The following is a 144,179-nucleotide window of genomic DNA, read 5'->3' as shown; positions in this document are numbered from 1 at the left end:
CCCAAGGAGGAGCACCAAAAGGTCCCTGAAGAATTTAGAGTCCTATTATCTGGGGCTGCCAGGTCTTTATTAGCTTGTGCACATGCTGGTAGGACCTGGTGTGGCCCAAAAATGGATGCAGAAAGTAGAATGGTGTAAGCCTACGATGGTATGAGAGATGCCAGTCTTCAACACAGTCTCTCCGTGGACCAGCAAAAGCTCATAAAATAACAAGTGATATTTTAAAAGCCATCCCCAGAGTCTTCCCTGCCCACACTGATTGGTCTATTATTCAAACCTACAAACAAAAGAAATAGGAGCCTGTGGCAGAGTTTAAAGTTGGTCTGGAATCTCTGTTCCTGTGGCATTCTGGGTTCCATGCAATGATGTCACCCAACCTACTCTAACTCCCTATTTATAAATGGGTTGTCTCCTGAGATTAGTCAGTTGATTAAAAGGCAGAAAATAGGTTGGAAGACCACCCGTCTGACTGAACTCACAACTATACCTGAGCATTTTTAAAGGACCTTGGAGTAGGACCGTAAACAAAAGTTCACCACGTTATTCACCTAAGAGCTGAAACAGCTCCAAGGCCAGAAACCTAAAACTATACCTGGACCTCCTCCATTGTACCCTCCTAGCAGTTCATCATCAAAGTGCTGGCCCAGCAATCAGTGTCTTATTTGTAATCAACTGGGACACCAGAAAAAGATTGTCTTCAAAGGTTTTCTGCCAATCCCTCAACATCAACTCAAAGAGTCCCATATCTACCCCTAAAGCAGGCCCTCCATACGGTCTCCTTCCAGAGTTGATGGGATGCCAAGAGATTCTTTCATAAACTGTTACCAGTTATTCCCTTAAACAGCCAAGGATGAACTAAAATGAAAATTAATGGAAGGGCTTCCCTGGTGGCGCAGTGGTTAAGAATCTGCCTGCCAATGCAGGGCACACAGGTTCGAGGTCGGTAGGGGAAGACCACATATGCCACAGAGCAATGAAGCCCATGCCACAACTACTGATGCCCACGTGCCTACGGCCCGTGCTCCGCAACAAGAGAAGCCACTGCAATGAGAAGCCAGTGCACTGCAACGAAGAGTAGCCCCCGCTCACCGCAACTAGAGAAAGCCCATACGCAGCAACAAAGACATAACACAGCCAAAAATAAATAAAATTAAATTAAATTAAATTAACGGAAAACCCTGTTAAATTCTGGTAGATACTAGAGGTACGCTCTACTTTAAACCCCACTCACATAGGACAACAAATCCCTCAGAGTAAAAATGAAGTTTCTGTAGTGTATGTAATGAAATTCAGAGTTTCTACTTCACCCAGTACAAATGACTCTGGGACCTAAACTGAAAAACATTCCTTTTGGTCTTGTGATACCACTGCAATCCATCTATTAGGGAGCGAGCTTCTTTCTAAATTAAAAGAGCTAATACATTTTTGCCTTCAATAGAGATTTTACCTTAGAATTTTCTAATCAACCCGCACCTGATCTTCTATGTTTCTAACAATCTGTCCTTGATATAAAAGAGGAAGAATGCCATCAAAAGATTTCTAATTTAATTGAGGTGCTCAAACATCTGTGGGCTACTTCTAATACTGACACTGGAAGAATAAAGCATGCAGAACCGATCAATATAAAAAGTCCAATAGGCAGAACTAAACCTCTTCCCAAGTTTCCTCAATATCCATTAAAGCCTGAGGCCCTGTAAGGCCTCCCACCAATATTAGAAGACCTAATTGCCCAGGGGCTAATCATTCCCTGTACCAGCCCCTGCAATACAATGATCTTGCCTGTCCAGAAACCTAAAGGGCAGGAATATGGATTTGTTCAGGACCTGAAAGCTATTAACAAGGTAGTTATTCACCATTTCCCAGTTATTCTAAACCCAACACCCCTTTGTTAAAAGTTCCATCAGACTCAAAATGGTTCACAGTTGTGGACCTTTGTTCAGTCTTCATCAACATCCCTGTAGACCCCAACAGCCAGTATCTATTTGCCTTTACTTGAAACAACCAACAATATCCCTGGACAGTCATGCCTCAAGGGTTCACCGAGGCCCCTTCTTATTTATGCCATGTTCCACCAACATGTAAGTACCCTCCAGCTCCCCAGGAAATTGACCCTTCTGCAGGAGGCAGATGACCTCTTGTGGCGCTAGGTTACCAGAGTCATCCACAAAGGATTCCGTCTATCGGATTCCATCTATTTCATCTTGCAACAGTTAGCTGGAAAAGGACATACAGTCTCTAAGGAAAAATTACAATTATTTTTAGACATTATGTAAGGCATAATCTGAATGCTGAAGGAATCTAGCTGTCTCCAAAAATAATCAAATTAATCCAAGAATTCCCTAGGCCCACAACTAAGCAACAGCTTTGTGGATTCCTAGGCCCAGCTGCTTACTGCAGAGTTTGTGTTCCTAATTTTCTCTATCAACTTCCCTACTCTATGAACTTCCTAAAATTTCAGGCCCTGAACCCTTTCCTTGGTAAGATAAACATGGGCAGGCCTTTATAAGACTAAAAGAACCACTTGTCCTACGGCTACCCAGCTATTCAAAGCCTTTCACTTCAATTTGCACACAAAAGGGAATAACCAAGCCCTGGGGATACTCACACAGGAACAGGGCAATACACACACGCCTACCGCCTATTACAGCATATAACTTGATTCAGTTGCCCTTGCCTATCCCAACTGCCTTAAGGCTATTGCTGCAGTTGCAACATTAGTAGAGGCCTCAGCAGATTTAACCCTAGGAAATGATATTTATTTATAAACTCCACATGCGTGCTGTCCAAAGTCTTCTTATTTCTGAATTGACTCAGCATTTTTCTGCAAGCAGACTAACCTCCTCTGAAATCCATCTGCGTTCACCACCTAATCTGCATCTTAAAAGTTGCAGTGTTCTTAATGCCACTACACGGCTACCCCTGCCTGACCAGGGTGAATCCCATGACTGCAAGGTAATGACATTCCAGTTTGTGACACTGCATCCTGATTTACAAGACATCCTTTTGACTATTCCAGATCTAATTTTGTTTGTTGGTGGGTCATACTGTAAAAATGAAAAAGGGAAATTCCAAGCTGGCTATGCTGTTACTACCCAGTATCAAATACTTGACAGGGGAAACCTACTACAAGCTAAATCAGCACAACGAGCACAGCTCTATGCACTTACCAGAGCAAGCCAGTTATCAGAAGGACAAATTTTTAATAATTGTACTGACAGCTGGTATGCCTTTGGGGTCATCCATGATTTGGGATTGTTATGGAAACAAAGGGTCTTCTTTTGTCCACTGGGACCCCAATCAAAAATGGACAATAAGTAAATGATCTTCCTGCTGCTATTCTCTCACCTTCTGAAACCACTGCCATCAAAACTGAGGCTCACACTTAAAAGATTAAACCTGAGTCTCAGGGAAACGCCCTGGCTTACTTTCACGCAAAGGCAGCAGCAATAGAATCTATAAAAGATGTGACATATGAGGATAAAGTCCCATCTGCGACTGCAAAGAATGACCCCCTGCTGCCAAACTTCTGCCATCCTGACGTCCTTGAGACATGGCACCATTCTGCTCCTGAATCAGAGAAATCACAATGGGCAGACAGAGGCTGTAAATTCAACGAACAGTCAGGGCTGCAGGAAACCCAAGAGGGCTGCTTGGTTCCTCACGGCTCCCTGGCAAACCCCTTCTTTAGGTTTCTGCATTCCTTTACCCACCATGGTGCAGTTCAGATAACTCAAATTATGAATAAGTATCTGTAGAGACTCCATCATAACACTGTGAAAACAGTTCACCATAATCCTGGGAAACCTATCTTTGTTTCCTGAAGCCTCAAACCTCCTTTCCCTGGACCCTCTGAGCAACTGCAACTGGACTTTATTCAACTGCCACCTTACTGGCTTATCAGTATGTTCTTGTTCTTGTATACATGTTCTACAGATGAGATGAGGCCTTCCCTAGCCACAAGACTGACGACTTCACAGTGGCGTCCCTGTTAGAAACATGTTTTCTACTTGGGGTACACCTTCCACAATCGCCAGTGACTGGGGCATCCACTTCACGAGGCAAACCATACAAGCCTTAACAAAAGCCTCACAGACTTCTTGGAATTATCACTGTCTCTGTCACCCATTAGGCAAGGCTGAAAGATCTCTAATGAGATCCTCACACCCAGGATCTCTACACTTGCTGAAAGTACGGGACTCCCTTGGCTTAAGGTTTTGCCTCTGGTCTTGCTGACTGTTCACAGTACCCACTTCAGGAAACATAAGCTCACTCCACATGAGATAGTCACTGCTAGACCAATGTCTATTAGTATACAACTTTCTGCTGATCCCTTGTTATCTCACACTAATATGACCAGCTCCCGTGAGTCTTTAATGTCTTGCTAAAGCCTATCGACAACAGGTTACAGAAGCTTTCCCAGATTCCAATTCAAAGGTTCTATTGGTCACAGTCTGGAGCCAGCTGACTGGGTACTCTGGAAACATCACAAGAGGAAGACAGCCTTTGAATCTTGTCGTAAAAGATCGTACCAAGTGCTCCTGATCCCTGACGCTGCTGCAAAGGCACTGTACCCTGGATACACATGTCACAGCTGAAGAAAGCTCCACCTGACACCAGGTTTGGCTCATATTTTGAAGATCTCCAAATTAAACTGATGAGGGGGGAAAGTAGCTGAAGAGGTAGACTGCTTCCACCCAAAGTGCCGAATCAAGACTTCATACCCTTTCTTCTTCTCTTTCTTTCCTTTACTTGGCATTGGCCTTGAAAGATAACACCATCATCCATATCTCCCACACCATTGCTAAGGTGGGTAACCTCTTAAGACTGCTGGACTTGTCATCAAGAACTCTGAACAGTCTATGGTACTAAGATCCCCTGGGACAAATTTTTCTTCTGTTCCCAATGTCACTATAAACTACAGTCGACCCCCCTTAGAAGCCACTTACAGAGTCCAACTTTTACAGCCACAACATCCAGTGCCTTGTTTCTGTCTTTGTCTGATTACAACTGTACTAGCTCAGTTATCAATACACACACATCACTATGCAAATCACAGTGCATTTGCACTCCCCCATTCTCATGACTATTTAAATCAGATCTGCCTTCAAACACAAAAAGATCTCACCAGCAGCACCCATCTTTGCAAAGGATTTAGAACAGCTTTTTATTCCAGGATAGGAGATTTACTTCCCAAACGCACTGAAAACCTAACTGACCCCTGACTTGAGCAGAAAATGCAACAATCCTTGTGAGCGAGTTCAATCACAGCGCCACTTTAGCAGGAGAGCCTTGTACCTCAACAGGATTTACCTTTGTCTGCAGTGGGTGTCATTCTCCTTGAGCCTATGAATGCCTACGTGGCTGGAGCATAACCGGGCAATGACTTCTGGGTTACCCAACTGTACCCCTAATTATCCACAATCAAACTGAGACATCTTATAGACAACTTTAACAAGAAATGTGAGTAAAACTACAGATATTTTAAATCTTATAGAGCGTACACAATTTTTAAAGCTTAGGCTCCATCTGATTTTCCTCATGCTGGTTAGTACCAGAACTCAAACTACACATGTAAGGGTTTTTCTGTTTTTTTTTCTTTTTTTTTTTTTGCATAAAACTATCATCAGAATCTCTTACTAGAAAGAGAAAACAAAGCACATGTATTCCCTTTCCTTTAATATCCTTTTAAGTACTTTCTTTCTCTTTTTTTCCTTTTTTTTGGTAAGTTAGTCGTACACTGGGATTTTGTTTCTCTTTGTTCACTAGAAAACCTTGCATTTAAATTTTTATTCCGCTACTTATTATCTATATGTCCTTGGGCAAGATAATTAACCAGAGATGAGGATAATAATATGGACATCATAGGGTTGCTGTGAGGATTAAATAAAATGATGTGTTTTAATATCTGGCACAGACACAAGTGCACTGACACGTCAATCAACCTTAGTCTTCATTTTCTCTTCTAATATTTGAGACCAGAGAAGAGCTTCCCCTTACATATTTTTCCTCAAATTAAGATACATAAAAATCATGAGGAGTTTGTGAAAAAAGACAAATTTCTGAGCAAAGTCCCATTAGGTTTTGATGCAGTACATCTAGTATGAGGCCAAAAATTTTTCATTTATGTCAACCAATTTAGGTGATTCTCATGTAGTATCATACTTTTTAAATGTTACTTTAAAATGTGATCTATAACTCAGAAAATATAATAAAAGAAGCAACAAGGGAATTAACATGATACACTAGAAAATATTTAGGACAGAAGAAGGCAATATTGGAGGAACAGAAGAATGGAAAAAACCTAAGACATACAGAAAATAGCAAAGTGGCAGGCATGAATATTATCTTATTAGTAATTACATTAAATGTAAATGAATAAAACACTCCAATCAAAAGGGATATATTGGCAGAATAATAGTTGGAGACTTAAGAATGGATTTTAAAAATGGTCTGACAACATGCTGTCTATTAGAGACACACCTTAGATTTAAAAACACAAATGGATTGAAATTAAAATATGGGAAAAGGTATATCATTTGAACAGTTACTAAAAGAGCTGCAGCAGCTATACTAATATCAGACATAATAGATTTTAAGACAACAATTATTATTAGAGACCAAAACAGGACATTTCATTATGACAAAAAGATCAATTCATCAAGAAGACATAATAATTATAAACAAACACGCATGCACCTAATAACAGAGCCTCAAAATATATGAAGCAAAAAACAACAAAATTGAAGGGAGAAATAGACCATTCAACTATAATAGCAGTTGGAAGCTTAAACCAACCCTCAGACCCCATAATCCCTTCCTCACGTAGTAAACATAATATGGCTCAAGAAACTAATTGTCTCAAGTCAGGTCTGAATCAGCTTCTTGAGCCCTTTGTGCCAAGGTTGTCCCCATGTTCAAGTCCACAGTGTACCCTTGGATATTACATGGTGGGTTGTATTACCTCACTCACATCATTACCACCTAACTTTTTAAAGGATAAATTTTGAAGACTGAAAATTTAAATGATGGGTATTTAAAATCAAGTGTTGTTTTTTTTTTAATTTAAGCAGCTTTTCACTTGCCACCCAACAGCTATTCAGTGACATCCACTGTCTCTTTGAATTTTCTATTAACATTGTTCAATCAAATCCAGGAGCAGTCCTATACTGTGGCTTTATGAAATTCAGAGAGTGATTGTGATTCACACACTGTATCTTCTCAGGCTGGACACTGTTAGCTTTCATGTGAGTTTTCCTGGTGTCTCAACCACATTTATCTTTCTATTTCTATATGAAATGCTCAGTTATAAATTTATATCTGAAAATTTATCCATCACTTTCAATTTTTTCTTTAAACTATAAAAAAAGTTTCAGGCTAATATAAATTCCTTACACGAAGGAAATCTTGAGGACAGAGTTGGTTGTATCCGTACATCCCTTCATTAACAGGTAAGCATTATGCAGCATTGTTTATAATTTACTTTATAATTTCTATTCCTTTGTCATGATTCTCTCTCACTAAATATGTTTCTTATTCTCTGAACTCAATTCCTCCATTTCTTTTGCTAGCTGTTTTCTGTTGTTTACCTCTTAAACATGAGCACTTCCCTATATTCCATCCTTGGCTCACTTTTCTCTTTATTTTACCTTTTATCACTACAAACTCTAACCCTCTCTTGCAGTATTACAGATCTATAAGTCAATGATTCCCAAATCTCTATCCTTTCCTAGAAAGTTCTTCTATGTTCCAGTCTTTATTTCCACATTCTTAGTGTGTAGTCCATTTGTCTCTCCCATAGGCATCAATTTCAAGATCTCCCTAATATACTCAAATCCAACCTCCCTGATCACTTCCCAACAAAGCTTCCTGTACTATTCATTACTTCAATTAATGCATCGCTACTTTCTCCTTGGTTGAATCATCTCTGATCTTCCCTCTTCCTATTTCCCACATCTCATTTTCCCCCAAATACCACTAACTTTGCCTCCAAAATCCCTCCAACCATTTATGATGTATTAAAAATGGACACAAATCATTTGCCACTCCTCTCATCATAACTGAATGTGGCCACGTGATTTGACTTGGCCTATGCGACATGAGTAAATGTGACACAGAGGCTTAATGAGCATTTGTACCTTCTGGCTTGTCCTCTTGGAACTCTGTCCTGAGACCAGCATGATGTTAAGAAGTCAATCTTACCTCAAGGAGGAAGACAGAAGTCACGTGGAGGACAGGAGCAATTCCTTTAGCCCAATGTCAGCAACAACAACCAGATGTATGTGTGAGTCCATCTTGAGCCATGCAGGATTTCCAGCCATAATCTGACTGCGACCACAGGAATGTGCCGCACAAGACCAGCAGTAGAAGGATCCAGCCAACTCATGTACTGATAAAAAATAATACATCATTCTTTGTTGCAACCACACAGTTTGAGGTGGCTTGTTAGGCATCGATAGTTAACAGAAACATCATCCCTTCCTCTCTGTGTTGACAGCCCAACCTGAGGCTCACTAAGTCTCTTCCGGATTTTGGAAGTAGCAAGATAACCAATCTCCCTAACTCCTATATTTGCTCTTCCAATTTATCCAAAGCCACCATCTTTATTATATTTACAAATAACCATATCTTTTTTTTATTATTTATTTTATTTTTGGCTGTGTTGAGTCTTCCTTTCTGCACACAGACTTTCTCTAGTTATGGCAAGCAGGGGCTACTCTTCGTTGAGGTGTGTGGGCTTCTCAGTGCAGTGGCTTCTCTTGTTGCCGAGCACAGGCTCTAGGCATGCGGGCTTCAATAGTTGTGGCACGTGGGCTCTAGAGAGCAGGCTGGCTCAGTAGTTGTGGCGCCTCGGCTTAGCTGCTCCACGGCATGTGGGATCTTTCCGGATCAGGGATTGAATCCGTATCCCCTCACTGGCAGGAGGATTCTTAACTACTGTGCCACCAGGGAAGCCCTCATATCATTCTTATACTATATGTAGAAACTTTCAATAAGCACATTGCTATGAATAACAGCCAAACTCTTTACTGTATCTTTAATGCCCGTTCTATCCACCTTATGCTTCCAAAGTTACTACTCACCACATCCACCTTCCTGTACTCCTGTACGATTTTGCACATATTTTTATTACAACTTTTACCATCTATTTACATGTATTTAAGCATTTGTTCCAAGATCCGTAGTAACTATAGGTGACAACAGTACCTCAAACACAGTAGACATTAAATTATTGCTATTGAATGAATACTTCACCATGATCAGAAAACTTGATTTTACTTTCTTTTATTTGAATTTCAGTTGAAAACAATGCAGCTTTATGTCCATTTTACTGATGAGGAAACAAATTCATAAAGTTAGGAGCCCTGCTCAGGTCACAGAGTACTAGAGCCTTTAATAAAAGTGTGGTTATCTGATTGCTTACAGAGTATGTTTTGCCCTAATTAACTACTCTGTGTCTTCAAAAACACTAAGTATTTGTGTATTTTGAAAAAGGAAACTTAAATACTCTACCAAAATCAGGCTATCAGTGCTTTATAATTCCATATAATATTTTTTTGATTCCTTGTTATAAATATACAGTGAATTCCTTTCCTTTGGTTGAATGTAAAGTTGTATGGTAATAAAATTTTTAATTAATGTTTTTCATTATGGTCAGCCTTTAAATAACCCAACCTCTTCTTCCAGTATCTTCAGAGAAAGCTTATCATTCCAGTAGGGTCAGCTTAGTAAAATCAACACATTTAATCTTCATGTGTAATAGTTGGCTGAAAGCCAATGGAATCAAAAGGGCAGGTGTGAGCAAGGAAGAAAACAGGCAAGTGTAGACGCGCACAAGGGTAAAACACCCCTTTAATAGATGCAGGAGAAAATGTATTCTATTCTGTAGGGGATGAACAATTCTGATGGGCTGAATTGTTCAACTGATTGCTTCTCCCACTTACCTGACTGTGACCTTGGATATTTTACTTCATTTCTCTAAGTCTTGATTAACTTGTCTAAAAAATAAAAATAATTATGCCTGACAAGTTTGTTGGGGGTTTAGCTGAAATATTATACATAGAGTATATCACACAATGTCTGGCATATAGCAAGTTAGCAATATATTCCAGTAATTATAATTGTTGTTATGTTAGATAGTTTTTTTAGGTTAAATAGAATAACTGCTCATGATCAATACTAGAGTGTTGAAATAAAACCCCCAAATCAAAGCTGTTTTGTTACCTGTGATAATATTTTATATAGAATGTTAGTGTTATCCTAAGTTATGACTAGGAGGATATTGGCCACAATGTGAAAAATACTCGTGGCTAACCCAACCACATAGCAAGGCGAATGAGATACTACGATTGATTTGGACAATGTCAGTTCACACCCTTAAGGGATTTGACCACTCAGATATCACTGAAAAAAACTGGGATTCTATTAGCATTGAGGAAATAACTGTTGGATAGTCAACCAATGGTGTCTACCACAGTTGTCTCTACATCATTTCTCTACTTCCTCATCTCTCTTTCACTCTTCAATCCACTCCCATCTGATATTTGTCCCTCTTGTTCCTGAAGTCACCTCCTGAAGTGACCATGGACTCCGTGTCCTCAAATTTAATCAATATTTTTTAGCTCTCATATTATTTGACTGCTCAGTAATACATAACACAGTCCTTCTAGAAATGCTCTTTTCTTGGTCTATGGATTTTCTTACCTAGCATCTCCCTCCCTCTCTTTAAATGACTCTTCCTCTTCCACTTGACTTGATGCGACTCAGAACTTTTCTTTTTTCTCTCTATCACCTATATGCCAATAACTTCCACACAATATCACTAGCCGGCACTTAGAGACTTATAAATTCTTACTTGACCCAGTCACTTGATTGTCTCCCTGGCATCACAAAATTAACATTCCAGACTTGAGTTTTTTATTTGCTCCCAAAACTGTTATTCCTCCAGGCTTACATGTTTTCAATAAATGATATTATCACCCCACCACCACCCAATTTGCTCAAGCCCAAAATCTGGGCACATCTTGACATATCTCTCTCTTACCTCCATATTCAATATATTACTGAGACTCACTGATTCTGCCCTCAAGATGCCCTGAATCCATTCATTACTCTCCATTTGCACTGCCAACACCCTAGTCCAAGCTATTCCAACTCTCACCTGGACTCACGCAACTGTCTCCTAAAAACGTCAACCTTCTTCCACTCTTACCCCAATTCAATCCAATGCCATGTTCATACTGCAGCCAATGGGGCCTTTTAAAGGTAAAGATGAAACGGTGTCAGTCTCCTACTTAAAATCCTTTTATGCCCCACCCGCCCTTCCCTAAAATAAGATTCAAACAACTCAGTATGACCTGCAATCATGCCAACCTCTTCGATCTCAACTCATGCCAACCTCTTCGATCTCAACTCATGCTAACTGTCCTCACTAAGTGCACTCTGGCCATCCTGGCCTTCTTTCTTGAACATCTCACACTCCCAACGACAAGGTCTTTTTCATCGCTTGTCTGCATTGCTGTCCACACACACCCTTCCTCCCACACACAAGCTCTTTGCCTACCTATTTGTCCTTCAGAAAGGCTTTTTATGATTGTCTCAACTAAGGAAAATGCCCTGTGGTCTTTCTTATAGCACCTTGTTCTTTTCCTTTATAGCAGTTATTACAATCTCTAATTTTAAAATGTATTTGAATTTTACAAATGAATTACAAATGTGTAGTTATTAAATTTGTTTCATGCTTTTGCTGTCTGGTTAAAATTAGATGTAACAGTGTGTTAATACACCTACATATATTTATTCTTTAGATGCTTGGAACCCATCTCCCTTTGTAGCTACTACAACAGGAACACACACACACACACACACGTAGAACTTTCTTTATAGCTTTGGTGGAACTCATGAAATTCTAAAATGTGTACACATAACTATGGGATCCTAATGCCATTTTAACCCAAAAGAATTTAGTCCTTGATAAAAGTTATTTTATTCTTACAAAGCATTAGATCCAAAAAAGGAAATACAAATTCATTAACATCCAGCTTCAAGTTTCACTATCAACAATAAATGAAAAATCTCTAATCCAATGAAATCTAGTTTATTTCACTAAGTATATACTAATAAAATACTTATATGTCTTTATAGACCTCTGTCTTGTTCTTGATTTTAATTTATTAGACTACATCAATTGAGCTATGTCAATTATTTTAAGGGAAGTAATACTAGTAACATTTTGTCTTTAACATCTCAAATAGGAAATCCCCATTAGTGTAATAAATAATGTATTTGGCAGGAAACTGGCAAGCTGTCTTAATCAGAAAACTTCCTGGCTGACAATCACACAAAACTGAGACCATAAAGCATATCTTAAATGTTTCAGCACTTGGATTTTCCTAAATACTTCTTTTAAGTTCCTTCTGAACAACTTGCACAAAGATCAAAACATACTAATTTCATCATTGCTGGCCAAAATCACAAAAGAAACTTATAAAAGCATATGGATACATTTACCAACTTATGAACAACAAAATGTTTCATGACTTTATTGAAGAGTCAATAAGATAAAAGATTTTCCTCATTTATAAAATGGAGAGATTGAACTAGATGAAAGCTATCTTCACGCTCTAAAAATTCTAATGTTTTTGCTCTTAGATTAAATAAATAGAACATAAAATACTCTATAGTACACATAGTACATATTTTCCTCCTCTTACAAGGGAAGGCATCTACGTTTCACCATTTCTATATTTTTACTTTATATTTATTAATGTGTACTGAGCAAGTTAATATACCTGAAGATGTGGACTCAGTCTTACTTCTCTAAGAAGTTGAAAATACAGAAGAGTAACTTCATCGCTTCTTAGCTTGAACAAACAGCTCATTTGGAGGACTTCCAGCCATCCCTCCACTCTCTCCTTTTATATCCCCCATCTCTGCTCCAACCCTCTTAAATACACACTAACACACACCCCACTGGGAGGTCCATTGTGGATATGACCATTTCTAATCTGCTGAGGGCAACAGAGAGCATCCTCAGGAACCACAGTGTAGAAACAACCCTTCCCAGAATCCATTTCAGGTGTCTCCCCGACAGCTCAGCTAGAAATGATGCACTGTGAAGGCCTTTCGTTCTGATCCTTCTTCACAGCTCTTCAAAATGCTGCTAAAAAGTAATAAAGTTGAAATAAAATAAAATAAAATCAAAAATGTCCCTGAGCAAGTAAGAAAATGAAAAACTAAGCCCTTGCGCCACAACTACTGAGCGTGAGCTCTAAAGCCCATGAACCACAATTACTGAGCCTAAGTGCTGCAACTACTGAAGCCTGCGCACCTAGAGTCCCTGCTCCACAACAAGAGAAGCCACCACAATGAGAAGCCCAGCACTGCAACGAAGAGTAGCCCCAGCTCACCGCAACTAGAGAAAGCCCTCCTGCAGCAATGAATACCCAACACAGGCAAAAAATAAATAAACAAATTTATTAAAAAAAAAAAAAGATTGGAAGATAGAGACAAAGAGGTCTGGCAGAAAGGAATATAGTGTATGGGAAATGGGAGTGGATGTAAAGTGTGAAAATCTTTGCATTAAAGGTTAAGGTCAATCCAAGAGTTCCTACCATGGAAGTGGCATTAATCAACCAAATATTGATACATAGAATGACTCAGCCAATTGATGACAGCAAGCTGTGATTGGCCAGTCCAATGCTGGGACAATGGACATATTAAAAAGTGGCGCTGGTGACAGAGACAGAGGTTAGGCATCAGCCCAGCAGCATGGGCTCCCACTTTCCATAATGAATCGAGCTACTGCTGCTTCTAAATGTCCAACCTGCCAGCAACAAAGATCAATGTAGAGCCCATATCATGGCACCATTCCTAAGGAGACTATCTGTACATTTGATAGCAATTCGTCTACACTGAGCCCCCTCTACCTTTAAAAGACCTGTGATGATTCAGATAGGAACAGACTTTTTTTGGTACGGATTGCCTTTCCTGCCCACAGAGTCTCAGCCCGTATCACGACCCAAGGGTTTGTTCTACCTGAAAAGGATGCCACACACAGCGGAACAGGCATTAGAGTAACCCCGTGACAAGAGGATACACCAGTCATTTCACTTTCATGAAAATGTGGATTTGAGCAACAACAGGTAGACTGGGACGGACATGGAGATTCACTGTCTACACACCTCAGCAAGGGAGGGGTTAGGGCCCCAGCCGCCCATGTGCTGTCCTCCCCTTCAGAAACTGACTCAGCTGCAGAGAGTCCCACTTCCTATGGTCACCCACATCCAGCAGCTGATCCAAGCATGAGTAAAATGTTTCAGCCAACTCACCTCAGTGAGCACCATTTTAGCTTCAGTGCTCAATCAAAACGGCCACGTCTGACATGACGTCTGCATCACAGTTCAACTTCTCCTGTCCAATCTTATTTCCTTGCCTTTTTTTCCCCGCATTTGTTTATCCCAAGGGCAATGACTAATAAACATCCTATTCTCTAAACTCCATCTCAGAGTCTAACAGAACCCACCTGGATACATTTTCTGAATGAATCTCAGAGCACAAAGTGAGCAGTGGGAGGCCCCAGAGCATATTAATATCTCAGGACGTTTTTATGAATCTATACAATGCACTTTCATAAGTATATATTTTTAAATTACCCCTGGGTTTATACTTGCAGCCTTATGACAATTGAAGTAACATGTAAATAAATTCTCAAATACCTTTAGCTGATATATACAGAAAATGCACATCATATCTATTTTATGGGACCTTCCTACACTGTTGGTGGGAATGTAAATTGGTATAGCCACTACGCGGAACAGTATGGAGGTTCCTCACAATACTGGGCGTATACCTGGAGAAAACCATAATTCGAAAAGATACATGCACCCCAATGTTCATTGCAGCACTATGTACAATAGCCAAGACATGGAAACAACCTAAAGGTCCATTAACAAAGGATTGGATTAAGAAGCTGTGGTATATATATACAATGGGACATTACTAAGCCGTAAAAAGGAATGAAATAGTGACGTGCAGCAACATGGATGGACCTAGAGATTGTCATACTGAGTGAACTAAGTCAGGCAAAGACAAATATCACGTGATATTGCTTATGTGTGGAATCTAAAAAAATGGTACAATGAATGTATTTACAAAACAGAAATGGAGTTACAGATATAGAAAACAAACCTACGGTTACCAAGGGGCAAGGGGGAGGGATGAATTGGGAGACTGCGATCGACATACACACTCTACAATATATAACACAGATAACTAACAAGGACCTACTATATAGCACAGGGAACTCTACTCAATACTCTGTAATGGCCTATATGGGAAAATAATCTAAAAAAGAAGGACTATATGTACATGTATAACTGATTCCCTTTGCTGTACAGCAGAAACTAACACAACATTGTACATCAACTATGCTCTAATAAAAATTAATTTTAAAAATAAAATAAAAGAATAAAATTCTAGAAGAGCGCGAGCAAGCTCTGCCCTGTCCACTCACCATCGCTGGGCCCTCCAACCCTTCCTCTGCTTCCACCTCTTCACCCTCCACCTCAGGGAAGGCCCTCTGGTTTGGGGGTGGGGTGCGGCACGGAACCGGGAGAGCATTTCTCTAACTCTCTCCACCCCTCCTCCCACCCTGCTGGAACGTGAGAAGAAGAGCCAGGCAGGCCCACAGCGTCTCGGGCCTGGCCCCGGCGCCCGCTGGGTGTGTGAGCACCGCCTCGTGCGGCCCCGCCCACGGCGAGCGGAGGGGCGGGGCCTAGTGCGGCCCCGCCTCGCACGTGAGGTCTGAGGCCCTGGTCCCCCCGCCGCTGCCGCTGCAGCTGCGGCCGCCGCGGTGGCGCAGTAGCAGGAGACCAGCTCGCGGGAGGCCCTGCTGCTCGACCTGAAATCCCTGCAGGAGGAGTCGGTGGAGGGCCTCGCATCACCCTCGTGGGTGAGTCTGACCTCTACAACTGGGAGGCTGCCCTCTTCCGACCCCTTGACGCTCTCTACCAAGGCGAAGGCGGCTACTTCGCTGCGCATATTGAATTTCCTATTGACTACCCATGTTCACCACCTACCTCCAGATTGTTGACAAAAATGTGGCACCCCAACATGTACGAGCATGGAGATGTATGCATTTCAGCTCTTCTTGCGCATGTAGACGATCCCCAGAGTGGAGAACTGCCCTCTGAAAGGCGGGATCCTACTCAAAATCTCGTTGCTTAATGAGCACAACACCTTCTCCCAGGCTTTGGTTCTGTTCAGGAAACGGAGGGACGGTAACGTAAAAGACAAAGAGCATGCGGAAATCATTAGGGTACAGGTTTCAGCCACTAAAGCGGAAGCAGAAAAGGATGGAGTGAAGGTCCCCACGACCCTGGCGGAAAACTGCATCAAAACTAAAGTGCCCGAGGATGGAAGATGCCTTAGAGGACTGGGGCAGGGAGGGTGGGGGGGAATCGAGGTGGGGGCGTCAAGGAAGGGAGGGAATATGGGGATATGTGTATAAAAACAGTTGATTGAACCTGGTGTACCCCCCAAAAAAATAAAATAAAATAATAAAAAAAAAAAAAAAAAAAAAACTAAAGTGCCTTCCGATGACAACAGCTCAGATTTACTTTATGATGACTCGTAGGACGACAACATTGATGATAAAGATGAGGAGGAAGATGCCGACTGTTCATGGTGATGATGATTCTGGGAATGAGGCGTCGTGACGTGCTCTTTCAAGCAGGTATTGCCAGACGTCTCAGGCAAAAGGGAGGGGAGCAAGTGGGGACCTAGCAGTGGCCCCTCAGCGGAAACCTATCACGCGGGTGGGGAAAACAAATACGGCTCCTGCTGACTCCGATACTGGATCTCAGTTTGCTCCCTTTTATGGACCTCTTAGTGGAGAACAAGTAGTCGTCCACAGAATGTGTGAATTCTTGCATTCTTTACCCTTACGTCATTATATTGATTGTTTTTTTCTTTACACCCAAACTCCAGTCTCACTTCATCTCTATAAAGTATTCACAACGAAACACCTTTGGTCTGTTTTTAGAGTCTTGAAAAATTAAATTGTCTTTCATCAAAAATAAATCTCTAAAAATTTCACAGGTGAAAATACTCTCAAAATGGAACATGGATCTAAATGTAAGACAAAACTATAAAAAACTTGAAGAACACACACACAAGAGAAATTTTTAGTGACTTTGGGTTTGGCAAAGATTTCTTAGATACAAAACAAATAGCATGAACAAAAAAAAATTCATAAATTGGACTTCATCAAAATTTAGAACTTTTGTTCATCAAAAGACCCTGTTAATGAAAGAAAATATTTGCAAAATATATATTCAAAAAAGACTTACACCAAGAATATATGAAGAACTCTTACAACACAATAATAGTACAATAAATAACGCAATAAATATGGGCAAAACATCTGAACAAATGCTTTACTGAAGAAGATATACAGAGGACAAATAACCTCATGAAAACATGCTCCACATCAGTAGTCACTATGGAATTTAATTAATTAAATAAAATGCATTTAGATGTAAATTATATGCGAATTAAAACTACAGGAGATATCACTAGAATTTCTAAACCTGGAAAGACTATTCATATCAAGTGTTGAGGAGCATGTAGAACAACCGGAACTCTTATATGATGTACTTTCAAATGTAATATGGTACAACCACTTTGGAACACTGGTTGGCTGTGTATTATAAATACAAATCAGCAGTTACACTCTAGATGTTTAGCCCATAGAATGGAAAATATAGATTCATAGCAGTTTTATTCATAATAGCTCTGGAAACAACCAGATGTCCCTCAACTGTTGAATAGATAAACAAATTGTGTCATAGCCTTACAATGAACTACTACTCAGCAATAAAGAGGAAGATACCTCTTCTATATGCAATATGGGTAAATCTCAAAAAACATTGAGTTCATGGTGAATGTTTCCATCAATGCTAAATTATAGAAAATGAAAGCTAATCTATAGTGACAGTAAGCAGATCAGTGGTTTTCTTGAGCTGTGGATGGGCAAGGAGAAATATTCTGGCCTGATGGAAATAATCCATATCATGAGTGTAGAGGAGGTTACACAGGTGTAGATATTTGTCAAAAACCATAGAACATTACACTTCAAATCTTTGAATTATTCCATATAAATCATACTGCAATAAAAAATTTTTAAAGAACATTCAAAGAAATTGTTGAGTATGACCAAAAGAAATGTAAGTAGGAACTTGAACAAATATTTGTATACCCATGTTCATGGCAGTTTTGCAAAACAGAAATAGGGTGGAAACAACCCATGTGTCCGTGAACAGAAGAATGTGTAAACTAAATATGGCCTATACATACAATTAAATATTCTTCAGCCTTAAAAATATGACACATGCTACAACATAGATGAACCTTGACAACATTATGGTAAGTGAAATAAGCCAGTTACAAAAGGATGAATAATGTATGATTCCACTTCTATGGAGGTTCTTAGAGCAGTTGAATTCATAGAAACAGAGAGTAGAATGGTAGGTGCAAAAGGCTGAGAGGAGAAGAGAATGGGGAATTAGTGTTCGATGGATCAGAGTTTCGGTTGGGGAAGAAGAAAACGTTCTGGAGATGAATGGTGGGGATGGTTGCACCACAACATGAAGGTACTTAATGCCATAGAACCGTAGGTTTTTGCTTCAAAAATGTAAATTTTATGTTGTGTATATATTACCACAATTTTAAAAAGGAGAGATAGTGAATATAATATGTGAGAGGAAAAAGTGGACACCCCTTTGATTATGGGTAATGCTTTGCTTCTATGGGTAGGGAAAGCTTGGAAACCAAGATGAGCTGATTTGCAAGGAATAGCAGAGCAACCCCATCATGAAAAACTGATAAGCGAAGGATCAAGGAGACTAGAAAAAAAGAATTTCAAATAGGGACCATGCTGACCAACAGGAGAGGTGAACCTAAGAATTCAGATGATTATCTTTACATTGAAATGCAAGGAAATGAACATCTTGAGTCTCTCCCAAAGGGTTATGTTTCTAACTCCCAAAAGCTTTTTATGAAAGCATGAATTTCATGGGAAATTGCTGGAGAATTGGCTAATGGAAAGATATGAGTTTGGACTGGGCCTACTGTCTCCACAACAGTTTCCCTATGAGCTAAGACAAAGGGTCATTAGATTTGGAGTCACATGCCCCAATTCACAAGAGAAATACTGGCAAGTTGCTAAGAGTCAGAGGAGATCAATAGGACAGAAGAATCAGCTAAACTTGCAGGCACGGCAGCCATGGCAACAACCTTGGCAAACCCTCCACACAGATAGCAACAAGCCACTTCAGAATCACTGGGAGCTGAGCCAAGAGAGGGAACACTGAGACAGGGACTTCGTAAATCCTAAGGATAAACTCCCTGCACATGAAAAACAAAGGACCACTTCCAAAGCATTTCCTTTGATTTCTTCTGATCTTTCTTAATTTAAGAACCCTGGCACTAAAGTCTGGAGATCAGGCCCAGTCTCTCAAAGGGAAGGACGAATTGCCCCGAAGTCCTTAACACTGGGTCCATTAAAACATTAGATCGGCCTGGAGAGGCTCTAAACCCTGTGACTTGTTTTGAACAAAGAATAATATTCAAGAATCTCAGGGACTTTTAGATATAGGATCAAAGATGAATTAATTCTGGGAAACTTGAATCTAAGGAGAGAAATTATTTTGACTATTGAAGGATACAGAGGACAGGTAGCTGAGGTTGCTGGGTTGTGATAATGTCTGCACAGAGAGGACCAAAGAAGTTTTTCTGGGGTAGTATTTCCTTTCCCTGAGTGTATAATTGCAAGGGATTTATTGCAATTCTAGGGGTGGAAAGAGCCTTCAAAAGGTTAAAGAATAGGGCCCCAACAACTGGGACTGCCTAAAGGGAACCTCTAGAAGAACACTATTGCAAAGGTGGAATAGTACCAAGGTGCAGTAGGGCTATACCAAATTACACAGCAGGAGTGTTGAAGAAACTGGGACTAACCCCATACACCACTTACCACTTGAACCCTGGTTTGACTGGTCCAAAATAGAGATGGACATTGAATCAACCTGTCAGTATTCTGTGGTCACCGATGTAGCAAGTGCATTCTTTTAGATCTCTGTTAATTTTGGTCATCAATATAGTGTGCCTTCATTTGGCCAGAATTATACCTTTATTGTCCTACTGAAGGGTAAATTCTTTAGCACTGTATTATAATCTCATAAGGTAAAATTTAAACGAGTGTCCTTGATCCAATTTAAATAGAATGTGTATTCGTTTCAGAGATGGCACATTGGTGTAGCAGTTGGAAATAATTGTATTTGAGGCTCTGCCTCCCTTTGTTAGTCTGACAACTAAAAATAATAAAACAATTTAACAGAAAAACTAAATTCAAGGACCCTTCACCAAACAACAAATTTTCTGGGAGTGCTGTTATTTGGAACAAATAAATTATGCACTGAATGCAACAAAATGTTTGTCCTTGAAACTCACATCTCTAAACAGGATGCAAAGAAAGTGTTGGATTTGGGGCTTCCTAGGTGGTGCAGTGGTTAAGAAACCACCTGCCAATGCAGGGGACACAGGTTCGAGCGCTGCTCCAGGAAGATCCCACATGCCATGGAGTAACTAAGCCCATGTGCCACAACTATTGAGCCTGTGCTCTAGAGCCCGTGAGCCACAACTATTGAGCCCATGTGCCACAACTACTGAAGCCCACGGGCATAGAGCCTAGGCTCACAACAAGAGAAGCCACCGCAATGAGAAGCCTGCACACCACAAGGAAGAGTAGCCCCTGCTCACCACAACTAGAGAAAGCCCATGTGCAGCAACGAGGACTCAGAGCAGCCAATAAGTCAATCAATCAATAAATAATAAATTTTTAAAAAAGTGTCAGGTTCGGATACTGACACAATGGGGTATTATGCTGCAGTATCATCATTAGATCACTTGGCCTCCTGAAAGGCAAGTTTATTAAAGATTACACAGGCAACTTTCTAACCTCTCAGCCCATATAACCCAGACATGACTCTCTAGTGGACTCTCCAGTGATCCCTTGATGTAGAATAATTGGCATGTCCCTAAGGAAATGACAAAATTGTCATGTCTGTCAAGTGGTGTACTCATTTTTGAGTACAAATCAGTTGCCAGTCGCTTATTGGTCCATCGTTAAAACACAGCAACCCAAAGAGAGAACATCAAGTCCTTTTGCCACCACCATGAATTTGATTACATCTGATACCCAAGAACTCTCAAGGAATGATGGGCAAATGAGATCTCCGTTGTTAAATGGAAGCAGTAGAGTAAGGATAGAGTGCTGCCCTTCAGAGAAGTGTGCTCACTGCTGGAAGCCAGCCTTTGGCAAGGGCACCCATACAGATGCCCAAGGTACACTGCTTCTTCTAAGAAACACTGCTCTTGACCTCTGCACTCTTCACTCTGATACCTCTGAGACCATTACTTTCAAATAACACAAGACGTGGTAGTCATCCAAATCTCAGTTCAGATGCAAACAGTGTGATTGGAGGTAGAGTCTCCTTCAACTAAGCAATTAATCTTCTCAATAACTTCTCCCTTCACAATAATTGCCCTTTTCACAGTCCCACCCTCCATATAACTCAAGCCCCACGGCAAAGGGTGAAGGAAGAGTCTGGCAAATATGCTCAAACTTCTGACACGCTTGGCCTTTCCATCACTATGAAGAGGTTGGAGCAATACAAGTGATAGGTCCTGAATGCTTCTTCACTAAAGCACTAGAGAGAAAATAGAAGTAGAGCTGACTTAGTTATGGAATTGGGGTAAAGAGTATATGATTTATTGGGGAAAAAACATGGGTTGGTCAAAAATATATATGTGAAGACTTTTGTCTGAAGTTATATTTTCTTATATTTTAACCATTGGGGGAGGGGAACTTGTGTAGAAATGAGGACAGATATTCATTTCTGGGTGTCAGAAATGCTAAGATAAATATTCAAACTCCCTTTGACCCAATGGGTGGCAAGACACATATGAACCACTTAGAAGCCAAATCATAAAGGAAGCTTTAGTGGCTGAGGAACCAGGGGACATTTTCCAAACGGGGCCAGGGGACATTTCATTTAAAATCCAGAAATCTTTTTCAAACTAGGAGGCCTTTGATTCATTTTTTTCTTTCCTAGTCTAGTTCTCTAATCCTTCTTTTCTGTTGATGATCATAGTATCCTATGCAAGACTAGAATACAACTTCACTGTGCCCAGCTTGTCCCAGTCAATGGCACTTTTGGGGCCTGAATGTGAGGTTGCTTAGTCTGATGAGAAGCAAAGCCATTTTCAGCGTATATGGGATGATTTAACCAACTGTCATGGACCATTTGACACATTTCAACCTCCCATGCCAGAGTGGTCTCTATAGAGAGAACAACCTTGCTCTCAAAGTATTAATCATACCCAATCATACAGGGCAATGGCTGGGGCCGGTGGAAAACACCCAACCAGGAAAGAGATGAATCTGTTCTATTTTAGGAAGTAGAAAAGCTAATTGATGCTAATGAAAGTTGATTTATATACGTTCTCTTATCATTGCAGAAACTGTAGGGAAATTTTGCAAATGATAGTTAACATTCCAAGCAAGAAAGAATGGAAAATGTAAGTTAATAAATGATTTCTAATAGAACATTTGAAATAAAGAAGAAAGAAGGTGATCAATGGGTGATATTTTCCCCAAGCATCATGAGAATAAAATTAATTATTTTCAAAATATTTATTTGATAATAAACCAAATTATTCTTATCCTTCCATGTATGAATTAATATGTTCACACACCACTTCCATTTAAGAGTATCAACTGAAATCTATTCAGATATAGACTAGATCATTTCTTCAAACAGTGTAAATTCAGTAGATACAAATTGTTTTTTCTGACATAGGAAGACATGCCAATATATATATAGCATTAGAATTCAAGATATAGTGACTTCCTAGTTTTCTGAAAGTTTGTAAAGCCATTGCTTCAATCATATTTCATATCTCAAATTTCTACAGATAGGTGTCACCATAAAAAAATCAAAATTATTTTCCTGTGATAGCTAAAAAAAAAAAGGAATTTTGACTGAATAATGATATTCATTGTAGGCTGTCTTTGACCAGTGTATTTTCTCTTTAAATTTATAAGACTTCCTCCACAGTTATAAATTTAGACATCAGCATCATTTTGCAAAAGATTTGAAATACTTGCATAATGCTTACCTTGGGACACATGCTTTAAATATAGGTGTCAAACACTGAACCAAAATTAGTTTTTCACTTTTATTGACAAATAAAAATAAATGGGAATTATTTTATTCTGAAGATTATTAAAGTATTACTGCTAAACCATTTTTTTCTATTATTTTTTACATTTATAAAACCAATAGGTTTTGAGCTAAACCATTTCTCTGCCTCTTACCCTTTATACACACAAGTACACACACCACTTCTCCAGCCACACACACACATTCCCATGTAGCTTTACTAAAGGTATATACTGAACTCCCTACCCTCACCCCACACATCACCATTAATTTATTCAAGTAATGAGAGGGTGAACTAACACAAAAAACTCCAGAGAACTATAAAGCAACAGTTAGTCTTGCATTCAAAGTGTGGCGCATGGTCTGGCCATCTAAAGCATCACCTGGGACATTGTTAGAAACACAAAATTGCAGCTCCACACCCCCAACCCAGACCTAGTTTAACACACCTGTTGTTGAACAAGATCCCCAGGTGACTTCGCATGCACATTAAAGTTTGGGAAACACTGCTCTAAACTAGTGGTTCTTAAAGTATGGTCTCCAGACCAACTGTACCAATATTACCTGGGAACATGTTAAAAATATAAATTTTCAGGCCTCATCCTAGACCCACACATCAGAAACTGTGGGGCTGGAGCCCACCAATGTCTTTTCCCAAGCCTTCCAGGTTCTAACTGATGACAGCTGCTTCCGTGATTGTAACCGCATCCCCAGTGATGACTGCCACACATGACACACTGATGACTGCTGGGTAGGAGCAAATAAAACCTCAGAAAGGTCTTTAAGAGCCTACAGGATTTGTGTCTGTGTGGCTCTGTAAACTTGTATGCGCCACTCTCCCAGTGGGTCCCTCAGCTCCAGCCACAAAGTTCTTTCTCGCCCTAGGGTCTCCAGACTCACTGTTTCCCCTTCCTTTAAGGCTCTTATTCTCCTTTTAGTGTTATCCTATAAGAAATACCAGCTCTTCAGAAAAGCCCCTGACTCACCCTATCTAGGTGTAGTCTTTTTTTCTGCGTCTAAACCTTGTGTTTCTCATAGAGCACGTCACAATTCACAATTATGGTGTTTGTCAGTTTTCCCTACTAGACATTAAGCTCTATGAAGCAGGGCCCACCTCTGTCTTGATCACCATATTTTCCTTAGTGCCTAACAGTATCATCTGCAGAGTAGGCTTAATGGTTATTTATTGGAAAAAAAAAAAAAGACAAAATAGGAGATATAACAGAAAAGGTAGCACACTCAGGTTCATGGAACCGTACTATTATTAATGGTGATACCACGAAGACTCATTCTTTCTGTGATCATAGTGGGTGAAAGAAATGGGCTTTGCCAGACTAAGTCAAGAAACTAAGTAAGCAAAAATGGCTTATAATGCCCAATAATTTTCAACATTAGAAGTTCTCTAAATACCAAGTTTTTCTCTAGGAACTTAGAATTTTGTCACTTTAAAAATATAAGATGAATGGATAAAGAAGATGTGGCATATATATAGAATGGAATATTACTCAGCCATAAAAAGGAATGAAATCAACTTACTTGTACTGAGATGGATGGACCTAGAGACTGTCATACAGAGTAAAGTAAGCCAGAAAGAGAAAAACAAATACCATATGCTAATTCATATATACGGAATCTTAAAAAATGGTACTGATGAACCCAGTGACAGGGTAAGAATAAAGATGCAGATGTAGAGAACAGACTTGAGGACACAGGGCAGGCGGGGCAGGGGTGGGGTGAATGGGAAGCTGGGAGGAAGTGAGAGCGTAGCATTGACATATATACACTACCAAATGTAAAATAGATAGCTAGTGGGAAGCTGCTGCATAACACAGGGAGATCAACTCAATGATGGGTGATGACTTAGACGGCTGGGATAGGGAGGGTGGGAGGGAGTCATGGGAGGGAGGAGATATGGGGATATATGTATAAATACAACTAGTTCACTTTGGTGTACAGCAAAAACTGGCACAACAGTGTAAAGCAATTATATTCCAATAAAGAGCTTAAAAACATGTTATATAAGTAGAATAACTCCACCTGAAAAGGAATGAAACCAAAACATAAAAATTAAAATGTTTAATTCCCTTTTTGAATGTGTGTTGAATTCAATACAAATTGATACAGCATTTTTCTAGGCCAAAGAAACCAGTGTTACATTTAGAAGGCAATTGACTGCAAAAAAATATAATCTATGCTATACTTTATTTTTAAAAAGAAATTCAAGATCTTATCCTATGCTTAATGTGTAGCAATAATGATGTCTTCTTTACAGCCCAAGACATCACAACAAAGTAATGGCACAATAAAGAAATTTTTGTTGTTTTTTTTCTCTTTGTATTATCTTCATATACCAGTAAAAAATAAACTCTTTAATAAATAAATATATATAATAAATATTTGCAAACTGAAAATGTATAAATAGGTCCATCCTTTTAAAAAAATGTTCCGTCTTGGTGTGACATGTTTCATAGTCCGTGTTTCATCCAAATTTTTTACATACAATGCCATAACCTGTGAAATCCTACAAGGTTCTCAGAATTTATGTAGCAATCATCTTGGCCAACTATGTCAATCCATCTCTTCAACATGAAGTATCTATTTTTAATGTAACTTTTAAAGTAAACATACTCCAAAGAGGCGAGGCACCAGCAGCAAACTAGGTGGGGTTCCCATTATCCACAGTTTAACAGATTTTCAGCTTCAATCTATGAGTGAGGACTGAGCCAGTGTACCCAAGGGAACTTAATCCACTTGTAAAGAGAGATCTTGATCTATTCCAAGTCAAGATATTTTTTGTTCGTTCGTTCTCAATATTCTTTCCAAATTCAGTCTCCCCGTGGAAAATAGACTGCATGACATTCTGAATGTCTTCCTGGGTTATTATTTTATGATGAGAACTGTAATAAGAAAGAATAGCTGTAGTTTGGTTCTTCAGTAAAGACACTATCACCCTTCAACTGTACATTAGTAGGTCCTTGTACAGTTCAGGAACTCTTTCTGGATCCACAGGTCTAGGCAGGAAATGTGTAAATTTCTGATGTCTTTTGGACCTGGCACCATCTCTTGGAGTTCCATCTTTGTTAAGTGCCACAAAATACCTTCGGCCAGTGTCTCCATGTTTATATATGTTGGATGAATAGGTATTATACCAGTTCTCTTCAAATTGCTCCCTAAAGATGCATTCAGAAGTCAGTTTCTCCTAGAGAGAAGAAAGAGTAGAGAGAAAATGATTACCATTGGAAAAGATGTCTTTAAGAGAATTTCCTTAGAAAAGTCTCAACTCCATATTTTTATTTCTTTGTCTGTAACTATATCTTTGTCTAAGAAGGAGAAAGGGTAAATTGTCTTTGCTTTGTTCTGTTTTAGTTCTCATGTTATCTGGAATTCTTTCTCCTGGGTGACTCCATCCAGCAGTTTAGTTCAAAGAACTTTAAGTTAAATGTCAATTCTCAATTTTATTTTCAAATACTTAATAAATATTAAAAACTTGCCCATGCTCCATTTGACCTTCCTTCCATCACCATCACCGCCAAACAGGCTTATAGTTTATCTTGTTCCATCATTAGATGCCAAAGTTCTACACAGCAAATCTCCACTATTATCTTGAAACTTATCAAGACCTTGCTAACATTCAAATTCCTAATTCAAGGTCATCACTCCAAATCATATATCTTCCCTTTATGAATTTATTGTTTGATGATATAATACCTATGATTAACTTGTATCTGGATATTACTATTAGGTAAATGTAGTAAAAGTGCAGTGATTTCTTGTCTGGACTATATATTATCCCAAGGGATAGACTACAGTTGCTTTTTTAATCCAACACATACATGAAGAAGGAAGATTATTTTTCTCTTTCAATTTTAATTCTACTCTTAGGAGATTACACAACGCATTATTTCTCTTTCTTCTGAGCCGACAGAAAGCCCCGAAAGGGCAAGCATTGTCCTTAAAAGGACAGATATTAAGTGGAGTATCATTTACTTAAATATGATAACCAATTTTCCTCAGTGTATATTGAGATTCTAACTATATATTGTGGTCTCAATTGAGATTTTAAGAAAAAATAAGGTACCAGATAGTGTCATCTGCTAAATCATAAAAGGTAAATTCTCTTCGAAAATAGCTACAGAGACTTCGACTTTAAGAAGGGATTTCGCATAAGATGATGGACAGGAGAGTGGCACACATTTACACTTTTAACAATTTTCTTACAATTATATAAGCAACTGTGAACAAATAAAAAATGATACCAGCGAAAGAGAAAGATCTACATTGTACTGCAGGCTGAGTTTTATATTATCCTGTTACTCTAATTCTTGTATTGTTGTTTCTTTGTCATGAGAAAAACAAAACAAACGAAAAACCTTACACTGATGAAGTATTACCTTGAAAAGTTTACTTTAAGTTCCATAGGTAAAAGATTTATAGTGGACCTACAAACGTGTGCACTTATCTCTAATGATGAGTTAAAAGCTGCCCAGCACAACTCTGATTAAGAAAACGGCTACTGTAATTATCAAGACTGCAGATATGGTCCAACTAGTGTGGCTGCCATTTTCTGTCATTATTTAAGGTATCTTAAGATTTCATTCGTTCATTTTCTATATTGCAAAGGTCAGCAAGTCAGTGATGTATACTTACCTACAAAGGTAGTAATAGGTAGAGAAAATTTATATTAAATGCATATAAAGATGCAAAGAATCTAACATGACAAGAAGAAAATGCTCTTATTTTTCTGTCTCTGGTCCCAGGATAATGGGCAGAAAAAATTAGTGAACTAAAAGCAATAAAGGTTTAGGGTTTAAGAAATGAAAGTAAGTTGCTATACTGATGCCCAGACGTATGGAAGATGCCTTTGAGGACTGGGGCGCGGAGGGTGGGGGGGGCTTGAGGGGGCGTCAAGGAAGGGAGGGAAGATGGGGATATGTGTATAAAAACGGATGATTGAACCTGGTGTACCCCCCCAAAAAATAAATAAATAAATAAATAAATAAACAAAAAGAGACTGAAAGTTGTTTGGAAACCAGGCCCCCGTTGCCATTGCTTAGGTGCTGCCCACAGTCACCACCCCCCAGCCACGCACCTAGTGGGCCCCCAGCAACGCCCGGGCACCCACGGATTAAGATCCCTCTCCTCACTTCCTAGCCTGCATTTAGTCACTTACATCCAAGGACAAGAGTAAGGAAACGTCAATTAAGATGCCCAACTGTTTGATTTTAACTGCCCATTCAATCTACCTGCTTCTCTTCAGAGTTTTTCTTCCCATGCAAAGATCTTCATTCTAGGACCCTGAGATAGATTTTTTATTTTTTAACCTCTGATTTGCTACTCTTACAAACTGCAGAGAGGGCTTGGGTTATAGAGTTTAAAACGTTTTTTAACCTGACTACAACCAGAATGATCAAAGGATGGTGGATAAAGTGATACTACAAAGCCCCCACAAAGGCAGGAAGGGAAAATATTAGGAAAAAAAAAAATATACAGATGAACTTATTAACAAAGCAGAAATAGACCCACAGACAGAAAACAAACTTATGGTAACCAAAGGGAAAAGGTCGTGGAGAGGGCTAAATTAGGAGTTTGGGATTAGCATATGCACACTACTATATATAAAATAGATAAACAACAAGGACCTACTGTATGGCACAGGGAACTCTACTCAATATTCCCACATAGGTGATGACCTATATGGGAAAAGAATCTGAAAAAGAGTGGATATATGTATAACTGATTCACTTTGCTATACACCTGAAACTAACACATTATAAGTCAACTATCCTGCAATTTAAATAATTAAAAAACAAAACAAAAAAATATGGACCAGAAGTAGAGACATCAGAAGGAATATAAGAACGCAAAAAAGACTGTACACCTAAAACGAACACAACATTGCAAATCAACTATACTCCAATAAAAACAAAAACATGAAACAAGAATGAGGAAAACAAAGGAGCAGGGCAGCACTGTTGGGGGAGGGGAGGATGTGAAGGTGGAGAAACTGCAGAGGAGAAGAGACGAAGCCTAAGCGGAGAGGATTCAGTTTCAGCGATGGAGGAAGGCAGCCAGGGTGGGGGGACGTTTTAGAATCTGAGAATTGAGGTGCTCACCGAGGTGCCAGAAGCAGGCTTCTTGGAGAACACAGAACCCAAAGAGGGCCAGAAAAAAAAAAAAAAAAAAAGAAATGAAAGTAAGTTGCTATACTGATGCCCAGACGTATGAAAATTTATCAGGCTATAGATTTTTAATTTCCACTTAAGTATGTTACTTATATATTTCTTCTGATATGCATAATTAGTAGCTATTTTATTTATAAAATAGATTGTCATTACTTAATGAATTACAATAATTTAAAAAATACATACAGATCCATAGAGTTCTCCTTTGTCATTCATTCCAAGGTAAAGACCACTGTCCACACCTCTAATACTGACCAGTCCCACTGCCACACTGATGAATTCCAGGATACCTGAATTTATAAACAAAATAATGATTTGCATTTATTAAAGAACATACACCTGATAAAAATCTTCCAAAGAGTAGATCAAATTGTTAAATATAATGATGTATGTGGAAGTCCTTTGTAAAATGAAAAGTGCTGTACAATTGTCATTATGATGAGCCTCCAATTTTACAGATGAAAAAAGACAAAAAGAAAAAATCATTCATCATAATATAATGTTAAGGGTGTAAAACCTTAAACCAGACTGACCTAGGTTTGAATCCAGTTCAGTAAGTTACTGACTAGTCTATGTCAGTCATTTGTCCTCTTTGAACTTCAATTTCCTCATCTGCAAAATGGATGAAATGCTTCCTTACCGGAGAGTAGAGTGGTAAGGACTAACGCATTTAGGCATCCAATAAGTGAAAGCTACCATTATCATAAATTAGTATATAACAGAGGTGTTCTTAATTCTCCTTGATTCTACTAACTACAACCACGTTCTATTAATTATTTTGCTTGTTTTTGCTTACCATGAGTCAAGTAAATTTGTTTCTAGCAGCAACCTATATTTTACATGGGTGTGTTAGTATTTTATAGTTTATAAAGAGCTTCTACTTTTATCAATACTTTCTATCTGGTCCTCAAAAATAACCTCCTAAGATAAGCATAGAAGATACTATTATCCCATTTTACATTAAAAAAAAACCCAAGCCTTGCTTAAAGACATATTTGTAATTAATAGAACAGATTAATTAATTAATTAATTTGTAACTAATAGAACTCACATCTTCTGAACCCTAATCCAATGTTTGTAGTTCGGAACAGTGCTTCTTGAGGACAAGACAGTAGTTTCAAAATTTACAGATTATATAATATGCTGTTTCCTGTCCCACCAGTCTTAAAAATAAAATTTTATGGTTCAAAGAAGTAAAAGGACTTCATAATTCATGAAACGTGACAGCCAAATACCAAGAATTTAGCATGCAAGTAGATTCTGCTTTTAATAACTTTTCGGAATTATTTTCATTTATCTATAGGTAAATTAGTACCGAAAAATCTCCACTCAATATCCTTAATACACCATAGTTAAACAAAAACAACAACAACAGAAAAACCTTAATGTTTCCCTCTGCATCATTCTTTTTCTCTGCACACACTAACCTTTGGACTAATGTCTTTGTCTTGTTCTTCTCTTTAGACTCTGCTGAAAAAGTATATAGACATACTTTCTATGCTTGGAACTGCCTTCCTCAATAGCTTTCTACCTTCACCCCTTCACCCCCTCTTAAGCTCTGCAAACAGTATAAATGTGTACCATTTAGCCTGACTCTTGCTCTTAAGTCATTTCTTGATTTATTGTACAAGTTCCTGTTTGGACACATGACGTTCTCAAGGCCAAGGGAAAGTACAAAATCTGGCTATTTGCTTATATGGAGGGCTCTATTCTGTCCAGATCCTAATCCACTCTTTGGCAGAAACCCAGATGCTTAAGCTCTAAACATAGATTCTGAAGAGCTCCAATGAGCTCTTTCAAACTATTAGGAGATCATGTAGAACACTAGAGCTAACAAGGATCTTATAGCAACACTATAGTCTGCTAAATTGCCTATATGTGGCTTGAAAGAGTCACTGTCCCTATCTGAGAGCCCAAGGCAGAGAGGAAATAAGATATAGTAGGAAGACAGACCTCACAGGATAGCCATTACAATGACTGATATAGAGGTGGGAAGTAAAGGAAAATTAAACTTACTGCCAAGCTCATTAGTGAGTGGTTGCTGTTAGAAACAAAAATATAGACCCAAAACATGATTGGTAGAAGACGATACATTAATGGAATTTCATCCAGGATATACATACAAACGTATAATTACTTGAAGTTGTAATGAATGTTACATTCAAATTGAAAAGTGTACCGTGGTTCACTTGTAACTTAATTCTCTTTAAGTACCTGATTTACATTAAGATGCTCTTGTCTTTCAAAGAACAGGAACTGATTAACTGATTAGACTATATAATAGAACTAGTTTTCAAGTACAATAAAGGTTTCATTTCCATATAAACCAATTACAAAACAGATCTTATAAAGTACCCATTTTTCTTGTGAGACTAAATCATAAACCACCTACACTTTAATTTTCATCTTAAAATAATTCTATCTTGTCAAAAAATATGTAATTGTAGAAAGACAAGAAATTACATATTTTCTTAGAATAATTATATTCAATAGCTTCAACTTCATTAAACGACATCCAAGCCTCCTATACGTATAACAAGGTTGAAATAATTTTGCAACGGCCATGGGGGCTGATGGGAAAAAGGTTATGTGTTTTTCACGTTCCCCTTAAAGATTTTAGCCACACTTTTAAATTCTGATCGTTTTTCTCCACAAGGAAATAGTATACCACACGGTAATTTGTAATCATTTGATTCTTAAATGAGATTTGACAAGTCTTTCTTATTTATAATATGAGGTGGCAACTAAGCTAATTCCTTAACAAAGACTAGACATGAAAAACTTTCCTTAACAGGTAATCACAGATTTTAGATAGATTTTCCAATGCCCAGTGTCCCATAAAAAGACTTGGAGGTACTTTGTCTTTCTGGTATCATTTTCAAAGCCAGCCTTTTTAAAAATCATAATAAACAGGTGAGTCAACCCACAATGCAACCACATCAGACAAATCTATGGAGAATAAGGGAGAATAAAGGAAAAGCCTTTAAAGGAATATGTTTGATCTCAGGCTAAACTTTTTTTTTTTTAAGTAATGATTCCATGTTTACGTATTAGGTAAAATCTTCCTACTATACTCCTGTGCAGAAAAACTCTATTATAAATACAGAGCTAACAGGAAAAAATTTTAAACCTTACTGGGACCTTTTTGTTTATATTCTATTGATGTGGTTTTGAAATATTAAAACACAGTATTCTGAATTATTTAATCATAGTCACATTAGTATAAATTATCAAAAACGTTATTTACTTTAACATCTCAAATAGCACCTCTGAAACATTTTCAAAATTTTTACTTTGATGACACAGAAATGAATTTTTAGAGAGAAAAATAATTTCATGGTTAATCATTGAAGCACTAAGTAAAGGAGGTAAATACAGAGAGAAGCATGTAATATTACACATGCTGAATATATACTTTTTTCTCACCTACACTCCCTCGTAATAAATTATGATGTTTTAGCTATCAAAGGCCACTAGGATGCACTGTATCCTAGTGGTTGTTACACCTTTAAGCTACCAGACTAATCTGGGTTATCTTTCCTTTGTATAACAGTAAATATTTTGTTCCGATAGGTACCTTGCACCAAAGAGTGACTTAAAACAGCACAAAAATCAGTCCAAGTCATACTTTTGCAATTATTAAATAAGCATACAAAATTTTAGTGAAAAGAAAAAAAATTCTATGATGATCATTCTGATATGCAACATTTATTAAGGAATGGAGTAAAATACCAGTTTAATGAATGTTATCAAATCTATAAATATTTACTAATCTCTTCCCATGGAGTCAGTCTTATAAAGAAACACAAAGTGGAAGAAGCAACTCTTGACATTGGGGAGATTACAGTTGAATCGCAAGTGTTTTAAAAGTAGAATTTCCAAGGTTACAGTATGTATCCCGGTGGGGGGTGAGGGGTAGAGTCTGAATCTTACCTAAGCTTAACTTCTACTTGCTCTACTTACAGGCATTATCACGTTTGCGTTCATTTCTAAATCTTTCTAGGAGTTGGAGGGTTTTTCTGTAGTGAGTGAAGTGCAGTAATTCTTAGAGGCAAGGGAACTGAGCCACCTGGTGTCAGCAAAGTTCTTTAGACTCAGAATCTCAGCCTCTTCAATTTAGAAACCACTTTCTGAAGGTGACCCCAAGGTTGGCCACTGGGTCATGACATTCTGGACTCATAGTCAACGGGAATTTGGAAGAGATCAGTGGAAGCTGCAAACATGTGGGTTTTAAAAAGTTAATTTTCTAAGCCTTTAAGTGCTACCAAATGACCACCACATGCTCATTTCTACATCTAAAGTTACAAATGCCCCTAAACCGAGATTTACACTTCTTCAAAGTTTTAATGAGGACTACAAGTCAAAAAAAGAAAGCCAAATAAAAACAGGGATGAGGATGAGGACAAGAGACGAGATTCTCAAAGAATTCCAGTGCTTCGGAAGCAAAAGGATAGCTGACACTATGTTAGGCCCTTTCACATTGCTGCTGACAGGTAAATGATTTCTTTAAAATGAAATATACTTATTCTTTCTAATGAAGTACCAAGTTTGATGATCAAAATCCTTCAGGAGTGCTGGCCAGTTAACTCTAATATGATGAAAACTTCCACAGTGGAGGAAGATACTGAGCTGTTAGAACAGGAGTGCATCTTAAGAGAATCACCTGATTTAACCCCATCATTGTACAGACAAAACTAAGGCTCAGACTGGTGAGGGCACGTGCTAGTCACACAGCTAGCTAGGGAGTAATTAACAGTACAGAGCTTATGGTTTCCCAATCTAGTGACTTAACAAACTGCCTTACCAATTATTCGGGTTTGGTTTTTGTTTTTGTTTTTTTCTTTCTTTTAACCCCTTCTGCTCCCAGGCACTATTGGAGGTATTCTGAAACACGTCCCTTTGTGTTCCCACCCATATCTTCTTTCGCTTCTCCACTTCCTCTTACCTACGGTCAATACCAAGATCTTTGCTTTCGGATTTCACAATTTCTAAAGAGGATCTTGGCTGAAGGACTGGGCATGCTCAGTAGCCGGATAAGCTTTTTTTTTTTTCTCCCCTCACCAAACTTAGCGCTGAGGGCTGCAGGCAGGTGAGCCCGACAGTAGCTATGGTGCCCCGGGAAAGCTAATCTCTTATCTTTTCGGGTGAACATTTACGGTTCTCTAGGCAGACACGTAAAAGCTCGCATCCTTTGCTAGAGCAACCCTTTGAGCAGTAACCATGAGAGGCTCATCAACTGCACAGCTGTAGGACAGGTTTAAAGTAGCGGAAGGCTTCCCATTACTAACTAAAAGTGAGAGGCAGTAGGAGAAAACAATAGGGATTTTAAAAACAAAAACCAAAAACTGCCTGCGAGGTAAGGAGTGCGGGAAAGATATGGCTCCGAGTCCAGGACTCGGCGTCCCAGGCAACAGGAAGGGCAGGGCAGCCAGGTGCGCGCGGAGCACCCCCCTTTCCCCTCCCGGCCTCCGCGTCCGGCGACCGCGGCGGCCAACGGGCAGGGAAAGCCCTCCGGTCCCTGCGCTGGCCGCCCTGCAGCCCCAGCCCGCACCTCGCAGCGGAAGGGTCCCGGGGGCTCCCTCGGCTCGGCGAGGAGAAGAGGCGCCAGGGGTGGAGAAGAGGAGCGGGGGATGGGGGGGGGGGGGCGGGAGCGCCGCTACGTACCGAAGAGGCTGTGATCCTGCCTGGTCCCCTGCACGCTGCCGTCGGGCAGGATCTGCAGGTGGAAGCCGGTGCGGCAGTAGAGCTGCCGGCGGCGCAGGATGCCGTGCAGGTGCGCCAGCTCCGCAGCCCCGGGCCCGCCGCGGGCGCCCCGCTCCGCCGCGCCCCGGCGCTCGCCCAGCAGAGGCGGCCGCTCTCCGGCAGGAGGCAGCAGGAAGTGCGAGCCCACCTGCTGGCCCAAGCCCTCCAGGCCGCCTAGGAAGCCCCCGACTTCGGCTAAAGGAGCCATGGAGCGGCCAGAGGGAGAGGCGGAGGATCCGGAAAACAAAAGACCCCCAATAAAAAATGTAGCAGAGATGGGGAGGTGAATGGAGAAAAATTATAGCCAAACAAGCGCAAAAAAGTTAATGCCCGGTTACTCCTGCGAGGTCGCTGGATGGACTTTGCACTGAGAGCAGGGAAGCTTTCACTGTCTTGGAGCGATCTTCTCTCCTGGGGTAGGTGGGAGCCGGCTGCTGGCTTTGCAGAAACATCTATAGCTGCCGCTGCCAATACTGCGGCTGGGCCTGGGGCTCCAACTCCGCAAACTGATCAGATCAGAGTCCTGTGTACATACACGCAGTATATATGCGGGTCCTCTTGACATATGCTAATCAAGTCCTTTCATGCGCGCTGGGGAGGTTCTGTTTGAAATCTTAAACCGGCCTCCTCTCAACACGTTTTTGCTCTTCGGAAGTGGCCAGAAGGGGCCCTTGACGGCTCTCTATCCATGCAGTCGCAAAAAATCATTCCCACACTTGGCCAAAGCTGGCCAGCAACTTCGGGGAGGCGCAGTCAAGGCCCCTCTTTGGGGTTGTCTTTGGAACAACCGTGATGCTGTTCGGCGGCGGCCGTGCGATTGCCTTTGATGTGAGCTCCTTTGCAGTGATAGATCGCTGCTAAAAGGAGCCCAGCTTGGCAGGTATATTGAAGAAAGGAAGTGGGGAAGGGAGGGAACTGGGGGGCGGGAGGGGGGTGCCGGCGGGAGGAGGGTATGGGTAGGAGGAGGAAGAGGAGAGAAGAGGAGAACTGGACTCCTTGGGAGCTGCTGGGAGCCTGCAGTGGACAGGTGCAAAGAAAAGTAAGAGAGGGAGAAGGAAAAAGGGCGTTACCTGAGGCTTAGACCTGCCCAGACACACATGAAAGGAAAATCAAAGCTTTGACAGTTTAACTCACTAATTTTAAAACACTAATAAAATGTACGAGCATTACTCTTTTCTTTTATCATTTAGATGGGGGATTTTCTTTACATAATCAGGTTAGGTTAGGAACATACATACACACACCCCTTCCCAGGTTCTCTTTAGTGTTTATCTTTACTCAGATAGCACATGATATAACCAAGATTGCCTTATATCTATACAGAAATTTAAAATTGTGTGCTAGGTTTGTGAACTTTTAATCAACTTAATATAATGATGTAATATAATTATTTACTTTTAATCTAGGGATTAAAAGTAAATCCAAGTAGGCTGAAAAGAGATGGTTTACATTCTTATATTTGCCAAGACTAGACAATGAATATCTGTAACAGTGTCATAAAGATGAGTGGGCTCTGGAGCCCTTATCCAATCTAAGAGCACTTCCCTGTTCTTAGTTGCATTTTCTTTAAGACTAGAGTTTTTGGGTTGTTCACATTTGAATTATAAAACAACTAAATGGAAAATGGTGTTGATTTTTTGATGTGTTTTTGAGACACAAAAAGTAGCTGGTAAAATGTGGGACTGCCAGTGCGTATTTGTGAAATCGAAAGTCATTGAGGTGAAGAAGCTGTATGCTGGTCCATTTAAAACTTAAAATTTTGTACCACTAGTTAAATTCAAGATCTTTAAGTTATTTTTCAGTGGCAGATGTGTTGAGAATCATTTGGTAGATTTTTATGCTTCCCCTGAGCAAAAAGTTTTAGGGAATCACTAAAGATTAGTTTTTCAGTCCTGTTTCATGGTCTGTTTAGCAAAGGCCTAAACTTTGGAGTGCAGATGGATGACACTGCTTTATTTTATTGGCTCTGAAGGGATTCTTGCTAATTAATTGGCAGGTGCTTTAAAGTAGGTAAAGTTACACCTTTTCATCACCATTGGCCCTAAATACTGACCCTTGTGCAACCAAGTTATAAATAAATCCTTAAAGCAAGTGATTTACTGTTGATAGATATAAAATAAAACAAAAACATTGGCTTAAAACAATAAACAGATGAATCACTTTAGAAATGTACACAGCTAAGTCTGTTTTAAAGGTTGTACCAGGTAAGTGTCATATTATTTCACCTTTCAAATAACAGCAATCTGTCTTGTGGTAGGACCCCCAAATCCACCATAATCAAGATTTCAAAGCACATCTGTGTAAACATTATCACATCAGTGGAAAACATCAACCAATGAGCTTTTACTTTGAACCAAATCTTCTTAATTGCAGTGTTAAATCAAAGAAAGTTAGATCAAAGTTGTGTGAATCTCATAGTGGGATAACTAAAGTAGCCAGTACATACATTGATCACTTTTAAAGAAGATACTTAAAGGTTTAAAACTAAGATCAAGCACCTTTTAATGAGGTTTGTTTCAAGGTCTAACTTCTGTACAATATACAATGCTGTTAATTATTCCACAATGGATATATAGCATCGTCACTTGCCCCTAGAGGTACGAGTTCAATCTATAAAATATTTCCCCATATGAACACTTTAAATCCTGCTGTGTGATTTATATCTCTCAGACTATTTGTCTCTTGTATTATATATATATGTATATATGTGTGTATATATATATATAAAATAATAAAATATAGAGAAATTTTACCCATAGTCACCAAAGCCCCAAAATTTTAATAATAAAACTATCTCTGTACAACTTTAGCATTTTCAAGTCCATTGCCTTATTTGATTACCACAATAATGCTATGAAATAGGCACATTCCACCTTATAAAGAAAAAAAAATGGTCCTGGATTCTAATTCAGGGTTTACTCCAGAGTCCTAAATCCCAGGGAAATGTTCTTAAACTCTCCAAATGCTTCCTCTTTGGTAAAATAAGTACAATACAGCTCCTGCCTAGTTCTCTATGCCAAGAGTTGCTATGAGACTTCAATGTAAAAATATCTAGGAAAGTGGTTTTAAAACTATAAAGATTTCTACACATACATGTAAAATGCTAGAAACCCTCAGTTGTTGGGAAAGTTTTTCCTTTGTAGTTTAGCAAGTATAATTTGTTTGAAATACAAAATAAATCTTTTTTCCTCAAACCAAACCTTTACTGTGTAAGTTTTGAATGGTGCTTAATGCCATTTTATAAAGGGCCAGAATAGAAACAAAAAGATAAGGATTTCTTTTGTTTGCATTAGTCATGTGACAGGAAAAGATAACACTAAAGGTTTTTTTGCACATGCTGTGATGATATCATGGGAAGTTAAATTTTGAAGAGTGTTTTACAAGAGTGCATTATTCAGCTTTTAAGTATACACTGCAATCTAATCAACTTTACCTATACTTCCTAGAGACCACTCTTGCCTTGCTGTTATACAAATATGCACTACAATTTCTACTTCCATAAAATGTAGTTACAGTTACCCAAGCTATATAATTCCTATATAGCCTTTCAGCAAGCATGGTGTTATGAATCTTTGTTTTTGCACATGAAAAAGGAGTTAATGCCTTTTAATACTTATACACATGTTTAAGTTGAGGAAAAGAAAAAGAGCTGATTTGTCATGACATACTTTCAATAAAATAAAAGTACACTTTCAACATTATTTATTATTTGTAATTACAAATTATTGGCAGCAACATAAATGTCCACACATGGGAAACTGAATGAATAAATTATGATACACTCATACAGTGGAGCATTATACACCTGGAAAAAAAAGAATGAGTAGAATTCTCATCAACTAACATGGAGTACTTACAGAGAATACTATTAATTGAAAAGAGCAAAGTTTTAGCATGCTTTATACATAGTGTGCTACCTTTTCTGAAAGAAAGAAAGGAGATAAGAAACTTTTATATGTACATGCTTTTTTTCCCCAAAAAATAAACATGGGATGGATGAATCAGAAAATAATAAAACTGAAACTGGTTATATTGTTATTTGTTTACCTCAGTTGGATGTGAATGGAATAGAAGAGATGGGGAATGACATGTCTTTGAGAAGTTTTTATAAAGTTTGGACTTGTAGAGAAATATTAATATTTTAGATCTTTTTAAGTCAAATAAATAAGAATGGGGGGAGAGGGGATGGAATAAAACCAGGAACAAATGAACCTAACTAAATTCAAGTGACTAACATAACCACACAGAAGGGAATAATAGTATTTTTTAAAAAAAACAAAGTAACTTTCAAATACAGCTCTTTCACTATATAATCAAGGTCTAAAGATGAAAATATACATAGATACTGAATTTAAGTTACAAAGATTGTTTTTCTCAGTGTTTGGAGTTAGACTACTGTGTTATAAGTTTGATGGAGAAGAGGCTATTTACATATCCCCTCACAAATCGTTTCTTGATCACAAAGAGAAAACAGTAACTTCATCGTGGATTAATCTAGTAAATACTATCTTAACCATGTAATAAAAATAAACAGCAATAATGGAACAAACCAACACCATGTGCTTCTTGACACCCTAAGAAGTCTACGATGTCACTTATTTGACGTCACTGTCAAAAAAGCATCCTGAAGCAAATCATGAGGAGACATCAGCTAAACCTCAGATGAGGGACAGTCTACAGAACAACCAGCCTATATCCTTCCAAAATGTCAAAATCGGAAAGACAAAGAAAGGTTGAGGAACTGTTCCAGATTAAAGGAAGCTGAAGAGACATGAAAATGAAATTCAGGCTCCCCCACATGAAGCCTGAATCAGAAAAACAAACAAACATAAGGGACTTCATTGAAACAATGGGGAAATTTTAATATGGACTATGAATTAAATAATAGTATTGTATCTATGTTAATTTTCCTAATTTTGACAATTTTACTTTGAATATATAAAGAAAAGAATTGGGAAATACAAAATAAAACTTTGTGGATAAAGAGACGATGTCTGCAAAATTATTCTCAAATGGTTCAGGAAAAATGTATATATGACTATACACAGAAAAAGAAAATAGATGATAAAGCAGGTGAGTGAAGTGTTAACAGTTGAAGAAAGTGAGAACAGGGTACGTGGAGTTCTTTGTAGTACTCTTGTAACTCTTCTGTAAGAATGAAATTATATCAAAATTAAAGTTTTTAGGTTTCGAAAGTTCACAACTTAAATATTAGAAGCACTTTAGTTATTAGGGAGAATATCTAAATTCAACAGCTATCATGTAAAGTAATTGAGAGAAATCAGAATTCCTGAATTTGAACTATCTGCATAGAAGGGCCTCAGTCTGCACAAAATCTCACACCTTGACCAGAGCAGGTTGGATATTTTCTGTGGATAGTATTTTACACAGGTGAAGAAAAGAATATTCACTGACCATGAAGTCACATGACTTGGGGGACCAAACTCAGGCAGAATGAAAATGTAACACAAACTGAACCTCTCTGTTATTGTCTCCTTAGTTCAGGCATGCCAACTACTGTCATCCAGCCCCACTTCTCACTTTACCCACAAAGAGCAGCAAGAGCGATAAACAACAACACAGTTTGATTTTTGCCTTGTATTTTTTTTCTTCCCTATCCACCTCACTAGATACAGGCAAGATATTTGCCATTCGACAGTTATGAGACCCTCAGAAAATTATATTACCTGCCTGGAGCTCAGTTTTTCCTCTACAAAATTGGGATAAAGAATGTTGTATCCAACTTGCAGAAGTTTTATAGGAATTATATGGATAAATGCGTGTGAAAATCTGTGAGTTCTACAACATCTCAGTGACTATTTGAATGGTGATAAGCAGTATCTATTTTCCCTGGGTTTGGGGCCACTTAAATTCCATGTTCTGCTCTAAGTTGCAAGAAGAGAAAGATGGCTTATGGGATTCACACATCATCAAATCTAACAGTGGTCCTTATTTGGAGCACAGAAAAATGATGCCTATGAGTCCTGCAATTAAAGTTTTAACTAGTAGTACCTTGAGATGGGTCTGAGAGAAATATGCTTCTAAAACAAGTTCTTTTGGACGTAGCCACAGCATCTGGCTGCCTATACACCATTTAATTGTCTTTTATAAGATCTTCCATCATCATTTGAATGGAGCATAAAATTATAGTGTGAAAGTACTTTATATTTTTCATCTCTTGGAAGGAATTTGCCAAATTACCTCAATTAAACATTTTTATTTTACAAATGAGGAAGGTGGCTCTCAGAGAAATGTCACTTAGTTAATGGAGAAATGATAATTTTAACTAAAATATTTCATATCTATTTCCAGTGCTATTCCCACCAAGTAATGCTGCAAATATCCAGAGAGTAATAAAAGCTGATTCTCTAGAGAAACTGAAGTATATACCTTTTTAAAAACTGTGGTTCAAATTGATGTCATTGCTCATACACAATACTTTATTTGGTTACTCCCAGAATCAGCAACTGAATAGTGGATTCAGAAAAAAAGTTATGGCTGGTATTTTTTTCATTGCTTTATTGCCTCCTTGCTATGAATATATCCACAGATGCCAATAAGCCTCATTGTTTTTCATTTCTCTATTTTCAAAGTACAGAAACAGTATTTTAAATTAAATGTGCTTCATCCTACTGAAACATAATGTGACATAAACACTAAAAGAATATTTTATAATAATAAATAAAAATTAAATCATCAATATTAAAATAAATTGTATTTATGGAGGGCATAGAATTGCCATCCGATTTTTTTTAGCAACACACTTCCAAATTAAAAAAAAATCTATTTATAAAATTTAGGGAGTCAATAGATTTAGACAATTAATGAATTTGTGCATTGTCTCTCCTTAGAATTAGTTAGAAATAAGGGCCCCTATTACAAGACTGGAGATACAAGTGCTTAATCTTTCATAATATCAGTAATATGGATGAATTAATTTTCCTTTAAAAGTCGGAAAACAAAAAAGTAATTTATTGAAATTTCTTGTCTTTTAAGCACAGTAACGTAAATAAGAGTAACCAAAGCCTTATTTACCCACTCTTCTCCCGTAATTAGAGACCTGAGATAACTAGGCCTGTTGATGCAAACCGGAGCCTAGCCCCAGGCAACACCTGCTCAGGAGGCCTTGAGCCAAGTGATGCTGAAGGGGGAGGGATGAGTCTTCATCCCTGGTGGGAGGAGCCCTGGGAGAAGTGGACCGGAGAGAAGACTGGACGGGTACTGCTTACACTTTGGCACACAATTTAGGAAGACATACCTATCTTTCCATAAGGGTCACACCTGGAATGAGAAAATTCGCACACGCGTTTGTATGCCGAGTAAGGCATTTGTATGCGGAGGTGTGACTGGGGCTAGTACCACCTACATGAGTGATGTGTTGTGGTCATGTGCAGCTTGCCCTGAAGGCAGGTTAGAGAAGCAAAGGCAAACATCAATTACATTATTGGATGTTAAAAACACAGTTGCTAATAGTACAGTTATTGACATACGTCACCTTTAGAAATGTGTTCATTAGTGCTGTGCTCATACTAGAACATGTGCTCCATGCAGGCCTGCATCTTGGTCTATTTTGTTCATGAATGTAGAACACGTGCCTGCATGTGTCTGGCAGACTCTTTATACTTGATAAATATCTGTTAGTTGATTGATAGACACTGTGAGACTTGTTCAGAAACCTAAAGTACTTGCTTTGATGATTTCAATTTATTTTCTACTTCCCCTAAGAATGGTTCTAAGTCATAGAATGTTTATTCAAATATGTAAAACTGAATTTTGACTCTCAGAAAACATATGCACACTAGGACATATATCCTTCATCTTGAAGAATAATCACCCCTGGCCACAAAAGCCATGCTCTGAGAGAAAGGGCTATTAACCACTGGGGTACAGGGGCGGTGGGTCCCTTGTGGGGTCAGCCACTAGGGGACGGTGTGGGCACATTCGCTGCCCGACCCTTGATAAGGCCAAGAGGGACCTCAATAGAGAGGATTCTGCCAAGTTTCGCTTCTTCAGCTTCTAGTCAGGCTGTTGGTAAATTCCTCATGTGAGCCTCACTTCCAGAAATGAAAACAGAAAAACAGCACCATTGTGAGGAGATCCTTGGCAAAGAAAAAAAAAATCCAGGAAAAGTTGTGAAAATGTCAGTAATCTCGATGGGGGATCAAATGCAGCTCAGCAGATACTGTGCAGCTGTCAAGACACCACGACAGTGTTGACACTGAAAATATTTGACTCAAGCTACTCCTGCGAGTGAGTTTCTAGTTGGCAATGAAATTGTGAAATGAGTTCAAGGACAAGGAGCTAAGTCAAGTGAATGAAACAGCAAGGAACTGGATTCAGAGTAGTCTGCTGCTACACAATACCAATAAGAACAGCAGTTCTCTCTCTCCCTCCTTCTCTTGCTTAAGCTGCTCGACATGCAGTATCATTTCCCTGACCAGGGATCGAACCTATACCCCCTGCAGTGGAAGCCTGCAGCCCTAACCACTAGACCACCAGGGAACTCCAAAGGGCAGTTCTTCTTTGAGAATTGTATCACCCATAAAACTGCATGTATCCCAATATACAACAAAAAGACCCAATCGCAACAGCAAATAACTTTTATGTGGACTTTCAAAAATAAGAGGTGAAAGGTTCAGATAGCAGCCTTTTAAGGTTGATGTCAATAAACTCAGACCCACTATGAGTTCCTCAAAGTTATCAATATAATAAACTGTAAGTATCTCTAATGAGCTGTTACAATTGAAATGTATTTTCCAGTGCAATCATTTTAACCTAGTACTTTGTTGACTTGGGTTTCTGAATTTTGAACAATTTAATTTGTATCTTTAGTATCCTGAAGAATTTCTATTCGTGTTAAATTTGCATGAATTCTAGGTAATTTTACAAAAACAAATGTTTGCCTTTCATTCAAAAAATACATAAGTTCTTACTATGTAACAAGTACTGTCTGTTTATTAAGTGGCAAAACACTATCTCCATCTTCCTGCCACTTACAGTCTAATTGGCTGATACAAACAAGCAGAGGAGAACATGGTAGTGGTGGTGCTATGATGGGGAAGTTCAAGGTATTTTGTTAAAAGCAGGTAGCAGGGTAGACTAAACCAGCTTTGGAACAGGAGAAGCACTTAGGAAGAAGTTGTATCTAAGCAGAGTGTTTAGGGAGGGGAAACAGACAGAATTCAGATTAGGATATTCCTCCTGGTAAATTTCCTCCTCCAAAATACAGGTCTTAGACTAGATTATCTCCGTGGCCCCATTCAACCTAACATTTCTATGATTCTCTATTCAAATTTCAAGGCAAAATTTAATTGGAAAATAGAATTCAGTAACTTTGCTTTATAGACTAATTTTCACAAACCTATTTCTTCGAATTACTTACATTCTTTGTCCCTTAAAGCTAGAGATTTAAAGAAGATAAGGGTGGTTCTAATTATGAGACAAATACTGATATTTTAGCAAAATAAATATGTAAAGATATTTTATGTACATGAGTTTCTAATTTCTGAAGTCCTCTTAAACACAGCACAATATTTCTTTAGATGTTTCTGCAAGCTCCCATTATTTTGTAAATGTTACATAATGTATAATTTTTGACTCATAATTCATTTATAATGTACATAAACTGTCTTTCAAAGTATCTTAGTTTTTACTAATATTACATTTAAAACGCAACTAAATTTCAATACAAAGCTGCATAGGTGGTGTTACCACCTTAAAGACCTCTCTCTAGTTTCACATCTCTTACCGCCTGGTGGCCTCTTCCAGTTGAATGTTACATCAGTCGTACATAATTATCAGAGAAAGATTAGCAGGAAATTTAGTTTTAATCTATAGACTGGAAATAAGAAAAGGAACATTCATACCATGTTCTGAAATTCATTTCTCATTTGTCTCCACTTCTAAGAGACTTAAAATGATGGATTCCTCTGTTAGTTCAACTTTCAGCTCTTCCTCCTTCTTCAGTGGGTTCGTTATCAGTTTGAGAAAGCACCTGGTTTGGATAATGACCTTGAGTTTCATATATGGGTTTCATCACTGCTTGGTGTTCCTCTTTATTTAAAATTCATTCTAGGGATTAACTCTTCACAGGCTCATCGGTATTTAATAAGTAAGTCAGTGTAATTATTATATTCAACCATAGCCAAGAGTTCAATGATTAATTCTGGATATCACAGAACACAGGCCTCCATTATATAGATTTTGATCAAAGCATATGCCCTGAAACATACCACACACGATAAAATTCTAATCAAACATGGTTTCCTTGTACAACACTGGAAGGATGAAGGAACAGACCTCCTTATTCCCAAATAATTTGTTCAAGGAGCCCCCTGCACCTGCATGATGACGTCAGAGTAACTCGTTCAGTGGTGTTCTACAAAGTCTTGTCATCAAGTGAAAGGTTCACTTTACTTCCCTTGATGTGGTGGTCTGAGGTTTACAGGTTCCTGAACATAAGATTTGACATAATCCTGAAAAAATGGCAATCATTTTCAAAGTACAAGAGTTTTGATATGCTTCAGTTGCCAAGAAATTTATGAACAAGCCTATTTTCAGATTTTTTGCTTTTAGATCAGTCTCTAGTGTTTGAGGCAAACTGATTTATTTTAACATAAAAAGATAATGCATAGTAACCAAAATCACTTGATTATTACTTTGGCTTAAGAGTGAATACCTTTTTGTGAACAAAACCCCTGAATTTTAAATGTAATAAATTCAAGTACTGTTTAGATATATTATTTTGCTGTTTAAAATTTGAAATAACATTTTAATCAAACTGAAAATTAATATTAGCATAAAGCAAGACCTAATTACCTGGCAATATCAAATGAAGTTGGTCCCTATTGGGTATTAGTTGTTTATGCAATGCCTTTTAACTGGGTAGCTGCAGACTCAGCTCAAGAAGTCTCTACCTGGTCCTGGGTAGTCGTACCCATCTAGACCCGAGATGATTCTTTAACTCCAAGTCTTTGGAAAAACAAATATAATTAATTGAAAAGAATAAAAATAAGGGGAGAAGGGTGGGGGGGAGGGATAGTTAGGGAGTTTGGGATCGACATGTACACACTGCTGTATTTAAAACGGATAACCAACAAGGACCTACTGGATAGCACAGGGAACTCTGCTCAATATTGTGTAACAACGTAAATGGGAAAGAATCTGAAGAAAAATAGATACATGTATATGTATAACTGAATCACTTTGCTGTATAACTGAATCACTTTGCTGTACACCTGAAACTATCACAACATTGTTAATCAACTATACTCCAGTATAAAATACAAAGTTTTTTTAAAAAGCTTAAAAATAATTCCATAGTAATATCTGTATGCAGGTTGATTGAAAATAATTACTGATCCCATGAAGAGGTGGAAGGTCGTTAACCCTCTTCTTGACTAAAGAATGGGTAAATTCATTTTACCATTTGTGGCTAAAGGCAAGTTCTGATTTTTTTGGATTTGTTTTGTGTCCTTGCTCTGTTTCCTTCTGGTGTCAAACAGTGGTCTTCGAGAGCTCCCAAACTCTAATAGATGTGTTAATCTTTAAGTAGTAGTGTGCTGCAGCCTACTTGCTCAAGCTCAATAGAGCTGATTGTTAGATTTTCAAGCATTTAATGAGCCAAGTAGTAAGAGACATTTTAAAAATTGTTATATAAATTTACAATTAGATAAATTATATTAAAATCAAAGCTAATAAGTACTAAAAACTCACCACTCCTCAGTTATTTTACTATTCCTATTTCGTCTGTGGTATGTGTATCATGCAAATTCTATATAAGGATACTGTGCTACTGTGCGTCATCTTACAACTCTGCAATCAGTAATGTCATATTGGCAGCTTGACATCAGCCATGGTGGGAGTCTTTATACCATGGAAATCCGTGAACACTACAGATTGGGACTCCCCTGTCTTCTACCCCAGAACCAGCTGTTAAACATTTACTAGCACACCACTGGTGCCTGCCCACCGAGCCTTCTAAGAGAAGCTGTTCTCTGTATTTCCCAGAAACTGCTCCTCCATGTGACTCCACCTCTTTCATCCCAGGCACAGCTAATTGGCCTTAGAGTAGAAACTAACAAAGATAGGAAACATCTGTAGGCTAGACGAAGCCAATACTTTCTCTTTAGGTTCTGAACTAAGACTCATAAGACTGATGGAATTAGCAGCCAAGTCATGTTCACAGCAGTATGTTAGGATAAATGTCCTTGAACTCTTACTACATGGGTCTCTAGGGCTAACTTGGCTACCAAACTTTCTTAGACCTCATAGTACCACTTTTCCCTGATTTGATATGGATTTTACCCATAATATATCTCTTTTATTTGAGCTAATGCAATTTCTACTCTAGTCCTCGCAAATTAATGGACTAGAATTAATCCATTTTTAAAATTAGTCCATTTTAATTGGTCCATTAGTCCAATTTTTTAATTACTAATTTAAAAAAATTAGTCCATTTAATGGAATAATGGACTAATTTTTTAATGTGTCTTAAAAAAACAGTTTTAAATTCTTAGTTTCTGATTGTAATATAGAAACTATATAGATGTAGGGCATAACATCAAAGCTCAAGTCCTGATTGTGTGATCCAGAGAAAATTCTTTAATTCTTTTCCTCAGTAGAAAAAAATTAGTGTGGACATTTTCATGGTTTTTAAGCCCTAAGATTTTACTGAGATGCTTCAGGCCTCATTGTGGGTGTTTAAAGCGAGCTTTAAGGAGACAGGATCTGGATCCCCTCCTGTTTTCAACTAGAGACACTGCTGTTCTTTACTGGGAATTCTGGACCTGGTCTGAAGATTTTGCTCGGTACAGTTCTGGGGGTGACAAATACCCATCAATTGGAGTCGGCAAGAAGTGAGGCCGGTTTGCTGTCCCGCCAAGCTTCTGCACGTATGTGCATGGACTTACCTTATGCTTGATTTCTCTAATGGTTCCCTCTTGGTGCTGAGCTTTCCATCTGTTCTGAAGGCGGCCCTTCTGTTTGGTTATCTGCCCTTAAAGCAATTTCCCATCCAACACCTGACAGTCTGGGGTTAGAGCCAGAGACAAGGGTATATACTGGTTGCGCTAGGCCTTACCACCAGGAACCTACTGGGTCTGTCCATATGGACATTTCACAGGAGAAAGTGCTACAACTCAAAGAAGATGAAACATTAGGTCGCTGCTTAAAATACCAAGTTCCTTTCGGTCTTTCCTTACTAAATAAGGAAAATAGCTAATAAGCAGCTTCTTAAGGATTTTCAGGTACTAGAACACTTTTTAAGAGGCTCCTTCATTAAATCTCTTTAGGCTATATCAAAATGATCTACCTTTTCTATCAGTTTCCAGTTCTTCAATCAGTCTTTGCTCTTAACTCTTTACAAGCTCTATTCATTCCTTTTAAGTCACATAGTTTATAACTGAGCAAGTTATAACACACTATTGTAAACAGCACATCATGTAAGAGCATTAAGAAGAAAATCTATGTTTTATTTTACATAAACTTTTAATTGAAGTATGATATACTTTAAAAGGATATACAAATTGTAAACGGATAGCTTTAAGAATTTTCAGAGTGAATACATTTGTTTAATTGACACCCACATCAAGAAACAGAACATGAATGGAACTCCAGAATCCCCCTTTCCCACTTCTAGTCACTACCCTCTACCCAAAGAAACCACTATCATGATTTCTGACACCACATATATGTGTATATATAGTGTTGTTTTTGAACATTATAGATAGAATAATACAATTCTTTTGTCTGCCTTCTTTGCTCCACATGATTGCATGTAGTTGCATTTCAGTAATTTTCACTGCTATATAGCATTCAATTGTGTGAATATCCCACAATTTTTTTATAAATTTATTTATTTATTTATTTATTTATTTATTTTATTGGCTGTGTTGGGTCTTTTTTTGCTGTGCGCAGGCTTTCTTTTTAGTTGCAGTGAGTGGGGGCTACTCTTCGTTGTGGTGCACAGGCTCCTCATTGCCGTGGCTTCTCTTGCTGCAGAGCACGGGCTCTAGGTGCGTGGGCTTCAGTAGTTGCAGCACTTGGGCTCAATAGTTGTGGCTCATGGGCTCTAAAGCGCAGGCTCAGTAGTTGTGGCACACGGGCTTAGTTGCTCCGTGGCATGTGGGATCTTCCTGGAGCAGGGATCGAACCCATGTCCCCTGCATTGGCAGGCGGATTCTCAACCACTGCGTCACCTAGGAAGCCCCTATCCCACAATTTAAAAAAATCAAAGGCACTAGTAATGAACTTATGAATACTTTCTAGTTTCTGGCCAATTACAAATATCCCTCTATATGTCCTTCGGTGCACATAAGTACTCATTTCTGTTGGATATGTCACCTAGGATTGAAACTGATGGGTCATAGGGTGTGCATATGCTAAACTCTAGTAGTGACTGCCAAGAGTTTTATAAAGATGATATTATTTGTTTTGTTACCCAAGTGCCATACTTGCATAATAGATGATCAACATATTACTTGGAGGCTATTCTTCACCAGAAGACAGCTTTCGATGGGCGTGGAAACTTTAGTCACTATCAGGCACGAAAACAGAATATGGCAATTGAGAAAGGGCTCACATGTTTCAGGCAGGTGGCTTTGCTGTTCCTTGTTTCCCAAATGCATAAGAAAAGAGGTCCTGGCCACCAAATGGAGGATAAGGCAACAGCAAGAATTGAACAGTGAGACACTGTCAGCAAAGACCCTGGAAATCATATAAATTCAGAAATTATATAAATCAGATTGGACAGATGTAATGGTCATAGTGAGATTATCACTGGTCTTGAAGTTAGGAAGTTACATGTGTACAACTGGCAGCTTGGTGGTGTCAGCAGTGAGATATGTAAGAACAAAAGGAAGGTGTCAAGGTCAAATCACTGATCTTTGTCCATGGAGCATGCTGGAATTTGTCAGAACACAAAAAGAACCAGGTGGAAGTGTAACGCTTTAAGGCTGTAAATATAGCAGAATTATGCCAAGTTATACTATGTAAGAGAATGGCTTCAAATTACAAAATCACAAAATTTGCTTCTGAATCAGCCCTTCTCCACAACTTTTCCTTGCCAATCTCTTGCTTTCTCCTTTTGCCCTTCCATTTGCATTAATTGAATTTTAGGATGTGTTGCTTACTTTATCAACTTCTTTAGCATCAGATGAGCTACTTTATTTCCTTGTCTCCTGATTTACATTCCCATCTTGGCCTCTCCCCCTCCCCCTCATGACAATAATAAATTCCCTTCTTCATTTAATAAGCATTTGTTGAAGACTTACTATGTGCCAGCTGTTGGGCGAAATAGATGATCTAGCTTCATGGAGCTTAGAAGGCTTTGCTTGACTAAGAGAAGAGGGCAGAGTACAAACCATCAGCAACTTGTCTTTGGGATTGGCAGCCAGTCAAAATAGAAGACAGATCCTCAGCGCCTTCGATAAATTGGTGTCCATGGCTCGGGATGCTAGGGAAATAAAGTTCCAGACTCCTAGCGGCTGGTACTCTGAAGACAAAAGACCAAAAAAGGCTGCAACCCCTAGAACTCATTTTCCCCACCATTTTCTCTTTTGATTTTGCCAATTGTCCCCCAAGGAAAACAGCACTGAAGATGGGGACAGCTTTCCCAAGAGAGAAGTGGCTTACTGCAGCTTTACTTTTTGTGTGGTAGCCTCTCTCTGTCAGAATTGAGTAGACCTGGGGGTGGGGGGCTCATGTGCCCTGATGTAGAGCCTCAGATATAATTGCTCCTCGTCCAACTAGTCAAGATTCTGGTACTCAGAGTGAATACAACTAGAAAAGCACGATTTTTTAATCGAAGGTTTGTTAAACAGAACATTTCTGCCTAGACGTGACACATATTACCCTTAAATTTCACATTTTCAAAATTTAAAAGTTTCATTTATTTGTGTTTTTTAAAAGTATTAAAGGGTTAAACATAATTTGGTCATGGAGTAGAATTTTATTTGCAAAGAATAAAGCAATCATAGGGCACTTATGGGTTTTGAGAAGGGAAATGACTTGAAAAATGCTATGAAGGAAGTATCTATATTTGGTTTACTAACATGCTTGGAGCATTTTGTTTAACTAGGATCATGGGTTCAGAAGGTGATCGCCTATTCAATTCCATTATTTTATAGGACACTGCGGCCTCCAAAGCATTATGGGTTATACAATTAAGACGTAGCAAAATCAGGAGTCCAGGTTTGGCTTCTACTTGATCACTCTGACAGTTAATGCTTTCCTGAAAAATTGTCTGGCTTAATTCCTGCTGTTGTAAATATTTTTAAATGCTTTAGAGCATTTCTTTTTACTTAGACCATAGTGACCATAAGTGAACTTCTTTTGAAGGTGCAGGCTCTCACTGTATAGTGGGACATTTTTTGGATATTATTAATACTCAGTAGAATTGACATAAAAGATGAAAGAAATTAGGCTAATTCTATATGGAGCTAACATTACTTGTAATTTCAAAATTTTTTCCAAATTCCTAATATCACGTTTTTTCAAAAATGATTTTTCCCTTTGAAAATTAAACTCAGAAAATGTACAGGTAATAAAGGAATCAAGTTATTTTCATATAACTATAGTTGCAGAGCATCAAATGTGAGAAGAAAACAATAACTATTCTTAAGGACATTTACCTTTTAGAAGGGAGGTACTGAGGAAAGTTATAACTTCTGCATGTAGAGAGACCTTTTATTCAGGGCTTTCTGAGTAACTTGACAAACCTAAACGTAGCACCTCTCACAGCAGAACTTGGTTTCTAGCCAAAGAAATAGCTTGCAGGAGCTATATTAAAAGTTTTTTAAACTAGAGAGAAATTATATATAGAGTTGATATCTGATATCATCTTAGATGGGGAATTTCTGTCGTTTTCCTTATCCGTAATACCTTATTGCATTACCGCCTTAATTCTTTTTACAGCTACTCGGCTTTTCATATGCAGCTAATAAAAATTCATCAGTCAGTCCAAGAATTCTGCTACTAGGTCATGTTGGAAAGTTATAAGAAAATCCGGAAACTGTATTGAGCTGAAAGTAAACAAAGCCAGAAGAACTGTGTTGTATACCCAGAGAATAAATGCTTCTGTGGGAATCTTCTAGAATTCAGAGAAGGCAGAAATTGAAGGAATCTTGGTGATAAAACAAGGAGCTACCACTGAGTCTCTCTTACGGCACTATGTGAAACCAACAGGCTGAAAATAAAAGCATACAGAGATGGCATCCTAAAACAGGCACATTTTGTTCATGTTATAGAGGCTTTCTCTGTTTATCACCATTAGTGGCTTTCAGAAAGGAAAATTCCATTAGCCTGTATTAAAACAAGGTGTAACTGAGGTGTATCTGATAGATTACTTATAGGCAAGGGGTTAGTGAGGACTGGCAATTGGAGGACCTGGGCCAGAAAATCTCATTTTGTTTGCCTCTGAAAGCCCTTAGTCTTCCTAAGAATTGCCAGGATCTAATTCCTCTGTGACTGCAGCTCAGTTGAGACTACTAAATTTAGTTGCGCACATCCCTAGACCCAGAATATTTTAAAGACTCTTGGAAACATTCCAGAATATAAAGACCAAAGCTAGGTAACTAAGTTACCAAAACTGGGTTCAGGGGTAGGAAACTGATAAGAATGTCATATTCACTTTTTCATAAAGCGTAGCAAATAAACAAGCATAGGAGTAACAAAAATTAAAAATGACACAATACACTTACCGATTATTTATTTTATATTTCTGTCAACCTCCCCCCCCGCAAAGTAAGGGTATCTTTCAAGACAGTTCTGTTTTATTGAATTAAGTCACCGCGCGTATGGTCGTGTTTTTTAAACATATTAACGGTAACTAAAAAAACAGAATTAGCCTTCCCCATCCAGAGACCAAAAGCTGTCACGTAACCAAAAAAAAAAAAAAAAAACCAAAAAAACTTGGACTTAATTTTCTATTTTTATGACTCGAGCCAAATTTTTATATCTCATTTTTCTGTACACCTGAAGACACAACTGCAAATGACGCCCGACCTTGTATCAGAAGATCGTGATCCCATTAGGGGATGTGACTTTCTCAGAGGGGCGCTACCGATGACTCGAGATCCACCCAGCACGGCAGAGGCGAAGGGCCACGTGAGCCGCGGGGCGCCCGACAGCCCCTCACGCGCGGGCTCGGCTCGGCTCAGCCCCGCCGACCTGGCCGCCGCCTGCGGGCTTGGGTTCTCGCGCAGTCAGGTGTCGCCGGGGGCGGGCACAGTTATGTGTGACCGCGGGGCTGGGCTGGGCACAAGGGGCCCAGACGCAGCCGGTCGCGCCCCCTCCTGCCCAGGCTCGCCCCAGCCGGAGACCCGGGGTCCCCCGGCTGAAGGCCGCCGGGCGGGGACCCCAGGCCGCGCCCTCGCAGGGGTCGCCCTCGCACAGCGGCGAGCCTCCGCGCACCGACTTCTCGCGAGGTTTCGGGCCCCCCTCCACCCCCTCGCCCGCCCCCTCCCAGCTCCGGTGCGGGCGGCTCCCGCTATGGCCGCGCTGCGGAGGCTCCTGTGGCCGCCGCCTCGGCTCCCGCCTCCGCCCTCGCCCTCGCCCCGCCATCCCCTCCCTGCGTCGGGGGGGCGGCCTGCGGGGGTAGCCCCGGGCCCTCCCGGCCGGCCCTTCTCCTGCCGGGAGGAGGAGGAGGGGGCTGTGGCGGAGGCGGCTTGGCGGCGGCGGCGGCGGCGGCGCTGGGGGGAGCTGAGCATCGCGGCCGCGGCCGGCGGGGGTCTGGTCGGCCTGGTGTGCTACCAGCTGTACGGGGACCCCAGGGCCGACTCCGCGCGGGCGCCGGCCCCCTGGCGCCCCTCCGAGAGCGCGGCCGCCGAGCCCGAGGACCCGCACCGCGGCCGGGGGCTGCTTCCCATCCCGGTCGCCGCTGCCAAGGAGACGGTATGTGCGTGAGCGCGCGCGCGCGGCGCCGGGCCGGCCCGCAGGGGACTCCCGGGGGTTAGGGCCGCCAGGTGTTGCACCTGAGCGCTGGGAGGGACGGTGCGACGGCCGCGCAGCGCGCGCGTGAGACCGGACGTTGGGGGCCGTCCAAGTGTGACTCTGCGACCGCGGATCGGGACGTCCTGTGAGCGAGACCGAAACCTTCTAGGCCCGGCGGCCTCGGGTCTGCTCACCCAGGTGTCGGGAAGACGTACTTGATGCATCACATGTCTTGATGCATCCCAGGAGGACCTTAAATGGTGCTGCAGCCACCACCTGTCAACCAAACCCAAACCCGCGACAGAATAAAACAGAAAACCGACCCAGAAGGAGTCAAGGGCATGACAGGCAGAAAGTGGAGGGCTGCATATGTGAGAGAAAGGATTCCCAGGCAGGGCCAGGCAACAGCAAATGATGGAGGAGGTCTGGTGCAGTAGGAGTGCACCGAAGGAGTGGTCTGAGGTCCCAGAAGCCACGACATTATTGTAGGGAAGTTTGTTAGTCCCAAGAGAGGAAATGCCGAAACTGTGTAGCCTCCTTGTCATAGGTCAGAAGGAATGAATGAAGATGTCACCAGGTTGGGAAAGAAAAAAAAATTCAAAAAGTTTATTTCGCTGCTCCCTCCACCTAAAGCCAGGTGCTCTTCAATAGAGATAATAAGTGAGAAGATGGATAGGACAGCAAAAGTAGGGAACTGAGTGAAGCTCACTCCTGCAGAGGAACTTCAGATGAAAGTGTTGAGGTATCATCATGTAGTTGAAAATATAAGGTAAAGGTGAGTGTAAGGGAAGAGTGAGTAAAGGGGCACGAAGTTTTTGTCTTATCAGTATATTTAATAGTCATGTATGATTAGGAAATCATCTAGGGAAATTTTTCTTGAAAGACAAGAGTGTGAGGGGCTTAGGTGACAATAATTTGGAAAATTTTTAACTTTAATGAAATTTATATACCGTTTATTCTTTGCCCAGATATGCGATGGTGATCTGATGGAAGTACATCAGTTCTTTTGGTGATTGTTGATGTATGTAGGGCAGGGAATCTATTTTACGGACCTTCTAGCAGCAAATCACAAATACATAGCATAAAGTATTTTTATACAATGAATACTTAACATACTAGCGAATACCCTCAACCTTCATCCCCCACCTCTCCGCACTCTCCAACACGGATGTTAAGCTTGCGTCCTGATCGACCAAGTCAGAACTTTTAATCAACCATAGTTATCTGGGAGCAGATTAGGATGATAGAGAATGTTAAAATGGTATTTTCTTCTTTTTAAAAATTAATTTTGTTTTTGAAGTTGAAAGACAGTATCATGCAGTTTTTGAAAGACCAGGGTCAGAAAGCTAGGACTCCGGCTCTACCGTAGTAAGCATTCAGTAAATTTGTTTTATTTTTATTTTATTCGTTTGTTTACTTATTTATTGTCTATTATTTATTTACACATTATTATTGCCTGGTATTTAGAAAAATACCTGTACATTGTTTCAAAAGTCAAATAATAATGAAATCATGTCTTATCCTTGCCAAGTCTCCAGTCGTACATTCTGATCATTATTCCTTTTGTATTTTACTTTTTTTCCTCCTCTTAAAACTTTTTAAATCTTTTTTTATCTCTTGTGTTTGAAAATTTCACAGTAATGAGCTTGGGTGAAATAAAATTTTTTTTCCTTTATTCTTTCAATATGCAAACTCACGTCAGAAAGTTCTCTTTTCTTGTATTATTTCTTGGACAATTTCTTCTCTGTTTTCCTTTTTTGGAATCTTTGTTAGTCTGAAGTTACACCTCCTGACAGATCCTAATCTAATTCAAATTCTAATCTTTCTTAAATTCTAACTTTTCATTTTTTTGGTTTGCTTTTATGAGAGATATCCTTGACTTTATCTTCCAACCTTCCTATTAAATGCTTTTTTTCAGCTATCCTAATTTTTTAATTCAAAGAACTGTTTTGTGTTCTCTGATGTTCATGTGTTGCAGCATTCTATTTTGTTTTATGGCTGCTAAATTTCTTTTTTTATGATAAGGATATTAATTATAGGGTTTTTAAAAATTGTCTTCTACTCTATGCATTGTTGTTTCTTCCAGGTTTGTTTGTTTGTTTGTTTTTTAATTTCTGTTTGATTTTCTAAGCTCTCACTCTATTTTGGAGGTTTTCCTCACTTACCTGTGGTTCTTGCCAATCTGTATTTGGGAGCCACTCAGAAGCTCTGTGTACATGAACATGGCTTTTCCTTTGGTGATCTGGGCTTTTCATTAGAGTGGCATCCAAATGTCAGTATTTTATGTCTTTTTCTCTGATGTCATTGCACTTCAGAGAATAAGTGAGGTGGGAGGAGCAGTAATCTTCTGGATTCAGGCACAGGTGCACGTGTGTGGAAGCATGTGTGCTGGGGGAGTGTCCAGTAATGGACTTACATATTGTTATCTAGTCCTCTCTTTTCAGCCCCACTGCTTACTTTGCCTCCATAGCAACTTGTGTTCCTGGACCTTATCCTTTCTGGGGTCTGTACTGAAAATCAGCCAACTTCCATTTGGTCTCCTCCTCCGCAGTACGCAGGTAGTGCCTCTGCTTCCCTAGGTCAATTATCACTTCTCCAGCTCTTCAGTTTTATAAAAATTTGATGAATTCTCTAGAGTGTTTTAGCCTCCTCGCCTTTTTTCCTTTTTAGTTCTCGTATGTTTACACCTTTTGAAAGATTCCTTTATTGTGATTTTAATGTGGTTAGAGGAGGAAGGGGTTGAGAGAAACTCAGGAGGTCAATCTGCCACTTGTCAGAAATATTTTAAACCTGTGTTGCCTCTTCATTTATTATGCTTATTTGATTTCCCTGAAGTGGTAGAAGTGCTTCCTTTTGATGTTCCAAACTATAGCTAAGAACCTTTGATTTATAAAGCCTCTTTTAAGCTGCATTTTATACTAAACATAAGCCTAGCATATAAACTAACCTGTACATGTTATGAGAATAATATAACTGATGGGAGTGAACAGCAGTAACCTACAGACATACAGTTCTGTTACCGTAGCCTTGAGGATTTTTGTTTTAAAGACATTGCCTCTCAACTTCCTTGAGAAGGCCTTCCCTGACTCTATAGTTTTGGTAAAATACCCCTGCTTATCCTATACTCCCAGATGATGACTTTTTGCAATTATTTGTTAATTGTCTTCTCTGCTTGTCTTGGTCTTTTAAGGAACAGCATTGTGTTGGTCTTATTCACCTTTATATCTTCATTGTCTGATACAGCGCCTAGCCCTGGTAGGCACACAATATTTCTTGAATGAATAAGCCCATGCTGAATATTTGCATGGGACATACACATTGAAAAGACACAATCACACTCTATGAGAATTAATAGTTTTCATATTTTGTTCAGCTAAAGTAGTTATTTATAGCATTAGAGTTGGGAAGACTTCAGTCAAGGTCAAAATTCCAGGCTTTGGGAAACCAAATCACGTGACATTGTATTTATTTTCATTGTGCAAGTTTGGCTTGCCAAAATTTTTCAGCAAATGTGGCCTTGAACTTTATTAATGTTATAGAGAGACAATGACAAGATTATGTTTAGAACCCTACAGTTTTAACCTTAAAGCATTATTTTTATTAGTGGAAAAATTTTTATTCTAGAATTGCCTTTCTGTTTCAGGTTTAGAATATTTAAAATCTACTAGATTGCTTAACATACTTTAATCCAGTATTTTACCTTTTATATGTAATGCATGATTTATTTTATGATTTGTTCATCTTAAGAAGCTTTAATCAGTTTAGTTTTACTTTCAAGTGGGAAAGAGGATAATACTTTTATCTCTTTTGTATATTTCTATAATAATTGCCAATAATCACTCATTTTTAAGTTTCTTTCACTGTATACCTTTTCCAACCTCTCTTTAAGGCAGCACATTTTTGAGACTTACGGTAATGCTTATTTTTTCCCAGAATATTGAAGAATTTGCCAGATGTGTAAATATAGAAGAGTCTTATGAGGGTCATCACATAGATGTGAAATGAAGACAGATTAATTCTGTGTAGAATAACGTTGTTGTATAGTAAGCTAAACTAGGTGATCCCCTCTTTTGGTTTCCTGGTAGAATCTGGTAGATCACAGGGTGGCCAGGTAAGATGCTGTTGCCTCTTAGGTGAGAATGTTAAAGGGTGTGTATGGTTCTCCATATTCTTTAATTAAAAAAATCTATGTCAAGCAGTTTTTTGTATGGTGCTTTTGTTTTTGTTTTTTCTTTTTTCTTTCCCACGCTGCACAGCTTGTGCGATTGTAGTTCCCCAACCAGGGATTGAACCCAGGCCCTTGACAGTGAGAGCTTGGAGTCCTAACCATTGGACTGCCAGGGAATTGCCATGTTATGCAGTTTTTGGGGGGTTTTGGGGGTTTTTTGTTTGTTTTTTATAAATTTATTTCTTTATTTATTTATTGGCTGCATTGGGTCTTCCTTGCTGCATGTGGGCTTTCTCTAGTTGCGCCAGCAGGGGCTGCTCTTCGTTGTAGTGCGCTGGCTTCTCATTGCAGTGCCTTCTCTTATTGCACAGCATGGGCTCTAGGCACATGGGCTTTGGTAGTTGTGGCACGTGGGCTCAATAGTTGTGGCTCACGGGCTTAGTTGCTCTGAGGCATGTGGGTTCTTCCCGGACCAGGGATCGAACCTGTGTTCCCTGTATTGGCAGGTGGATTCTTAACCACTGTGCCACCAGGGAAGTCCCAAGCAGTTTTTAATAATAATATTTCTTTAGACAAGAGATGGTTATGGCTTTACTAGGAAAATGGCAGTGAAACACTTAGAAGTTGCTGGATTGGAGAGCGATTCAGGAGGTAGGATCAACAGGTTTGGCAGTTGACTGGATTTTAAGGATGAGAGAGATGGAAGAGTCTAGGATGGTATTCAAGTTTTTGTCTTGGGCGACTTGAGTGGGTTGTGCAGCAGTTCACTGAGACGGGTCCTCGGGGAAGAACAAAACCAAGCAGGTTAGGGGTAGTGGACATGGATGATGAGTTTTTAACTTGCACAGTGGCTCAAGGTATCTTTGGACAACTGAAGGGAAGTTTCCAGCTGGATACATAGGTCGGAAGCTCAGGAGAGAAATCTGTATTATTTCTGTATTTTAATCATCAAGTGCTAAAAGTCATAAGAATGGATGATATTGTTCAGAACATGTAGAACAAGAGAAAAGCACTTAAGGAGAGAGCCCTGGTGAGCATCAGTGATTTAAAAAGCTGACAGAGAAATGGAACTCTGCAAAAAGCTGAGAAGTAAGATTCAGACAGCTTAAAGAAAGCCAGCAGAGTCATGGAAATCACCAAAAGATTGCACTTCAAATAAGAAATATTCAGAGTGAACGCTGCCAGAGGAGGTCAGGGAAGATGAGGAATGGGAAGTGTTTAATGGTCTTAGCAACAAGGAGGGCATGGGTGACCTTGGTGAGATCTTGAAGGTGAAAATCAAATTATAGTTGGCTAAATTGAGAGTAAAGGTAAAGAAAAGCTGAGGTGGACAAGATGAGGTAAGTGTTGACAACCCTTTTATGAATTTGGCCATGAAGAGAAAGAGGGCAGTAGCTCAGAGGACATAAAATTGATTTTTTTTCTTAATGAAAGACCCTTGAATGTAATTTAATGGCTGATGGAAAGAAAAGGAACACTAAACCCAAAGGAAAGAGAAGATAACTGATTTGCCAAGGATCAAGGTGGAGATGGGAGCTGAAAGTTAAAGCACAAGGGAAGAGTTTAATCTTAGATAGTAGGAGGTTTTTGGTTTTCTTAAATTTTTATTGGCGTATAGTTGCTTTACAATGTTTCTACCTACCGCACAGCAAAATGAATCAGCTATACGTGTACATATATCCGCTCTTTTTTGGGTTTCCTTCCCATTTAGGTTACCACAGAGCACTGAGTGTGGTTCCCTGTGCTATACAGTAGGTTCTCATTAGTTATCTGTTTTATACACAGTATCAATAGTGTATATATGTCAATCCCAGTCTCCCAGTTCATCCCACCCCCCACCTCCCACTTTCCCCTTTGGTATCCACACGTTTGTTATCTACTTCTGTGTCTCTGTCTTTGCTTTGTAAGTAAGATTGTCTATACCAATTTTTTCAGATTCCCCATAAATGTATTGGATAATAGGAATGATGCCATTTCCGGTGTGATAGGAGGAAGGACTGGGAGGAGACAGAACGTATCCCTGTTTAGTGGCAAGCGGTCGAAGGAGTTCATGCCTGATGGCTTTTGTTTTCTCTATGAAATGTAGAGAAGGTGATGTCATTCTCGAGGAACAAGATCATAGGAATTTGTGGAGTACTATGACAAGAGATTTGGGGGAGAGTAGAGGATTTTTTGAAATAGCTAAAACTAGAAAACCATGAAAGCTTTTAATTTGCTCGTTTAGTATTTACAAGTTTAAATGTGAGTTTTTAAATGGTAAAATGAGTTTTTAACTTACTCATGAAATGTAGTTTTTCAGTGAGTATTTTTACATGGTCACAACTTTTTCTGTTCTAATTCTTGTTTATATTATGTCTTTTTTTTGAGATGTATAAACCTTAGTAATATTTAATTAGTACTTTTTTACCCACAACTTAATATTTAACTTACATAAGAAACGCACCAAACTTATAATACACTCCAGATTTTATTCTTTTTGTTTAAACTCGATGGGCAAGTTTAAACTGGGGAATATTAATTCTCACTGATTTCCTGTAAGTATGTGCCCAGACACAGAATCTGAATAACTTTATTCTGTATGGTGTAAATGCTCCTGTGTTGGAGAAAAATGCGTTTTAAAAAACTGAACAAATTTTATTTGTGGCATTATTTAGCATTAAAAGAAAATGCCTAGTCATTTGTATACTAAGTAGGATTTTGTAGATATATTGTTTTCTTCATTATCCTCTTTAAGGAACCCTTTACTCCTTTATCCTTTGATGTATTGATAGATTATATAAACTAAGCAAAATATGGAACTTTAGTGCTTTATCATCTAATTGATTGTCATGGTGTTTGCCTATTACAGAGCTTTGGAAAAGTAGAATCATCTGGGTTTTTCTCCCATTCACTAGTTTGCCTTTTAACAATTTTAATACTCTAGAATTTAGAATACAGAAAGTATATATAAAGGAATATCAAATAATTCCATTTTTTCCTGCTTTCTAATAAGGATGATATCTATCCAGTTGACACTGTAAGTATTGGCTAGGTGAGAGATTTGGATTATCCATTTCCCTGGAAGGAATATAATGGATTATTCAAATTGCTGCAACAATTCAAAGTGAACATTTCCTGACCAGCTTCACATCAGGTCAGCAAGGCTCTCATAAATTAGGTCCAATTTAAACTAGCTCCAGGCTGTTGAAATTGGTTCTCTTCAAATAGGATCATCTAAACTTCTTCCAACCACTTTAAATTTATTCTTACTAATCTAAGATGGAATGTGGTCTGTCATTCTCCATATACATAGAAGCACATTCACCCTTGTCCCCAGGAGATTAAGGAAGGTTTTGAGACATTACTGTCATCAAGCTCAATGGTGGAATCCTAAGGATGGTAATAGCTTTTGGACTAGCGTTTGTGGTGATAGATCAATGTGACTCAAACTTTACCTTCTTTCCCCATTTGACCTTTGTTGTCATGTGGCTTCCCTCCAGACTGCTTGCTATCCAAATAAATAGGTGGCATCAGGATTCTGTATCCTCCTGGTAAAGAATACAGTCTTAGTAACCCTTTGGTCTAGTACAGTGCCCAGTAGTGCTCTCTTCTGATCTGCCAGCGCCTGTGGTTACCTGTTCACCGTAAAAGCCAGGTAGGAGTGTTGATTCAAGTCTTTTATAACACAGACTTAAAGTCAAGACATTGTATTTGGGAAGCAACGTTAAAAGTGTATGTTTCATACTTGGATCTAATAGTCTAAATTTTATTACTCAAAAGTTCAAAAGTGCTATTGTGAACTAAATATTTAATTATCAAAAATATTACACCTATATATCACCAAATAATTAAATCTAGAACTTATCCTGAATCATTATACTAGTTACTTAAAATTTTTTTGTAAAACTGTAAGGCAAGGAGGCACTTCTTAATGTTCCTGCCTTTTGCTGGCAAATTATAGGAGAATAGCACTGGTGTCTTTGGTCGTCTACCCACACACCTCATCTAACAGAATTTGGAACACGGTTAAAGCCATAGATCGGGTTGAACACTGATCTTCAGGAGAGTGGTGAAAACTGAGAGGATATGGAAAAGTAACCAGAGAGGGATTATCTGTGTCAGAGTTACAAGGGCAGAAGTTACTCAGGTTGTAGGGTGTATTGTTCGATTACAGGCTGATAGAAAAGTCTTTTCCATATTTTGGTGATATGTTTTATTCAGGGCTTTACTCAGAGTCTTTTAGAATCTACAGAGAAAGTGGCATCCTTAAATGTATGCTTATATAAATACTATATAATTCAAGTATCTACTGCTGTGCTTTCGTAATTGTAGGCGGGTACAGTGGCTCCCTGGGGAGTTTAATTCCTTTGGAAAAACAAAGTACTGAGAAACAGATGGGTCAGTTACTAACCTAGAAAAATTGGTGGAGACACTGTGGCATAACTGCCGATTCACTCACAGCACCACATCCTAGTCCGGAACAGTTTGATCTTCACATAATGTTTAGCTTCTGCCTGGGACCATACAGGGCTTCCTCCCTTGCCTTTGCTTCATGTCTTCCCTCTACAGTGATCTCTGCCCATTGCTGCTTATGATTGCCCTGTACAGCAGCTTTAACTCGGGGATTAAAGTGATTATGGAAAGAACGTAGGTTGAAATAAGTAAAAGCAGAGTGCAGTGAGGAGCAGTTGGCTTGGGGTCAGGAGAAATGATGATTTTACCTTTACTCACCTGTGCCCTGTATGACTGAGTCAGCAGCCTTTAAGTTGACTTTCCAGGAAGTCTCAAAAAACACTTTTATTTACATTTACTGGCCAAAATTTAGTCAAGCGGCCCTATCTAACTGCAACAAAGCCTGAGAAATGTGACCTTATTCTGTGTGCTATTGGGCCTTGCTAAACATCAGAGTTCTCTTTGTAAGGAAAAGCTAGAGAACGAGCAAAAGGTATATGTCAGTCTTTGTTCGCTGTGAAGTATTCAATATACTGTGTTGGGGAGAATGGCTTTTAAGTGAAATGAAAATGCTCATAAATAAATTATGGGATGCTAATTTTATAAAATAAATGGTTTAGACTTCTGGTGTTATCCATACAGCATGCTACATAATCTGACAAAGTACTTCGAAAAATTTCAAATACAAAATATTTGAAACAGCCTTTTAAATATCATGTCATACGTTTAAGAAATTAAAGGAAATTGCCAGGGGCAGAAGTAAAGAGGAAACTAGTAACTAGAACAGTCTGAGCTGTGGCTTATGGGAGGGAGCAGTGAGTCATTATTCATGGAATTCTAGGGATTTGCATTTTAATGCCTTTGGGGGGACAGGAGGCAAGACCTTGAAAAGTTAGAACTGAGACACCACCTCCCTTAAGCCAGAGCCCTCATCAACAGAAAGAACTAGAAAAACCTCATCTCCAGTCCTGCCAGAAGAAGTTGGTGACAGGGAGGCCTAAAGATGTCTGTGTAGGCTCTAAGTGGAAAAAAGGACTCTCCCAAGAATGTATAAAAATGGTCCCACACTACCTCACATGAGTTAGAGTTAGAACTTCTATTACCCATGCAGAGAAGAAGCTGTTGCAGCTGGCAGAAGCGCAAAACTTCTTTGGAGAGAAATGCCCTGAACACTGGCCACATGTAATTCCTACAGAGAAGGTCTCCAAGAGGGTAAACTCATAATCCAAAGTACAAAGTGTATTAAGTTCTATGAAAGAGAGTCAGCAAACTGAGTGGTTAGATTCCTGACAATTTAATAATAGGATAATTTGGTTGAGTCTATAAATTAAGTAAATTCAAAATGGTTAAAGACAATGAAAAATCAGTATGAAAAAAAATAGGTAGATTATAATAAAGAATCAAATAGAACTTTTAGAAATGTAAAATAGAGTCTTTGAGGTTGGATAGATTAGGTAGCATATAAAACATAATTGAAGAGGCAGTTAGTAATCTGGAGGATAATTTTGAGGAATTACATAGAATGTAACACACTTTTAAAGAAATAGAAAATACTAAGGGGTGTCTAAGAGACATGGAAAATAGACTGAAAGGGTCTAAAATTCATCAGTTAGGGGTTATAGACCAGAATAGAGAGAATGAGAGGCAGTATTCTAAGAGAGAATGCCTGAACAGTTCTCATAAAGAAACACAGATGATTGAACCTGGTGTACCCCCCCCAAAAAAAAAAAAAAAAAAAAAAGAAACAAAAACATTAATCCTAAGGTTTAGGAAGCAGAAACAATCCTGAGCGGGATAAATAAAAATAAATCTATATTTAGTCAGATTATAGTGAAACTGAAAGATAAAGGGAAATAGGGCTGGTTTCCTACAAAGGGATGGCCTGATTGAAGACTAATCTGTGACAATGGAGAGAAGCCAGAAGATAGTAGACTACATCTTCAAAGAGCTAAGAGAAAATAACTGCCAACTTAGATTTCTTTACCTAGGTAAATTATTGTTTAGGAATGAGGATAAAATAAATTCATTTTTGATAAGACTGAGAGTTTACCAGTCTGATCATCATTGAAGGAACTATTAAAGAGTGAATATCAGGAAGAAGTAAACATGAAAAAAGGGTGAAATTCAAGAAGCAATGGTGAATAAAGAAATTGGTAAAAATGGGGTAAGTCTTAAACATTGACTACGTATTATAACAATAATTATTATTATTTTGAAAGGAGTTAAACCAAGATGGATCTCAAATATTGGACAATAATGATATGCAAGACAATAGGACTTGATTAGATTGAAGTGTTCTGTATGGGAAACAAAATTAGATGCCTCTCCCATGTGATAATAATCCAGGTGGATTAGAATTCTAAATGTGATGAGTGAAACGTTAAGATATTTACAGAAATAAATATGAAAATGAAATTTTTTAAATTAATTTATTTAATTGGCTGTGTTGGGTATTTTTTGCTGTGCGCGGGCTCTCTTGAGTTGCAGTGAGTCGGGGCTACTCTTCGTTGTGGTGCGCGGGCTCCTCATTGCCGTGGTTTCTCTTGTTGCAGAGCACAGGTTCTAGGCACGTAGGCTTCAGTAGTTGCAGCACATGGGCTCAATAGTTGTGGCTCACAAGCTCTAAAGCACAGGCTCAGTAGTTGTGGCACACGGGCTTAGTTGCCCCGAGGCATGTGGGATCTTCCTGGAGCAGGGATCGAACCCATGTCCCCTGCATTGGCAGGCAGATTCTTAACCACTGCACCACCTAGGAAGCCCCGAAAATGAAATTTTGACCCTAGGAGGAGGAAGATTTTCAAAAGAAGACAAAAAGCACAATCTAGAATGGAAAACAGTGGCTCATTTCACTTCACTAAAACAAAAATATCTACTAAAATACAAATAAGTCTTGGAATGGAAGAAGGTACTTAGAATACATAGCACTTGCAAGGAGTAACTATCCAGAATATATAGTGATGATCTACAAATTAATAAGAAAAATGACAACACAATAGAAAAATGGACAAAGGGTGTGAACAGGCAATTCAAGAGAAAGATATTCAAAAAACCAATAAACACATGAAAAGATGCTCAACATCACTAACAATAGGGCAATATAACTACAGTGAAACACTTTCTTACCAATTACATTGATAAGATTAAAAATAGTGGCAATAACTGTGAGCATCGACGTGGAACAATACAAATTGTCATGCTCTGCTAGTAGGGGTACAAATCTTTGGAAAATAGATTGACGTGTGTTAAGTGTAAGATTCACATATCTGTAACTCAGAAATTCTATCTAGGTGTAAACCCTTGACAAACTGAAAGGTGCACAAGGAGACATGGTTAAGAGTCCTTTTACATGTCCCTGATGTTCCATTTCCCATCCCACAACAGCTACTTGGAAATGATGCGTCTCTCTCCACCTGCGGCACATCCCATCTTTGCCCAAGCTCACGCAAGTGACCTGCATTCTTCACACAGGAAATAATCTATCAGAAGTAAATTTGCTCAGGGGAAAAAAAAAAAAGTAAATTTGCTCAATTTATTACTTCCTCATAAATTTGCTCTCATCTCACCCGCACTTATGGTTCCATAGGAGAAAATAAATCTTGCTGTGAGATTAAAGAGTTTGGAGATCATAAATGGATATTGGCTCTGTGATTTTTTTTCTCTAGCAGTACCCAATAGCCCGGAGAGATGGGGCGTTTCTGGGTGATGATGTAGGGTGATTATAGAATTTTGTCCTTGAATTTTGAAATTGGGAAGCCAGAGAACTTTGAGCCTGAGTTATTAGATGGGCCATCTGTTTGAATGTTTAAGTTCTCTCTGACATGATTTGGGGTGATGAGGAAAACCGTGAGTTATGTTTCAAAGTCCTCTTTAATAAGTGAGTAGGAATGCCTACAGGTTGCCACTGGCATGGTGGTATGTGATATAACCAGGGCATATCTGCCTCCGTCAGTATCAGTGACTCAGAATTTATTTGCCAAATATTAGTGTTGAAGTGAAGTTGGTGGCAGAAAAGAGCAGAGAGTCTGCATCATCACCAGTGACCAAAAAAAAGTGGTTGTTAAAAGACAGGAGATCAGATTCATTCAGTTCCACAAGTGTGTTGAACTCTTGGGAGTATATTTGCCGAGACCAGCTCGGCAACTCGGGGCGAATGATGGGTGCTGCAAGCTTAAAGAAACACAGACACAGATTTAAGAGAAAGATGGGACCGGGGGACTCAAAATCTCTAGGATCAAGAGCCTCGCTGATTCATCCCATGTTGATTTTATTGAGCTCTTGGCATTCCGGAAGCAAGATAGCCTAAGGTTCTCACACTCCCAGTTTCTTCCCACAATCAAGGTTATCTTTGAAGTAAACAAGCAAAGGCCTCACATGATTGGGGGCAGTGATCTTTGTTTGCCTCCTGGGTCCCGGATTTGAGCTGGGCATGGAAAGCAAAGCAGCCCTGGTGGCAGGAGACCTCTCTCTGAAGGAGTAAGGGTCTGTGCCCCACCCCTGTTGGCCCCTCTGCGGCTGTGCCTGTCTTAGGTTGTTCCTTCCCTGAGGAATCTTATCCATCTCTGGCTAACCAACCATCCTCCGGGGCCAAACAGGGTGATGTGAGGTGTGCAAGTGAGGAAGGGGCTGCGCCCCCAGAGAGGGTCAATTTTCTGTTTCCACGGTAGCCTATGCCCCCATGGCCTCCACGCCCAGCACCCTTAGTACTTCCGCTGCTCAAGCAGGACATCCTGCATCCAGTTGCTTGGCCCACATACTTTAATTACTTTTAGTAACATTTTCAAGGTTTCAGAAAGACTTCTGAATGTTTTCCCACATATATTTAGGACCAAGTTCTATAGGTGAAGAAAAATTGTTTAAAAGGGAAACATTCTACCCTTGGCCAGGAAAAATTCTTGAATCACTTTTTTTAAAAATTAATTTATTTATTTTCTGTGTTGCTGTGCACAGGCTTTCTCTGTTGTGGTGAGCAGGGGCTACTCTTCGTTGCATTGCACTGGCTTCTTACTGTGGTGGCTTCTTTTGTTGCGGAGCACGGGCTCTTGGAGCGTGAGCTTCAGTAGTTGCAGCATGGGGCTCAGTAGTTGTGTCTCACAGGCTCTAGAGTGTACGCTCCATAGTTGTGGCATACAGGCTTCATTGCTCCACGGCATGTGGGATCTTCCTGGACCGCGGATCGAACCCGCATCTCCTGCATTGGCAGGTGGATTCTTAACCACTGCGCCACCAGGGAAGTCCCTTGGATAACTTCTTAATTTTTAGGATATATCACAGTCCTGGGGCATTATTTTTTCCCTGCAGTGTACTCTTCTCCAGAAAGAAATACCAGATGAAGTTATCTAATTATATGCTTTCATTTTCTGCTTCTTGTCAAGACCTTCATGTTGACTCCAAGACCCGCGGTCAGCCTCATATACAGGATCGTATTCACATACGCTGCTAGTAGAGTAGGCTAGTTTGCACTGACAAATAGACCTTCACATTTCAGTGGATGAGCCCGATCAGAGCTTATGTATTGCTTATGTGATAATTCTAGGTGGGTGATTCGTTGATCAGAATGCTCCTTGTGGTTCTTCCATGTAGACATTTAGGGACCCAGACAGATAGTGACCCTGCCATCTTCAACAGATGGCTTCCAGGGTTCCAAGGTGTGAACATCCCAGTGAGTCAGAAAGGGGGATAGAGATGGGTGGGACATGGCGGAACACATATGGGAAGGTTTTATGGGCCAAGCCTGGACGTGACAGATCACTTTCATTCACCTCCCATTTCCTAAGCTGAGTCACATGGCTGCGTCTAAGTGCGAGGGACACTGGGAAATGTATTCTAGTTGCGTGCTTAGGAAGATTAACTACTGCATTAATATAATTAAGATATTTCGTCACCACCAACTACTTCAAACATCATACCCTTAGCTTTTTAATTTTCATTATAAGAACTGATAATTCCCAAGTTTAAACAAAAGTTTTAATCAAAAGTATGTATATCACACATAATATTATATGCATAGATTTTATACTGTCCTTGGGTAGTCCTCAGTAATCTCAGTCTGCAAAAATAGATTTTAACTGCCTTGATGAAACCTAAAGGTGAATCTGCTTCCTACCTCAAGCCTTGCAGTTCCCTTTTGGTAGGGAGAATACACTGGCCTTAATCTCCACAGTCACCACCTCCTTGCACCTGATCTAGCGCCATTTTCCAGATGTGTACTCTGTAATCTGCTGGACATTTGTGAGCCTGCTGTGGTTCCTGCAAATAAACACTGCACGGTTCTGCATTTAGGGTCAGCAAAGAACTTACTCTATTTCCTCGGCATTAGCATTTTTCTCTTGTTTCATAGGTAACTTTATGGATGGGAATATTTCATACTTTCTCTTAGATGATGAAACTGAATCTCCAAACAGTACTTTCCAAGTATAAAACCTTTACAGTTAATTTAAAGACTGAATATTAATTTTGCCTTTAAAAGATGTTTACTTCTCAAATGAGATATGGTGTGTATAGAGGTTCAGTTTTAGGACTCTGCCACTGTGTTTCTGTAACAATCACTAAGTCATTTAACCTTGCAGGGACATCATTCTTCTATGAAATGTCATAGGTAGGGATGACTGATTTGAAACTCTAAGGTCTGTTTCAGCTATATAGTTTTTTAAATCTCAAAATCACTTTATACTTTCTAATACTTTATTGAGTTGTTATTAGTAGTTGCTTTAATTTTGTTTCCATCCCTTAATCCTCTCCAAACTTAATTTTTAAATCATTTTATAAATTAAGACATTAGTTTTATGAACTTCGTCCCAGATAATGCCTTTTTGGCTTTCATTTCTATTAAATTCAAGTGACATTTAAGTTGTTCCAGGAAATTTAATGCCAGTGTGATGGGAATAAATTGCCCAAACTAGGTAATATTCTGATTTTTAAAAGTTGTTTATCCTTTTCAATAATAATTTCTACAAGTGAAAAATTGATTCATTACTTTTTAAATTGCATTCCTTATATTAGTGTTTTTATTGTACTCTTTAAAGTTTATTTTTGGTAAAATTAAAAGACAGAGAATCATATATACTACTACTCAGAATTAATAATTGTTACCATTTGGAAATACTTGTTTCTAGTCTTTTTCAGAGATAAAAACTTACTAAGTATGCTGTCTTTTTTAATAGCAATATTGAAGAACATTGGCTTTTAATAGAGCTTCCCTTCACTTTTTCAGACTTGTTTTTATCTTAGCAATAGAAACAATGGTTAGCATACATTATGGTTAAGAGTGTGGTCTGGAGTCACAATACCAAGATTTGAATCTCAACTCTTTCACTGAAGAACCTTGCCAAAGCTAAATAATTTTACATGCTTCATTTTCCTCATTTGTAAGGTAGGGATAGTCATAGTACCTACATTATAAGGATTATTAAGAGGGCTTAAAATAGCCAGGCACATAAGAAGGTCTTGTAGGTGTTAGCTATTTTTTTTTTTTTTTTTAATTTGTGGCTAAATAGGGACTTTGTGTATGCATAGCAGCAGTTACTGTGCCACTTGTCACATATTGTCTCAGCTCCAGATCTACCTCTCCTTGCCCTTCTTGCGATGCTGCTGCTGGAAATTGCAAACACGTCTTCTTTGCCAGGAGATTGTGGTGGGGACGCTGCAGGCAGCAGAGGCTTCTCGCTCTGGCTCTGGTGTGCCTCTGTTCCACTTGTTCCTGAGGCAGCACTGGCCCGCCCAGCGACACTCATCTTCAGGCTCCCGTGTATCAGTCAGGGGCCGGTCAGAAACAGAAACAGTTCAGGTTTAACATAAAGAATTATTAACTATTTACAGGGGATTAGCTACTAAGGAGGAATCAAAATTAAAAAGAATACCCTAGGGCTGAGAGACAGTACCCTAGGAAAGAACAAAGTTGGAAGGGCAGCGGCCTCCCTAGGTTGGGATTCAGGCCTCGTTGTGTGTTCACCACTAGAGCTTTTCCAAGTTGCTGGGCCCAGGCTGGCAGATAGAGAACCACAAGCTGGGACTGGCAACCTGGTAGCCTCCTGCTGGGGTGCCATTGGGCCAGTATTGGCAGACAGGGAACCATGGACCAGAACTGGCCTGCAGGAGACCCCCCCCCCCCCCCAAGCTGGGATGCAGGCAGGCCAAGGCTAGTTGGCGGGCAGGGAATCTCAAGTTGTGACTAGCAAACAGGAACCCCCCCCCCCCCCCCCCCCGCCGACTCGGGTGAGGTAGGTCAAGGAGTCTGAGACTGATCTTATTTAATGTTTTTTTGTTTGGTTGTTTATAAATGATGCAAAAGAGAGGGGACATAGTTAAATCTCCAAATATTCAATTCTTTCAGAGAGTAAATTGCCAACTTGCTGGGAATGACCCACAAGAACATTTTTAAGGCCTATGTATGTGAGAAGAGAAAAAGGGCAGATGGGTTGCTCTGTGGTTGGTGTTTTGGAATGAATGTGTTGTGTCTCCTCAAAATTCATATGCTGAAGCCCTAACGCCCAGGTGGCTGTATTAGGAAATGGGACCTCCAAGGAAGCAATTAAGGTTAAATGAGGCCATAAGAGTGTGATCCTGATCTGATAGGATTAGTGTCCTTATAAGAAGAGACGCCAGACAGCTTGCCCTCTCTTTCTCTCTGGGCCCACATGCTGAGGAAAGGCCATTTGGGGACATAGATGGAACATGGCAACCTACAAGCCAGAAAGAGCTCGCACCACGACCGTGCCGGCACCTTGATCTTCAACATCTAGCTTCCCGAACAGTGACAGAATTTATTGCCATCCAGTCTATAATGTTTTGTTATAGCATCAGGTAAGTTCAAGGTGATTCATTTTGGGAAAAATAACTCACCAAACTATTAATGGTGAGTTGTGTTTGTTTCTTTCAGTGATTATGTAGCCAGGCCTAGAAGACAGTGGCTCAGTGCATGGCTAGAGATTTTGTCATTAAGGGTCAGCCATCACTCTCCAGAAATAAATAGAATGCCACCTACTGTATAATCTAGATGTTTGGAACTGAGCCAGAAAGATTGAGAGAAAGGTAGTAGCGTGTGAGGCAGATGGGAGCCACAGGAAATGCCAGGCAATGGGAATAGTTTTGTCACCATGGACATATTTAGAGGTACTGAACTGCCAAATTTTATGTGTGGAGTTGAGGGGCCAACGACTATTTCTGGACCCTGCTGATTAATAGGATTCTCTTCATAATCTGATTCTATTGGCCAGGGGAGAAGGAAGTGTTCTCATTTAGTTTTGTTTTGTTTTTTTTTTAATTGGAATGTAATTTCATTACACTCTTGTACCAGTTTTTGAGGTACACCAAGTTCAGTCATCTGTATTTATACTCATTTAGTTTTCATTTAATGTTTACGGTTCATGGAGTTAGTATTTATTTGTCCATTTTACAGTGAAAATGCTAAAGTTCAGAAATCTCTTTTTCCCAAGTTTACCTAGTTAGGAAGTGTTGAAGCTGGCATTTGAACATGGGCCCGAAGGATTGTAAAATCCATGCACTTTGATTTCACTGTACCAACTTGTGTAACGTTAAAGGACACTGGGTTGGGTATCCTAACACCTGAGTTCTGGTCCCAGACTCACTTGCTGTCTGCATGGCCCTGTTGAAATCCTCTCTAGAGTCTACGCTGAGCTAACTCTTTTCTAAAATTGAGCTAATGTATGTTCTGTTTGCTTTTTAAAAAATAATACACCATTGCACAGCTTTCTCTGTCTATACATATATGTGTATATGTATGTATATGTTTATGTTTCTTTGAAGAATGCACTTTTTAATGGCCACAGACTACTCTATTGATGTGCCATAATTTATCTAACCATTGTCCTACTGATGGGAATTTTGATTGTTTCAGTTTTTTTCACTGTTAGAAACAGTGCTTCAATGAATATCCAGGGTTCTTTGTAGATGCAAATGTTATATTCCTGGGTCCATAGCTATTATATTTTAATAGAAACTACCAATTTGTTCTTCAAAATGGTTACACTAAGATATAGTGTTTCTTTACCAGCAATAAGTAATGGGCTTCCAATGTTCCCTTCACATAATAGTGTCAAGTTTGAATTCCCAATTTGGGTGTGAAAAATGAGTTAGCATGATTGTTATAATTTCCATTTTTCTGATTAATAGTGAGGTAGAGAGTTTTTTGTTTGTTTGTAGTTTCCTAGGAATTGCTTATTAATATCCTTTGCCAACCTTTAGTTTTTATTGACTGAGTTCTAGGATATGTCAAAATTTTAAATGCTATTCCTAATTTATAGCTCACAAATGTTTTTCTCACCTCAGTCCTTTCTAAAATATATTTTACAGGCCTGTAAATTTAAACACACATATTATTTCCTTTTTAACACAAATGTGACTGTACTGTACATACTGTTCTTGCCTTTTAAACTGATACTATATTGAGATATCAATATATTATGGGTCTCTTATTCTGGTCTTATATTTGGACACTCTTCCAAATTATGGATATGCCATTATTTATGTTTAATGTTATTTCATTTTCAATTCTTTTTTAAAATCAGACTTGATAGAGTTTTGTTTATTTTATTTTCTTTTTCAAATGCCACTTTTTTGTGTTTACTGTTTTATTGGGGGGTTTTTATTTATTTCTGCTTTTATCTTTATTGTCTGTTCCCTTCTATTTTCATCAGATTTATCTTATCCTCTTTTTTAGCATCTTGAGTTGAATACATACTTCATTTATTTTAAATTCTTAATTGTTCTTTAGTAAATACATGTAAGTATATGAATTTTCCTGTGTCAGCAATTGACCACATTATACAAGTGGCTATTTGTAAGTTCCTAAGTGTCATTTATTTTCAAAAAGCTTGTAAGCCCAATTTTTATTTCTTTTTTAATCCAATAATTCTTTACTTAATAGCGTATCTTAAATTTTCCAAAGTGGCCTTTTTTTCTGATAGTCTTTTGCTATTAAATTTTAGTATCTTTCCATATGCTGCAGAGAATAAGCCTTGAATGAGTTTGTTTTTTAAAATGGAATTATATCCAACTTTTAAAAAGACAATAGGCAATAATACTATAATGCATAGCTATCTGTGTACTACCAGCTTAAAAAATAAACTATCAAATATATACTTTCCCCCATCATAATCCTCTCTTCCCCAGAGAGGTTACCATTGTTCCAAGTTTGGTTTTTATCATTCCCATGTAAGTTTTCATAGTTTTATTACAAATGGATGTGTCTCTGAATACTACACACTTATTTCGCAATTTTAAAAATTTTACATGAACAGTACCTATCTTTTTATAATTTGTATTTTTAAGATAATGTTTAAGAAATTTATCCATCGTGACACATATGCTTCTAGTTAATTTATTTTCACTCCTGAATAATACTCTGCTATATGACTATTTCATTAAACCCGTATAACTTTAGCATTTTAATCTTATTGATGTTTTAGTGATGACTAATAAATGGTCAATTTCTATATTCTGTGTTTATTAAAATCAAAGTTAATAAGCACCTTCTTTGTTTTGTTACTCAGATTCTTTTTCTTACCTAGTTTCTCCACTTGACCTATACATTTCTATTAGAGAACTGTTGACATCTCAGCCATGATTGTGAATTGATCAAATTGCATTCTTTTAACAGTTTTTTCATCCTGTTATTTTAAGCTGTTTTGTTCATGTGTGTAATATCTTCTTGGTGAATTTTTCTTTGTCCCATTTAATGCTTTTGGTTCTTAATTCCATGTATTTTCAAACATTCTGGGTAATGTTTGACTCTTGTAAGGAACATTTATAGCTTTTTAAAAAATACAGCATGAGTTGCTCATTTTTAATGAAGGAGTTTAACCCAACCATAAATTATTGTAATTATGGACATGTTTGCATTCATTTTTGCTGTATTATGTGAGTGTGTGTTATCTCTTTCTCTTTATCACCTAACATTAGATTGGTTCTTTTTTTCCTTATCATTTCTCTTCCTCTAGTGGTTTGAAAGTTATACATCCTGTTTCTATTCTTCAAGTGGTTACATATAACTTTAACAAAATATATATATTTCAATATATACATCTGAAACTTGAGGATATAAATCAGTATCAGAAAACTTACCATTCCAAAAAAGACACATCATTGAACATGCTTTACTCTACCGCCTTCCCCACCCACATTAGTACCAGATAATTATTGGTCAGCTGCGCTCTTAGTACAAGATAATTATTGATTTTTTAAAAAATATAATGCTTTAATTTTTAAGGGAATCATTATCTAACAATTACAGTAAGGTTTACATCCACATTCATTCATTCATTCATTCAGTAAATATTTGAGAGCTTGCTACAAGCCAGAAGCTCTTCTAGTCACTGGTGAAGCAGAAGTGTACCACTTAAACAAATATTCCTGCCTTCGTGGAATTTATATTATTGCAGAAGTCTGGAGATAGCAATTTTGGATTCGTCAGTGTATTTATAATATGTAACGTCTAGATGATATGATTAAGGGAGTAATTATAGATTCAAAAAAGAGAGGACGTACAAGGACTGGCCCTAGGGCAGTACCAACAAAAGTACCAAGAAGGAACTGCCCGGGGAATGGGAGGAAAATGAGGAATGGGTGGACTTGGACATCAAGAAAAAATATTTCAAGGGAAAAAGAGTTATCAACAGGGTCAGACTCTGTAAGATGAAAACTGAGAATTGACCTCTAGATTTAGCAACACGGAGGTCATCAATGACCTTGAGCAGTAGTGTTAGTGGAGTGGAGGAGGAGAGAACCTGCTGAAGCAGAGGAAACCAGAGACAGGAAATGCAGACAGCTCTCCAGTAGCCCTGCTGTGAAGTTGGGGAGGGAGAAATGGTGGGGAGGGGGATGGTGGCTTAGTGGAGAAGTGGAACAGGAAGCTTTCCAAGAAGAGAGAAATGTTTGTGCTCTGAAGGGAAGGACTCAGTGGAAGAGAGGGAAATAGTGAGGTAGGAAGGGCAAGGGAGGTTACTGCTGCAGCTGAGTCCTTGAATAGGCAGGAAGAGGTGAGATGTACATGTTAAAACACTGTGATTACTGCCTTCTTAGAGATACTTTCACTTACCGTCCTATCAAATAATGAGATAATATATGTGGAAGTACTTTGTAAACTTGTAAAGAATCCTGTAATGTAAGCTAACATAACAACACAAGTGGAGACTAAAATAAGTGGTCAACCAAATGTAAAACAGATAGCTAGTGGGAAGCTGCTGCATAACACAGGGAGATCAACTCAATGATGGGTGATAACTTAAGAGGGGTGGGATAGGGAAGGAGGGAGGGGATATGGGGATATATGTATAAATACTGCTGATTCACTTTGTTGTACAGCAAAAACTGGCACAACAGTGTAAAGCAATTATGTTCCAGTAAGGAGCTTAAGAATAAAATAAAACAAAATAAGTGGTCACTTTTTTTTTTTTCCAGTTTGATGGCAGCCAGGGAAATGCTTATTGACTGGTCTTCAGCTGTATATATCCACAAGGACACATTTACTAGGCATCAAAACATTTCACGTAGAGGACTTTGGGATTTTCCCACACTGAGAATTTGATGTTTAACCTTTTGACCACCCAACAAGCAAAGAGAATGTTACCTGTTTTATCTTCTTAGAAGCTTTTAAATAAGCCTGAAGCCATATGAGAAAGCCAAGTGTAATACTTCCATGAACACCTTTTTAGCTAGAATAAAAATAGATGTGAATAGCATCTCATGCACATCTCATAAGATTCTTGCCCAGAAAATATAAAGATCTAAATTCAAATGATATTTGCTTTTTAAAATATTTTATAAAAATGTTGGTACAGCTGCCAGTATCAGATAGGGCTAACTTCCTACATGAAATCAAATACATGTTTTAATCATTCTTTACTTTAAAAAAATTTGTGTTGATTTGATATAATAAAAAAAATAGGCTAAGGATGAGTAATCAAAATAATTTTGCTTAATACAAATGGTTTTTATTTTTCCTTCTTCCATTCTTTATTTTCCTGTCTCTGTTTCTCAGCTGCTGAAAGATAATGCATTGTATGGTGTTTAGATAATTGATATAATTGTTTCAAGTTACCTCTTTAGGGTATTATCAGCTTGTAGGCATCAGTTTCTCTAATTGTCAAGAAGTGAATCCTTTATCTGACATTTAATCTTGCCTCCCTGGGAAAACCAGACCTTACCACAGAGGAAATTTTTGAATTGCTGACCTGAAGTAACATGAGACCGTGCCTTGACAGTGAACCTTTGCTTTTTGTTATTCATGGGAAGGATAATGATGTGCTCTGTTGCCCAAAGGCCCTAGTTTCACTACCTTAACTAACATCTAAGTACTAGTTGCAAAGGTCTGAGTTTGGCAATTCCAGAGAAAATAATTGCATTGACATAATATTTTCTTTTTTTTGGGGGGGGGGGGTGATGAGGTAATTAAAAAATGTAACTTTTATCATTTCTACCATTTCTTAAGCCACATATCTTACTTATGTCAGCATGACTTAGAGGATCCACAAAGTTACCTGAAAATGATCATTACTTATTTTGATGACTGAATTATGAATGTTATTTTACAGATGTATTTGAAAATTTTATTTCCATGTGTATATAGATGCATATGTTCCATTTTTGTAAGTAACAAAACTGAGATTAAAGAACTAGAATGTAGAATGTTTTACAGTTTCTCAGTAAAACAAAAGATAGTGTTTTCTAGAGATAGAAAGAAGATTCCCTAAACATTTTTAGCAAACTTGAAAAGAATGTTAGGCAATTCCCATAAAATAATTTCCTAAAAAATGTAAAATGCAATTTCCTAGAAGTTGTTAAATGAAAAGTCAATTTTGAAAAAAATTTTTTATTTTTTATACAATTTTTAATGGTTAACACTCCATTTACAGTTATTGCAAAATATTGGCTCTATTCCCCATGTTGTATAATACATCCTTGTAGCCTGTCTTACACCCAATAGTTTGTACCTCCCACTCTCCCACCTCTATATTGCCCCTCCCCTCCCTCTCCCACTGGTAACCACTAGTTCTCTATATCTGTGAGTCTGCTTCTTTTTTGTTATATTCACTAGTTTGTTATATTTTGGGAATTCCACACATAAGTGATATTATACAGTGTTTGTCTTTGATTTATTTCACTTAGCATAACGCCCTCCAAGTCTATCCATGTTGCTGCAGATGGCAAAATTTCATACTTTTTAATGGTTGAGTAGTATTCCAGTGTGTGTGTGTGTGTGTGTGTGTGTGTGTGTGTGTGTGTGTGTACCACATCTTCTTTATCCATTCCTCTGCAGATAGCTACTTAGGTTGCTTCCATATCTTGGCAATTGTAAATAATGCTGCTGTGAACATTGGGGTTCATTGGGTATCCTTTTAAATTAGTATTTTTGTATTTGGGGTTATTTTTAATATATATATTTGAGAGTGGAATTGCTGGGTCATATGGTAGTTTTATTTTTTGTCTTTTAAGAAACTTTCATACTGTTTTCCACAGTGGCTGCACCAATTTATATTCCTACAGTGTACGAGGATTCCCTTTTCTCCATGTCTGTGCTAATGTTTATTATATGTTTTCTTTTTGATGATAGCCATTGTGCCAGGTGTGAGGTGATATCTCATTGTGGTTTTGATTTGCATTTCCCTGATGATTAGCAATATTGAGCATCTTTTCATGTGCCTGTTGACCGTCTGAGTTTCCTCTTTGGAAAACTGTGTATTCAATTCTTCTGTCTGTTTTTTATTTGGATTGTTTTTTTGACGTTGAGTTGTATGAGCTATTTATATGTGTTGGATATTAACCCCTTATTGGATATATCATTTGCAAATATTTTCTCCCATTCAGTAGGTGGTCTTTTCATTTTGTCCATGGTTTCCTTTGCTGTGCAAAAGCCTTTAATTAGGCCCCATTTGTTTATTTTTGCTTTTATTTCCTTTACATTAGGAGATGGACCCAAAAAAATATTGCTGCAATTTATGTCAAAGAGTGTTCTGCCTATGTTTTCCCCTAGGAGTTTTATACTATCCAGTCTTATATTTAGATCTTTAATCCATTTTGAGTTTATGTTTGTATATGGTGTTAGAGAATGTTCTAATTCCATTCTTTTATGATAGCTGTCCAGTTTCCCAGTACCACTTATTAAAGTGACTGTCTTTTATCCATTGTCTGTTCTTGCCTCCTTTGTTGTATATTAACTGACCATAAGTGTGTGGGTTTATTTCTGGGCTCTCTGTCTTGTTCCATCGATCTATGTGTCTGTTTTTGTGCCAATATCATACTGTTTTGATTACTGTAGCTTTGTAGAGTAGTCTGATGTCAGGACGCATGATTCCTCCAGCTCTGTTCTTTTTTCTCAAGATTGCTTTGGCTGTTAAGGTTCTTTTGTGTTTCCATACAAATTTTAAAATTATTCTAGTTCTGTGAAAAACACCATTGGTATTTTGATAGGGATTGCATTGAATGTGTAGATTGCCTTGGATAGTTATAGTCGTTTTAACAATATTGATTCTTCCAGTCCAAGAACATGGTATATCTTTCCATCTGTTTGTGTTATCTTCAATTTCTTTCATCACTGTCATAGTTTTTGGGGTACAGTTTATTCCTGGGTGTTTTATTCTTTTTGATGTGATGGTAAATGGGTTGTTTCCTTAATTCTCTTTTTGATATTTCATTATTAGTGTATAGAAATGCAACAGATTTCTGTATATTAATTTTGTATCCTACAACTTTTCCAAATTCATTGATGAGCTCTGGTAGTTTTCTGGTGGCGTCTTTAGGACTTCCTACGTATAGTATCATGTCATCTTCAAATAGTGATAGTTTTACTTCTTCCTTTCTAATTTGGTTTCCTTTTATTTCTTTTTCTTCTTTGATTGCTGTGGCTAGGACTTCCAAAACCATGTTGAATAAAAATGGCAACAGTGGGCATCTTTGTCTTGTTCCTGATCTTAGAGGAAATGCTTTCAGCTTTTCATAGTTGAGTATAATGTTAGCTGTGGGTTTGTCATATATGGCCTTTATTATGTTGAGGTATGTTCCCTCTATGTCCACTTTCTGGAGAGTTTTTTTCATAAATGGATGTTGAATTTTTTCAGAAGCTTTTTCTGCATCTATTGAGATGATCATATGGTTTTTATTCTTCAGTTTGTTAATGTGGTTTATCATATTGATTGGTTTGCAGATATGGAAAAATCTTGCATCCCTGGAATATATCCCACTTGATCATGGTGTATGATCCTTGTAATGTATTGTTGGATTTGGTTTGCTAGTATTTTGTTGAGGATTTTTACATCAGTGGTCATCAGTGATATTAGCCTGCCATTTTCTGTGATATCTTTGTCTGGTTTTGGTATCAGGGTGATTCTGGCCACGTAGAATGAGTTCAGAAGTGTTCCTTTGAAATTTCCTGGAAGCAGTAAAATGAAAAGGCAAATTTAAAAGTCTCTTCTACCTCTAGATTTCTGTGATTTCATTTTTCTGCTGTGTTACCTTATGCTTACAAATAAAATAATTTATGTGCCAACTCTGAGATCAATTCTGGGTGGTTGTCAGTAGCAGTTTTGCAAGATCTTTTTGATATAAAAAAATTCCATTTTCTCAACAAAATATGCCACATCTAAAAATATTGCACTGGTAACTTAAGCTTACAATGTCTGTATTTTCCCTATTCTGTGAAAAAATGGTTCCATAAAATATTTTAAACATATCTAATTAAAATATGCCCACTAGAAGCCAAGAAATCATAATTGTATTATACTTAGTAGGTAATAATTATCAAAATCACACATGCTGTAGTTTCATTATTTTGAAGTTTGATGATACTTTATTTTCAGAATGAATTGTACTTTATTAATGAAAGAAATGAAGTTGTTAGAATTTAAAATTTAAGTTTATATATATGTATATAAATTTTCAGTTAATTTTATATTTTATTTGTTTCTATTACTTAGAGTTTAGATTTGGAGATTTTAGTTACTTTAATTGGCTATTTTGAGTCATCTGTCACCAAATTTAGTTTAGGAATAACTCAGTTTTTTAATTATAGAGCAAAAATTTGAAGACCATGATCTTTTTACCTGTAGATGGTTCCATTCAGTGTTTGTAAATTAAACTATAGGACAGTAATTACTATTCAACCTCCCCTAGATAAGGTGGGTAAGTTTGTGGGGGTGGAGCGGAAAACACGTTTATTCTCGACATTCAAGATGAAGGACCAGACCCAATGTTTTCTTAATCTCATTGCAGTGTTCTGTGAAAAAGTCAGGAGTTACAGCAGCATTTTGCCAAATTTGGAAGAACAAAACTAGGGAGAGTGAAAGTGCAGACAGCATTAAATTTCAAGCCAATAGTGACTATGGCTAAGACTTTGGAAGGAGAGGTACAGTATACAGATGATAAAATGTGTGGGATTCTCAACCTAAGTGAATCACAGCAGTTTAGTATTTCCTGAAAAATTGGTGAAGGTTATTTAGAAGTGTTACCTCCCATGAGGCTTTTAATCCTACAGATGTGGTTTGTTTTGGAAGTGAATCCCTCAGAGTCTTCGTTAAACATATATATAATTCTAATGTTTTTCTCCCTTGTCCTTTATATTCCACAAGTCCTTGATGTTGTCATGCAGTCTTGTGACAGAGACTGCAAGTGTTGACTGTAGTCTCTTCTCTTCCTCCGTAATCGTTAGGATTGTGGATACCCAGTTCTTCATTTTCCATCATCTCTTGCATCTAAGAGTGGCCATGTGACTAAGTTCTCTGTAATTGAATGTGAGCAGAAGTGATTTACACCTCATCTAGTCCTAGCCACATGGACTTCTTCCCTGCCCCCCGCCTTGGTTGACAGTGGTAAGAGTCATCACCACCCTGGGTCTGAATGACTGTGTGAAGCACAGCCCCCTGACCCCACCCCGACCACAGTCCTAGCCTGTCTTCTTGGGTCTCCTATGAGAGAGAAATGAACACACTTCTTTTGTGTTTGAGCCATTACGTTTGAGAAATTTAGCTTGCTTTATCTAATAGAGTGGAGAAAGGATTCGTTGGTGAAGGCCTTAATCATTGAGAAGGGAAATGATTGTTTTTTGACGAAGATGAGTTAACTTTGTTAGCTGTGCTTGTCCTCTGTATTCTTCTGGTGTGAAAGCTCACCTAACCGCCAACCTGTAGATTCAGTATCACTGCAGACATTAAAACTTCAGGAGAATATAAAGAGCTTCAGATTACTGGCTAGTTGACCACTTTTAACACCGTTAATGTAACTGATCCCTGTGATTTAGCCCCAGTCTTATGGATTTCTGTTTTGTACCTCAGTGACATCATGCTAGTTCTCAAGGAACTAAGCTTCTTCCTGAACTCAGGCTCCTCTTGCCTTGGCCTACTCATCTCTTCTTGGAACAGTGGATTTCAGCCAGTTTGCCTGCTGCTGGAACCCCTGTGTATCACTTATATTCTTGGCTGAGGTCCCCAGTCTGGGTCTTGTAGCTGGTTCAGGATTTTGCCAGATAAACCGTATGCTCCATCTTCTATACCTTTCCTGTTCTGGCTTCTTGTCCTCTACTGCTGCCCCCTCTTGCAGTCCTCCATGTGGCAAAAAGGAAAATCTACCAAATTTGAATCCTTTCAAATTATATTCATGTTTGTTTTTTATCTCTAATGATAACCAAGGACCTTCTATGTTGTAACTCCCCATATTCATTAAAATGTGAAAAGCTATATTCTCCACTTTCTGGCCTTCCCTAATTCATATACTGATAAAATTCTCACCAGTAATACTGCCCACTTTTTTGGTTATTCCTGTAGTCAAAAGCTAGAATTTGTGAATTTTACTGTCCTTTTCAGAAAGATATCATAGAAGCAAAAATTATTCTTTATTGTAGGAGAGAATTAGTAATGTATAACTGAAAGAAGGCAATAGAAGTAATATGTACCTAGTATTAGTGTAATTACTTTAAAAATTTAAGTACGTGGAACCCTGTTTTAAAATCTAAATATGAAAAAAAGAAAAAATTGAAATATCCAGTTTTTATATGTTACAGTCACTTGGCCGGAGTGCCTGAGAATTGAGTGCTCCAAATTTCAGGACTGAAGCCACAAGTTATTAATACTTTTGCCTGAATCCGTACTTAAGAATAGATTCATTTTACTGGAATTTTTACTGTATTAAAATAATAAACAGTCAAAATGAAAAATGAATCCCATAAGCTTTCTTATTACAACAGGTAAACAATAACCAGCATTAGTTATGAAGATGATATGTTTGAACAACTTTGAAAAGATAGATACATGTAAGTTATAGTGTAGTACCTTTCTCACTAAAGCTTTAGATTCTTTTATTATGTCAATCTAGATTCCCAGCTTGGAATCAGAAGCCTCTCTTCTGGTTTTCCTTCACTGCTACCTGACCATACTCAGTATCTCTTTGGCTTTTTATTACCTAGTTGCCAATTATCTTTTCATCCATAAGCATTCATTTATTCATGCAATAAATATTTACCAAGCCTCTTAGATATGCTAGGTGCCATTTAATCCGTGGTTAAGTTCTTATAAAAGAATGAAATATTGCCCCCCTCAAGGAGTTCATGGTTAAATGGCAGAGACAGATATGTAGAGAGGTAATTGCAACACAGTGTGAATGGGGGAAAAATGCAAGAGGTAGAATTGGGAGGATATATAAAGGAAATAGCTAGGATTTATCGAGGGAACAGGGTTAGCTCTCAGGGTAGCTGTGTTGTCAAAGTGTAAGATATGTTATTGCAAGGGATATGATTAAGTAGGATTGATTTGGAGTCGCAACTGATACGGTAGAGAGGGTGTGGCAGCAGAACTTTTCTTGCAGGTTGCTTTCCTAAGAGTCTGAGTAACAGAATCACACTGACCGTTTGATATGGAGCAAAGATTCATCTCCTTGGCAGTAGCTGCAAAGGTATCAGGGCTCACCTCCAGAGAAATTGAAAAGCTAAGCAGGAAACGGAAGTTGATCTAAAATAGTCCTGGAGCTGACCATTGCTCAGAGACCAGTACAGCTGATCCCAGGCATAGAGTTTTTATCAACAGGCTATGACTAGACTTTGGTTAGGATTAGCTTAGTTGGTTTCAAGAAGTTCTAGCAGTAGACAACACTGAATTTGCTGATAACTAGTGGATGTCTGTAGCAGAGAGAGTCTAGAATGAGGCATCGGGGAGACCTGGTAAGTAACAGCTTAACACCAAGCACTGGAGTGGGAAGCTCAGCACACGCTGCAGTTCCAGGGGAGCTACTGAAGGGTCAGGAGAAGGCCTCAGGCTTAGATGGACAGGTAGGGAATCAGGTACTGAAACTGGGAAATAAAGGACAGATTCCTGAAGACAGGAATCAAATGAGGAGCTCAGTTTCTGTTTCCAGAGCAAAACAGACACCGCCACCCAAATCTCTGGCCTTAAAATCTTTGAACACTTCTAACTTGGGACAGGATTGGTTCCCAAGACTGATGTGAAGCGACCACAAATAGTGCTTAAGTATCTTCAACCTCAGATGGTTAGAGGAAGAGGAAGTCAAGGACAGTATTTCAGTGTCAGGGTTCTCACAGTAAAGACTCTGGTTCTTACAAAAACCAGGGAAAACTTGAATTCAAGGTACAAATAGTATTAATTGAATTCAATCTCTTAAGTTTTAATTAGAGGAAAATGTTTAAATTGATAATTAATAAGCTGTACTTCATGGTTTAATGTTCTACTTATTGCAAAACAGAAGTTATGTTTCAGTCTTCCTGCATTTAAGAGCTTCCTCAGTGGATCTGCTGACAACAACAAAACCCAGAAAACAAACAAAAAAATTTAAAAAAACCAACAACAAAGAAAGAAAGGCAAGAGAACATGCAGAGAAGGGATTTCAGCTTATAAAATAGGCCATTTTAAAGAGACATTTTCAGAAAAAAAATAGAACGTGGAAACTTCGTGTTGTGTTTACTGGTCTTCAGCTCCATCCATACTTCTACTGTCTTCCAGCATCTTGGAGGCGATTTCTTCTTCTAGCCATTATAAGCCTACAGGTTTTCTCTTTACTATTTCTTAACAATTTAAAGGCTGTCACTTCCTCAACTTCCCCAATATATATTTTTAAATTTGTCTGTCAACCTATAGAAGTTAAGAATTTTTCTTAAATGAACATGACTTGAATAACTCCGGTCAGTCTCTTCCCTGTGGTTCACAGTGGTCTAGTTATACTTTACCACTTTTGAATGGCTTATATTTTAGGTACATAATATTGGATTTATAATAAAGCTTTACATTTTAGCAATTAATGTTTTAACAACTTAAATGGATATAGTTCAGGTTTTTTGCTCTCTGGTTAATTTTCCTGCTTGCCTTGGGTACATTATACTTATTGATGAGTTTTAACTATATTGGCAATTTATGATGTAAAAAGTATAATTTACTGAAACAGTACATATTAATTAATGAAGGATGTTTAAGCTAATCTTAGGTTTTAGAAATTAACTTTTAAAAGATGTATTGCATTTAGATGAGCAAAAAAGGTATTAAAGTAGATTGGCCAGTGAATACAGGTGTAATTAACCTGCTCCTTGTAATATAAGAATTATACCCATGATTCAGGCCAGTGTGTTCGAGGGAAATGGTTGTATTTGTTTTTTTAAAAGGCTCAGAACATTAACATGATACAAGATCATTGTCACTGCCAAGAGGATTAGTAAACCGGTTTGAATATCATTTTCTACCTCTATTTATTGGTTCTTGTTTCTGAATGTTCATAGTAGTGATGTTAAAATAACTTCAGAAGGTTTAAATTTTTTAAACTTTGGAAAGTTCAAAAGCAAAGCTGAATCTTTTAAAAGTCTGAGTTCCTTCTGACCTTTGGTGGTCTACTGGCCTGAAGCTGTCCCTTTTCTCAGAGATTCTAGTAGGTCAGGTCAGATGTCCTCAGCTGACCTTCATGGACCACTGCTCCTTGTCAACCTCCAAAACACTGTATAGTTTAACTTGATTAGAACTGTACCACAGGAGAAGAAAAGGTATTCTTCATCTGTGCCATTAGAGCATTTGTTAAGAAAATAGTCTGTTCATAAACTGTAGAGAAAGAGGCATGTAGACTACTGAGAGGTTTGAAAGTAGTTAGACATGATTAAACCAAGCTTATTTATTTATATTTGTCCCTAAAATAGTTTTAGATAAAGTAATCTTCCAATTGACTAATTATTTTGTAATTAATTCATTTGCGTGCAGTAGCCGCACTCCAAGTGTCTGCTGAAGGAATGAATGAATTCACATGAGCTCATTAGTTGATGTTAAATATTCATCTGGGAAACCAAAAACAGTTAAAAGATAATGCAAATAATATAGAGTTTTGTCCAGTACCTTTTAAGTTTTTGTTTTGGGATTTCTGTTTATGCTTCTACTTGCCCAACGCATTTTAATTTTTGTTTGGGGGCCACATTTATGTTGTTATTCTGGTGAAAAAGTAAAAAAACAAGAGGACCAAATGATCTCTAAAGACCATTCTAACTCTAAACTCATTTATTTTCAGTGACCAGAGGAGACTAAGTAAACACCCATTCCTGATTTAAGATAGAAGATAATTATCAAGACCAATAGCAAACATTGCATTTAATGGCAGTTCGTTAAAACCATTCTTTTCAAACTGTGGAACAAGACAAGAATGCTTAATATTGCTGATATTATTCAACGTCATTTTTAGAAACTTAAACCTTTAGTAATTAAGACAATGAAGATGAGGTATAAATATTAAAAAGTAAAGATTGAAACTGTTACTATTTTGAAAGAACTTATTATCTACCTAGAAAATCCAAGAAAAGAGTTATTAAGATTAATGAAGGAATTTAGTAAGGTTAGTTGGATACAAAGCAGATATACTAGTCAGTAGCTTTCCCATTCATCAGAAATAACCAATTGAAAATGTAATAGCAATAAAAGGTTCCATTAACAATTACACAGAAACTATGCAATGTATGAGTAAATCTACCCAAAATTTTTAAAACTTATGTGAGAAAACTGTAAAACTTTACTGAAAGACATAGCTGAAGACCTGAATAAATAGACATCCATGTTCCAATTTGGGAAAAATCAGGTCATCCTAAATTACACCAAAATCCAATGTCCTCCCAAACAAAATATCAGTGGTTTTTTGGGTTTTTTGAGGTTTGTTTGTTTGGGGTTTTTTTGGCCACACTGCATGGCATGTGGGATCTTAGTTCCTTGACCAAGGGGTCAAACCCACGACCCCTGCATTGGCAGCTCGGGATGTTAACCACTGGACCACCAGGGAAGTCCTTCAGTGGGGTTTTTAAAACAGAATTTGACATATGAATTTCAAAGTTCATTTAGAAGAAAGAGTTGCCTATCAGTCAGCACAGATATTTTAAAAGATGACAGTAAGATGGAGTCTTGCTTTACCTAATGTCAAAAACATAATCAAGAGCTGTAGCAATTAAAGCAATATGGCATTTGAGTATGAAGAGGCAAATCAGTCCGTGGAAGAGAATAGAAAGGGTAAAAACCAACCCAAGTATTGATTTCCTGTTCTGCTTTCTGTCCTGTCCCATCCTCCAGCCAGGTGAGCCTAATCCTCCCGGTTGATAACTAGACTGCTCTAGGATCAGGCCGGTTTACTGTGATCTCATGAGAAAATCGTTTTTTACTTTCTACCAGTCCGTGGTTCATTTGAGCAGTGCCAATGTGTATTATTACACCATGTGATTTATTACACTAAATTCAGCAAAGGCAACAGAGGAAGCAACACAACTGCAGTGGCAGGAAGCCCATTTAAGTACCCAGGCTCTGGTTATCTCTTTTATACGTAAATCATATTCTTCCCTTTTAGGATATATATTTTTTTGTCTGGGGCACAAACCATTCCCAAACTCCTCCTCACACCTTCTTTTAAGGCGATAAATAGACATGTAGGCACCTAGTGCCATTATCAAAAATGATGGTTACTTTTACTAAGGCAACAAGAGGCAGAACTCATACATACAGTGGAGTTTTAATGAAAACCTTTAACTCAGTCAGATTTCTTCTGGTACCCTTTCTTGGGTGTTTAAAGAATACAGGTTGTTCCATAATTCTGCCTGTTTTTTCTTTCTTTCTTTCGTTCTCTCAATATAGGGTGGATTAGTGGTAAAAACCGCAGACCATTACTGTAGAATTTTAGGGGAGTAGTGAGTGCTTAAAGGTAGTAGCAGTGGGTGGATATGAGAAATTAGAGGGAGAACAACAGGCTTTGTTAATTGATTGTTAGTAGAAGTTAAGGAGAAGGAGGGCTTGTCAGCATTAGCTCATAGGTGGATCAGATTCCCAGCTGCAGTGGTCAAGCAGGTTTGGCGTGCTGGGACTGGGGTTAAGGAAGGAAAGTTTGATGAGAAAACACAGACTCCTCATGAGCAGTAATGGCACCACCAGGTAAGGGCAGAAGTCACAGATCAAGTCCGTATTAGGTCATAGGAAACAGGCAAAAATTGTGGTCCCAGATGTTAGATTGAAGCATGGCTTCAGATTGTGGTGCAGAAACAGCGCTCCCCACTGGGTGGTCCTCCAGGAAATTCAGTGGAGATGAGTCATGGTTGATTGGGGCCACCTAGGCCCAAGGAAATGGCTTAGTAAGAAGAGGGTAGGAGAGTAAACTCTGATCACAGACAAGATTGGTTTCCCTGCCCAGAGAGGAAAAAGAAACTGCTGGGATATATATGTAGAAGGAGACTTAAGATAGTAGATGGATTTCTGAGGAGTATTCAGGGAGGAGTGTTCAGGGAGGAGTGTTCAAGGAGAGTATTGCCTGTTATTGACACTGAGTGATTGAGTATCTCCTTACCCATGGTAGAGCCAAAATAACTTCCCAATACAAATGGATTACATGAGTATTGCTATTAATATACTGCTGAGCTAGCTTATCTCTAGTACCAGGTTGCTTTATCTTTCTAAAGCACCATTTTCTTTGTGTCCTTGTTCCACTTAAGAATCTCCTAAAGCCATTTGTTTTCTGTCAGGTTAAATCCCGGTGCTTTAGTCTTACATTCAGAAATTTTTATCAGTTTACCTACCCTTTTCCATGAATGCAAATCTTACTGTCTTCAACTATGCCGTGTAAACCTAGAATGCTCATATCTCTTCCTGACATTAAAATTCATATTTTCTTCTACCTGAAGCCTTCCTATTAACCTCAACCTATTGTGTTTTTCTTTAGTTTACTCTAACTTGACTTATTCTGTTCTCCGTGTTTGTACTTTTTGTCTCTCCAGCTAGTATTTTCTTCCTCCATATAGATTGTATATTCCTTAAGGGCTGAGATTGTAGAGTCTCCCTGTTATACATGCCATTAAAAAATGGCATTAAATTGCTTCTTTTTTTTTTTTTATTTGGCTGCTTCTGTAATGTTTTGAAAAGTCTTAGTCTTCAGAAGAGTGGAAGAAGGAAGATACTCATTTGCCTGGCTTTTCATGTAATAAGGTGTAACTTAGAAATACAAAATGTAGTTTCCTTATTGAAAGTTCTTATGGTTTGTTTTGATACAACTTCTCAAAATATTAGATGTTTAAATAATTTTAACACTTTGTACACAATTTACAATGATTTAGTAGAAATAGAAGAGACAGTAAAGAGATTAAACTTGTCATCCTAAATAAGAATTTTTTTCTGATATAAAATTTTTTATGAAATGTGTGAAAACATAATTTTTGTATTGTTGATACTCATGTAAATTGCTATAAACTCCCTGCAGGCAGTTTCATAATATGTATGAAATGATTTTGTTTGACCAATTAAGTTTCCTCCTAGGAATTTATCCCAAGGAACTATTTGTAGGTATATCTAAATATTTTCAAGCCTGGTCCTTATAACATTGTTTTATAATAGTAAAATACTATGAATTACCTAAATAGTCAACCATGTGGAATTCATTAATTGTGTTAGGCTATAAACATTTGCTATTAAAAATAGTTACTAAAAATCATCTACTAGACTATTTAGTGACATGGAAATATGACCCTGCTATATTAATAAGTAAAAGGGCTCAGATTACTGAACACTGTCGTATAACCTCTGTTTTTTTTTTTTGCCCAAAAAGAAAACCCAAATAATTGTATCTATAAATTCTGTCTTCTAAATTATATACAGTAACTACACATTGCTTTTGGAATCAGGAAAAAAATCTCTTAATTAAAAAATCTGTTACCATTCAGAGAGAAAATACTGGGTTGGCCAAAAGGTTCGTTTGGGTTTTTCCGTAAAATTTTATGGAAAAAACCTGAACAAACTTTTTGGCCAGCCTAATAAATAATAGTGAGAAATTATTTATCTACAAGGAAAGACCTTGAAATTAAATAAGACAAAAGAGATCCCCTTCCTGCCATACACACACTCCTAATTCTGCTCATCTGACCCTTAGGTAGAATTCAGAGTGAACATTGGTGGTAACTCTACTGTAGTGATCTCGAGTTAGCAACTTCAGTTAGAATCTAAGCTCTATCACCAAGTGGTTTCCTTAGCGGTTGCCATGAACAGCCTACCAGGGTTTCCCTTTATTCTTTTTTTTTTTTTTATAAATTTATTTATTTTTTTGGCTGTGTTGGGTCTTTTTTGCTGTGCGCAGGCTTTCTTTAGTTGCGGTGAGTGGGGGCTACTCTTCGTTGTGGTGCACAGGCTCCTCATTGCCGTGGCTTCTCTTGTTGCGGAGCATGGGCTCTAGGCACGTGGGCTTCAGTAGTTGCAGCACATAGGCTCAATAGTTGTGGCTCACAGGCTCTAAAGCGCAGGCTCAATAGTTGTGGTGCACGGGCTTAGTTGCTCTGCAGCATGTGGGATCTTCCTGGAGCAGGAATCGAACCCGTGTCCCCTGCATTGGCAGGCGGATTCTTAACCACTGCGCCACCTAGGAAGCCCCCCTCCCTTTATTCTTTTAGAAAATTAATAGACTACAGTGAAAGAGTTCTGATTAAATAAATAAGCCCGTGTAGAGAGTACATAGTAGGCTTTCAGCAAGTTTTGGTGTTCCTTCTGAAGAAACTAGTAGCTCAGAAATGTAATGTTCTCTGAGACTGAAACTGAAGAAATAAATCACAAGTCCTTCCAAATGCCAGTGTAAAGTCTTCAGAACCTTAATGATATTCACTGTAGGATCTTTTGAACATTAATTCATTTTATTCATGTGGATAATTATTTATAATATGATTAAGTTCTCCAGAAGACAATATTTTCACACTTTTTCATTTACTCTAATTCACTGTCAACATAATTGAAAATATTTATCTTCTAAAAGGAGGTGTTACTTCACACAGTCCAGACTTATCTGCTTTCTTAACTTTAGGTTGCTGTTGGCAGAACAGACATTGAAGACCTAGACCTCTATGCAACATCTCGGGAAAGGCGATTTCGTTTGTTTGCTTCTATAGAATGTGAAGGGCAGTTATTCATGACTCCATATGATTTTATTTTGGCTGTTACAACAGATGAGCCCAAATGTAAGTATACTTCTTAAGTTATCTCAATAATTTTATAAGATTTTTTTCTTATCTCTAGTTTGTAAAAATGTGTAGCAGTGTAACTTTTTCAGAGCAACTAACCAAGCAATGTGGTATTTGAAAAGATACTATGCTCTACAATATTACCAGACTAATATTTCTTACAAATTCCTACTGGTATCTTTTCTCTTTTCAGAAATGTCCGTTGTTCCCTTTTTCTCAGTACATCAAACGAAACACCACCTTATTCTTAATATTCTTTATAATAGGCTCTTATTCTACCACGTCAGTTCTTATATCCAGTCTGAACAGAATAATTCAGAGGACTTGGCTTTGCAGTTAGACCTGGAAATGAATATGTCATGGATACTGCAGTGTAAATATAAGTTAATTGTTTTTCACCTTTCCATGTGTTAGAGCGGTGGTTCTCAAACTTTTTGGCATTATGCACATTCTTGCAAAGTCACTTCAATGTCTGAGACATCTGGATTCTCATATCTGCTTTTGTGTTCCGTTTGTTGCAATGTGTTGTTTTTCAGGAAGTATGTGAACAAAATCTGCCTCACACAAATAGAAGTAGGAAAACGGAATAGTATTTTAATAGCCTGTTCAGATAATTGTAGATATTCTTCTTTGGTACTATATCAGTACTTGGCTAGTGGTAGTTTCTTAAAGTTTAGTTGCAATGTGGACTCTGAAACTTTTTTGTTATCTGTTTTGTTAAAATCCATTGGCCTACACTGCACTTTGAATAGATCTTTTTCCCTTACATAATCTTATAACATCAATTGGAAAATGTTGGTTTATTAAATTATGCAGATCTTCCAAATCTTGACGTATTTCATTACACGATATTTTTTAAAAATCACATTCACTAATATTGTTATAGTCTTATGAGAAAAGTTTTTACAGATTGGAAAGCTGTCAAATTCGTGGTTTATACAGATTTTCCAAAATTCATTTATGAGTTTTGAAAACCTGAGTAAGTTATTTAATCTTTTGTTTCTTCATTTATGAAAGTAAAAATAACAGCAGCCTTATGAGGTTTGTTAAGGATTGAATGATATCGGTTATGTTTAGTGTCATGCTGGACATGCAGTAAGCACGTAATAAGCGTTGCTAGCTGTCACTGTCGTCCTCTTCATCATCACTTGAAATCATAACCGTTAGTTTTTAAATCTTTAATATAATTTTATGGCAACATCAGCATGAAAATGGTATGTGATGTAAACATTTGCATAATAATTATAGTTTAAATAACTGTTAATTGAGATATACATCTGATTGTTGATTGTAACTGTGTTTGAAATCAAGAAGTCTTTCTTATTTTACCCACTTAAATAGAACCTGAGGTAAATTTCTCATCTAGAACTAAAATAAGTAATTATTTTCATATAGCTTCAAGTATTATTTATTTTTAATTTAAAAAATGTATTGTTAAAAAATTTCAGACATACATAAAAGTATTAAAAATATAATGAACATCAACCTATAGCTTAAGAAATAAAATATATCCAAAAGAATGAAGTCCCTCTTCACCTTATATTTATATATGCAGTAACTTCATATGAAATAAGGAATTTAGAAAATCAGAAAATCCTTTGAAGAACGATCTTAATGGCTCTTTAGTTTTATTAAAAAAAAAAAAGCCAATAATACTGAACATGGTGACATATCCGGCAGAATGAATATGTCTTTTGTGAATAATTTGCCCTGGAAATCTCATAAACCCTACAAAACTCGAGTGCCTAACTTCCTCTTTTGATGAATAGCTTCTGAACATTGCATAAGAGCATGAGCATGTACTTTTGTACTATTTATTTTTCTTCTTACTACTATATTTCAAAAGCAACAAAATAATAAATATTATTTACATTGTTGTGTTCATTATGTAAAGGAGGATGTCTATGAAATGAATGTATAAAGTATTATAATTAAGGTTAAATGATGAATTCTACCTTATAGACCTGTGATTTTAATCTTGATTACAACCTTGATTTTAAACTTTATTACATGTTTGCATATAAACTATCTTGAGTAAAGAAAGAATGTTGTTGCTACATAGAGAAGAAAACTGTCTTCATAAAAATCAGGTTGCTAAATTTTAGAACAGTTCCCTTTTGATCTTAAAGTGATATTACATCACTTAAAAAAGAGTTATATAGCAAAAAATGCTTATCTTATCTTGAATTTGATATATTGTTTACATTAACCATGGTTAACAATTCAAAAATGGCCACGTTGCCATGTAGAAAAATTATTGGTTGCCATTATTGTAGTGTACCTGAAATAGTTGATGTTTACTAGTTCCTAATGCAGCTGTATTGTAGGACTTAACCACATATGAACCTGGAGATAATTCTTGGACAGGCATTAGATATTCAGTGTTCAAATCTGAGCAAAGAAACAGCAATATTGACTATGCATTTATTTTAATATTATAAAATGATAATGTTTGAGATCTTCAGGGATGTGAGGAGAAATCAGAAAAAGAAAGTGATCTCAGGTATTTTATTCAGCTATGACGTTCTTAGGGGAGAAGAATGGAAAACAGGCCAAGAGTCTCCCTATCACATTACCCGTTCTCTCCTTGACCTTTTTTTCTCTTTGCCCCATCCTTCCCCTTCACTCTAGAGAGACCTGAGCTTTGAATTATAATCAGAGATACTAACACAGCAGAGACCATGGGTAACACCTAAAAATATAATTTATGTTAATATTTTATATTCTAACAACAATATTTAATGAATATCATTATTTATGTTTTAAGCCCATAGGATGTTTAACATGGAGTAAGTTAACTTTATAAATCTAGAAATCCCCAAAGTAAGATAATGATTATGGAAAATGTGTTTTCTACTCCACTGATATTATTTGTTGTAAGTAGTTTATAGTACATGAAACAAATACATAATGTATAACATACATAGGTCCAAATCTTGAGGTTAAAAAAAACTTTGCCTTTTAAATATAAAAGTCAGTGTTATGAGTTATGGTTGTAGATGATTACTGAATTTTGATATACATTACATGAAATATTATCTAATTTTTATGTTTGTTTATTATAGTTGCTAAAACATGGAAGTCACTTTCCAAGCAGGTAAGTTAAAGCTCTTGGTATATGTATGCATGCACTCTGTTATGTATATATATATATTTATGTGGTGTATACATATATAAGTGTGATATGTACATGTATATAAGGTACATAAAGCTAAACTCAAAGGAGATTATTGGCAAATTTTGCTAAATTAAATATTAAAAATCTTGGCACACCAAAAGACAGTGTCAACAGTGTTAAAAGACGTATGATGGGAGAATATGCTTGCAACATATTGGGTTGGCCAAAAAATTCGTTCGAATTTTCTGTAAGATGTTATGAAAAACCCGAACGAACTTTTTGGCCAACCCAATATTAGCAGAAAAGGCTAAATGTCTTGTAGTAACTTATAGTAACTCCTATAAATCAATATAAAAAAGATAATAAGAAAGTAATGGGCAGACATAGCCAGAAAGGCAGGTAAATATATGTAAAGGAGCTCAGCCTCACCAGTAATCAGGGATGTGCAAATTAAACTGATGATATGATGCTTGTTCACACCCATCAGATTGTCAGCTTCCAGAAATCTAATAATACCAGTAACTAGCAAGGACAAAAAGAAGGAGGAATCAGGTGAGAATGTAAAGTGGTATATTCTTTTTTGAGAGAAATTTGGCACTATCTAATGCATATCAAAAATTCTACTTCTAGATGTCTTTACAAGACAACCACTTGTATGCTTATAACAGGAGTCCTAAAAAAATTAGAAACAATATAAATGTCAGTCATTTGAGGAATTAATAAAAGAATGTGAAATAGGCAGATGAAGGACAAATACAGTAATATAGAGCTAAGATGAATGTTTTAGGTAAACAGCAAATTGCAAAATAATATAAACTGATCTTTATAATAATATAAACTGGTCTTAACATGCAAAGACCTTTTGGGCGGGTCCATGAAGTCAAGACTATTTTCATAATAATACTGAGAAGATACTTGTTCTGTTACTCTTATTCTCTCACAAGTGTACAGGGAGTTTTCCAGAGGCTGCATGATGAATAATGACATCACTCAGAGAGCTAATAGAATACATGCTTGTGTAATTTTGTGTTCTAAAAATGTATCATTTCTATTTCCACATGCATTAAGTATTGATAGATATAACCCACATAAGCAATGTCTCAACAATTTTTAAGAGTATAAAGAGTTACATTTCAGAACTATTGATGTAGACAACTGCTGTGTAGCCATTAAAATGAAAGTGAAGAATATTTGGCAGGAAAATATGCTCATGATATATGAATGCAAAAAGTACGTTACAAATCAGTAACATAGAAAGTGATTTAATATTTGCAACAAGAATGACAAAAATGCTATATAAATATGAGATTAAAAGGAGATTAAATAAAATTTTTAATTGTGGTTCATCCCAGGATTACAATCCAGCTTTATTTTCTGCACTTACTAATTTTCCTGTAATATATATGCTATGTATATAATTTAAAAAATTGTTCTCAGGAAAATTGCATAAAGCCTTCAAAAGGCATCTGTAATTCTAGGTAAATTAATTTAATCCAGCAAATATTTACTTAGTCCCTATACCCAATACTGCAGTACAGTTCTGACAGTGACCACCGACAGTTAGCATCAGACCCCACAGATTTAAGGACCCAGTCCCTAAAAAGATGGCCCTCATTTCAGATACCAGCTGCAATTCAAACCCCAGACCACCCACACTGCTGACCAACTGGCTACAAATTCAGATAGTTTCCACAACTCCCCTCAAGTTTGATAATTTGTTAGACTGACTCACAGAACTCAGAAACGTTCTACACTTAGAATTGCAGTTCATAATTACCGTTGTAAGGGAACAAATCAAGACCAGCCAGGTGGAGAGACATACACGGCAAGGTATACGAGGGTTCTGCACACAGCCTCTGTGCGCTTTCCCCCCCGGGGTCAGGCTGTGTCACCGCTGGCACACCCATGTGTTCAGCAACCTGAAAGCTCCACTGAGCTTGGAGTTCAGAGGTTTTTTTAGGGATTTCATTGCATAGGTGCGGTTGATCAGATCATTGGCCACATAGTTGAATTCAATCTCCAGTCCCTTTCCTCTCCCCTCCCCAGAGGTCAGCTAGGCTGGCTCAGAGCCCCAGCCTTTGAATCACGGGGTTGTCTTTGAAGATCAGCCCGCATCCTGAGTCATCTCCTCAGCGTAAACTTTGGTGTGATCCGAGGATATAGTATTCCTCCCAGGACCCAGGGACAAAGGCCAATGAGATTCTTTATCATACAACACTACTACATATAAGAGACTAAGGTAGTAAGGTAGGCACTGGGAGTAGCGAGAGAGATTCCCGCCTGACTGGAAATACAGATTTTAATAAAATTTGAAAGTCCCTAAAGTTGACACAATATAAGATTAGTGTGTCAGTTGGATGATCTAGACCAGACAAAATTAAATTATTACAAAAATAAATTGCTTAGAGTCAGTACGGATCTGGCCAGTCATTTACTAGTTGTGTGATCCTGAGTGAGTTACTTGTCTTCTTTAAGACTCAGTAAAATATGCATAATGAGGATTATTTTTTAGAATTAAATGAGATATATATTAGCCCATTGCCAAGCACAGAGAGGTCACTCAATAGAAGGTAGCTATGATTTTTTGGTCTTAAATTTTAGCTGAGTTTAAGTAGAAGAAATGGGGTTGAATACATGGAAACAGTTAAAATGGAGACGGTAATATTTACATAATAGAGACAGTATAAATGAAAGTATATAAAATGTACTGAAAATATTTTTAATCTCCTGCTCTAAGAAAAATGTTTATGAGTTTACTGTTTTTTAAACATTAAATATCCCAGCTTCTCATCATCAGTCATACGTGAATTCTGACCTCTATGCCATTGCTACCCTAATCAGACAGTACGGAGCACCTGGTGGCATCTGTTACCTGCAGTGCGGAAATAACACTATGAAGGAAATGAGAACAAGGATTCACAGATGGGCTTTAGGGCGTCTATAAATCCCCTAAAAATACTTTTCCTGCCTTTGGCATCCTAGAGATTCCTTATTTGCCTGCTAACTCAGGTCTGTGATGAAAAAGATGGTGTATAAATGTCAGCACTTTTTTAAGTACAACTGCATCGGGAAGGGTTTGTCTAAAGTGCTTCTCAGACTTGAATGTGCATAAAAATCACCTGGAGATCCTGTTAAAAATATAATTTGGTTCAGTAGGTCTGGGATGGGATCTGAGATTCTGCGTTTCTAACAGGCTCCCAGGTGACGATGCCTGTTATCACACAAGCATTATGGAACCACACTTGGAGTAGCAAGAGTCAGATCTGGAAAAGAAGTCATTTCTAGTGTTTTTTCAGTGTGTTATTTAGCAAACTAATTTTTTTATTTCAGATTATTTCAAGTTATCTCACCAAATCCTTTAATAATTTTTTCAGTTAACCTAATTATAATTTTCACTTAGCTATTTTTAACACAGTATGCATAATAAGTACAAAATTGTTTCAGTATCTGAGCAATAAATCAAATGTTTAACTTTTCCAAAATAGTGCCCCTCAGCTTGATTAAAAAAAAAAAAAAAAAAAGTGGACTCACCAGCAATTGAAATGTGTATTCTTTACTGAATATTTAGGTTAAAATTAGAAAAAAAATTGCAACAGTGACCACAATAACTTACTACCTGTCCTCCCACTTCATCTGATGTCATCATTCTTTGAGTCACTATTAAAATACTCTTCATTCTCTCCCAATACTGTTGCCCAGTTACTTCATCTACCACAAAATCCCCTCAATCCAAAAGGGCTACAGAAAACAGTATGTGAAGCCTGGTGATCATATCTGACCTGCCTTAGGAAGTCCACCTTTTGCTGTGGCTTCCATGGAACCATCCTTTTCTAACTGGCTCCAGAACTTAAATTCACTGTTTTATCTTCATTAGATTATCATATATATATATACACACATAGTTCTCCAGTTATTAAATTTATCTGAAATTTTTGGTAGCTCTAATTGAATTTAATGTAGCATCTTTATCAATTATTTTTACATTTGGACTGTGGGCAAATATTGGATTTCATGGTTGAATGAACTGCGGATAAAATAGTATAAATACAGCCATGTCTCAGGTCTTCTAATTCCTTGGAGAAGTTTTTTGCATAGGCATTTAAGTATTTTTGGTCTATTTTGTAAGTGAGTAGTTTACCTGTTAATCAGTATTATAATACCTTGTGTCATAGGAATTAAATCAAATGCTCTCAGAAACACCACCAGTTTGGAAAGGATCATCAAAGCTATTTCGAAATCTTAAAGAAAGAGGTAAGTTAACTTTAGTATTTATGTATTTTAATATTGACACTATATTATAGTTTGTACTATTTATACATACATATTTTCCTCCTGCTTTAATAGTTTTACGATTACATATGTCTGTGTACATAGAGAAAAAGCTGAAAAGAAAAACATCAAAATATTAATAATGATTGTTTCTTGGTAGTGAGATTAAGGGTGTTTTTTACATTACTTTTTATATACATTCTTTATATCTTCCAAACTTTTTACAACAAAGTGAACTTTGATAGTTAAAAAAAAACCCTTTTTTAACCATTTCAAAAATACTGATTTCTAAATGTCTACTTTACTGCTTTCCATTTACTTCCAGAGAATTACAGATTTTCTTAAATTTATCAATATGAAAAGCTTATTGGATATATCTTTTGGCTGTACAGTTTGAACATGTTTCTTTTAAAAACAACACTCACTGCAAAATCCACCTGTTTCAACTTACTGTATTACTCGTATCTCTGTATATGTTAACTCATTAATTCATACATATCCTTACAATCAAATTATATAGCTTTTATTGCAATTTTCTTTTACAATACCCTTTTTTTACAATGCACTTTTTATAAATGTTTATAGCAGAAACTAGTAAAATCTCTTTACTCTTAAAAAAGGAATGTTTCTTAGAAATATATATTTTTATATTCAAATATAAGAATATACAAAATAAAAATATAAAGCAATTATATAAACTTACCTTTTCCTATTTCATCGGTTTTAACTGATATTGCTTTGAAAATAATATATTTACTCTAACATGAAGGTAAATACTTTAAAGGAGTAGTTATAACCCATATATTTTTATCTAAGTAGAAGTAGAAATCACATTGCTTCCACCTGCTTCTCATGGACTCTGCAAGGAGGAGAAACCTTATCTTTAAATGTAGGCTTTTCATAACTAGGGTTTTTTAAATCTTTGTGAAATCTGGGCTATGGTATCTTTAAAGTTCTTTGAAATCTTTTTCTGGAAGTCATCTTAAAGATTGCCATTCACATCTTAGGGTGGAATAATAGGATCAGGAAAATTCAGAGTTCAGAAGGATGAGGTAAATTGGTGAATTTAAAAATATTTCCTTAATATCTCTCATGGGAAAACACAATTGAATCAAATATAATGTAAGAAAGATAAATGCATGGAAGAAGGAAATTCTTTTTAGCTAAGGGGAGGGTTAAATCTGGAAGGCACGGGTTTAGGCGAGTCCTAATCCGACTTAAATTGTATGCATATTTGCATGTGTTTTTTCAGGGGAGATGATCTATTCAGTGCTACCCAGTAGAACTATCTGCAGTGATGGGACTGTCCCTATGGGTAGCCACGAGCCAAATGTGACTATTAAACATCTGAAATTGGGCTATTGTATCTAATGAACTGAATTTTTAATTTTATTTACTTTTAATTATTTTAGATTTAAATAGCCCCATGTGGCCAATGGCTACCCCATAGAACAGTACAGATCTGTGTCAGTGATGAGATTACCAAGGTAATCCGTGTACGCAAGAAATTTTAGAACCACTGGGTTATGCGAAGTAAAGTTACAGTCTTGCTTCTTTATATAGTGATTAGGTGGAAGAGGAATTTTAAAATTAAGTTTTTAGTATTGAAGACTAATTTACAAATGAATTTTATCTGCTTAAAATATAACCCAGCAAGAAAATGTCAGGCAGTTTTACAAAAATTTAATTGGTATGCAGCGTTTATGAAAACATGAACCGCATAGAGTTAGTTATAACAGCCAACAGTAATGTATCATGATATCGGCACCAAACAGTGTAATGCTTTTAAAGGAACTCCCCTTAGAACTTTTTTAAATTGAATTTTCAAAAGAAATCTAGTTGGCATCTTTCTTATTCTCTTTTTCTAAAGCTCACAACATTACTGTATGCTTAGCATTTATTATTATTTTATTTTTGAACCTGTGTGGCCTTAAAATAAATCGAAAGTTTAGTCTAATGGTTTTCCATTTTTGTAATTAAAAGCATTATGAATCTGTAGTTTGTTTAGTAATATTTTCTCCTTGACCATTTTTATGAAATTATATCACACGTTTCTCACTTTTTCTTCCCCGTGGATCACACCGCCTCAGACGTCACTTGGTACTTTAGACAAGTGCCTCCCGTGTTAACCATGATCAGGACTCTCACTGTTAAGTAATCCTGCACTGAGAGGGATCTTGAGTTGATTATCAAGTGAGAGATGTATAGCAGATGTTAGACTTCTTTATCCTAACCGGTCTCTTGTGTACTCCACCCAGTCAGTTAGAACAGCAGTCAGTGAGATGGGGTTGTGGAGATACAGAGCCCATTTCCAGATCTTTTTTTTTTTTTTTTTCCTTTTTTTCTCTGAGGGATCCCTACGGAATCTAGGTATTGTATCTTTATATACATTGACCATTCCAGAATCTTTCTCCCATAACATTCATGGCAATCAACCAGAACTATGTCTATAGGTCACAATATTCTAGTATAAACAAAAGACGGGAATGCTTTCAGGGCCTCCTGCCTCGGTCCCTTCACGTCTTCTGACAAACTGCCTGACAGTGACTCCTCTTCCTTTGTTCTGTAACAAAGAGGGTAGCCTCAAAGAACATCAGGTAAAGTGGAGTTTTAAAGTTCACAATCTGATTATTTAAGGAGTTTTATACCCTTTGACCACACATGAGGATCGTCTGGTATCTAGATAAGTGTTATTGCTTATTCCTGATTTTAATTTTCTCAGGATCCACTTGGGAAATCAGTTAAGCCATTAATTCTAGTTTTGGGTATTATAATCCAAAAGCAAGAATTTGAGTAAAAGAATGTTTATTTTTATTTACTCCAAACTCCTTTTAAAGTTTATGAGATTACAGAGAACTCCAGATGCAATATACAGAAAGTGTAAGCCATTTAATTAAAATTCAAACAACTTAGATTACATTTAATAGAAGCTTGAAGCTTATCAAGAATAATGAGTGATAACTTGAAAGCAGAAAAGTAATAACTATAGAGTTGTGCTTTTTGAATGCAATACATAAGTCAGATCTCTAAGCAAGAATATCTAAATGTTTTATTCAAGGGTTTCTAAGAAGTAATTAAGCACTTTACAGTGTTGACCATTTCCAGCCTTTTTATTTTATGTTAAATTCATGTATTGAAAGCTAGCAACATGTTTAAAATTTATAGCTGTATATAAACATTATTAATAATTTTGCTCTTGTGCCAATATATCTAGAAGCATTAATGTGAATTTTGTATGGGTTTCTACGAGGCATGTGAAACAAAGTAAAATCTATTTCTTGTTTCTTTCCCTCTGATTTTATAGTAATAGTTATAGTCTCATTTAAAACAGTATTTAGCATCTTCTTTAAAAGTCTAATTTCTTTACAAATACTACTTACTACCGTTATAAGAATATTTTACTTGATAAATATGAAGAGAAAGTAATATTTTATATATAGCATAACTAATACTATTTTTCTTCTAGGTGTGATTTCTTACACAGAGTATCTTTTTCTTTTATGTATTTTAACAAGTAAGTGTACTCATTACATCTATTTCTGGATGTAGTTTTCTCTCTCAAGTATAATCTTGGGAAATAAATCTTTCTTAGATTCTGTTACTATTGAAAATCATTTAGGTCTATCAGTGCTGTTTTGCAAAATTTGTGTCTAAATGCCAGTGGAAAATGCTAAGCATAGCACTATTAAGTGTCAAAACCATAAATATTATTATGGCTCATGGTGTAGTAATAAAATGCTGATAAATTATAAGTTTAATATCTTATGTCAATCCTTGTGGTTTAATCTACATGGGAGCCTAAAGGTCAGGATGTATAATGATTTGTAAATTTCGTGCTGCGCTCATTCAGATCACATTTTCTGCAAGACTAGTATGAAAGAATGACTCTTTTAACTAGTAAGTCTATCAGAAGACCCATTGTACATCCTATAACAGCTTTATTACTCTCTTCCTCTCATATACAGCAATTCTTATGAAATATATGAAGGGTTTACTAAGGTGTTCAGTTAAATTTCGTTGCATTTAATGGAGGAACTTGTATGCGATAGTTCATGGTGCTCCAGCCACCTGACCTTATTATTCCCTGATTTCTAACCTCAGGAATTCGTATTTTCTGCTCCCTCTACCATCAGTGCTTTTCCTAAAGATCCTCAGGATAATAAAAATTATTCAGGTTTCCTTTGAAATGTGAAGGCTTAGAGAAGCCTTACTTGACCGTCCTCCCTAAAATAGCTCCCTCTTCCATCTCTCCTCCTTTATCCCTTTGCAGTGTTTTATTTTCTTCATAGTACTTAAACTATTTGAAAGTATTTGTTTATTGGTTTACATGTGTTTGTCTCCACACATTTGAATGCAAGGTCCACGATGGCAAAGATTTTATCATTTTGTTCATTTCTGTATCAAGAACAGTGTTGGGCACATGGTAGCGTCTCAAAAAATAATTGGCAAATGAATGAAGAAAGGAATGAATAAAAGAATGTGGCTAGTGGAAGTTCCTATTGTGGGGATTTATGGAGATGTGTGGAAACAACAACTTTAATAAAACTGTCCTTAGAAACCAATCTTAAAATTCCTATACTCCTGTGATTAGAAAATTCACAAGCACTTTGTTATTCTGAATTTAGAAATGGATACTGTTATGTTGGAGTTCTGTTGCAGGAAATTTGGGTGGGTGTGTGGGTGTGTCTGTGTGTCCCTGCGCACATGTGCATTTCAAAAATTATCGTCTATTTTTTTCTTGCTTTTTTTCTCCTGGCTCAAAGTCATTTAAAATGTTGGTGCCGAAGAAAAGCAAGTACTGTGCAGTTAGTAATAGGACAGCCTGAGGTTGTCCCAGACTGGAAAGCCATTCTGATGATTTGAGTCCAGTCAATGATGAGTACCACTGTGGAAATTAGAGGCGTGGGTGGCAAGGAATGTCTCAGAGACTTGTTCAAAAGTTATGTTGTTAGCTAGAACAACTTTGGATGCAAAATTAGAAGATGTAAGTACCTGGACCAGCAGAGTGATAGGTACAAGTGAAGTAAAACTGGTGAGGAAAGCCACTTGTTGAGCTGGGGCAGGGTTGCTTTAAGCATGTTGGAAAAAACACATATAGTGGTTTTTGCTTACTACAGAAAGGTTAGGATCTTTGAATGCTGTGACTCTTCATTTGGAGTTTAGGACCGATCTTCCAATTGAAAAGCTATGGTGGTGCTTAGATTAGAAAACCAAGAAAAATCTGAAAAAGACTACTGACAGAAAGTGGGCTAGATAATCTTTGTTACCTGTCTATAGTTTTCTCCCCTTTACTTTTTATTACTTGAGCTTAATTTTCCCTTCTGAACAATGCTTGTGAGGACTTCTTCCTATGTGTATCTTCAAGATCTTTTTAAAGATTAAATCTTAGTTATCAGAGATGGTGTAACCTTTTATTTCACAAGTGAATGATAATGAAAGGAAGTCTAGGTTCCTAAAATACATGCAAAAAATGAACTTCCATAAAAGACTGGCTTTCATTTCCATTATTTTCAGAGACAGCTATTACCGGTTAAGAAAGTAGGGCTGTGTGCTTCGCTTTTGCTGGGTTCAGGGTTTCACAACACGTAGTGGCAAGTGTATCTGTGGGAGGTCCTTTTTAAACTTCTTGCCAGTCATCTCAAAAGAGAAGGTCAAATGTTTTGAAAAAGGCATGTACACTGGGCTCCTCTTTGAAGGACATGTTCAGGTTTTCTTCTGTCCGAGTTCTCTTCTTTATGCTTTAGAAGTGAAAAGAGAAGGAGGACTGAACCTCATTATAAGGGTCATACAGTTAAGCGCAGTTCATAGTGTATGAAAGTCTGCCTTTCTCAGAAAAGCGGTTCTCCCTTGTATTTGGGGGGAATTAATTATTCAAGCTCTCTCTTTTTTTATATTTCTGTATTTGAAGCCTCTAGAATTTCAAACTCAGATATGTAATCTCTCTCATGCTTGCCATTTTTTCCATAGGTTATTTCCGTCATAATTTTCCCAAGATTTTAGACTGATCCATTGTGTCATAGTCTTATTTTTTCTTCTACTTTAAGTAGCTGACAACTGTGAGGAGCTGATATTTTCCTTTTAAAAAAAACTGACAGACTTGGATAAGAAAGAAATACTTGTTTTTGCAAGGAAGGTAGTCACATTTTACTGTCAGTGCTATCTATGCAGTGGGTATCACACAAGTAGATTTCAAGTGTATTATCAATTGTGTTACTAAGTATGCTCATTTATGAAGCAGAGATCTATATACTTATATGTAGCTTTTATTATATTTAAATAAGAACATGTTGCTTTTCATTTCTTGGTTAGAGAAAGTATTTCTGTATAGAATATGAATAATTGTTTATAACTAATATGGATTTTTTACTTTGAAAACATTTTTCCATTTCATAAGTACTTTTCCTGTTTTTTTCTGGCAGAGCCACACGCAGGGTTTAGAATAGCTTTCAACATGTTTGACACCGATGGCAATGAGATGGTGGATAAAAAGGAGTTTTTGGTGGTATGTATATTACAGGCTGCATTTTATCAATAATTAAATATTGCTTACTTATATTTTTATGTTTTGCATTATTTAGAATACTGTTGTAGAGAAAAGGGAAAATTTTATGCTTTCACTTTAGGAAATCTATTTTGAATGATTTTTACACTATAAAAATAAATCATACTCAGTGTCTAAGGATGATTATGGTCGTTGACACATCTGGAAGTTTGAAATGTGTTGGATATTTTGCATTGTGTGGGTGACAGGCAGTCCGGAGATGTTCTGTACATGCTCAGTCCCTATCCTATCAGCCACCCACTCACAGACAGCTCTTTTCCACAGGAACTTCCCTTCCTTCTCATTAAAGGATTTATGATTTTTCTTTTTCCTTTTCTTTTCCACTCATTGCTGCCTTGTATTCCAGTCTTCGCCCATTTTTCTGTTCCCTTCTCCTGTCTTTGGCCAGGGGCAGATCTGCAGCAGAGGGTAAGAGTGTCGTTGGCATTTGTCCTTCAGTCTTTCTCACCTGACTGGTCCTGTATTGGAGCTAGTCTGGCAACATCATCAACTGCTCACTTATCTTACCATCCCCTCCTTCCAGAATTTTTCTACTTCTGTATCTACTTCTGTGGCAAAATGCCTATTCTGTTTTTCTCCAAAACAGAGATTAACATTAGTTTACTCTTTCCAGTAACAAGATCTACCCTTAGCATTTATGCTCAACTTAATATACCCCTACTCTCCTAGTGAAAAGAGAAGGAAAATAATAATATAAATAGCCATTTAATTTTCTATTTTTCTTTTATAGTGAGCCAAGAAAAATCCCTTGGAAAACCTCTTAAAAAGCTGAGTATTTTCTTCAGAGGCTGGCACATAGAAGAGAAACTATGAAATCATTCTCTTCCATGGCAGGAAAGAGATGAGAGAGAAATCCTCATCAAAAGCTAATTATCCATTAAAAAGGAAGCAAGCAAACTAATTACTGCGATCTATCACTAGGCTTAATCTAACACCAATGTAGCCCTTGCCCAAGTACAGTCTCTGCACAAGTCACTGCAGCTAGAAGCACAAAGGGTCCCTCACTGCAGTGCTTTTCAGGATGGTGGGCAGACGAGAGGTTTCAGTTTCATCGCAGTAGATAGAGAGATGTTCCTAACATCCTAAAATGGACAGACAGTTTACTATAGTCAGTTCTGTCATGATAGTGTACAACTGTGTTTTAGGACTTTCACCATGGGCCTCGTAATCTAAATAATTTTCAATCAAGTTTCTATGGCAACAGTGCCAAGTTCCACCCCACTGTCTTAAAGATTAACTTTTGGAACTCAGTTCATTGGAATTTGCCTGTGTAGATGTCTTTCGGAATCTTGTCTGTTTGTGGAGATGGGAGGTAAAAGCATACATGCAGAATTTCTATTTGCTTCCACTCTACACTCTTACAGAAGTTACACTTGCTCTAAAGTGGTGGTGTGCTCTGCAGTGGCTGTACTGATGGTTTTTTGTTTGTTGTTTGTAAACAGCAAAGAGTTTGGAAGTAGAGGTGGAGTTGGGCAGAGTTATTTGTAGCGGTCTACAATCCTCTTGCCTATTTACGAAGTGATTATTAATAACCTAGCTAAAAAATAAAATCTCTTTTCACTAAGAAAAAGTATGGAAATAAGTTTACATGTTAATAAAATCATATACATTTTGTACTGTATATTTTAATTGTTATTCCATATCTTGGAAGCTAACATATCTTGAGTTTCAACTATAGCCATACAAAATAAGGTAAAGAGTTGAGATAGCTGTTCAAATTACACAGACAAGAATAATGACCTTGCCAGAAAACTGAGATAGAGATAATTAGGCTTCCATTTGTAAAATAGGATTTTAAAGAGGAAATAATGCCATGTATAATAGTAGCTAACATTATTGAGAAGTTACTGTGTGACAGGCAATGTGCTAAGTAATTACTTGTAATATTTACTCTGCACAACATGCTTTTTGTAAGACCTATCAATTGTACCTCAATAAAGCTGGAGAAAAAAAATATTGCTCTAAGGTAAGGGATTATCTTCATGGTCCTGATAAGGAAAAGAACCCTTAAATAATTAGAGTAACTTGCTCAAGGGGTTATACATACATTCCTATCCACAAAGCTCAGTTACCTGAAAGAGACTTCAGGGGTCATCTAGTCCATCTGCATTTCATATATGAGCAAATTGGAGCCCAGCGAGGGTTGAGTGACGTGTCCGCCATATAAAATTAGTATATGACAGGAGATGGGCTCAGGCCCAGACCCCTGACTTCTGGTCCAGTGTCCTTTATCCCTCAGTGGGCTTCATCTCTTTTTATGTGTATGCCACAGGCTCCATGTCTTTGTGTCTTAGAGGTAAAGTAAAACTATATAATAGATCCTTTGGTACTGGGTTGCGTTTTTCTCAGGAAAAAAATTGGTATCAGGAAATATATTTATACTAGTTTTAATGTTCTTGGAATATGAAGCTAACTGTTTTCTTTGTGTTTAGGATATACCTAGCATGGGGTGTTAGGTAGGTACTAAGAAACTCTTGTCAGATATTTGATTTTTAATTGGTTTTCTTTTCAGCTTCAAGAAATATTCAGGAAAAAAAATGAAAAGAGAGAAACTAAAGGAGATGAAGAAAAGCGTGCAATGCTGGTAAGAATAATTTATAGTAGTTTCAGGTGGGTTTTCTAGGTAAGAATTATTTTATTCACGTTGAGAAACAATAATTAAAGGCTGTAACTTTGGACCTGTCCTTTTCTTGAAAACTTTCTAAAGTTCTTATGTAGAAAAATTGCTTCAGTATTTATATGCTTTGATATCAATATTTATATCAAGTATTGATATTAAACATCTGTATCCATAATCATATTCATTAAATCATTTTCATCCGTATTGTTGTCATCCATGAGACTTGAAGGGTATATCATATAATAGATTAATACAGATCATTATGCATGTAAAAATTTAAAGGTGAATTGCAAAGATTTAATTATACATGTGAGTAAATTTAGTGGTACTATAACAATATGAATGTTGAAGCAAAAACAAGGAAATAATATGTTTTTTTGCATTCATAGAAATATATATGATAGATTCTTCTTCCAGGAAGGATAATGTTTTCATCTTATTCTGAAGGTAGAGTTAAGCAACATTTCTCTTTATTTTCCTACCAATTTTCTTTTTGCTTGTCCCAAGTATTTAAGCCTGACAACAACCCAAAGTTCACATAATAAAAATAACAAACAGGTACTGAGTCCTCAGTGTCAGACACTATACTAGGTGCTTTGCCTGCATATTCTCATTTAATGTACCCAACAATTCCCTTATTGTGTTTAATTATAGATGAGAAAACTGACAGTTGGAAAGGTTAAGTATCTTGTGCAAAATTCCATAGCTGTTAAATGGCAAAGTCAAGATTTGAACCCATGGCTGACCAGCTCCAAAACCTGCCCTTTAACCCCACTGTAGCATATTTCTTCATCTGGTATTTCGATAGCAGAAACGTGGTGAATTTTGTTGGCACGTAAATAATAATTGTTTCATTTGCAAATTCATAGCCCTGTGAAATAGTTCAATTGATCTATCTGGAATTCAAATAATTAACTTCAAAGAGTTGCCACATTTTTTATTATTCTCATTGTTACAAGGATACGTATTAGGTTTTTTTTTAGACATGGGTTATCTGTAGCAGATGGGTGTCATATTCAGTCCCAGTAGATATACAAAGTGTGTATTTATATTAATAGAAGCAGATTATCAGGATTATGAATACATATTATTTCTTAGGATATTTGACGATGATATATTTATCAGTATTTGTTGAGTCACCCCCCAATAGACTAATTATGGAAGACGCTTATGTCAATAGAAGACGCTGTCTATAAATAATACTGAAGGAGTAAACAATCATTTTAATTTTGATGGATTACCCCAGATTGACTGGATAGGCAGGTTGCTAATAAAATACCATTTAGGAGGTTGAATTATGTTAATGACTCTTTTGGTATACCTCAGTGATAAAGTAGATAGTATTTCAGTGGATACAAATGTAACTGTTTGTTTATTTATACTAATTCCAGAAAGGACTTAATGGATCTTCCAGTAAAATTACAATGCTATTGTAATCATTAACGTTTACTAAAATACCTAAGTCGAGTAACAAAGGGAGCAAGGAAAGGGAATAATAATAGCAGACAATCCACACTGGGAAAAGCTACAGTGTCAGCACAAAAGCTTCATTTCAGCCCAGGTAAAGTAAATTTAATATGGATGATTTAATGCAAATAAGTTCATAATAGTGAGATAGTAAAACTTCATTAACTTGAATTACTTAGGGAAAGTCTATCTGAATTGTGAAATCTAAATTATAGCAGCATACCCTAAATTGTATTATTTTATATGAATATATGTAGATCAGTGAAGCATTCTGTAGCAAATATATGGGAAAGGAGGCTTGTTTTAAAGAACAGATTAAAAATAACTTATAAGGGGCTTCCTAGGTGGCGCAGTGGTTAAGAATCCGCCTGCCAGTGCAGGGGACATGGGTTCGATCCCTGCTCCAGGAAGATCCCACATGCTGTGGAGTAACTAAGCCCATGCACCACAACTATTGAGCCTGCGCTTTAGAGCCCGTGAGCCACAACTATTGAGCCCATGTGCTGCAACTACTGAAGCCCACGCACCAAGAGCCCGTGCTCCGCAACAAGAGAAGCCACGGCAATGAGGAGCCCACGCGCTACAATGAAGAGTAGCCCCCACTCACCACAACTAAAGAAAGCCCGCGCACAGCAAAAAAGACCCAACACAGCCAATAAAATAAATAAATAAATAAATAAATAAATGAATGAATTAAAAAAAATAACATAAGTAGTATGTAACTTATTTATGTGTAAAGCAATGCTTGCTAAAGGCACCAGTCTCCACAGCTACCTCAGAGGTGTGTATCTTACATAGTTTACAGTTAGTGCTTCTGAAGCTTCATTTACAAAATTTAGCTATTAGAATTATTTCATAAAACAGTTCAGAAATAATCTTTAGTACAACCTCTGAAGTAAACAACGCTCTAGGACAGTACAGCTCTCTACAAATATTTGTTACTGTGCTTAACAATAACAATAATTAGTGGTAACTTATTGTTAATAGTTGTCTCATTTTAAACAATGCGTATCTGAACTGATGAGATTTTTGAGTTTTGAAGCAATTGAAATTTAGCTTACAGTGAAAGTATATAGATTACATTAGAGAGACAGTGTAGCACAGGCTCAGGAGCCAGATTTTCAGGGTTTGACTATTACCTCTGACATTCATTACCCGGGGGACCTTGAACGAGGTCCTTAAATTTCTCTGTGCCTCAGTTTCTTCATTTGCACTAGAATAGGAATAATGAGCACGTGTGATTGTTATGGGGGTTAAACGAGCTAAAGCATGTAGCCACTTAACAGTGTATGAAATATAATAAATACTCAAAAAGATTAGTGAATTGTGAAACATGGAATTCTCTTTTTATTAGTACAACAACACAGCTACTTTAAACTGAACATTACATACCCAAATCAAAATTTAAGCAAGACTCAATTTTTAAATATTTACATGCCAAAAGTAACTATGCTTCAGCAGGAAAGAGGGAAATGAGCGTAGTGTTTCTTGGGACACTTATGTGCTAAGCTCTGTGCTATATCCATTATAAACGTTGCTCTCATTTAGTCCTCATTACATTTCTCTCAGGTAAGTATCGTACCTTTTTACAGATGAGAAAACCGTCTTAGAGAGGTTTGTTAACGTGCTGGAGCTCATGGCACTAACGGGAGCAGAACAAGATGCCTCTGTAGGTCTCATACCATTCCCACCACCACGCTGCTGCATCTAGGTTTCCCCCTTATCCCACACGGAATCGCTGAAGCATGTCTCCATAAAACTGCATCCCTTGGAGGAATGTGTTTTACTCACAGCAGTCTCGTTATGTCAAAACGTTACAATGAAAGTGGTTGAAATGAGCACACGTTCATTTAACATTTAATTATAGGAGATTTTAAAAACTTTGCTACTCATCTTTAACATTTACCCCACTTGTGCTGTGTGCGCTCGATATAGAATGTGGCATAATGATTTGCCCTTCCTAATTGATTATTTTGTCGTCTTTTTCTTTTTTTCTTTTGCTATACTTGGGTTCATTCTGAAATGTGACACTTCATTTGGCCCTTTGTGCTCTGTGTCAGCGTCTTCAACTTTATGGATTCCATGCTCCTACTAATAGTGTATGTACAATACTTTAAATGTTCTTTATGTAAATAGCCCTCACCTGTTTTACTTGATAATGCTATTTCTTTGTATAAAGCCAGCTCTACTACTGAGAATGTTTAGGAATTTATTGAATATAATAATGTGCAACCGGGCCAAAATTTTTTATTTCCTTCCTAAATTTATAAGACTAAAACTAACAGAGCAATTATATATCTTTAGCTTTAGATTAAAATAAGGGACAGGTGAGTGAACAACAACCAAAAACTGGTAGAATAATTGAAATTTTATATTTTTCAGTGGTATTTGAAGAGTAAATACAATTTATGGAGCAGATTCTCAGGCTATGCTCTTGCAGGACACAGGTATTTTAAGAACTGGATCTATCCATCTGATACACAGTCTTTTCTTAATTCTAATAAAGACATTAATGGATAAACTTTTCTTAGTTTTCAGTATTTCTCCCCAATTTTTTTCTAAAACCTTTCATACCTGCCTACTGCCTATGGTCTATACAAAAGTCTGGTGTAAGATGGCACTTGATGTGTTTAATATATCACTGTATCATGTTATTTCTCATAAAGGGTTATGATCTTCAGAGTCATCTTTTCCTGAAAAAGTTGGAAATTTCTGCAGATGATCTTGCATACGTACTCTTCTTACACTACGCTTTCCTTCTTTCCTTTCTCCTGGAAAGTCAGAGCTTGTTGGTTAGCCCAGCTACTACACAACTAAGAATAGGCCATGGCCCCTTTTGAATGTAAACATGCACAGTGCATTTGATTTCCCAAAGGATGCTTAAGTCACTTAGAAGGAGTCCTCAAATTATACAAATTCCACCTGAGAGAAGCTCTCGAATTCAGGGTGACTGACTCAGTATTGTCCTGCTGAATTGAAAGGGCTCCAGTTATAGTGTAAACTCTAAGTGTGTTGCCTCCTGAATTGGATATTTAATAAAAATTCCATCCTATAAAAACTAATTCTGTTCTAGATTTAATTATACACTGAGGGCTGATTCAGCATCAGATAAACCTAAGATACCTTAAGTCACAAGGAATGGACCTGAAACGGGTTGGAAAACAAGCCAAGTCCATGGGAACCTTATGACTAACTAATTGTTTTGATCCTTTACAAGATACTTTAAATTTTTTCTGCAAAATTCACTACCGTTTTCCATGAAATAAAGTCTACCACTTTCTTAAACATTTAAAAAGATTCCTCTGTTAATTATTTCAAAAATATATAAAAATGTGTAAGGTGAAAATCTCAGATTCTAATGCCATATGCCCTCTGAAACTTAATAAATGTTAATAATAATTATGACTTTGTTATCTATTTTTCTAGTCTAATATGTCATTGCATGAGCCATTTTCCCAGCTGTGGCGATTTGTATTTTTCCTTTAAACTCATAATTTCCATATAGGTGACAAATGGTTTTTTAAAAACTACATTTCAGAGTAATACTGTTAAAAGTAAATAGGTATTAATATAGCTCTAGTTTAAGCTGCGTATACAAACTGTAGTCAATTAGACATTAAGGGAATAATATTGAGAAGCAGATTTAAATTACATATTTATATTGTGCTTGCTTATGTAATATGAAGATAATTTACATTTTGTTGTGGTAATATACATATTTTTTATTTTACTGAAGACATCTTTTTTCCATCTAAGAATATAAAATATGTATTTTAAAGTAATGTAACTTGATGTCATTTTTTTATCTATAGTCTTAAATGGATTGCATGATATTTCAGCTCCCTTAGGAGTTTAGTTGATTATATAAACTGACTTTTTCTCGTGTAGCAGGAATGTTTTTGCTCAGAAAAGAATGATTATTTTCCCAAAAAACGCAAGAAAACGAGAATTTATTTAAAATTAGAAAAAACTTCAGACAGCCTGAACATCTGTATGCAATATGGTTGATGTGTGTATTGCACAAGTATATTGGTGTAATGTTATGAATTAACTGGCAATGATCTGCTAGTTTCCAGAATTATAGTCCAAGCACAGTGAGAAAGGGTCTCATTTGAGTGTAGTTCATGGAGCTGAATATAGCCTGAGTCTCTCTTTAGGAAGAAGTTCCTTCAGGAAAGGCAGAGCCTCTGGATTTTACTATAGAGATAGAGAGTCTGTGGCCTCTGTAGTAACCTGTTCCGAAGTCTCATCATTCCTACAGTGGATTCTGCCTGTATTCTGTCAGATTGTTCCTTGCTACAGTATAAGATTGAACATCCTTTTTTGTATCCTGGAAGATAGTTACTTTATAGCCTTTTCTTTTCCAAACAACCCTGATTCTTTTCATATTTCTCATATAGTCAGCCCTTGATTACCTCACTACAGTAATGAAAAGAAGTATAAAACATTCAAAAGAATAAATAATGCAAAAGTCAAGTATATTTGACTTTGACATACCTTATATTTTACAAATTTTTTAAAGATTATCTCTACTACCCAAATTTTGTTGTAGTCAAGAAATGTACCAATTTTTCTACTATTTTTTTGACATGGATTGAACTTGTTTTATGGACTAAAACAGTGTTAGTATTCATAAATGATCTGTGTTTGAAAAGAAAGTGTATTCTTCAATTTGGAGTACAGGGTTGTAATATATATATGACCAAACATATTAATTATGTTTTAAACCTCCATAATTGCTAATGTTTTTGTCTGCTGTTCTGTCAAATTGTGTGTTAAGTTACACATTACAATGATAGACTCCTTAATTTCTACTTGTAATTCTGGTTTTGTTTATTTTATATATTTCATAGCCTTCTTATTGTCTGTATAAGAATATAGATTACTTAAATCCTCTTAGCAAGTTAAATCCTCGATTATATACTATCCCTAAATCTCTAGAAATGTGTTTGTGTTAAAAATCTATTTTACTGTCAAAATAAATATACTACCTTTATTTTTATTAACATTATTTTCCATTTTGTGTTTTTCATTGTCTATGTTTACATCTAGTGATGAAGCTTTCCCTGATTTTTTAAATATATATTTTAGTTCAGAAATTTACTGCTTATAGAATGTAAATATAAAACAAAAAACAGTAAAAGTTTAGCTGCTATATACTATAGATCAAGAAATAAAACATTGCCTTTGCCATGCCCCCAAGAAGCCCCTTCATACGTCTCCAGTCATAATCCCCTTCTCCTTCAAAAGATAAGCACCATCAGGACTTTTATGTCAATCATTTCTTTGCTTTGTGGTTTTATGACCAACTTATGTATCCTAAACAATACAGTTTACTTTTTCCCGTGTTTGCTCTTCACATACATGCCATCATATTATATGAGCTTCTCTGTCTTGCTCTCACGACTCAGCATCATGACGGTCAGCTTCATCTGCGTTATTGTATCTGGTCCTCATTCATTCACTTTTATTGCTATGAGCAGCAGTGCTCAAATGTTTTGGCCTCAGGACCCCTTTACGTTGTTGAAGATTATTGAGAATCCAGAAGAGCTTTTCTTTATGTTGTTTATATTCGTCTATATTTGTCATATTAGAAGTTCAAACTGAGAAAATTTTAAATATTTATTAATATATTTTAAAACAAACAAACAAAAAACTCAGGTTACCGTAGACATTTTTAATGAAAAATAACGTCAAAAGTGGTGTGAGGAAAGTGGTATTTTACATTCTTTGCAAACCTCTTTAATGTCTGACTTAGTAGAAGACGGCTGGTTTCTCATTGATGCTTGTGTACTCAACTTGTTGCAGAATATTATTTTGGCAACAAATACTATCAGTTGTCTCCCTTGAAGTGCCAGGCTCACTTGCTTCATTTTCCAAAAAGATGTCTGCCAAATACCAAAGTCTAAATAACCATAGTTTGTGTGTCAGTTGTTCTTTCAAATAAAATAAAAATCGGCTAGTTTACCTTGCAGCACAAAGCACCGCATAGATGTTTTTTTTCAAGACAGCTGTAGTACTTCATTGGGCAGAAGAGCTGTGTGCATGCTCTCCTTCACACCGAGTGTTAAAAAGATCTGTGCTCAGAGATCAAGTTAACGCCATTATGAGTTTTATTCTTCAGCAAGTACATTCTTAAGTGAAACTTTTTTTTTTAATATGAGTATATGAAACTGAAGATTGTGTTAACTTCTGAAGAATGTTATGACTTTGGTCTCTTGTGCCACTGCTGTCATTGTACTAAGGCTTCAGCAATTTTACCCACCATTGCTTCTATACCAGTCAACGCAGTACAAAAGGCAAATAATGTCTTTAAGATGTTTTAAGATACACCTATATTATATTTTGTCCAGTTTTTTCAGTTATTCTCAATAAGAAGATTGGCACTGTTTTCTAAGTCTGTCATTACTAGAAGCATGGTTTATCACTTTCAACCTCTCCTTATATTTTGGATATGTCTTTTTTTTAAAGTATATTTTGTGTAGTTTATCAGTTGCTTTTTATCTGGATTGATAATATGTGCTTTTTAATTGGAAAATTCAATTTAATTACTGTTGTTACTAACTTATTTGGATTTATTTTAGCCATTTTATATACTGATTTTTTTTTCTCCTTTCTTACCTTCTTTTGCATTACTTGGGTTTATTTTTAGTTTAGAAGACAATCACTGTATTTCTTTTCTTTGTATAGTTATTCTTGAAATTTTAATAAGAATACTTAAAGTAATAAAGTCTTAGGTTAGGCCATATCTTTATTGTCTTTCTCAAAAATAGAGTTTAAAAGCTTTTAATATCGTTCTTTCCCCTCCTGGCATGTGTACTTAAAATTGAACAATGTTTGCCCTTGTCTTTTTTTAATCCCACAAGTTAGACTTCTAAAATATTTATCATTCATGTTTGTTTCGAATTACTTATATATGTTATTCTTTGCTCAGTAATTCCCTCTTTAATCTCACGCTTTCCTAAATCTCATAATCTTACACTCACAAAGTATATCCTCAAGTGATGAATATCTGATACATTTTTTTTAAAACCCTCTCTGGAAATCTCCTTATTTTGCCCTTATTTTTTTTCCAGTTCATTGAGGTATAATTGACATATAACCTGGTATCAGTTTATGCTGTACAACAAAATTTGATATATGTATTTATCACAAAATAATTACAACAGTAAGTTTAGTTGACATCCATCCTCTCACATACAGTTTTTTTTTCTCATGATGAAAACTTCAAGATCTGTTCTCTTAGCGACTCCCAGGATACAGTACAGTATTGTTAACTGTGGTCACCGTGCTGTACGTTACATCCCAAAGACTGACTTATCTTATAATTGGAAGTTTGTACCTTTCTACCACCTTCACCTGTTTCCCTACCACCCCCACCCCCACCTGCCTCTGGCAACCACCAGTCTCTTCTGTTTCTGTGGATTTGTTTGTTTTAATTGAGATATAATTGGTATATAACATTATATTAGTTTCAGGTATATAATATAATGATTTGATATGTGTATAAATGCCATTATTTTGAAAGATAATTTTACTAGATATGTTTTTATTGGTTGACATTTATTCTCAGCAAATTGTGATGTCATCCCAATCTTCTGGCTTCTGTTGTTGAAATTGAAAAGTCAACTCTGGGTCTGATTATTATTCTTTTGTACGTAATCTGTTTTCTTTCTGGGTGCTGTTAAGATTCTGTTTGCCTTTGGTATTCTATAATTTTATTACAGTCTGTCTCTCTTTTTGCTTTTATCTATCATTTATTGGGCTTCTCAAATATGAGGATTGTTTGCTTTCATTATTTCTTGAATATTCACTGCCAATATCTCTCTGAATATTGCCTCTTTCCCATTTTCTCTAATTTTACTTTCTAGAGCTTTGATAGCTATTCATGTTTTAATGTCTCACCTCCTCTTTACTTTGCCATATTTTTTTATCTTTTCACACTGCATTCTGTATAATTTATTCATATTATCTTTAGGTTCACTGATTTTTCTCTCTGGCTGTGTATAATATATTAAATTTCAGTGGCTCATTTTTCATTTCTAGAATTTTATCTGGTTCTTTTTCTAATCAGCCTGATAATTTTTGGTAGTCTGTTTTTCCTAAAAAATCCTGTCAAATACAACTTCATATTCTTTAAGTTTATTAAATTTATTTTGTATTCCATATCTCATAATTTCAACATCTGAAGTCTGCAGCTCTCTGCTTCTATTGTTTGTTGTTTCTGCTGGTTCCTACTTATGGTGGCTTATGTTCTTTTAGGTTTAGTAATTTCCTATTATGAGCATGTATTTGTTGGAATGAATCTGTGGGGATTCTATAATAAGGGCTGGGTGAAGGGGTGTTTTTCCCAGGAAGATTTGTGTGTGTGTGTGTGTGTGTGTGTGTGTGTGTGTGTGTGTGTGTTTCTCTGATACACTGCAGGGACCTGCAGTCCCATGTGGCTTTAAATCACAGTTCTCAGGTTATGGTTTCTCAGGCCATAGTTGTCATAGTGGCACAGATTATAAAGATGTAGTTTTCTTTGTTTATATTTTTTTCTGTGTGTGTTTGTTTTTTTAAATATCACTAATGGCAAAGGCAGTTTACTGCCTGACTCTATGGGCTGCTATTTTGGGATTTTTTTCCCCTAGTTTGCCTGATCTCTGAGTATAACCTTTCTCAGACCCTAACTGTATATAGAGGAGTTGCCTGTCTGGACGTGGACCACTTTAGGGAGCCTCTGCTCTGCTCACCACCGTGATAGTTTCCCATCTCTAAATCAGTCTGTTTTTTCTCCTAACTTCCTTTTCCTTCCATCCTTCTTCCCGTCCTCCCTTATTTTATCTCCTTCCTTCTTTCCTTCTGTCTTGTAGCTACCATAACAAAAATACCATAAAATGGGTAACATAACAAATATTCATTTTTCATAGCTTTGCGAGCTGGGAAGTCCGAGATCACCAAGCCAGCAGATTCAGCGTGGTAGCCGATGAGGGCCTACTTCCTGGTTCACAGATGGCCCCTTCTCACTGTGTCCTCTCGTGGCGGAAGGGGCCAAGGGAGGGCACTAGTCCCATGCATGAAGGCCCTGCCCGCATGACCTAATCACCTCCCAGAGGCCCACCTCCTCCTAATACCGTCACCCTGGGGGTTAGGGTTCCAGTATATGGATTTTTCACACTGTGGCTCCCTCTCTTCCTCTTTTCCTTCCTCCTTCCCTCCCTCCCTTTTCTACGCTCAGAACATACATTTTTTCCTATAGAGAGCCATATCAGTGTAGTTTGTCAAATGAATTTTACCCCTCCATATGTTCTAAATATTTTAATGTCATCAAAGTGTGTGTGTTGGGGGTGCTGGTGGTGGTGACCAGTGTTTGGAAGTAGGAGAGAGGCCTGGCTTCACAAAGCAGATCATTCCTGTTACCCTCCTAATAATAGTATAGTGAGCCTTATTTTCTAGTTTGATTGGTTTAACAATCCTTTTCTTAATTATATACTAACTTTCTATGTTACAGTTTGAAAATATATCCACATTCAAAATATTTAGATAACTTTGCAGAGTATTTAATTGCCATTTATTAAGGTTCTACTATATCTGTGTAAAAGAAAATGAACTGTTAGTTCTACACTCTGTTAATTTTACTTGTTTAAAGCTTATATAGTTACTAAGGGGGGTGATGAGCAGATTCTTTGCCATGTTGCTACACTTACACTTATGGTAATAAGTACATTGATGTTATATAGGTGATTCCTGCTAAATAACCCTTTATTATTAACATTTTATTAAGAGTTCATTAAAATGTGGGCAGTAGACAATGTTTTCTAGTTCATAATAACAAATTAAAATATAGATCTTTGAAATAATTCCCAGATGCTTATAATTTTATTAGTTGGCACTGGACTTTTGAAAATTAACACACACAAAAATATCAGAGTTCTCACATCATCAGCCACTCACTCCTAAGTTCATCATGCAGCATTTTCTTCTCACAATAACCCAAAGAAGACCAAGCCTGAGAATCTGTTATCTTCCCTGATAAATCCTGACAGAAACCACACTTAATTATTTTTGTCTATAGAGACCTGAATTAAGCTTGTAGTTATGCATTTCATATGACGATTAGACTGCACTTCTTAATCCTGATGTTGCCTGCTTCAGACTAGCCTGTACCAAGATAGAAGCTAGTGCTCTGTCCTTGGAAGAGATCAGAAAATACCTGATCTGATTACAGTAGACAAACTTACCAAATCCCTGATTAGCTTTGAGTGGTTTGCCTTAAATTTGCATGTTTCTTTTTGACGAGTTTTGGATTAATTTAAATTTAGTTTCTCTAAAGCATGGATATGATCATTTTGATTCTTTGACACATAATATATGCTGGCTAACACTGATTCATTTTAAGATTAAGCTTAATTTTTATAGGTTGCTACAAAATTAACAATCTTCTCCAAATGAATTTACTTCACACAAGGTGTGAATAAAATTTTTATTTCATACTCTCTTAGAAGTTATACATGTTTCAGTAGAAGGGCCTGGGGCAGGGGTGATGAATGTGATTCTTTTTAACAAAGCCACATTGTTCTGAAATAGTGGTTATATACCATTACACCTTTGAAAATGCCGTGGGTTTACCAGCGATGTAATATAATACTGTTGTGAGCAGCAGAAAACAAAAAAGGTAAGTTAGTGTGTTTTCTTTTCAAGATTGGCTAGAAGAGATTTAAAATGTATAAATTATCATTGTTTGTGACTATTCTTTAGATTTCAGTTGTGCTTCTTAAAATTTCTACAGGTACTTAAAACAGATGCTGAGGAACTTGTCTCCAGAAGCTATTGGGATACCCTGAGACGTAATACAAGCCAAGCACTCTTTTCAGACCTCGCAGAGGTATAATTAAATCTCAACCAGGTCCTTGTACTATTTGCCATTTTGTTAATCTAGTCCCCATTTCATTGTAGAGTCATAGTGATGAAACCAAAAATATATTTTATATTTTCCCTTTTCTCCAGTAAAGCAATAATTCCTGTATGTAAAGTGGTAAATTTGAATATGTCAGCTGTGCTGTCAGGGGCTGCAAGGTCCCCTGTAATAGTCTATATTAAAGCCACTTGCTTGTTGCAGAAACCATGACTTTCCAACTTAATTAAAGGAGATACTGTTATTTTTCACATAAGGCTCACTTTCAGGAAATTTGAAAATATATAGTTTCACTGAATCGTTTAACCTCATCATTTGCAATGTTACACGAAATGCTGAAACTTCTAACTTAGTAAAAGAGAGCTAATGCTTTAGGGTTATGGTAGATTTAAAGTCAGATTTCCTGATGTTAACAGTGAGTGGCTTACCAAGGGTGGGCATGGGGGAGGTGTGCTAAGAGCAGCCAGTCAAGGAAGGAAGGAACATTTTACCTTGACATTGGTTAGGATTGCCAGTGCATGGAAGAGTAAAAGCACACTGACTGTTACGTCGTTCATTATTGTTTTTGAATTCCATAGAGACACATACCTTTTTTTGCTGCACTCGGGTAGCCTGCTCCCACCACCCCAATCTCATTATGCCACCGTTAATAGGGTGTGTCATTTTAAAAGATGGGCTGTGTCTTGTAGACTAAATACTTTTCTGTGTTTCCTGTGAAGAATTTTTAAGAACTTTATTAGAGATGGCTGTCCAGCTTAGCACAAAGGACTTTACAGTAAATACTAGGAGGTGTATTTTTTCCTTATCTCTTTCTCTTGAAAATTGGCTTATTTTTCTAAAGTTTGACTTTCAAAAGTTATGCTTAAAAATATCTAGAGAAGTAAACTGGAATGACTTCTTTATACAGTGTCGCTCAATGGACACCTCTAGAGCCGGGCAAATGCTTGGAAATGTTCATTTTGTCCCTTGTGCTCAATTTTAAAATCCTAAAACAAATAAATAAAGCATTTTGCCCTATATTTAGTCTGTGATATGTAAATATGATGTAATTAAGACCAACAATTATTAATCTTTAAAAATTATCTTTTAAATTTTAGCTATTATTAGGCATAAAGTGTTAATAGATATTCCATTTACACATATTTTAGAAGTGCTTAATTCTGTAGTCACTTATGTGGGCCTATAGTAGTCAGTGCCTAAAAGTAAGAGCAATGGGAGATTCCAGTCTTTAGAGTCCCTGCAAGCCAGCTGTGCCCAGCTTCAGATTAGCAGTCATGTCCTGCCGTCCCTCCCCTCCATGGACTGTCCACCTCTCAGTCTCCAACCTATCTTCAATCCCGTTTAACTCTGCTAGAAATTCTCACAGACACATTTGCTTATTAGATGTCGAATTTAATTTAAATCTTGGGAGATTTAATATCAGAAGACAGTCAGCTCTTAACATATACTCAAAGATCTTATAAGATTTGCGTAAGATCTTTTGAAGATGTTTATCACTCTGTCAGACGTGTGCTGGAGCTGGCTGTTAATGGCTTCCTAGAGTTAGTTCTGGACATCTCTTCCCAGCTCAACATTCTGTGGCATTCTATTGGTACCATAGACATTGGTAAACTCTACAAATTAGGCTTTTTAATTTTCCTAGAGAGCCAGTTCACTAGCACACCATTGGCTGTAATCAATCCACACTATGATCATAAGCTGCTAAATCAGTTAATCAATTGGCTCAAACATCATGAAAATAAATTTGATGGGGAGAAGTGCAAAGAAAAAGAAGACGAGAGAACAAAACTTATATTGTGTTTCCAAGGAAAATAATTATTGGGGGATTACCTTTGTTACTGACCTCCCACATTAAAGAGGATAATTGAGAATTAGCTGTAGTTAAATTATAACTCGTAATTCCTTATAGGTTACTACTGATGCCAGTGTAACGTTGAACTGTTTATACTATCAGTATTTCAGAAAGAAAGCTTCGAAATCGATTTGTTTGTATTTCTTTGTTTCTTTTATATTTAAAATGTAAGTATTGAGATAAAGCAGTTCTCTCTATGTAATGTAGGTAAATTTGAGGTTAGCCTCTCATATTCTTATTCCAGAGCTATTTCTAACTATAGGCTTTTTTCGTTGATAGTAAAACCATGTTATAATGAAAATTTGGATATGCCACAGCTGATACCACTTTCTAACCAAAATAATAGATAATAAATTCACAGTACAATGTGTCTATCATGCAACTGTTGAATACAGTCTGTGAGTACCAGAATTATAAAAACTGTTTTGAGCTTTACAGGTGAAATTTAAATTTTTTTTTATTATTTGCTTTAAACTTTACTAACCCTTAATAAGTTTCAGTAGGTTATTTAAAACCTTCACTAACAAATCAAGAGTCTGAAGATTTCCTCCAGCCCATGACTAGAACTTGATAAGATTATTATCACATAGTAATCAATAAAAATATGTTGAAAGAATTTCTTAAAACCCTTTAATAGTTTGATATATTTTTATTTTATGCAGGTTTTTTAATTTGTTTATTTCATTTTTGATGAGATCATTCAAAGTAGTTTTTAATCAAAACAAAGTTGGGTAATGGCCTTTCACGTAAGTGGCCCATGAGGTTCTTTTGTGGCTTTTTCTCGCTTTGTTATGAAAACACCTGAATTCATTTTATTTTAACAATGAGCGCAAGACTCAAAGGGATAAAGTCTCTATTTTTGTCTCAACTCTCCTGTGATTTAAGTTATATAACACTGTTAGGATACCAAGGACACTGGTATAGTTTTCAGTGACTCCCAACAGCCCTCTGTTTCACTGAACGGGGGGACAAGGGTTTCAGCATTTCCATTTTCTAACTTTTCTCGCTAATGTCAAACTGTTATTTATGCCTCTGTGGGTCTGGATTATTTGAATAAGTGCAACCTAAGTCTAATAAGATTTTGATGATGAAAGACTGTAAATGAAGACTTGCTCTGCTCAGTGGGCATGAGAAAAACTGGGCGAATGAGGTCATTATTTAAAACCTGTGTAAAACAAGGCCATCTCATTTCAGTGTATTATGTCCTGAGGTTTGGAACATGACAACACTAGAGGAAAACATTCCATAATTATGTTATCTGAATTCACTCACTTCTGGTGTTCCTGTATCCTCTCAATTTAAGGCTTTATTTTTTTAGATCTATATAACATATATATGTAGTTTCAATAACACAAAAGAAGTAGAATACCATGTAAAAATATTTTTTTGCATTAAGCTTCAACATTGTTTTCTATCTTGTCTATCTTTTTCACCTTTTTGGAATATATTGATTTGACAGAAATACATAGTAATGGCTAACACTTATCGAGCATTTACAATATGCCAGTTACAGTGCTAACATGTTATGTAATCCTCACAACAAATCTTTAGGGTGAGCACTGTTGTTACTCCTGAGGATAATAATATCCTTGAATGAGATTAACTTCCCCAAGGTCACTTAACTCATGAGGAAGAAAGTCAGGATTCAGACCAGAAACCTGACTTTTTGAGTTCATCGTCCTGTTTGCTCCCCGCGCTGCTGCTTGTTCGTGGAGTAGCAGCTTGTCCCTGCTCCCCTGCTTGGCCGCTCGGCCCCTCCTCCACATCCCATCTCTCTAGCTTCCAGGTGGGTACCCCAGTTCTTCCAGCTGACTGCGGATTGGCTCGCGCCTCCACTCTCAGGCTCCATTGAGGCATGCCTTCTCAAATATGTCCTCCCCCTACCACATTAAGCTATTCCTTGGATAACGAACTGATTAGATTTGATTATACATGATCACAAAAGAATGTTTGTAATTAACCAGATATCTTCTCCCCTCCTCCAAGGTCTTAATGCTTTTGTCCAGAGCATCTTATGACTACCAATAAGAACATTTATATATTTCATTTACACTCATATTCTAACTTTATCCTCAAAGTGGTTATTATAGATGGGGGTTTTCCCATTTTATGGATAAGGAAACCAACGATCAAAAAAGTGAGTGAACTCAGGTCTTCTGATTTTAAATCCTGTCCTCTTTCCATTACATCAGTCTGCCTTCTCAACTTAAAGCTACTGGTGAAAGTATAATAGTAGTGCCTTTTGAGCACTACTCAAAAATTACACTAATCTACTGTAACATAGGGGCCTTGAAAGACTTGACACCACTAATATTCCTGAACACCCATAATCAGCTTGTTCAAGAAGGTATATTTAAAAGATAGAATGTGACACCTGGCTCCCTGGCTGTGTCATTTTTCCCCAGGTGATCAAATCAAACCACTATCAGATCAGAGAAGTTGGTTATATTACAGAGAACTTCTCAGTTATTCCAGCTCCTCAGAATATTTAGGACTTGTCAGTCAACTTTTCGTCCAAACCAATTATTAGGAGGTTATATTCTAGAGATTATTTAGAAAGATCTGATCTAAATTACAAATACAGACTACATAGGTGATTACTAAAGAATTTCAACAATTTTAGATAATTTAAAGTAGAAGGTACCCTACATCTTTTAAAGAGTCTTTAAGAGAGACATGAGTAATCAATGTAGCAGAAAGATCACTTTAGAAAAATAGTTTCATGGATTAAAAGAGGGCATGTTGGAGGGAAAAAGCGTATGAGAGGATGTAGTCTCTATAACTCCATGCTAGTCATTACAAGAGAAGAATAGCATTTGGTCTAGGGAGAAGGGAGATAAAGACCCAACAGATATCATGAAGGATAAAATAGCTGTCTTCATGCAAGATTGGGAAGGGGGCTATGAGGAATCAAAGGATTACCACATTTAGCATGTGGAAGATGGGTAAGATGAGAGTTTATATCAGGGAACACAGAAGACGACTGATCCCTTGTGGGGAGGTGTATATTTTGTATTTCTTATGTTTTCTATGGAGTGGTATCCAGATTCTGGTCAAGAAGTAATATGTTTCAAATATGTACCTTTAGGTGGACATTTGCAGCTGTTTTTTAAATATAGAAAATGATAATTTAAACTCTTATTTTTTCTTACATTTCCCAGGATAATGCATGGGGAGAGTTATAATCACTTGAATTTTATTGTTTGAGTTTATAAGATAGGTATGAGTTAATGGCCAAGTGAAGAAGGAAGGAAAGAAAGAGAAGGAAGGGAAGGAAACAGGAAGGAAGGAGGGAAAGGAAACTTATAAAGCTACATTAAAGAGGGGAGATTTTCATAGGCCATTAAACTTTATAAGGACTATAAGCTATTTTAAGGATATGTTTGTTGAAACTTTTTATCAAGTTGAATGGGGAAGGTAAAATCCTCTGGAATTAATTTCTTATCAATTCGGAAAATAATGTAAGATTTTTCTTTGGAAAAAAATATAGATGATATAAATTCCAAGGTAATATTACTGTAGTTTCTCCTTCAAAATACAGTGTCTTCTATTTAAAGTATCATAAATAAGAACACAATAGGAAAGGATCATGGTTCAGGGAAGCTATTTTGTGAAACTTGAGATCATTCTTTTGTCAGCCCTATATGTTCAGTACATCTGAGGAACTTACCTCTTTTGAACATCCTAAATGAATGAATTTTTCGGGTCAATTAGGAAAATCCAAAGTAAATTACTTAAATAAAAATAAAATATTTGATGATTACTAAAGGATTTTAACTATTTTAGATAATTTAAACTATAGATACCCTATATGCATAATTTGAGATTGAAGACTTCTTAATATAATCATAACTTTGTTTTTTGAAGATAAACATCAATTTCACCTATATTTCTGTTTTCAAATTGTGAACTTTTTAACTGTAATGGCATGTATTAATACATCCTTGTGCTTTTCATTCTAATGTTAATATATTTATGTTTTGGGGAGGATATTGGATATCCCTATTCTGTTTGTTTTCTTACAGCTAACCTTTAAATTGTGATTTTTTTTTAAAGCGTGCTGATGATATTGCAAACTTAGTAACAGATACTACACTTCTTGTACACTTTTTTGGAAAGAAAGGAAAAGCTGAGCTCAACTTTGAAGATTTTTATAGGTGAGCTTAATTTTTACATTTGTATTGGAAAATGTTGACACGCTACAGTCAGCAAGTTCTTTAGGAATCATCCGGTGCAGTGACATTCACCTCTTTGCTGCTTTCATCTTAACTGAAGATACTCTGCATCCAGTATCCACTCCCATCAGTGCCTGTGTACCAGTGGTTATATTGATAAATATAACAGGACGTCACCGAATGATAAAGAATGTCTAGATATCTGGATTGATTCTTTCCCTGTATAATCAGAAGAAAGAATATTACCAATTCCTTAGTCTCTGTAAGCCTCAGTAGTACTAATAATAACCACGTATGTGGTGTTTACCACGGTAAACACTAGGCAGAAGACATTAACTCCTTGATTCTCAAGACTACCCTGCAAGGTATTCTTGTTATGCCCGTTTTACAGATGAAGAAGCCAAAGTCCCGAGAGGCTACGTACCATCTGTTACCATCATGCTTTATTTATCTTATTCCTTTTTGATATATTTTTCTGTCACAGATTCATGGATAACCTCCAAACAGAGGTTCTAGAAATAGAATTCCTTTCCTACTCTCATGGGATGAGTACTATCGGCGAAGAAGATTTTGCGCGTATTCTTCTGCGATACACAGACGTGGAAAATACATCAATATTCTTGGAAAATGCGCGTTACAGTATACCCGAAGAAAAGGTATCTAACCCCCATTTTTACTTCGTTACGTTATCTTGTAATTATGTAGGTCTATAAAATATATTGTCCTTCTGTTATTTCTTTCGCTCCTCTGTGGGTGAATATATACTTTGGATGTACTCTGTCCTTTTTTCCTCTGTGTCTTAAGTGCTCTGGCTAAATTTTAAAAATTGATCAATTTAAAATTCTGGATAGGTATCCATATTTTTTCTTAGACACGCTGAAAACCTTTAAGGTTATTAGCAGTTGTTTTATTCACACAAGGGGTATCATTTTTCAAGAGAATTCTGCTGAACTATATGCTTTGACTACTATATAAACATCGCCTCATATAAAACAGTTTATATTGACGTCGTTTCAGTCACACTTGATTCATTTCTATAATACCCTTAATAAAAGGTCATTAGAAGACGGCTATTGATGAGTGAGTGATCTTATCTGTAGTCGAAGTGAGGTTTTTTCAAAGAGTTTGGATGGCATGAATGGTTAAGAACCTGGGACAACTGATTGTCTATTTGTTTAGTAGCAAATGTTTTGTCAGCAATTCTGAGCAGTTGCATTATCTAGTGGTAGCTGAATGCATCACTGCAACTAAATAGAACTGGTGTTACAAGTACCCCTTCAAGCATGGGATGTTTTGGATATATTGCCTTCTATTTGTGTTTGTAGAGAGATCAAGTTAATCTATCCAAGAAAAACTTGCAAACAGTTTGACTTTGTTTAAAATGGATACACTGTGACGGTGCTAACAATTCCGCAGATCTCCTATGGAATGAGAAAAAAGGACTTGATGCATTTGACCATTAGTTCGTGTAATCTCTTAGGGATCTTTTATCTGTTTTACATGTTGAACTAAATTTTTTCCAGTTCATAGACACTTCCCTAAAAATAAATATTGGAAATTGTACTGTTTTGTCAAGGTACTAGTGTGTTATTTAGGGCCTTGAAGAATTTGCTTTTTTTTTTCTTTTATCCACTGCAAGCTTATAAAAATCAAAAATTCAAAAATTTCAATTCCAGGGTGAAGTGTGTAGGGAACTGTTTGTACTGTTTTTGCAACTATTTTTTATATTTAAAATTACTTCAAAATAAAAAGTTTTGTGGAAAGAATTCCCTGGCAGCGGTTAGGACTATGTGATTTCACTGCCATAGCCACGGTTCAATCCCTGGTCAGGGAACTAAGATCCCGCAAGCTGTGTGGCATGGCCAAAAAAATAAAAAAAGAAAAAGAAAATAAAAAATAAAAAAATAAAAAGTTTTCTTTTAAGTTAAATTCAACTTCTGAAAACTTCTAATCGTTAGAGGTATCTTAAATGCAGCAAATCATTACAGTAAGAAAAGGAAAATACGGCAAGTGAACCAGCATTGATTCTCACTGGTTTTTTTGTTTTTTGGTTTTTGTTTGCATTATCTCATCAATCATTAAAACAACCTTCCAGATACTGACAGCTTTCTTTTAGAAAAAGGAAAGCTGAGGTTCTTAGGTACTTAAGATATTAGCCCAAGGATTCAAACCCAAGACTCTGAGCCAGTGATATTCCTAATCTAGTAGATAAATTATAACCCTTGCCCTTGGAACTCCCTATTCCTTCTTCCCTAAATCTGTTTTTATTTCCATAGCATTATCATTTTCTAACATAGTATATAATTTACTTATTTTTATTTTTCATTGTTTATCTAGATAAATAATAATATTGATATTCACTTATTTTTATTATTTATTGTCTGTCTCCCCTACCTAGAATATAAACTCCACGAAGATTGGTGTTTATTCACTCATATGTCCACAGCACCTAGAACCCCTGTCAAATAAATAGATGGATAGTATTTAAAGATGTGGAACTTAAAGCTTTTCTGTTTTTGTGAATTTTATCTGCATATATATTCACTTATATGAAATGGTAGACATAGATTACAAGGTTATTTATTATAGTGTTGTAGCAAAAGATTGGAAACTACCTATATGTCTTTCAGTAAGTTACTGGTTAAATAAAAATTATGATATAACTAGGGAAAAGACTAAGAAAATTCTTTATGTAATAATATAGAATGATCTCCAAGATGCAGTAAATGAAAAAAGAACACAATTTAGAACATTGTATATAGTATACTACCATTTGTTTAAAAAGATAACCTGTGCTAATTCTAGAAGGACCCACAGAACTAGAACACTGGTTGCTCCAAGGGACAGAACCACATGGCGAGGGGAAAAGGGTGGGAGAAAGGGAAGTTTTGTGTTGTATACTCTTTTGTGCCTTTTGAATTTTAAACAGGTGAATACATTGCCATATAAAAGAAATAACTTAAAAAAATTTTAAATACCATGGGACCAGGTGAACTTATCTAGGAGAGAATGTAGATAGAAACTACAGAAGGCAAGGGAAGAGGGCTTCTCATCATAACCACATAATGTAAATATTAACAGTAAAGTAATAAAATTATCATTATTAAGCTTTGAGGAAACTGATGTTCAGAAAGATTTAAGAGACTTATTAAGTCATTCAGCCAGTAAATTTTAGAGTTTGCATTTTCTGCTTTTTTCGAAATGGTACATTTCCCTCAACCTTTTAAAGTTGTTTATATTTCTAAAAATTATTTATGCACTTGCTATTTACATCAGTAACTGATCTGTTATTTAGATCAGTTACTGATCTAAATAGCATATTTAATTTATGATATAAGCATGAATTTTGTGTTGAAAACAAACATAGTTTATATTCCTGAGGTTCTCTTAAGCCCGTGTTTTCTAAATGGTCATTTTTATTTGGGTGATGATTTGTCTTGATTTTTTTTTTTTTATTTTTCATGTTAATCTTTTCCTCATTCGAGTCTTCTGATTTTTTTAAATTTTGAGATAAAAATCATGTAACATAAAATTAACCATTTTAAGCTGAACAATTCAGTGTCATTTAGTATATACACATGTTGTATGACCACTATCTCTGTCAATTTCCAAAACATTTTCATTGCACCAGAAGTAAACCCTGTACCTATTATTTGTTTCCACCCAGCTGCTGATAACCATCAATCTGCTTTTTCTCTCAGTGGATTTAACTATTCAGTCTATTTCATATAAAAAGAATCATGCAGTATGTGACCTTTCATGTTTGGCTTCTTTCATAATGTTTTTGAGGTTCATCCACGCTGTAGCATATATCAGTACTTCATTCCTTGTTGTAGCTGAATAACGTTCCATTGTAGGTATATACCACTATTTGTTTATCCATTCATCTGTCCACAGACATCTGAGCTTTTCCCACCCTTTGGCTGTTGTGAATAAGGCTGCTATGAATATGCGTGTACATGTATTTGTTTGAGTACCAGTTTTCAGTTTTTTTGGATGTATACCTAGAGTGGAATTTGCTGTACATATAAATTATAGCTATCCTAGTGGGTGTGGAGTGGTATCTGTGTAATCACCTTTCCCTTTCCCGTAACCACAATTCTTTATTTCTTTAATAGCTTTGAGTTGCTGTCTGGTTTCTTCTCTTTTCAGCCTGAGGGACCCCCTTTAGCATTTCTTGTAGGGCAGGTCTGCTAGTAATGAATTTCCTTAGCTTTTGTTTATCTGGGAATGTCTTAATTTCTTCATTTTTGAAGGATACTTTTGCCACATACAGAATTTTTGGTTGACAGATTTTTTTTCTTTCAGCACGTGAAATATCCTACTCACTTCTTGCCTCTGTGGAGTCTGATGAGAAATCAGCTGTTAATGTTATGTTTCTACCCTGCTGCTTTCAAGTATCTTCGGCTTTGGCTTTTGACACTTTGAGTATAATGTGTCTTGGTGTGGGTGTTTTTGAGTATCCTACTTGGAATTCATTGAGCTTCTTGGATATGTAGCCCCCTGTCTTTCATCAAATTTGGTGTTTTCAACCATTATTTCTTTAAGTGTTCTTTCTACTCCTTTTTGTCTTTTCCTTCTGGAAGTCCCATAGTGTGTATGAACTTAATGGTGTCCTCAGGCCCCTTAGGCTCTGTTCACTTTTCTTCATTCTTCTTTCTTTCTGCTTCTCAGACTGAACAATTTCAATTGTCCTATTTTTACTTTTACAGATTCTTTCTTCTGTCTGTCCAAATCTATTGTTGAACTTCTCAAGTTAGCTTTTCATTTTGGTTATTGTACTTTTAAGCTCCAGAATTTTCATTTGGTTCCTTTTTACACTTTCTGTCTCTTTATTGATATTCTCATTTTGTTCATACATGGTTTTCCTGATTTCCTTAAGTGCTTTGTCCATGGTTTCCTTTAGCTTTTTAAGCATATTATGACAACTGATTTAAAATCTTTTTTTCCCTTTGGTCCAGTGTCTCAGCTTCTTAAGGGATGGCTTCTATTGATTCAGTTTTTTTTCTTTTTTCCGGTGAATGGGCCATATTTTCCTGATTCTTTGTATGCATTGTATTTTTTTTTTTTTTTTTTGCTAGAAACTAGGCATTTTGAATATTATAATTTGGTAACTCTAGAAATCAGATTCTCCCCAACAGTTGTCCATTTGCAAAATAGCTTGGATAAGTCACTAAACAAATGGAAAAGACTATATTCCTTGTCATGTGTAGTCACTAAAGACACTGTTCCATTATCTTAGGGGTTAGCCAGAGAACTGACAGAGATTTCCTTAAATACCTGAAGCCAAGAAGAAAAAAAAATAGTACTCTCCCAGTCTTTGCAGCTCAGCTCTGAGCTGGAGCACTCCTTCAACACTAAGCCAGGCTACCCAAGCTCCTTCATTTATCTTCACCTCCTGCTTGCCCAGAGCCCACATATCTGCCAGAGGCAGTAACCTAAGGTCCTCTCAGGTCTTTTAAAGCATGTGTCAGTTCCTGGGCATGTCCAGTTTCCCAAGTATATGCAATGGTCCTATGAGACCCTATTCTCCCCAATAACCATTTTCTTCAGTCTCCTCCTTCCCAGGCTTTTAGATTCTGTCTCCTCTGTCGTCCCTTGCCCCAGGCTGGCATAGGATGTGTATGTCTTTAAATCTTTTGATAGATGTCACTGTCACCCGGAAAGCCATTCCAGTCCAAGGAGAAAGGGTGAAACAAATGTCAGCCTCTGTGCTGGTCTCTCAGGGAACCACCAAACTGGTCAAATCACATATCACAACAATTTGTGAGAACAAAGCATCCTTACTGAAAATCAGTTGACCATAGATATTTGGGTTTATTTCTGGACTCTCAGTCTGTATGTATTTTTGATGCTTTAAAGTTTTCAGATATTATCATCATTTTATTTTTGTTAAAATGTAAGCTAAACACACTCCATTCAAGTCCCATTTGTTCACTACAGAAGTGATTCTGGGAGTCAGAATGGGGAGGGAGAAGAAATGGCCATACCCCTCTCTCTCTGCCACTTCCCCACACTGTCTTTACCTGAGGTAACTTCTGTTAAGAATGGATTGCTTTAAATAATCTCCATCAAAATGAGTGCCCTGTTTTTCAATTTACAATTCCATATTTATCAGCACAAAGAGTTTAATCTACACAAAAGAGTTATTGTATGGTTTTGAATTTGCCCTGTCTTTCCAAACATGAGATCCCTATTTTGAAAAATCTAAAGGTTCAGATGGAGAACATTATATTCGGGCATTCTTCGATTTGCTTTTAATTTTAAGCTCCCTAAAAGTATTGACATTTTTGTTTATACTTTGCTTTAAAATATTCCATCCTCTTGTTTTTCACTTGTACCAGCGTTAGCCTGTCACCCTGATACAGAGACTGTTACTGGGACAGCTGGTCTAGCACAAACTGATACAGAACCAGAGCAGTGGCCAGTTTCCCTGGCAACAAGCTCTTCACATCAAGACAAACCCTTTCTGGCTCAGTCTCCCTAATTGAATCAAACAGTCCTCTCTAGAAAACATGGCAGGGGGGGATCAGGTCACAGAGCAGAATCCAGGGTTGGAGTGGCCATAAATGAATATAAGGAAAGAGAAGAAGAAAAAGTGAAGAGAAATGACAGTGATGATTCTCCTTGAAAGTAAAGAAGGATGGTAATTGAAGTGAAACTAATGTGTAATAAAATTTGGTATTATTATTTCAATAACAAATTGATAATAATTATTATTTTGGTAATAAATCACTTAATCAGTGGTTGGCATATATGAAAATAGACTCTGGTTCTTTGCCCAGCTTTCCAGTGCTTTCCAGTTTCCCTTCCCCTGCTACCCCAGTGGTAAGGTCAGAATTTGTTAAGCCTAAGCTCTCGGCCTTCTGCTTTTTCTGTTTGCTTTGTCTCTCAATATTGTTCGCTTTGCTGAGGGAGAACACATCGATTAAATGCAGCTCTTTGTGTTCAAGTTTGTATTATCAGAGATACATTGTGCTTATTTCAAATAACTTTCCTGTTTAACTGAAGTTATAGCAGTGGCAGTAATTTGTTTATGTAAATGACATTAGAGAGTCCTTCCATGATGCTACCCCAAACCCTGTGTTGGGCCTCTCAGAGCTCTGTGTACAGTCCTTGTACTTCCTCCTGCTGTCCCGGCAGCCTTATCGTGGCAGGAACAAGTGAAAATACATGATCGTTGGCATATTTGACATTTTTATTTTGCATTGTCACTATAAAGACATTGATGACTTAATGCTGAAATACATTTAAGGAATACATTTAAGGAATACATTTACAGGAGAAACTGTTTTTAGAGCTTTTTTTCCTCTGTTTTTCTTAATGCCCATATTTACTTTTAAGGTTTAAAAAATTCAGGCCTGAAATAAGAGTTTTCAATTGAAACTTTTATTTTTATTGTTGCTTTTTTTTGAACATTGTGCTAATATGACAGTGTTTTAAAAATATTTTCACCTATCATTGCTAATAGTAGCAACATTACCCAGTGGAAAAAATTTGAGTGAATTTTACATTCCATTTGGAGAAAGAAGGTTTCAGAAGGTATCCTGGAAATATTTATTTAGAAGGTATATTGCTGATGCTTAATCCATTTATTTCTAGTAAGTGTAGATATTTATTTGAATTAATTTGACAATGCTAAAATATTTACATATATTTTCCCAATATAGGGCATTACATTTGATGAATTCAGGTCATTTTTCCAGTTTTTGAACAACCTGGAAGACTTTGCAATAGCCTTGAATATGTATAATTTTGCAAGTCGTTCTATAGGGCAAGGTAAGTAATAAACTTTCAAAAATTAAAAGCAGACCATAATCCTACATTGTTTCTAGTAACTTTGACAACGAATTAACTAGATATATTAGTCCTTAATTTGCTGGAACGTTGATGTATACTTCAATGGGAAATTTGTTTTCCCGAAGCAAAGTTTAGAAAAATATGCTACATTTTTTGTGTATTAAACTTATTATTGTCCTTCACTGCATATTATGGGGAAAAGCTGATGATGTTTGTAAAGGTTCAAAGAGGAGGAAACTTCACGGCTGCTTGGTAACACTGAGGGATGTGTGTCTCCCTATAGAAGAGCCAGCCAGCCGTGCCGCAGATATCATCACAGGATGCTGTATTACTTGTTTGTACTCCTGATTTTACCCAGACGCTCGGCTGGCTCGGAAACCCGAATTTTGTCAGCAGAATCTCCTCTTAGCTACGGACTCACATTAACTGAGCTTTAAGAATGATATATAAAAATGACGGTCAGTTTTGCTTAATTTACCAAGAAATACGACTGCCATGGAATTCAGAATGCTGTCGTCTTCGCGACCAGGTCATTCTTTCCCTATAGGCAGACTAACGAGTCAAGTCCTTTTTCTAGGGTTCTGTGGCTTTGCCTTCCCTCGTGGCCGTCATGTTTTTAAATATTCTTGCCATATGAGGACTTTCTGGTTAGGTCTTTACGGTAATTTCACCTGTGTCTGACATAATCTAATAAGTGCTCATCCCCCAAAGGACAGTCTCATTATTTTATTACCAAGTTCTAGGGAAGAAGGCAAACCGCAGCCCCTAAGTGCTAATGATAATTCTCTCCCTGCCCCAAAACATAGATAGTGAATCCCTCACATAGCTTCATTCATTCCATTCATTGAGGAAAAGAAACCAGAAAACTGAAAATTTTTCATATTTCTCCCTTTGACTGGTCTAGATGTGCAAATAAGGCATCTTCTTAACATATTTTAGTGTTTTAAAACCAAAACCTTTGGGAGCCCTGCCTTCACACACCAATGATGAACCTAATAATCAACCTTAAAAAGAAAAAAAAAATCAGTATCTACTTACCTGGTTCAGAATGGAAAGTTGCTCTTTTACTTTGTGGAACTGGCAAATGAAAAGCATCCCTCTTGCAGGTGCTAGGAGTAGATCTGTTCTGTCTGTCTGTCTGTCTCTCTCTCTCTCTCTTTTTTCCTGTTGCCACTTCTAGCACCTTCATTCAGGTTATTACCTCTTAAAAAGAACTATTGCTGTAGCCACCTCAGTGGCATTCCTGCCATCATCCACTCTCCTCTCTGATGTTTCCTGGACAGCTCACAGAATAATCTTTCTAAAACAGATTAACCCTGACACACCTGCTATGGAAAACCCTTCAGTTCCCCACCTGCCTGCTGAAGAACATACAGGTTCCTCACCTCAAAGTCAGAGCTTCCGCAGCTCCTGGGTGTCCGGGCTGCTGCCCATGTTCAGAACATGCCCTGTGCTCCTGTTCCCCACCCCCCACCTTTGTTCTTTCATGTCATCATCTGCCATTTCCTCTCATCTCTACGAGCTGAAATCCTCTATCCTCCAGGGCTCAGCTCAGATACAAAACAGCAGCCTTTCCTAATCACTCTCTTCTCTCTCCTTTCCCTGCTCCACACTACAGCACAAGTAACCGCTCATTTCCAAATTCTCGTAGCACTTTGTTGCTGCTTTCTGTGTGGCCCTGTGTCATGATTATTTGGGCAGGTGTGTCATCTCCCATCTGAACTGTAAGTCTCTTGAGAACTTATTCACCTTAGTATCTCTAAAGTGTCTGTGGTTGATAGTAGGCCCTTTTACTTCAAACCACAAAAATGTTTTAGTCCCTAAAAGATAGCATGAAAAGATAGCATGATTAATGAAAAGTGATACGCTACATAGGATCATGACCCATGTTTAGGAAAAAAACTTCCTTTATAATCTTGCTGGTAATTAACACACTGTAAACATACTGTGAACGGTTTACTCCTTTTCTCTGTCATTCATCTAGATGAATTTAAGCGTGCCGTGTATGTAGCCACCGGCCTCAGACTTTCACCACATTTAGTGAACACAGTCTTCAAGATTTTTGACGTCGACAAAGATGACCAGTTAAGCTATAAAGAGTTTATTGGAATTATGAAAGACAGACTCCACAGAGGATTCCGGGTAAACCTCTGCATTTCAATCCCATCACTATCCTTTTTAAAAATGGGAAGAAAAAAAAAATCCATCTGAGTTTCATAAACAATTTATATAAATTTTTAAGGATATAAACATGAAATGTTACATTTGAAAAGAACTTAAGGCCCTACCTACTTTCAAAAACAATTTGAGGTGATAAAAGATAATGTTTTTTTAAAATATAAAATGTTTGAATTTCCACAACTTATTTTCATATTCAGTTAGTTTAATGTCTTCATCCCAGTTTGTGGGGGAAACTGTTGCCAAATATTTTAATTCAGTCTGCACACTGGCTGTTCAAGACTTGACAGTATACAGAGAAATATCACTACTTCTCATTTTATGTGATGCACATTCCCGCTAGGCAACATGAGGTCCTGAAGGCACTGCATATTCAGTACTTTTTATATGGAAAATGAGGTAAAAAATGTTTTTCTTGGTCTGTGGAACTATTCTTTCCTGTTAACATCTTATACTGCAAAATAATTACGAGAAATTCAATGATTTTTTTTTTCAGAAATATGTTTTAAAGAATGAAATGTAGCATAAATCAATAAATGTTTACACATTTAATGTATTTAGATGTGCCACAAATGGAAAAAGAAAAAAATGTTTCTATTATGATTAATAGCTAGAATATTCGATCTTCCCTCTTTGGTGAGAGTACCCCTGAGTATTATACATTTAAAAAGAGGAAACACTGTATGTACAAAAAAATAAAGATTCATCTTAGACAATATTTGTAAAGATTTTTAATGGTTTCTTAAAATCCCAGCTGTCTTGGTAAAGATACTGTGTACTTAACTGCCACCTAGTGGTTCGTTGTTAACATTGGCAGTGATGGTACAGATGCCTAAAAGGGCATGCCTTTGAACAATCTTTTTTCCCTCAAATATTTTAGAGTAGCAAGATCAAATTAAAATGTAAACTATGCTATAAACCCATGACACTGTATTTCTCTGTTAGGTGTTATGATTTTTTTAAATTTTTGCTTTATTTATTGCATATATGTGAGCCCATAACATTTTATTTACATCTGCACACTTTTAATCCTCTGTTCCACAGGGTTATAAAACAGTTCAGAAGTATCCCACCTTCAAATCCTGTCTGAAGAAGGAACTTCATAGTAGATAAGTATGTTAGCACCTCTGTTTGTCTACATTTGTTCAGTAACAATAAAAGAAGGGTCATAATTTATTTTTCTATTATAACATTTAGGTAAGAGCTGAAAGAAATAGAAACATAATTTATTTTTAATGTTTAGGTCACTAATCCAAGTTAAGAATTAGTCTTTTAATGATTTCATTTTAGACCATAATTCAATTTAAGAATAGTTATTATAACAAAGCATTAGTTTGCTGCTATTAAGTTGTGATCTAAGAATGAACTGGAATAAATACTCATCTGACTAGAATTCTCGTGAATGTCTTGATTGAAAATTTTTCCACTTAACCTGCAGTTTTGTATCTGAGCAGATACAATATAATGAATCCATGTTGCATTTTTATAATCTAGGATCATTAGCATCTAAGGGATTTGTTACTATTTTTTAGGATCATGATTCCAAGCATCTGCTACAGTAATAGCAACCAATATTTTTAGAGTTATTTTGGGTACCTGACACTATGCTAGGTGTTCTTCTACATGTAGTATCTCATTTAATCCTTACAGCTAGATATCCCATTTAACAGCAGAGAAAATAGAGACTTGGTGAGTCACTTACCCAAGATAACTTGCTACTAAGTTGCAAACCAGGAATCTCATTCAGTGTGATGACAAAACCATCTTAGTTATTATTTACTGCACTGTCACCATAGAATGAAGTAGTTGAGGAAGATACAGGAGATTTGTTCAGTTTGCACCAACCCAAAGATACCTCAAACTTGTTGCCAGTCTCCAAAATGAGAGATTTGTTTTTCCTTTTTTCTGTCTGTTTCTCTTTTTTCTTTTAAAAGTCAACTGTAGCTGTAAAATTTTGGTTGATTTGGGGTTTTGATTAGGTCTCTGCAATGAAGATTTTGTTCATTTACATGCTTGCAAATATCTATTTTTTGCTATTTTTCTCAGACTAAAACATTTATATTTTTCTACAGTGGCATTACCAAAGTGGTCCATATGCACAGGACATCAGTGTATATTACTTAAAAGACCAAAAGCTGCTTAGAAACATGTATGAGAAAATCATAATAGATATGGTTAAATAGGTTCCTTAGGACTTGCCAGATCTTAATATGCCACTATTGATTTGTCTCTCTAAAAGAAAATAGCAGTATTTGGTATTTTGCAAAAGTAGCTTTGAAGCCTGATCTTTTATGGAACCCATTTAGGGAACTGCTGATCTAAAATGTTTAGTGGTAAGTAGGCTAATTTTCTTATCTAAGGTGGTAACTTTGTGCTTGAGCTAACAGAAGTTAGGTCTTCCTAATCTGTATTTTGAGGAACTTTACATTGCCTTTATTGTGAGAAGTTAAACTAAACATTTGAAAAAACAGTAGGACTATACCATTTATATGTTCATACAGGCAATGTTTCCAACCAACTTGTAATGGTGTCACCTTGACAGTATTGATTCTGTGTAGTACTATATAGAACCATAAACATGACTACTTAGATTCTAGAACTTTGAAGACTGAGGATTAGACAAATTAATACACAAAACACTGAACTTCTAAATTAAAGGAAATAGTTTATGATTAAGACTTTGACTCTTATATTTTCTGCTGGGTGTTTTTATTATGTGCCTTACTCTTTCCTCTCATTATTATAATAATTGATTAATACCATCACCTCTGAATTTCATCCTAAATAAATGTTACTTTTATGTATTACATATTTTTTTAAATTAGGTGCTCCTAAAGCAAAGTTTAAAGGATTATTATCTACTTGAAAATGCAAGAAGCAAAAATTTCAGAGAGTAGAAGCAAGTCTGAGATCAGAACTTGTAGAAATGAAGGAAAAGGTGAAACCCAATTATAATTTTTTCTTGAACTGAATTCTTGAACATAAGACAGATAAGGTGCACCTTCTTACTAATTACAAATATTACATGTTATCATGTTGAGCTTTTGCCTTGATTTACTGAATTCTCTGCACTTTTTCATTCCCTTCAGATTCTTCCAGTGACTATATAAGAATGTATTTTAAACTTTTTTTTTTTAACTTATTTGAAATTTGTCTCATTTCAAAATAATGTATGACTCCTGGAATCTAGATCACTTAAAAATGAACAGCAACATATTTCCTTTGGTCTTGGACTGTGAACTTATTTTCAGAAAATGAATATTCCTTGAGATTTATCTCAGGGCCCTGAGAATTAATAGATCGCCATTATTTACCAGGTTTTAATTACATTGAAATAATTTTGAAACACAAATAGAAATTAAGCTACTATACAATATGATGGTTTACATTGTACTTTTAACTTTTAAAATTGCTTAATTAACATTGTTGGAATTATATAAAGTTTTTTTTTAAGTTTTTGTTCATTTACTGAAGTCAACAGAATGTCTGGTATTATTTTATGTATACAGTAAAGAAATTTTAAAATGTAGAATTTTTTTCTCAAAAAAAGTCATACATGGACGGTGAAAACAGTGGTAGTTTTCGCAGCAAGAGTCACTGTTATCGTCACTACTGTTTTAAATGTGGTGGAGCTCCTGATAGCACATAGTGCATGTTCATAACACTAGTAAAAATAATATCTTGCAGCTCTGCAGCTTGTTGCATATTGTTATTATGTGTCTGTATGGTCAAAATGAGTACTACGAAAGACTAATACAAAATGGTTTAGCAGACCTATGTATATATTAGGTATAAGTTAATATTTTGTTTCTTGCAGAAGGACCACATGTAAAAGTGATGCCAAACAGCCAGTAATCATGAACAATTCAAATGTAATTCATTATTTCAAAATGTCTTAAAAGAGAAAAGAAATGCTTTCTATTGAAAAACAACAAAATTAGATTTTCACCTGGAGAAAATAACTTGATAGTATTTAATGGAAATCTGTTCAATTAGAAAAATATAGTTTATGAAAGGATACTATACAAAAATAGAACAGTGAATTTAAATTAATATATTTATATACTATGGAAGATAGGGTCATTTATCTTTTTTTCTAAGATGTACTAAATATAAATTGCACACACTCCAACTGTTACCTTGCTTTTACATATGAAAATACGAAATACTGACTTTAAGTTATTAAATGTGAAATTGATAGTTCTGCATCAGCCTATTTATAAAAGTAATGTTATTTCCAAGTTGCATTTGTTAGACTTTTTACATTCTTTATCTTACATTATTTATTACATTGATATAGATATAAGTGAATCATCAATTTTAGGATTTCATATAGTATAATTTCACCTGCTTTGAAGGTTGATTCAGTTGGTTGACTAAATAAAAATGCCTACCTTCTCATTTAACATGCCCTAGCTCTATTTTACCTTACACTGAATGTTCTCAATATTATTTGCTATCTAAAATAATGGAAAAAAATGCAGCTTACTTTTATCTTCGATTATAAGCTAAATTATCTTGCATACGTGGAAAAATTGCTATTTAGAACAGCCCTGTAAACAGAGATTAAAAACTGAAATTAACTCATGACGATTCTTTATAATTCTGTCATTCTCCTAAGGAATACTACACATGCAGCCTTTGTTCTTTACCGCTTATCAGAGTGAATGGACATTCATCTGTTTACAAGACTGCAGCATAGTATTCAAATACAAATAAATAAAATATTCTAATCAATTAAAGTGGAAAGGAGTAGTAAATTACAGTGATTCTCTGCATATTATCACTCTTGAACTTTATCATCTGTAAAATGGGAGGAAAAATATCTCACTGGACTATTGTTTACATCAATTTAAAAATTTTTAAATGCTTTGAAAATAGTAATGTACTAAATACATGTGTGCTATTCTCAATATTTCCTTCTACAAACTATTCTTTGGAAAGATGAAGCTATACCTAAAATTTTTGTATCATACTCTTTACCTAAGACTATATGTATGATAAAAGGTTTATGGTAATTCTCAGAATCATTGCATATGAAGAATTTCATTTAACTCAAGTTCTAGTGTATTGTTCTTATTATGAAATATAATTGTAAAGTGACCTATCTTACATTATTATGTTATCATAAAATAAATATACCTGCTCTTGAATCAAGAAATTTAGTACTTTGCTTCTGTGTGTATCTGTGGACTAACATCTTTCTGGAAAATGTCACGTATAAACTCTGAAAATCTTTGTTGGTTACCAAACCTCCACTGATCCTATGCCCTCTGCTGTAGCACTACATGCCAAGAAATTAATCTCATCAACACTTCTGTAAGTAACAAATCACAGAGCCATAAAGCCATAAAGCCTCTCAAACATAAGCCTCTTATATTGATAGAATTATTGTCATCGGTACTGGAAAACTTTCAGAAAGTTTACATGTGAATGGAATATCAATTTTCCTTTATAGACTAACTGTTTAAATGGCTTAAAATAATTAAGCCAACACTACACCACCCCGTTTTACTAATGTTGGTATTTTGTAGGCATCATCTAAGACAACTAGAAATTTACGAGTTTTCAGAGGAAACTGCAATAGTCCCCCCCCCTTACCCACAGCTTCACTTTCCATGGTTTCAGTTACTCATGGTCAACCTGGATCCGAAAATATTAAATGGGAAATTCCAGAAATAAATAATTCATATATTTTTAAATTCCACAGTATTCTGAGTAGCACGACGAAGTCCCACCGTGTCCTTCCTGGGCCTTGAATCATCCCTGGACCCAGCGTAACTTGCGCTTGAGTCCCTTCGTAGCTGTCTTGGTTATCAGATCCATGGTCGTGGTTTCATAGTGCTTATGTTCAAGTGACCTTTATTTTATGGCATAACGGCCCCAAAGTGAAAGAGTAGTGATGCTGGTAGTTTGCATATGTGAAAGAGAAGCTGGGAAGTGCTTCCTTTATGTGAAAAGGTGAAAGTTTTCAACATATAAGGAAAAGGACACAAATCTTATTCTTTCTGAGGTTGCTGAGATCTATGGTAAGAAAGAATCTCCTATTTCTGAAATTGTGAAGAAGGAAAAAAAAGGTTGATGCTAGTTGTACTGTCACACCTCAAACTGCAAAAGTTACAGCCACAGAGCGTGGTAAGTACTTCGTTACGATGGAAAAGGCATTTAATTTGTACGAGAAGATATTTTGAGAGAGAGACCAACCACACTCACACAACCATTATTACAATATATTGTTACAATTGTTCCATTTTATTGTTAGTTACTGTACCTAATTTGTAAATTAATCTGTATCATAGGTATGTATGTATAGGAAAAAAAATTTTTATCTCTGAATTTACCTTTTTATTGTCTCCTGTTCTTGTTTTGTGTACTCAGTGGCTTTTATTCTCTCTCTGATTATCTAATTTTAGTTTCTTTGAAGTTTTTTTCTCCTTTCATTGCCTCATTCCATTTTTCTGTTTGTGTTTTGAGTGTCTCATATTAGAGGTTTTTCTCAAATATCTGGTAATCTTTTGCTGTATGTTCATATTTTAAAACAAATTGGAAGTTCTGTGTGCATGGAATGAGCGTTTGGCCAATGGGTTCCACTCATTGCTGTCCTGGCTGGGCCATTTCACGTGAGGGACCTTGACTATCAGTATCGCTAGGTCTTTTTCTCTTTGTCTGGTCAGATTTCTTCTGCTTGGCAGTCCACAGCCTAGCTGCTGTTTTGTTCAGAAGGCCCTTTGAAGATGGAGCCATAGGTATATTTAATAAAGGAGGCCATGAGCTGATATATTTAATGAGCTGTTATTGAGCTGTTTGAGTGTTTTTACCATGTTTTTGTTTACTTTTTCAAGAAAAGTGCACTTTTAAAACTTAGGACTTCAGTCTGCAAAAAGTGGGACTAAATCATAAAGGTCATGTCCTGGATGGATTTATCCACCAAATCCAGAGTTAGGTTACTTCTTCTTGAAGCAGATAGACAGAGTTTTAGGAAAAATAAAAGTATAATGGTAATTGTGAACTTACGGAACTACTGCATGTTTAAGCTTGGATAATAGGCACGAGAAAAAGATCAAGGAATGTCAGTGAATATCGGTTATTGGATTTAAAGTTAAAGATGGCAGACATACTCTCTTACAAAACATATTTTAGTGATGTTCACCAAAGAGACCAAGAACTGAACTTGGTTATTAGCCTAATTCAGTATGGCATTTCCTATTGCATATTTTCAAGGATGAAGTAAGAAGCTTGAAGGTGAGCAGATTTGTCTTCTAGCAGATTTTAAACTGTGGTAAAATGAGCGTTTAGGACAAAGACAACTAATAAAGATATTTCTAATCTATGGTATGTAATGCTTTATTCCTTAAAGCCCTAGGTGCTATAAGAGTTAAAAGTTCAAGCTGAAAGATCTACAAAAAACCACTCTGAAAATCTATACTTTTTTATGTCATTGCTCTTTGGTGCTAAGAGGTTCTCAAGAAGGTGAGTATCTCATGTACCATTTGTGCTGTAATATTTAATTACAGTGAGTGTACAGAAGATTAGCTGTCTCAAAGATTCTTTTGAAATCAGATTGCACATCAAAACTGCATTGTGCCCTGCTAAGTAAGCAAATTTGAGAAAGAGGAGAAGGTGATGTCAAGACTTATTGCAAAATGAACAAATAAAAGAATAGGATTTGCGTGGTATTGAGCCTATTAAGGCATGGCCAAAATGTCAGCCTTCATTTGTCAACTTAAATATGTCCTTCTAAAATTTACAAAGATTCAGTCTATGGAAAGTATCCTTTTGCTAGTATTTGAACTTGAGAAACAAATTAAGCAACACAAAAATGCTGAATAGATTATACTAATAACTCAATTTCTCATAGTGGTTAATTACCACATACATTAGTAATTCAGATACAGATACCTGTTATTTTGTTGTTTTTCTGATTATCATGTTAATACATGTGTTTTTGCTCCCTGATACTTGAGGTTTTTAGAAACTCAGAAGTTAACTTCTCCCCCATAATAGCTAGACACCCCCAAACACAGCATACACTGAAACATTTCAGGTCTCCAGGGATTTCTCCCTTCAAAAAAAA

At 36.8% G+C, this 144,179-nt stretch overlaps 2 protein-coding genes across 10 annotated transcripts; one reads left to right on the top strand and one right to left on the bottom strand.

Annotated features, from left to right (window-relative positions):
• Nucleotides 1-25,353: 25,353 nt before the first annotated feature.
• FGF20 (fibroblast growth factor 20) lies at nt 25,354-35,411 on the bottom strand. Its single transcript, XM_057697647.1, has 3 exons — nt 35,126-35,411; nt 29,648-29,751; nt 25,354-26,478 (listed from the first exon to the last, which is right to left on the bottom strand). The coding sequence occupies exons 1-3, from the start codon at nt 35,409-35,411 to the stop codon at nt 26,233-26,235; spliced, it is 636 nt and encodes a 211-aa protein (XP_057553630.1). The 3' UTR covers nt 25,354-26,232.
• An 18,266-nt stretch (nt 35,412-53,677) lies between these two features.
• MICU3 (mitochondrial calcium uptake family member 3) lies at nt 53,678-141,204 on the top strand. Of its 9 annotated transcripts, none has more exons than XM_057697699.1 (15): nt 53,693-54,094; nt 91,011-91,164; nt 94,233-94,264; nt 98,458-98,536; nt 102,021-102,068; nt 104,974-105,056; nt 107,629-107,700; nt 111,264-111,302; nt 119,975-120,070; nt 126,009-126,109; nt 126,612-126,783; nt 133,798-133,906; nt 135,912-136,011; nt 137,150-137,218; nt 139,923-141,204. In XM_057697699.1, exons 1-14 carry the CDS (start codon nt 53,693-53,695, stop codon nt 137,193-137,195), a joined length of 1,533 nt encoding a protein of 510 aa, XP_057553682.1. In that variant the 3' UTR covers nt 137,196-137,218; nt 139,923-141,204. The 9 variants fall into 9 exon arrangements, with proteins under 9 accessions (XP_057553686.1, XP_057553682.1, XP_057553678.1 ...); XM_057697695.1 differs by having other exon boundaries at nt 135,912-136,069; XM_057697700.1 differs by lacking the exon at nt 139,923-141,204 and adding an exon at nt 139,195-139,385.
• Nucleotides 141,205-144,179: the final 2,975 nt, after the last annotated feature.

Source organism: Hippopotamus amphibius, chromosome 10 (genome assembly GCF_030028045.1).
Source record: "Hippopotamus amphibius kiboko isolate mHipAmp2 chromosome 10, mHipAmp2.hap2, whole genome shotgun sequence".
Lineage (NCBI taxonomy): Eukaryota > Metazoa > Chordata > Mammalia > Artiodactyla > Hippopotamidae > Hippopotamus > Hippopotamus amphibius.
The sequence above is the reverse complement of the archived record's forward strand: the minus strand, read 5'-3'. Positions and strand labels throughout refer to the sequence as shown.

What these genes read in the sequence shown, in the direction of transcription:
- MICU3 (XM_057697695.1), top strand. Translation starts at nt 53,693, where the DNA reads ATGGCCGCGCTGCGGAGGCTCCTGTGGCCGCCGCCTCGGCTCCCGCCT. An exon ending in TCCATGCTCCTACTAATAGT is followed by an intron (nt 111,303 to 119,974) that starts GTATGTACAATA and finishes AAATTTCTACAG; the next exon opens with GTACTTAAAACAGATGCTGA. An exon ending in AAGTCGTTCTATAGGGCAAG is followed by an intron (nt 133,907 to 135,911) that starts GTAAGTAATAAA and finishes TCATTCATCTAG; the next exon opens with ATGAATTTAAGCGTGCCGTG.
- FGF20 (XM_057697647.1), bottom strand. Translation starts at nt 35,411, where the DNA reads ATGGCTCCTTTAGCCGAAGTCGGGGGCTTCCTAGGCGGCCTGGAGGGC. An exon ending in GCAGGATCACAGCCTCTTCG is followed by an intron (nt 29,752 to 35,125) that starts GTACGTAGCGGC and finishes TTATAAATTCAG; the next exon opens with GTATCCTGGAATTCATCAGT. An exon ending in AAGGAGAACTCTATGGATCT is followed by an intron (nt 26,479 to 29,647) that starts GTATGTATTTTT and finishes TCTTCTCTCTAG; the next exon opens with GAGAAACTGACTTCTGAATG.